This window comes from Sphaerodactylus townsendi, linkage group LG03, assembly GCF_021028975.2.
Source record: "Sphaerodactylus townsendi isolate TG3544 linkage group LG03, MPM_Stown_v2.3, whole genome shotgun sequence".
In the NCBI taxonomy this organism is placed as follows: domain Eukaryota; kingdom Metazoa; phylum Chordata; class Lepidosauria; order Squamata; family Sphaerodactylidae; genus Sphaerodactylus; species Sphaerodactylus townsendi.
The window spans coordinates 41,169,363-41,313,541 of NC_059427.1; the positions used below are offsets into that span (position 1 = coordinate 41,169,363).

Sequence of the window (144,179 nt, forward strand, 5' to 3'; positions counted from 1 at the left end):
CATTTTCCTCCACCATAACTCTTTGATATCAAGAATCTTTTGATGCTCCACTAGTGAAACAGTAAATAGGCATAAAAACCCTAGTTTGCTACCCATCGAAAAAGATACCTGAAAATCATGTAGATATTAAGAAGAAACTTATTCCAAAGAAGTACTTTCAGACTTCAGCAACTGGAGGACCCCTATTTAGATTCACATTTTTAAACATCCAATAGCTCCCCATTTTCCCACAGTGACTCATACCATAGATGGGGCAGCCCATTTGTAAAGAGCCTATGACAAGCTGCAAATACCCCAATAGAAGCTTCTTCCCTTTCATGACACTGAAACAATGCAGCCAAACTGAACAACACTTTAAAATCAAGTTTATGTAAGCCATGTATTATCCATGTATGGCCTACAAGATCAGGTCTTGGAGGGTGGCTGATTCTCGAGAACTACAAGTGAAAAGGACCTGATACAAGTTCAAATCAATGTTCCTCCTTGATTGGAAGGGACTATTCAAATAACTTCTTGATGCATGTCAACTAAATATGGATTCTAAGGGCCTGGAAAAACATCTGAGCTGCGCATGGAAATACAGAACAGCCAGCATTGTACAAAACCACTTCTGGTGTTCCCTTGAAAACTACCATGTATCCAGAGCCATTCCAGTCGCTCCTTGTCGAAACCCTTTGCATTGAAAAATGGGGAAAAAACCGGTCAAATTTTACAATGGAGTTAACTATGCAAGTGGATTTCCTTGGTATCATGCAGCCAATTAGAGTTTCTAGGGCTGAACTATTGATTTCCAGTAACCAGTCAGCCATGTTCAGGCTAGGGTTCCAAGGTGATATGGAAGCTAGCTGCTCATATGGACAATGGCACTTCTGTGAGCTCCTACCCTTTGCAAGAGAGCTAGCATGATATAATGATGAGCATGTCAGATTACAATCTTGGAGAGTCCCAGGGTCAAATTCCCACTTTGTCATGGGTAGGTTTCTGCTGAGCACCAAAGGTCAAGCACACACTCTCAGCTAACCCTTGCCCCATGGGTTGGCTGTGTGAGGATAAAATGGAGGAGAGGAGGAGGATATAAGCCACTTTAGGTTCTCATTGGGGAGTAAACAGGGTACAATGAAGTAAACAAAAAATAAGAGGAACCCAATCTCACACCCTTCCTCAGAGATATGGAGTCCTTCCACCTATGCCAGAATGGTACAGTGGTTAATTGCAGGTAGACACTAATCTGGAGAACCAGGTTCAACTCCCCACTCCTCCACACAAAGCTGCTGGGCTAGCCACAGTTCTCTCAGAACTCTCTCAGTCCCATCTACCTCTCAACGTGCCTATTGCAGAGGGAAGGAAAGGAAGGAGTTTGTAAGCTACTGTAAGACTCCTGACGGTTGAGAAAGGCCAGGTATAAATCCAAATTCTTCCTATGACTAGAAATCAGTGGGCTGTTCTTATGTTAGCTGGATGAGGTAAAAAAAAGGCTCATCCTGTATTCTTACAAAGGACTCGCCCCTCCTCAAAGTACCCTCAGTTCTAGTTTAAGAAATGCTGTCCTTGGTTAACAAGGGAACAAAGTGTGCACACCACTCCCTTGTTCAGAAAAAAATAACAGTGCGCTTGTGGTCTGCATTGGACTGTGACATCTAAGAAACTGACTAACATGAGTTTTCTACTCCAATAGACAACAGGAACTTGGAAGCTCATATAAAGCTACTGCATTATAAACCAGAAAATATCCAGCATAGTTGGACAGAAAGGGCCATTCAAGATGGGGAACACAAACCTCCCATTTTCCCCAGTAAGACTGCACATAATCGCCCTTTTCCAGTCTCACCACTGTCATGAGCCCACTATGCTTCCTTTCTCTACATCTGTGGCTTTTAATTGGTTGGCACAAGACTGCAGTTCCATGTAGAAGGATAATTCCCTGTCATCACAGTACTGCCAAATGCTATTGTACTAGAGAAACTTCATTGGGCTATACACATGTCATGCTGGCAAAGTGGTTATAACTTGCCAACGTAAAAACATTTGTTTGCTAATAATGCAAACCCAAGTTTAAAATCTGTCAGGAACAAATACAGCCCTTCCTATCTATGAAAATGCACATCTGCACTACTGACATCCTCGCAGGTTGTGTGCATGTGTTTTTTTTAAGCCGTGGAAACCGTTTCATACAGAGGCAGTATTCATTTGGCACTTATCAATAACACTGAAACTCCAGGGACTGCCTTTTGTTTTTATTTATGAGGCATTAATCAGAAGCACAAATATGTGTCCAACTGTACAGAGATAATATACATATCTTTCATATTTAATTGCATTCCGTGTTTATGCGGACAGCTTGACAGCTAAGTGGCGAACATTATTATAGTCAGTTTTTAATCACTGAGCCTGCTGCACAGCAATACAACATGTACATATCAGAAAGGCATTGTCAAATCCCTGCTTTTAGGTCTCCGTTAAGGATAGTCTGCAGCTTAAACGTGGATCGGCATTCTCATACAACACAGTATTAGGAGAATGAAACAAATGGAAATATATTCATGTATTTCCTATTAGTGGCTTTTTGTGCAAGCAAAGAATTGCCTATAATTTGCTACATAAAGCAAAATATTTTCAGACCAAATGAGCACCATTTTCAGTCATGAAATCTGAACCACAGTTAATCCTTTCAACCAAGACAGTACTCAACCAACATCAGCGTGGTAGAGCATGTGACTCCTTTCCAGTACACATTCTATAGTGTGAAGTGGACACTTTCTAGCAACTGTCAGTCAAACAGCTTTCATTTGTGTGAGTCTTGCTCCAGCAATTGCTGCTCACATTAGAGGTTATTTATGCCGTAGAATACCACTTCTCTTGACTATATGAACCTGACCTCTAGACTTTTATGTTTATTACATGTAGTATCATTTCTAATTGATGCAGAATCAATGCCGCTGGACAAGAACATGTGATAATGTATTCCAGCGTTGTCAAATGACATATACAGCAACATTAATCCTAGAATGGCTCTTCGTGTCATAGTTGGCTATGTGGCCTACACAAAATAGAAACAACAACTATGACATTGAAATCAAACAATAATGTAATTCGAAGAAGAAATAGCAATTCGGTTTTAGTGACTACAAGTACACACATATGTGGGTGTGAATATATTTACAAAATATGCAATCATACTCAAACTGTGATCTAATGAAGGTGATTGGCTGGCAAAAATAATGATTGCCACTTGAGAAAACAACAAATCTGGCTAATATGAACAAAGTGAAATCATCAAAAAAGGTATTTCAGACACAAGGAAGAACTAGAGGAAAACTAAGCTATATCAGATACTATCCAGCTAGCTTGTTTTTCTCAGGGGTCAGTATCAGATATTTACTGGATGCCTTGATGGCTTAACTATACTGGTCTGCAACCCTGGAAGAGATAATGAAGTCAAGCTCTACTTGTCCCTGAGTATCCTAGGACAGTAATAACAACAACTATAAAGAAGGAAGAATTTGAGTCCCATCCACATCATCCCTTCCAAATAAGAGTTTCCTATATGTGTCCTTACCTAGGTTTTTCCATCCCAGTTCCTGCTTGTTTTAAATGTGGAAGTATGGTTCACAAGGGACGAAAGTCATATTTTACGAAATGTTATCTTTTCCGCCACCTTGTCTGCGATATCATGATCATGACAATGTAGTCACCCCATGGGATAAGCAGCATTGCCCAAGTCATAGCTGGTTTGCTGTGGTTGGCTACTTCATATCTGAGGGTAAGACTACACCCAACGTTGCAGCTGCTATGCTATGTCAGGACTCTCATCTTGATGGTAAGAGCAAGACAAATGGTTTTCCGTAAGTTATCCATTTTGGAGAGATCCTATGTTAGAAATTACAGTACAGATGACCTTTGTGTCATTCTATAATTCATAAAAGCAGTACCACATTTCACCAATTTAAGTTATGATAAGTCAAAGTTAGTGCTCCTTTTTTGGTGCCAATGTTTTTTAATTTAAGCGATCTCCTCCTTTCCCTTTCCTTTGTCCCTTTTCCCTTTCCTCCTCTTTCCCCCTCCCTTCTTTTCCTTCAATTTATTCCCCTTAGTCATTTAGGGGGTTGATTTTACAGCACCTTTTACAATGTATGGACTGGAATTTTAATCTGTTGAACCCCTACCATTGTAAGCCGCTCTGAGCCCACGGGGGAAAAGTGGCCTAGAAATCAAATTATAAATAAACATGAAAAATAATATACTGTTTCCTGCTTGTGCTAAAAAAAACCAGTTTATTCTCTCTGGCCTTTCCTGTGTCTGAGGCACTATAACAACTTGTGCCTAGAAGTCAGCTGCTGCTTTCAGGGTAGGCCGGCCTTCCTCTGTTGCTTGAAGACACAAAAGATTCAGATTTGTCCTGCCTGAGACTTGTTATATTTGAAAGATTTTTATTAGAGTTGCTGATTGGCTGTGACTTTCTGGAGGAGTCCCCTTGGATGCAGGACAAAGCAGTCAACTAAAATTCAAATACTGAGCGCAATCACCTTCAAGCAAATTCAGTTGTTACCACAACCAACATTACCAACCAGCCAATCAAACAAGCCTAAGAATAAATTTATTAATATCTTCTTAAACACTCATTCATATATTGTAATTAATACTTAGGTCACTTTGGCTTAAGTCACTTTGTCTTGTTTAATCTTCCGCACTTTGGTGTATACAACAGTGAAGCAAACCTGAGTCTCGAGGCAAGAGATAGTAGTGACTAAGAAGAAAAGTCAAGTAAAAAAGGTGTGGTCATCATGAATCATTTTGGTCCTTGAAATTCAACAACCCATCTATGGCATGTGATTTCACAAAAGTAGGATTGCAAAATCATAAACCAGAAATTAATGGCCTTTAAAAGTCCCAAATGAATGAAAACTAAGGAAGAAGTGGCCACATGCCTCATCTTCCTGCTTTATCTGGTGACTAAAAACATCCAAGGTGTCCTGCTTATAATGCTGAGGTACCATCCCTGCAGCCTTCATGTCATATAGAATGACCAAGAGCAGGGCTCCGTGGACTTCAGTTTTGCCACCAGTTATCCATACACACAATATGAAATATTGGCTCCATCTTTCCATGTTTTACCAAATTCCAAAATGTCCAAATTAAATCCAGTTTTGCTGCAGATAATGCAAGACAGGCTCAGGGATTCGTTTGCATCTTCTAAAGATCACTTATCCACATTGCTAACACTTGCTTTTTGTGCTATTCTGAATGCAGTTCACTTTGTTTTCCAAAGCTGATTGTACTTTAATTAAAAACAAATTGAAAACTTCATACAATAATTTCTTGAGTCCTTTTCCTTGATTACGCAGAAGAATAACAGAGAGGATAAAAGGACTGTAAAACAGGTAATGGAAAAATAAATCTTTTGATTTATCATTTATAATTTGTGGCGCAATAATTCAATGTGCATCCCACCAAGTATTTGTTCTATGGACAACCATATTAGTGGATATTCATGGGAACAAATGGGGAAGCACTTGGTTCTTTCAGTTAATTTTACTATAGTTATTCTTAGGTTCATGGTAAATATTGTGTCACGATTACAGAAATATGTTACAAAAGTAAAGAACATGCAAGAACTTGCAGAGGGTAATTCATTTTTCCCACCCCAAGTACCCAGCTTCTGGCCGTAAAGTGTAGAGTCTAGGGATAGCAATGGAAACCACCCCATAAACACAGTGTGCCTAGTAAATGGCATGATGTGATGTCACCCTATGGGTTAATATTTCCTCTGTCACTTCCCTGAAAGCCCCCATAGCTTCCTTGTCTCCTGTCCACTTACCAGCAAATCTTCCTTTATTCTACACTCTGCCTTCGGCTTTCCTTCTTTCCCTCCCCTTTGCAACCCTTCCTCAATAAAACTCTGGTCAAATTATGTAGTGCCAGTCACCAAGCTGGACTGAGTCCAGTTGCTGGTGGTGGCTGAGCTTGGCCCAGTTGTATCAAGGGAATCTGCATGGACTTTTGAAGGATACCTCACTTTTTAGATTTCAGATTTTTCTGCAAACCTGATCTTCTCTTAGGTTTATGGATTTGTTTTTCTGTCTGTGGCCATAATCACTGGATTTAAGTGTCCATAGCTGGGGCTATTTTGACAATTCTGATGGAAAGAAAAATCACACTGAGAACATTCTGCTTATTTATTTTGAAAGATTTTATTTGATGCTCTTACCACCAAATATCCAAGCTAGTGCTAATATACATCTGTTTCGTGAAATACTTGTCTAACCCTTTCTATACTATGCTTTGCTGCTTTCAGCTCAGTAGCAGAGGATAAGTTTTACATTTGAAGTAGGAGGTCTCAAGTTCAGGAAAAATATATTGTAAGTTAAAACTGAATAATAAATTATTGCTTAATTAAAGGTGATATAATAATTTTCCCACCCCTGGACTTAAACCCAAACCAATAGGGACCATACAACCAAGTTGTTGTTTTGTGGGGGGCATGCTACATTAAAGGAGTAATCAATACCTCCAACTTCTCCTTATCTTACTGATCAACCAATAAGGTTTGAAACTTTTCACTCCCACCCAGTCTGCTTTGTGAAGCATTTTATTTCTCTGTCTTCACACTTTATACTTACAAAGTTAGCCCTGAGAATCTTAAGGGTGTTCCAGCTGTTGGGCTCCATTTCTATAGTGGGCTCCAAACTTCTGGGTGCAAATGTGTCTGGGGGGAAGGTGACTTCATTCTCTCGCTGACTTCAATGAGGTTAGTATCTTTCTTTCTCCTTTCCTTCCTGCTTCTCTTAGGTTCTTTTTAAATTGTTTAGGCTAGGATTCAGCAAGAAGTTAGGATCTATAGAACATCTCTTTAGTGTGTGTGTGTCTGTGCATATGTGTGCATGTTTCAAACTCCATGTTCAATTTGTTAATTCACTTTTCTATTATTCTTTTTCTTAATAAATCCTTACCTTCTAAATGTCTGCCTATTCTGAGAATATGTACACTGTTATGAAGCAGTAGATCAAATCCTGGACCCTGGTATGTATCAGGCAATACAGGCCCAATAATATTGCCCTAGGCACAGATGTGTATATGCTTCTGACCTCTTACAGGGAGGACATTCCTTTGGTCAAAGTATTTGCATATTTGGGCCATTTGGCTAGCTTATGGGTCAGCACAAAAAACCATGTAATTAATGTATTAAATATGAATACCAAGGGTTTCAGCACAATTTCAGGCAAATCCAAAATCTAATTGATGGACCCAATGTTGCACATCTGTATTCCATTTTCTACCTGTGCAGAGTTCTAAAGTTCACTAGGCTACATTCCAGTCTTATATCCAGAAATTCCTAGTTCAGGTCTTGGAGTTCCTGGGACTACAATTTTCTTAAAGGGATATGATAGCTTGTGGGCACCTTTCTTGATTTATAGAGATTGCCAGCATCAAACAGATAACCAGTACCTTTGTGCTGAGCACTTCATAAATTGCCTATGGAAATTTTACACTAAAAACTACAACTGCATCTGTTCTACTTAATAAAAAAGACCCTCATTTTGCTCATTACTTGTTTTCTGTATATTACAGCAAGAAGCAAAATAACTGAACATATGGTCACTATCAACAAAATTAAAAACCCTCTCTAGTGAAAACAGCTCATCTGGCTCAAGATTTTAAACAAACTATATTAAATTTTATTGCTTATCCTTTTTGTAGCACAAAGCATATTAAAATTACTGCTTATAATCACAACTGTCCAGTAAAATAAATCATTAATACATGATTTTACATTTCATAAATAGAGACACTACAGCTGAGAGGTAGTAACTTTAGAGAAATAAAATTAGACGTCTTGATCACGCAAAGTAAAGTACAATACAGACAATGTGAATATATGTGTAAATGCACCTTTGCAATGAAGTTCCACAGTCCCCTTCTACTTGAATTGCTTATTGATTCAATACACTCATAGAAACTTCTTTTTTGTAGTTTATTACATATAACAGGCAAGCTTACAAGTTGCTCTAACGAATTAACAAAAGAAAACTTCAGGAAAAAACGAACTGGGCTTCAGCTTCAGTTAAACCCTCACTCACTAACTGCCCTTCCTGTGTTCTGAGCCACATCCTCCAACTGACACTTTCAGAATGTTCCTGAACTCTTCACACTGGGCTTTGCCCACAGCCAGAAATCATAATTATCACAGGTCCAATTCTGACAATCTTCTGAACCAGAACTTCCAGAACTTTCACCCATCTAAACATCAATTTAAACATGTTTAACTGAATTACTTGCAGGGGATTTTTACCAACAGATCCAAGCTATTTCTCCCATTATTTCTGAATGTTCAGGCTTCTATGTTTGCTAGGCTTCTTTGTATGTAATCCTGGTGATGCAAAATAGTTCACTGTTGTATGTGTTCTGGGCTGTGTGACCATGGTCTGGCAGTTTTAGCTCCTAACATTTTGCCTACATCTACGGCTGACATCTGAAAATGCCTCTGAAGATGCCAGCCATAGATGCAGGTAAAACGTTAGGAGCAAAAGCTACCAGATCACGGCCACACAGCTCCGAAAACCCACAACAGCCAGTTGATTCCAGCCATTAAAGTCTTCAACAATACACAAAATAACTCACCTGGGCCCTCTGAGGGACCCTGTGCTGGAGCCAGCACTGCCTGAGTGGCTCCACAGATGGGAGTGGGGGGGGGGAGCACAGCTGCATAATGTGCCTCACAGCCACGGCCGTTTGTTAAAACAAAACAATCCTGTGTAGCTGCAAATCGAGGAGGTACGTTTTTTAAAAGTTACCCAAAAAAGCACCTTCATCTGAAGGAGTGCGCCCCAGCGAATGCGCTGGGGTTGCTATCTGTGCACATGCAAGCTTACCACACCAAAGGTCCACAGCCCAGATGAGTTTTGCATCAGCATGGTGATCAAGACTGCATAGTTGCATGGCTACTCCCCTGCCCTGTTTTAACAATATGTTGTGCAAATACAAAGTCCTACAGGTAAGTGTTTTTACATTGTCAGGACTGTGTTTAAATCAGGCCTATCTCAGTACTTGACAGAGGGGGAAATTTTCTCCCCCATACAAACACACACAGTAAATATAAATGTGGATCTCTGAAATAGTGTGAAGGAAATCAGCAAGCAGAACTCCACGACTGAGCTAGCTGATCACGAAAACTGCTCGAAAATTGAATTATGAACAGCAGTTGCTGGCAGGAGAAGCCAGAATGAACAGTTGGTAAGTGACACAGAAATTAACGAGGCGGAAGGGGATGAGCTAGAAAGCTGTATTTAATAGCAGCTCAAACTAGCCATCCCAAAATGTAGCTGTAACAATGGGTTTGTAGGAGACTTCAGCAATGACAATGTTACAGTGTTGCAGGAAGTGAACAAGGGATATGGAAGATTTTTAAAAGTTTATCACAACAGTACATTGGTTCCAAAATGCTACTTAGAATGTCCCAAGTCCCACAGCTACTTGGTCCTCTCAAAATTATTTATAGAACAGAAATTTTTGTGCTAGATTAGTACTTTAAAGTTTATTTATTTTCAGATTTTTATGCTGTCCCTCCCCCAAAGGGCTCTGGGCGGTGTTCAACATAATTAAAACAACAATAATAGAACATATAATAAGACATCACATGTAATATCAGCTCCACTGAGCATAACATTAAAACCCCATAAACAGCATATCATACAAGATATATATTGGCGTCCAGCTTAAAATCTTAATAAAAAGAAACCCTCCCAGGAAAAAAGGAAAGAGCGGCGCCCCATAGATGTTAAGGGGCCCAAAGGAGAACAGAAGGGGGCACACATCAGCAGCCGAGCTCCCCAAAAGCCCGGTGGAACAACTCGGTCTTACAGACCCTGCGGAACTCACTGAGATCCCGTTGGGCCTGGACAGCAGGTGGTAGAGTGTTCCAGCAGGCAGGGACCAGGGCCGTAAAGGCCATACCTTATGAATGATTCAGAACTCGACTGGAAGCCAAAATCAGAAGATTAAATAACAGCATAAAACCAGACAATCATCATCTTTATCAGCATGGCACATTTGGAGAATGCCTCAAATCTCAAATGATCAATTGATGAACTAATAGGGGTTGCGGGGAACCCAAAAACCTGTAAAACGAGATAGCTAAGTAAGAATCATTTTTCAGGTAAAAACCAGAAGTCAAAAAAACATTGTTGTAGTTGCTGCTGCTGCTGGTGGTGGTATAAAGAAAGTAATTCTAGAGACCATCAAAAATAGCTAATTGCAATAAAACTATTAAGTAATATTGGGTGGTTTGATGCCAGGCAGACTTATCATCAAATGCGGGGGCGGGATTTATGCTGGGATCATCTACATTGCTCTACCCATATCATCTTGATTTCATACACAGCTCGGCTTCATGGAGCACATGTAAGATGGATGTCAGGCTTGATTCAGGAATTAAGCAAGAATTTAATATCAAGCGGATCCACCTGACACATGATATCATTCTTCCCCCTCTGAAATTAGGAATGAAGAGCTTCAGATAATGCCCCTCCTAAGGGCACTGCCACTCACAGCTGGTTAACAACACCCTAGCCTTGAGAAAGCACATCTGGCTCCAGTACTCCAATGAATTTGCAAATGTCCACACCCTAACCTTGTCAGCAAACCTCCTGTACTGCTCTGCACCCTTTCCCCTAACATTAACTCAATCTTAGAAACCTCCTGTCCAACTATTAAGGGTCATCAAATCCCCTGAGTTTGTTTTAATCTCATTAGCACTACCCAAAACTCATCAAGTCTTGGGCTCTCCCAGGATTAATCTCATCAGATCATTTCCAAGGGCATTATCTGTGCCTGGGAACAGAACTTGCCCCATTTGTCATTGCCAGAGGGTTCATTTTTTTCTATAACTAGACCAGTGGTGGGATTCAAACATTTTAACAAGTTCCGATGGTGGTGGGATTCAAATAGTGACTGTTAAAAAGTATTTAAAATATTTTTAATATCACTTTTTTATTTTAAGTATTAAAAATATTAATACTTAATAAAATATGTTAAGTAGTAAAAAAGTGATATTTTAAATTTTAACAGGTTCTACAGAACCTTCGGAACCCCCTGAATCCCACCTCTGAACTAGACTCCCCCAAACCTTAGTCCTTTGCACTTGAACTTCCTCCTTACCCCAGTGTTGTTCCCTGTGAGAAACGGTGGCTGTTTAATCTTGCTCTCTCTCAAACCTCTTTACTTGATGAACGGTAATTATCAACTTCCCAACACCCTAACCCACAGGTGTCAAACTCGCGGCCCTCCAGATGTTATGGCCCCCCCCCACCCCCCCCGAACCCCCCCGGCCCTCCCCCCCCGCACCCCCCCCCCCCCCCCCCCCCCCCCCCCCCCCCCCCCCCCCCCGAAACCCCACCCCCCCCCCCCCCCCCCCCCCCCCCCCCCCCCCCCCCCCCCCCCCCACCCCCCCCCCCCCCCACCCCCCCCCCCCCCCACCCCCCCCCCCCCCCACCCCCCCCCCCCCCCACCCCCCCCCCCCCCCACCCCCCCCCCCCCCCACCCCCCCCCCCCCCCACCCCCCCCCCCCCCCACCCCCCCCCCCCCCCACCCCCCCCCCCCCCCACCCCCCCCCCCCCCCACCCCCCCCCCCCCCCACCCCCCCCCCCCCCCACCCCCCCCCCCCCCCACCCCCCCCCCCCCCCACCCCCCCCCCCCCCCACCCCCCCCCCCCCCCACCCCCCCCCCCCCCCACCCCCCCCCCCCCCCACCCCCCCCCCCCCCCACCCCCCCCCCCCCCCACCCCCCCCCCCCCCCACCCCCCCCCCCCCCCACCCCCCCCCCCCCCCACCCCCCCCCCCCCCCACCCCCCCCCCCCCCCACCCCCCCCCCCCCCCACCCCCCCCCCCCCCCACCCCCCCCCCCCCCCACCCCCCCCCCCCCCCACCCCCCCCCCCCCCCACCCCCCCCCCCCCCCACCCCCCCCCCCCCCCACCCCCCCCCCCCCCCACCCCCCCCCCCCCCCACCCCCCCCCCCCCCCACCCCCCCCCCCCCCCACCCCCCCCCCCCCCCACCCCCCCCCCCCCCCACCCCCCCCCCCCCCCACCCCCCCCCCCCCCCACCCCCCCCCCCCCCCACCCCCCCCCCCCCCCACCCCCCCCCCCCCCCACCCCCCCCCCCCCCCACCCCCCCCCCCCCCCACCCCCCCCCCCCCCCACCCCCCCCCCCCCCCACCCCCCCCCCCCCCCACCCCCCCCCCCCCCCACCCCCCCCCCCCCCCACCCCCCCCCCCCCCCACCCCCCCCCCCCCCCACCCCCCCCCCCCCCCACCCCCCCCCCCCCCCACCCCCCCCCCCCCCCACCCCCCCCCCCCCCCACCCCCCCCCCCCCCCACCCCCCCCCCCCCCCACCCCCCCCCCCCCCCACCCCCCCCCCCCCCCACCCCCCCCCCCCCCCACCCCCCCCCCCCCCCACCCCCCCCCCCCCCCACCCCCCCCCCCCCCCACCCCCCCCCCCCCCCACCCCCCCCCCCCCCCACCCCCCCCCCCCCCCACCCCCCCCCCCCCCCACCCCCCCCCCCCCCCACCCCCCCCCCCCCCCACCCCCCCCCCCCCCCACCCCCCCCCCCCCCCACCCCCCCCCCCCCCCACCCCCCCCCCCCCCCACCCCCCCCCCCCCCCACCCCCCCCCCCCCCCACCCCCCCCCCCCCCCACCCCCCCCCCCCCCCACCCCCCCCCCCCCCCACCCCCCCCCCCCCCCACCCCCCCCCCCCCCCACCCCCCCCCCCCCCCACCCCCCCCCCCCCCCACCCCCCCCCCCCCCCACCCCCCCCCCCCCCCACCCCCCCCCCCCCCCACCCCCCCCCCCCCCCACCCCCCCCCCCCCCCACCCCCCCCCCCCCCCACCCCCCCCCCCCCCCACCCCCCCCCCCCCCCACCCCCCCCCCCCCCCACCCCCCCCCCCCCCCACCCCCCCCCCCCCCCACCCCCCCCCCCCCCCACCCCCCCCCCCCCCCACCCCCCCCCCCCCCCACCCCCCCCCCCCCCCACCCCCCCCCCCCCCCACCCCCCCCCCCCCCCACCCCCCCCCCCCCCCACCCCCCCCCCCCCCCACCCCCCCCCCCCCCCACCCCCCCCCCCCCCCACCCCCCCCCCCCCCCACCCCCCCCCCCCCCCACCCCCCCCCCCCCCCACCCCCCCCCCCCCCCACCCCCCCCCCCCCCCACCCCCCCCCCCCCCCACCCCCCCCCCCCCCCACCCCCCCCCCCCCCCACCCCCCCCCCCCCCCACCCCCCCCCCCCCCCACCCCCCCCCCCCCCCACCCCCCCCCCCCCCCACCCCCCCCCCCCCCCACCCCCCCCCCCCCCCACCCCCCCCCCCCCCCACCCCCCCCCCCCCCCACCCCCCCCCCCCCCCACCCCCCCCCCCCCCCACCCCCCCCCCCCCCCACCCCCCCCCCCCCCCACCCCCCCCCCCCCCCACCCCCCCCCCCCCCCACCCCCCCCCCCCCCCACCCCCCCCCCCCCCCACCCCCCCCCCCCCCCACCCCCCCCCCCCCCCACCCCCCCCCCCCCCCACCCCCCCCCCCCCCCACCCCCCCCCCCCCCCACCCCCCCCCCCCCCCACCCCCCCCCCCCCCCACCCCCCCCCCCCCCCACCCCCCCCCCCCCCCACCCCCCCCCCCCCCCACCCCCCCCCCCCCCCACCCCCCCCCCCCCCCACCCCCCCCCCCCCCCACCCCCCCCCCCCCCCACCCCCCCCCCCCCCCACCCCCCCCCCCCCCCACCCCCCCCCCCCCCCACCCCCCCCCCCCCCCACCCCCCCCCCCCCCCACCCCCCCCCCCCCCCACCCCCCCCCCCCCCCACCCCCCCCCCCCCCCACCCCCCCCCCCCCCCACCCCCCCCCCCCCCCACCCCCCCCCCCCCCCACCCCCCCCCCCCCCCACCCCCCCCCCCCCCCACCCCCCCCCCCCCCCACCCCCCCCCCCCCCCACCCCCCCCCCCCCCCACCCCCCCCCCCCCCCACCCCCCCCCCCCCCCACCCCCCCCCCCCCCCACCCCCCCCCCCCCCCACCCCCCCCCCCCCCCACCCCCCCCCCCCCCCACCCCCCCCCCCCCCCACCCCCCCCCCCCCCCACCCCCCCCCCCCCCCACCCCCCCCCCCCCCCACCCCCCCCCCCCCCCACCCCCCCCCCCCCCCACCCCCCCCCCCCCCCACCCCCCCCCCCCCCCACCCCCCCCCCCCCCCACCCCCCCCCCCCCCCACCCCCCCCCCCCCCCACCCCCCCCCCCCCCCACCCCCCCCCCCCCCCACCCCCCCCCCCCCCCACCCCCCCCCCCCCCCACCCCCCCCCCCCCCCACCCCCCCCCCCCCCCACCCCCCCCCCCCCCCACCCCCCCCCCCCCCCACCCCCCCCCCCCCCCACCCCCCCCCCCCCCCACCCCCCCCCCCCCCCACCCCCCCCCCCCCCCACCCCCCCCCCCCCCCACCCCCCCCCCCCCCCACCCCCCCCCCCCCCCACCCCCCCCCCCCCCCACCCCCCCCCCCCCCCACCCCCCCCCCCCCCCACCCCCCCCCCCCCCCACCCCCCCCCCCCCCCACCCCCCCCCCCCCCCACCCCCCCCCCCCCCCACCCCCCCCCCCCCCCACCCCCCCCCCCCCCCACCCCCCCCCCCCCCCACCCCCCCCCCCCCCCACCCCCCCCCCCCCCCACCCCCCCCCCCCCCCACCCCCCCCCCCCCCCACCCCCCCCCCCCCCCACCCCCCCCCCCCCCCACCCCCCCCCCCCCCCACCCCCCCCCCCCCCCACCCCCCCCCCCCCCCACCCCCCCCCCCCCCCACCCCCCCCCCCCCCCACCCCCCCCCCCCCCCACCCCCCCCCCCCCCCACCCCCCCCCCCCCCCACCCCCCCCCCCCCCCACCCCCCCCCCCCCCCACCCCCCCCCCCCCCCACCCCCCCCCCCCCCCACCCCCCCCCCCCCCCACCCCCCCCCCCCCCCACCCCCCCCCCCCCCCACCCCCCCCCCCCCCCACCCCCCCCCCCCCCCACCCCCCCCCCCCCCCACCCCCCCCCCCCCCCACCCCCCCCCCCCCCCACCCCCCCCCCCCCCCACCCCCCCCCCCCCCCACCCCCCCCCCCCCCCACCCCCCCCCCCCCCCACCCCCCCCCCCCCCCACCCCCCCCCCCCCCCACCCCCCCCCCCCCCCACCCCCCCCCCCCCCCACCCCCCCCCCCCCCCACCCCCCCCCCCCCCCACCCCCCCCCCCCCCCACCCCCCCCCCCCCCCACCCCCCCCCCCCCCCACCCCCCCCCCCCCCCACCCCCCCCCCCCCCCACCCCCCCCCCCCCCCACCCCCCCCCCCCCCCACCCCCCCCCCCCCCCACCCCCCCCCCCCCCCACCCCCCCCCCCCCCCACCCCCCCCCCCCCCCACCCCCCCCCCCCCCCACCCCCCCCCCCCCCCACCCCCCCCCCCCCCCACCCCCCCCCCCCCCCACCCCCCCCCCCCCCCACCCCCCCCCCCCCCCACCCCCCCCCCCCCCCACCCCCCCCCCCCCCCACCCCCCCCCCCCCCCACCCCCCCCCCCCCCCACCCCCCCCCCCCCCCACCCCCCCCCCCCCCCACCCCCCCCCCCCCCCACCCCCCCCCCCCCCCACCCCCCCCCCCCCCCACCCCCCCCCCCCCCCACCCCCCCCCCCCCCCACCCCCCCCCCCCCCCACCCCCCCCCCCCCCCACCCCCCCCCCCCCCCACCCCCCCCCCCCCCCACCCCCCCCCCCCCCCACCCCCCCCCCCCCCCACCCCCCCCCCCCCCCACCCCCCCCCCCCCCCACCCCCCCCCCCCCCCACCCCCCCCCCCCCCCACCCCCCCCCCCCCCCACCCCCCCCCCCCCCCACCCCCCCCCCCCCCCACCCCCCCCCCCCCCCACCCCCCCCCCCCCCCACCCCCCCCCCCCCCCACCCCCCCCCCCCCCCACCCCCCCCCCCCCCCACCCCCCCCCCCCCCCACCCCCCCCCCCCCCCACCCCCCCCCCCCCCCACCCCCCCCCCCCCCCACCCCCCCCCCCCCCCACCCCCCCCCCCCCCCACCCCCCCCCCCCCCCACCCCCCCCCCCCCCCACCCCCCCCCCCCCCCACCCCCCCCCCCCCCCACCCCCCCCCCCCCCCACCCCCCCCCCCCCCCACCCCCCCCCCCCCCCACCCCCCCCCCCCCCCACCCCCCCCCCCCCCCACCCCCCCCCCCCCCCACCCCCCCCCCCCCCCACCCCCCCCCCCCCCCACCCCCCCCCCCCCCCACCCCCCCCCCCCCCCACCCCCCCCCCCCCCCACCCCCCCCCCCCCCCACCCCCCCCCCCCCCCACCCCCCCCCCCCCCCACCCCCCCCCCCCCCCACCCCCCCCCCCCCCCACCCCCCCCCCCCCCCACCCCCCCCCCCCCCCACCCCCCCCCCCCCCCACCCCCCCCCCCCCCCACCCCCCCCCCCCCCCACCCCCCCCCCCCCCCACCCCCCCCCCCCCCCACCCCCCCCCCCCCCCACCCCCCCCCCCCCCCACCCCCCCCCCCCCCCACCCCCCCCCCCCCCCACCCCCCCCCCCCCCCACCCCCCCCCCCCCCCACCCCCCCCCCCCCCCACCCCCCCCCCCCCCCACCCCCCCCCCCCCCCACCCCCCCCCCCCCCCACCCCCCCCCCCCCCCACCCCCCCCCCCCCCCACCCCCCCCCCCCCCCACCCCCCCCCCCCCCCACCCCCCCCCCCCCCCACCCCCCCCCCCCCCCACCCCCCCCCCCCCCCACCCCCCCCCCCCCCCACCCCCCCCCCCCCCCACCCCCCCCCCCCCCCACCCCCCCCCCCCCCCACCCCCCCCCCCCCCCACCCCCCCCCCCCCCCACCCCCCCCCCCCCCCACCCCCCCCCCCCCCCACCCCCCCCCCCCCCCACCCCCCCCCCCCCCCACCCCCCCCCCCCCCCACCCCCCCCCCCCCCCACCCCCCCCCCCCCCCACCCCCCCCCCCCCCCACCCCCCCCCCCCCCCACCCCCCCCCCCCCCCACCCCCCCCCCCCCCCACCCCCCCCCCCCCCCACCCCCCCCCCCCCCCACCCCCCCCCCCCCCCACCCCCCCCCCCCCCCACCCCCCCCCCCCCCCACCCCCCCCCCCCCCCACCCCCCCCCCCCCCCACCCCCCCCCCCCCCCACCCCCCCCCCCCCCCACCCCCCCCCCCCCCCACCCCCCCCCCCCCCCACCCCCCCCCCCCCCCACCCCCCCCCCCCCCCACCCCCCCCCCCCCCCACCCCCCCCCCCCCCCACCCCCCCCCCCCCCCACCCCCCCCCCCCCCCACCCCCCCCCCCCCCCACCCCCCCCCCCCCCCACCCCCCCCCCCCCCCACCCCCCCCCCCCCCCACCCCCCCCCCCCCCCACCCCCCCCCCCCCCCACCCCCCCCCCCCCCCACCCCCCCCCCCCCCCACCCCCCCCCCCCCCCACCCCCCCCCCCCCCCACCCCCCCCCCCCCCCACCCCCCCCCCCCCCCACCCCCCCCCCCCCCCACCCCCCCCCCCCCCCACCCCCCCCCCCCCCCACCCCCCCCCCCCCCCACCCCCCCCCCCCCCCACCCCCCCCCCCCCCCACCCCCCCCCCCCCCCACCCCCCCCCCCCCCCACCCCCCCCCCCCCCCACCCCCCCCCCCCCCCACCCCCCCCCCCCCCCACCCCCCCCCCCCCCCACCCCCCCCCCCCCCCACCCCCCCCCCCCCCCACCCCCCCCCCCCCCCACCCCCCCCCCCCCCCACCCCCCCCCCCCCCCACCCCCCCCCCCCCCCACCCCCCCCCCCCCCCACCCCCCCCCCCCCCCACCCCCCCCCCCCCCCACCCCCCCCCCCCCCCACCCCCCCCCCCCCCCACCCCCCCCCCCCCCCACCCCCCCCCCCCCCCACCCCCCCCCCCCCCCACCCCCCCCCCCCCCCACCCCCCCCCCCCCCCACCCCCCCCCCCCCCCACCCCCCCCCCCCCCCACCCCCCCCCCCCCCCACCCCCCCCCCCCCCCACCCCCCCCCCCCCCCACCCCCCCCCCCCCCCACCCCCCCCCCCCCCCACCCCCCCCCCCCCCCACCCCCCCCCCCCCCCACCCCCCCCCCCCCCCACCCCCCCCCCCCCCCACCCCCCCCCCCCCCCACCCCCCCCCCCCCCCACCCCCCCCCCCCCCCACCCCCCCCCCCCCCCACCCCCCCCCCCCCCCACCCCCCCCCCCCCCCACCCCCCCCCCCCCCCACCCCCCCCCCCCCCCACCCCCCCCCCCCCCCACCCCCCCCCCCCCCCACCCCCCCCCCCCCCCACCCCCCCCCCCCCCCACCCCCCCCCCCCCCCACCCCCCCCCCCCCCCACCCCCCCCCCCCCCCACCCCCCCCCCCCCCCACCCCCCCCCCCCCCCACCCCCCCCCCCCCCCACCCCCCCCCCCCCCCACCCCCCCCCCCCCCCACCCCCCCCCCCCCCCACCCCCCCCCCCCCCCACCCCCCCCCCCCCCCACCCCCCCCCCCCCCCACCCCCCCCCCCCCCCACCCCCCCCCCCCCCCACCCCCCCCCCCCCCCACCCCCCCCCCCCCCCACCCCCCCCCCCCCCCACCCCCCCCCCCCCCCACCCCCCCCCCCCCCCACCCCCCCCCCCCCCCACCCCCCCCCCCCCCCACCCCCCCCCCCCCCCACCCCCCCCCCCCCCCACCCCCCCCCCCCCCCACCCCCCCCCCCCCCCACCCCCCCCCCCCCCCACCCCCCCCCCCCCCCACCCCCCCCCCCCCCCACCCCCCCCCCCCCCCACCCCCCCCCCCCCCCACCCCCCCCCCCCCCCACCCCCCCCCCCCCCCACCCCCCCCCCCCCCCACCCCCCCCCCCCCCCACCCCCCCCCCCCCCCACCCCCCCCCCCCCCCACCCCCCCCCCCCCCCACCCCCCCCCCCCCCCACCCCCCCCCCCCCCCACCCCCCCCCCCCCCCACCCCCCCCCCCCCCCACCCCCCCCCCCCCCCACCCCCCCCCCCCCCCACCCCCCCCCCCCCCCACCCCCCCCCCCCCCCACCCCCCCCCCCCCCCACCCCCCCCCCCCCCCACCCCCCCCCCCCCCCACCCCCCCCCCCCCCCACCCCCCCCCCCCCCCACCCCCCCCCCCCCCCACCCCCCCCCCCCCCCACCCCCCCCCCCCCCCACCCCCCCCCCCCCCCACCCCCCCCCCCCCCCACCCCCCCCCCCCCCCACCCCCCCCCCCCCCCACCCCCCCCCCCCCCCACCCCCCCCCCCCCCCACCCCCCCCCCCCCCCACCCCCCCCCCCCCCCACCCCCCCCCCCCCCCACCCCCCCCCCCCCCCACCCCCCCCCCCCCCCACCCCCCCCCCCCCCCACCCCCCCCCCCCCCCACCCCCCCCCCCCCCCACCCCCCCCCCCCCCCACCCCCCCCCCCCCCCACCCCCCCCCCCCCCCACCCCCCCCCCCCCCCACCCCCCCCCCCCCCCACCCCCCCCCCCCCCCACCCCCCCCCCCCCCCACCCCCCCCCCCCCCCACCCCCCCCCCCCCCCACCCCCCCCCCCCCCCACCCCCCCCCCCCCCCACCCCCCCCCCCCCCCACCCCCCCCCCCCCCCACCCCCCCCCCCCCCCACCCCCCCCCCCCCCCACCCCCCCCCCCCCCCACCCCCCCCCCCCCCCACCCCCCCCCCCCCCCACCCCCCCCCCCCCCCACCCCCCCCCCCCCCCACCCCCCCCCCCCCCCACCCCCCCCCCCCCCCACCCCCCCCCCCCCCCACCCCCCCCCCCCCCCACCCCCCCCCCCCCCCACCCCCCCCCCCCCCCACCCCCCCCCCCCCCCACCCCCCCCCCCCCCCACCCCCCCCCCCCCCCACCCCCCCCCCCCCCCACCCCCCCCCCCCCCCACCCCCCCCCCCCCCCACCCCCCCCCCCCCCCACCCCCCCCCCCCCCCACCCCCCCCCCCCCCCACCCCCCCCCCCCCCCACCCCCCCCCCCCCCCACCCCCCCCCCCCCCCACCCCCCCCCCCCCCCACCCCCCCCCCCCCCCACCCCCCCCCCCCCCCACCCCCCCCCCCCCCCACCCCCCCCCCCCCCCACCCCCCCCCCCCCCCACCCCCCCCCCCCCCCACCCCCCCCCCCCCCCACCCCCCCCCCCCCCCACCCCCCCCCCCCCCCACCCCCCCCCCCCCCCACCCCCCCCCCCCCCCACCCCCCCCCCCCCCCACCCCCCCCCCCCCCCACCCCCCCCCCCCCCCACCCCCCCCCCCCCCCACCCCCCCCCCCCCCCACCCCCCCCCCCCCCCACCCCCCCCCCCCCCCACCCCCCCCCCCCCCCACCCCCCCCCCCCCCCACCCCCCCCCCCCCCCACCCCCCCCCCCCCCCACCCCCCCCCCCCCCCACCCCCCCCCCCCCCCACCCCCCCCCCCCCCCACCCCCCCCCCCCCCCACCCCCCCCCCCCCCCACCCCCCCCCCCCCCCACCCCCCCCCCCCCCCACCCCCCCCCCCCCCCACCCCCCCCCCCCCCCACCCCCCCCCCCCCCCACCCCCCCCCCCCCCCACCCCCCCCCCCCCCCACCCCCCCCCCCCCCCACCCCCCCCCCCCCCCACCCCCCCCCCCCCCCACCCCCCCCCCCCCCCACCCCCCCCCCCCCCCACCCCCCCCCCCCCCCACCCCCCCCCCCCCCCACCCCCCCCCCCCCCCACCCCCCCCCCCCCCCACCCCCCCCCCCCCCCACCCCCCCCCCCCCCCACCCCCCCCCCCCCCCACCCCCCCCCCCCCCCACCCCCCCCCCCCCCCACCCCCCCCCCCCCCCACCCCCCCCCCCCCCCACCCCCCCCCCCCCCCACCCCCCCCCCCCCCCACCCCCCCCCCCCCCCACCCCCCCCCCCCCCCACCCCCCCCCCCCCCCACCCCCCCCCCCCCCCACCCCCCCCCCCCCCCACCCCCCCCCCCCCCCACCCCCCCCCCCCCCCACCCCCCCCCCCCCCCACCCCCCCCCCCCCCCACCCCCCCCCCCCCCCACCCCCCCCCCCCCCCACCCCCCCCCCCCCCCACCCCCCCCCCCCCCCACCCCCCCCCCCCCCCACCCCCCCCCCCCCCCACCCCCCCCCCCCCCCACCCCCCCCCCCCCCCACCCCCCCCCCCCCCCACCCCCCCCCCCCCCCACCCCCCCCCCCCCCCACCCCCCCCCCCCCCCACCCCCCCCCCCCCCCACCCCCCCCCCCCCCCACCCCCCCCCCCCCCCACCCCCCCCCCCCCCCACCCCCCCCCCCCCCCACCCCCCCCCCCCCCCACCCCCCCCCCCCCCCACCCCCCAATTCTAATCGTGAAAAGTCTGGTCCAGGGGTCGGGAACCCGCGGCTCACGAGCCGCATGCGGCTCTTCCGCCGCTGTTCTGCGGCTCCATGAGCGGAGCCGCTGGCCCTACCTTCGCCCGCCCTGCAGGCAGCAGAGCGGGCGCATCCTTTGCCCGCGGCCGGCCAGGCCGCACCGCGGGCTTTGCCTCCTGCCCGCCCCGCTGCTTGCGGGGCGGACGCTCTCCCGGCGGCCGGGCAGGCCGAGCCGCAGGGCCCCTCTTCGCGGGCACATCTCTAGCCCGCGGCCGGCGAGGCCGCACCGCGGGCTTTGCCTTCTGCCCGCCCCGTTGCTTGCGGGGCGGGCGCTCTCCCGGCGGCCGGGCAGGCCGAGCCGCCGGGCTCCTCTTCGCCCGCCCTGCAGGAAGCAGGGCGGGCACATCTCTAGCCTGCGGCCGGCGAGGCCGCACCGCGGGCTTTGCCTTCTGCCCGCCCCGTTGCTTGCGGGGCGGGCGCTCTCCCGGCGGCCGGGCAGGCCGAGCCGCCGGGCCCCTCTTCGCCCCCCGACTTTGCTGGTTGCGGGGCCGCCGGCCCCATCCTCACCTGCCCTGCAGGTGGGGGGGGATGAGAAGGGGGAGGGAGGGCGAGCGAGCAAGCGAGCGAGCGAGCAAGTCGGCGGGGGAGCGGACGGGGGGCGAGCGAGTGGGTGGGTGGGTGAGCGGGGGTGTGCCAAATGGCTCTTTGGTGGTGAGCCAAATTTGGTGGTGAGCCAAATGGCTCTTTGAGGGGAAAAGGTTCCCGACCCCTGGTCTGGTCGTATGTCCAATGTTCCACATATTGTGTTAAATAAACGTCGCTCAATTAATGACTCTTCTTCCTTTAACCTGGGTTTCACAGGCTTCCTGCTTGCCTGTGCAAACTAAAGCCAGCAGGAAGTGTTGTATCCCCCCTTCTATAGGCAGCCATTTGAATGGATCCTCCAGGGCGGACGCCATGTTGATCCAGTAAGGGTTTTTTTTTTGGGGGGGGGGGTGTTGAGTTGAAGAGTCAGATGCACATTTTGCAGGAAAACAAAACGTTTCCTGCTCAAAACATCTCGCATTCTGCTGCAGGGCTCCCAGCGATCCTAGTCGGCCCTGCACCGGCCGTGTGAACGGTGAGACAGGGGCTCATTAAGCCCGATTGTATCGCCTGTGCAGAACGGACCGTTCAACGCACTCATCAATGCGAAACGGAGGGAGGCGACGGAGCAGGAGCAAGTCCAGGGTCAGCCACTCTCCACATTCGTTCACGAAATGGGACTAGTCCCTCCTGGTCACTCCACTTTGAGTACTATACAAAGACGTTACAAGGATGCAGGCGGAGAGCGCACACGCGCCGTCCTAAATTGCTTGCAGCAGAGGCGGGATGGAGCCAGAGAAACAGATTTGCAACGTGCATTCCTTTTACAGCAAACAGCACGTTGCCGGGATTTCTTCAGCACGGAGCATCCGCTCCTCTAGGTGAATTACCGCCTCCCAAAGAAAGAAGAAGGAAAAATCCCTCCAAAGCAACGCCCCACCTTACTCTTTCCTGCCAGTTGACCCTGCACAGCCCGCCTCCTGGGGTGGAGCTGACGCCCGGGCCCGCCTTCCCCGTCGCCGTGTTTTTAGCTCACGGCCTGTGCCGTCCTCGTAGCTGCTGCAACGAGAGAGGCCGGCTGGTACAAGCCGCGAGTAGCTGGGTGAGTTGGGGCTGCTCCGCCTCAGTTGCAAGCTGTTTTCTGTCCTTCCTCCCCCCCCCAGGGGACGTCAGGCCGTCTCCTTTGAAGCGTGCATCCCGCTAGTCTCTGGGAGGCTTCCCCATAGCCTAGGTTGGGTTGTGGCAAGCTCGTTGGGGAGCATTTATTCACTCCTGAGGCTGGGGCTGCGCTCCCGAGTGCAAGTTGTTGGGAAAGGTTTTCTGTGCATCCACCAAGTTTCGTTTCGTTAGCCTGATTTAACTCCCTGTGTTCCTTAAAACCGATTTCGTTGTGGTGCAATCAATGAATCACACGATTTCTTTCTCTTAACCTGCATTTTGTTATGCTAGAGGAGAGAAATCCTGCACATTATGCCGGCTGGTCTTGTGTGTCTTGTGCTTTGCACAGTTTCAAAGAGAACTTCCAACTCAGTGCTTGGATTTAGGCTGCACTTTTAAGAACACCTTCCAGAGAACGATTTCCACGGAATAACTGGCTTCTGAGTTTACCTATTGAGGGCTTTTCCCAGGCAGTGATCCTCCTGTGTAAGCCAATTAACTAGAATAACGCTACACAGGCAGACTATAATTCTTCTGGGTTGGTGGATCACATGCCAAACATTTTTCTCTTTGGTGGGCACAGAGACATTGTCAAGAAAAAAATAATTCTGTTACGACTGGTTTGCTTGTGCTTTACTTTGGCCCAAACCTGGCATGTTTGTTGTAGCAGCTCACCTGAAAACATTTTAATTTTACTCTGCTTTTAGTATCCCTGTGACTCTTGTCATATTGGGAATATTGAGACTTGCTTTCCGGGGAAGCCTAAATGCAGGCCATTTTTAGAACTGAATTTGTCCATTAACTAATATCAAACTAATATATCAACTCATATCTTGTTCTTTTTTTCCTCCAAGATGCACTAGAAAAAAATAGAATCTTACTGCGTCTAATAACCAGTGCCCTTTTTTGTAGATGCGGATGTGCCTGTTCCTTCTGGGCTGCAGGGCAGGTTTCTCTCTGTTACCCCATAGCAGCAGCACCACTGCCACAGGGTTTCCAGTCTTGTGGCGGCATTTAACGACAATGAAGGTGTGGTCTCCGGAGTTCCAGTCCCTCTTCACACCGGGATTGAAGAGTGTAGCAGGTAAGGGCGCATCATTCCAGTATTTTCTGTAGTGCTACAAGGTTCAGCCTTGTCCCTCATGCTATTCCATCTCTATGTAAATCCCTTAGCAGAAATAATTTGTGAAACAGGGTGTTAATGTGCTGATGGCAGTCAGCTCCATTGTTGTTTTTCCAGATTGTCTGGTACCATGTTGGAGACTCTGAACCAATGTCTGACTGTTGTAGCTAAATAACTAAGACAAACTGAAACGGAATCCTGACAACATTGAGTTTAATGCGTTGTTGGCTGGAAAGGACAGGGTCCTGAAGAACATGGCGCTTCCTGCCATTGATAGGGTCCGACTGACTTGGTTAAGAGCCTAGAGATGATGCTTTATTGGTGGAGAGCAAGACTGATCCAGCTGCAAGGAAGGCATTCTACCTACTCCACTACATTGACTCTGCTGACCTGGCTATGTGCATCCATGATACAGTTATTGGACTGCTATAATGCACTATAATTGGACTGCTATAATGGGGTCTTCACTTAAAACAGTTGGTACAAAATGCTGTGGTCTGGCTACTATCCAGTGCCAAGCAGAATCTGCCTATCATTCCTTTTTACTGACACTCTGTTAGTTATTTGTAGGTTACTAGGTACAATTCAAGGTTCCTCCTACCACCTACAAAGTCCTTAAATTCATTGAACCTATATACCTGTAGGATCATCTCTCCTTTCTTTTTCCCTTTTTTCCCATTCTACAATCCTAGCTCAACTGCGTTATTTTGTTTGTATTAGAAAGTCGCCTTGAATCTCAGTGAGAAAGATGGTGTATAAATGAAAATAGTAAAAAATAAATGAATAGTTAACCCTAGCAGTAACTTCAGTAGTAAAAGACTTTACTTTGGTAAATGTGGCATGCCAAATGAAACCAACAGCATATATATTGTTAAACTGTGGATGCAAGTCTCTTGTGTCAATGTAATTTCTCCAGTGTAACTTCAGCTGAGTGAAAAAAAGAGTATTCACACTAAAAATGTCTGTGTAAATAGAGTAGAGATTTTATGAATTATGAATATTGGGTATCAGTTACAATGACTGTATATACAGAAGAGTTTTAATAATTTTCCTCAAAACATCAAGATAGTGGTTAATTGAAAAGACAATTGGATTTCTTTGCTGGGCCCACCTAAAAGATGTTCAGTTAATATTCTGATAGCTCAGAAGGAATTTTATGTGTGTTTTTGGAAAGAAATTCCAGAGTGCCTGGGCTTGGATCTGCGAAGGAATCCCATGAAACTTGCATTTGTGCAAGATCAGTGGTTTTCAGTGGGTCCTTGTGCAAATGGAAGCTTTTGCAAAAAAAAGGAAGTAGTCTCCCCGGCAGAAGGTATCTAGCATGCATGGAGCTCATTCATAGAATGCAAGCCAATGTCTGAAGGATTACATATGTGCACCTTTAACGCTCTAAGGCTCCTGTATTTTGTGAAAGTCAGCATCATTGATTTCATTGGAACTTACTTGTTCAGAGCCATACAGTGAATGAAGCCTTTGGGAGCACAGGGAGAGGAAATGGGAACTTTTGCCCATTTAAACATAATCTGACCAATTAGGTATAAGGCTGCTCAATACTTACTAAATCCTTGACGTGCAGTTTGGGGAATTTAAATTCTACTTGCAAATAACCTCTGTCAAATAAAAATTGGAGGTTTGCAGCATTATCACCTAGAACCAGTGCGGCTACAGAATCCATGGCAAATCAGGCAAGAATGGACATCGCTGAATGCTTTCCAGACTGCCTAATTGGTTGTCTAGCTTTGGCTTGTACATTGACTGCTCCTACCGGGGAAATTGCATCAACTTTAATTAGACCAAGATTGTACCAGTGAGCAGAGAATTATTACGTGCACGAGAATTCTTCAAAGTTTCCTCCTCACAACTATTTTATTTTTGCCCTCTGCCCTTCTGCCAGAATTATTTGACAAAGCCAAGCATGAACTAAGAATAGCTGGAGGCGCTGTAAGAGACTTGCTTAACGGGAGGACACCCCAAGATGTCGACTTTGCCACCACTGCTACTCCAACTCAAATGAAGGAGATGTTCCAGAGCGCAGGTGTCCGTATGATCAACAACCGAGGGGAAAAACATGGAACCATCACTGCAAGGGTAAATAAAGCGGAATGCAGCTGGGGGAAAAGAATTCTGATAATCTATGCGTTCTTCTTCATTGCTGTTAAGTTAACTAGAAGTTTTGAACACAGTAAGATGGGGCAAGGAGGAGCTGGTTGGAACCTGTCAGTTCCAAATGCTTCTTTGCCTCTCCAATGTTATTCCACCTGCTGTTTGTCTTAGAAGAACAGAGAAAAATCCAGCCCAAGGATTAAGGAAGCAGTATATGTATATAGCACACGTTAAAATATTGGGGTAGACTTGGCTGCTGGTTTCCATGCCAAAGATGTCACCAAGAGATGGCAAGGGCTTTCGCTCTTGGAAAAAAATGGCATAAAGGTAGGCTAACTGCTGGGATGATGAGTGAAAAGAGGGTTCAGAGTAGCCGGGAAATTGACAGGTAGGGCAAAATGGGAACTCGAATAAAAGGTGGATAGGGAAGACAGGAATATTTACCCAAGAAAACTTTCATGTAAGCCCTGTGTGCAAGAAGATTGTTTAATTTTGTGACTCTGAGGCCTGTTCCACACGGGCCATTTAGACTGGCGTGGAGCCAGTAAAAACACTGTTGTGAGAGAGAAGATTGCGCAGCATCAGTGGCGTTTCCCCCTCCCCCCCACAATGGTGTTTTCTTGACTCACTCATTGGCGAGTCTTTTTGAAAACGCCAGCTTCCATCTGGTGTCGAGTGAACAGAATCATGTGGATGCCTGCGTTTTCCCCATGCCACTCCTCATCCGGTCGCTGTGTGGAGGCCAGGGGACACACCTCCTGGACTCCGACCCCGGAGGCGTCGCTATGGCCACAGGAGTGTGTCCCCTGGCCTCCACAGAGCAACAGAAGCTGGCAGGAGGTAAAAGGGTACTGGGAGTGGTGCGGCCTAGGCAGAGGGCGCGCCGCCAGCTTCTGGGCCAGCGGGACCATTCATGTGAACGGCTCTGGGGGGGTGCACTGGCATAGACTATGCTGGTGCACCCCCACTCACGTGGCCGGTGCGGAAAGGTCTTTAGGGTCTGAAAACATATGTGAAATGTGCCCCAATTTTCCATGGGACCTTGGCAGGGGAGAATCCGTTCCGGAGCATGGTGACAGGAGGGGCTTCATCATTTCCTCTCTTCTACTCTGTACACTTCCACCAGGAAAAAATGGCCATGGATGGCAAACTGTTTATTTTACTTCCAGTTCTGTGTGCCTCCTGTACAGACATGGAGTAGGGAAAGATGGAATTCTGAAGCCTCTAATGCCATGAATCTTCAATCCAAGTCACATTTCATATATTATGTGAATGGGATCTTTATTTTTGAGTGAGTGGGTGTCTTTTCAGGAGAAAGACCATAATTCAGTGGTAGACAAACAAAAGTTTAGTAGTAGGCCTACAAAGATTTTGGGTTACCAATATAGAGCAGGGTTTTATTGTACAGAAGCCCCGCTAACACTGTAAAAATAATCTTTTGTAGCTTCATGAGCAGAACTTTGAAATTACCACATTGAGAATCGATTTGATTACCGATGGGCGACATGCAGAAGTGGAATTCACAACTGACTGGGAAAAGGATGCAGAAAGGAGAGATCTCACAATCAATTCTATGTTCCTAGGTAATCCCCCGCCCCCCGCCTCCAAAATTAGATAGTAACAGTTCACATTGTTGATTCACTTTTCTATACCTTCCTGTAACTTCAGTATCTGCTGTTAGTGTATGTTGGCCTAGAGTATACAGATAAAGCAGCAGTCTACTAGGTCTGTTTTGTGTGTGGATAGTGAGATCTTCTGGGACACACTTACATGGTGCCTGGTCTCCCAACAAGAAACAAAACAAAGCTTTCAACAATACATAAAACAGTTTTATTTGTTTAATGCATTTATGTCTCAATTTTTCTCAATTGTGGAATTCAAGGTGGTGTGGAATTCCATCTTGAGTTGTAAAACTCCCATGGAGTCTCCCATCTGGACAGTAACTACACCCAGACTGCAACCAACCACTTAACTTCAGCACAATTATTGTATCACATTCCTTCAGATCATGTGGTGTGACACTGATTTTTGCTTGATTAGGAAGTTATTTGATAAGGAAGTCACTATAGTAGCCCCTTCTGACATTTTGTCTGATACCAAAATACTTCACTATGGCTATTGTAAGGTAAACAGCAGTCCTTTTAGGAAATTGAGAGTAGCTGTCATCCTTTGTTAAAAAACAACAACTGTGCAGTCCTTTCTCTTTATGGCTCTTCATTGGCCAAAGGTGCAATTATGGAGGTCATATGACATGTCTGTGTCCTCTGTGCTGGAATCAATACCTGCAAGAATATTTCACGTTCATGGGGAATCAGTAGTCATTTTTCTGATCTTTATACATAGATAAAATATTTTCCTTCTAAGTGTGTGTGTGTGTTACACTAGAGCAGTGAAACTCAGTAGATAAGGAACCATATGTGGGTTTTCTGAGCCCAATTCCCCAATGTGGTACATAGCCTATATTTCAGGAAAATGGGCAAAACCTTTGCCCAGTGTGAATGCAGTTGGTTGCAGTTGGTTCCACATTGAAACAGCTGTATCAAAGAAATAGAAAGCTGCAGGCCTCATTCTAGGGACTGAAGTAAATGTGGCTCCTTTGGTGGATGCTAATTGTGAATATGGCTCTCCTAAGGAGAGGGTGTCACTGCATTAGGGGAACCTGAAAAGCTGTTGTTTTGCCTTATTCACTGTGATACAGGTGGTGAGCTCCACCTCTCTGGCAGTCTTCAGGCATCAGCTGGACGAACCTTTGTCGGGGATGCTCTAGGCCAGTGGTGGCGAACCTATGGTGCCCCAGATGTTCATGGACTACAATTCCCATCATCCCCTGCCAGCATGGCCATGCTGGCAGGGGCTGATGGGAATTGCAGTCCATGAACATCTGGAGTGCCATAAGTTCACCACCATGACTCTAGGCTCATCCTGCATTGAGTGGGGTGTTGGACTAGATGGCCTGCGTGGCCCTTTTCAGTTCTATGGTTCCATGATAGTTTGATTGTCACAGAAGATATTACCGTGACCATGTCAGCTGTACAGAAAACACAACTAAATTGTTTATATGTATAGATTGTTAATAATTATCATAAAGTGAAACTGAAAACTGCTGCTTGTATCTTGTCACGGGTATGCTGCAAGGTGGGCCATTGTTTGAATAGATATCAGGCTGGATACCGCAAACAGATCAAATTCATAGAATGTCTCTCTTTCCTTTTTGCCCGTAGGATTCTGTGCTCTTCCCCTTTGAAAAGCTATTTCTAAGGGTCGAGTGCTTCTTAGATGAGATGTGGTGCAGGGATTTGCATCACGAAGGGAGCATCAGAAGATATAACCCTGTCACTGTTTTTGCATAACTGCTTGCTCCATTTTCAAAGGACCTGTATATGTGTTTGATCTCTCCCAGTGTTTCACTTTGAGTATCATCCTGTAGTTTCTGAGGTCTCTTTACCATGGCAACCCTTAAGGGAGAGGCACAGCAAGGAGGAGGGTGGGATCTATTCTGTTCATGGATCATTGAGTCCAAATCATTGCATTCACAGTTGCCTGGATCACATGCTGAAGGTGAACACGAATAACTATGCATTGCTCTCATTCGTTTCTGACGAATGGAACTTTGACTCCTGAAAGTTCATGCCCCCCTAAATCTTATTAGTCTCTAAGATGCTATTGGATTCGGGGGTAGCTGCCAACCAGCATGGCTACCCTCTGAAACTGTGCTTTGCTCTGCTTTTCCATAAAAGGCTTGGATGGCACACTTTATGATTATTTCAATGGCTATGAAGATTTAAAAAACAACAAAGTCAGATTTGTAGGACATGCAGACCAGAGAGTAAAAGAGGATTATTTACGAATTCTGCGTTACTTCAGGTTAGTAACTTTATCTTCCTAAGTATTAAAAGTACAAACAGTGCACTACACAGAGATATTCCCTTCAGGCTCAAGAGAACCATGTTTCTTTATGTCTCCTGCAATAGTCTGTGCATGTGGAAGCACTTGTGTCAGAGCATTCGTGTATCACTCTGATATCCCTCTTCAAATTAATCACGATCCAGACCAATTTGTGTTTGCAAAATAATGCCAGTATTTGCAAAATAATCGCATACAGCGATTCCAAAGCTGATTCTAGGTACTAATGCTGAGGGAGCTAAGGTGGCATGGTGTAGTCCAACCTTGTTAGATCTTGGGAGAAAAATCGGGTCGGTACTTGAAATGGAGACCCCCCCCATGGAAGATTCTGCAGAGGAAGGCAGTGGCAAACCACCTCTGCTTCTCAGTTGCCTTGATAGCCCCTTTCTGGGGTCACTATCAGTCTGTTGTGACTTGACAGCACTTACTAATACTGAGAAATCTTCTTTCAGGTTTTATGGGAGGATAGCAGAGCAGCCTGGTGACCATGACTCCCAAACACTGGGGGCAATCAAAGAAAATGCCAAAGGCTTAGCTGGAATATCAGGAGAGAGGATTTGGATGGAATTGAAGAAAATTGTTACTGGGAACCATGTTAATCATCTGGTTCGGCTGATGTATGACCTTGAAGTGGCTGGCTATCTGGGTAAAAGTCATATTAATATGTTATAATAATTCTGTCAGCTGTTAGCATAGTGATCAGGGACGGTCACTGACACAGTGCAGTGAATGTCAGTATCCAGTGATGTTGATGGGAGATAGATTAAAAAAAAGAACAACTTCTTCATGCTGGACATAATAACCATTGGTCTTATTCAGCTGGGCTCTTCGTACGTGTTTTGCACATAGGCTTATGTGATTTTGCCATTGCCACTGCAGTGGCTGGGAGAGCCACATAGCAGATTTTCCTCCATGTTCCCTTCCCCAGTATTCACAGTAGCTGTTGCCCCACAAGCACCATCGGCCTTTTAATTTTTAAAAATATTTGCAACTGACATTGTTATAACCTTTAACAAACGATCAGGTTCTCTGTATTCCCAACTTTCATTTAGCAAATTAAGGAAGTCTCTATCCCCCTTAATTGTGGAGGGAGTTTCTCTATTTCCCGTAAAGATGTTAGTTTGGTCAGTTGAGGTAGACTGGTTGAGAAAATTCTTATGCTTCCTCATTAGAATATAGTCCCGAACAAATATGAGAATTATCATTCATTTTCACGCCTTCCTTTGTTAAAACTATTATTTTGTGCATTATTGAACACAGTTCTTTGTACACTGTACACAGAACACACATTTATGCCAAAATGTTTTTTTTAACTTTCAAATGGATGAGGGGAGCAGAGCCTGGTAGGCACTAAGACTCAGGCAAAGCATTCTACAACAAAGAAGGTCTGGCATGCTTTGTTCTGTGGTAAAGGATACAGCCTACTAGCGTCTCTATGTGAAACAGAATCTAGATTGTTGTAATGTTACAATGCTGTAATGATATGTTAGTTACCAATTTTTAAAAGCCTTCTGGTGATGGAAAATCCTGTATATTGGTTAGGGTGGTAGCACTGGGGTAGCAATACCAATGGTCGTCTTGGTCCCAATGAGGCCAGTGATGTTCTCAGACTAGAATGGATGTTGTGGGGACAGCCTCTCAGAATCCAAAGTTGTTTGAACGAATTTAGTCAAAGACTCATGGCCGGAATCACTAGGATGTTGTTCCATAGATGCAGGCAAAACGTCAGGAGAAAATACTACTGGCATACAATCTGAAAAACCCACAACATCCTAACTTAGTGTTTGACAGAGTGTGTCTCATTGTTCTCATCTTCTTCTTTTTATGTGTCCCTCAGGATTGCCCATTAGTGGGAGCTTAAAGGAATTTGACACAGTCTGTAAAAATGTTCACAATCTCTTTCCAAAACCCATGACCGTTCTAACATCGCTGTTCAAGGTACCAGATGATGTCTTGAAACTGGATTTGAGGCTGAAAATTTCAAAAGATGAAAAAAATCTTGGGCTATTTCTGCTGAAACACAGGAGGGACCTGACCAAAGCTTCCGATGCTGCCGAACCACTTAAACCTTATCAAGACTATGTTATAGATGTAAGTGCTATCTCAGACTGCATCTTCATGTTTTAAAAGCTGCTCTGCTTGATTGTTAAAAGCTGTGCTTCAACCCCAGGGCTTGGATCCACTGGAGATAATCTGTGGAAAAACTGGTTTTGTGCCTACAGAATTGGACTTTCCTGCCTCCTCCTTTACCAAAGCTGCTTTAAATTTCTTTCTTTATTATTTACAGTTATTCCCTTCCCTTTATGACAGTCTCAGGATGAGCTTCAATAAAATCCCATAATAAAATCCCAAAACTATAAAACACACTAAATTACAAAACTCCCATCCCAACCACCTCCAAAAGTGGGAGGAGTGTATATGACAGCTGTAAACCCCCCCCCCCCCATCCCAGTGGTGGGGGGGAACAGACAAATGGAGAGTAGATCCCTGGCAGGCCTCTGGTGGGAGAGCATTCCACAGTGCAGGGGCCACTGCTGAGAAGGCACTCTAGGCTGGCCCCACCCCTCTCACATCCAAAGGGGCCGAGACAGCCAGGTGGACTGCCTCCTCCGACTTTAATGCCCAGGCAGGAATATATGGACAATCGTGCTCTCGCACCCAAGACTGAACTCATTTAGGGCTTTATAGGTTAGTACCAGCACTTTGAATTGGGCCCCACAGTGCATCGGAAGCCAGTGCAGACTCCTCAGAATTCCCCTTGAAATGTTGTTCAAGATTATATGGCAGGAACTGCATAACATAATAACTAAGAAAATTAGCTGTGATCTGTCCAGTATAGGGGATAATATTGGCCAATCTCACAGGGCTGATGTAAGGAATACAAGCTATTAATATTTAAATTTGAAAACACTGTACAAATACTAAGCTGTTATGCACTGGAGTTCATATCTGCATTGTTTAGAATGGAGTAGAAGAGGCAATGTGAGGCTCTACTGTTCATTGAGAAGATTTATGAACAGACAATAAAACAGATTGGACTGTTTAACTAGTTGAACTAAACTCGTACTCCAATTTGAGAAGCTATATGCATTTAATCACAGGACTACATAGGTTCCTTAAATGGAGCTTTGGCCGCACTGGAATCTGCTCCTACATTTAAAAAAACCTGTTTGTGCATGAAATGGTTTTTAACTTGATTATCTGGTGACTTGATAAAATATTGTCTGGCACTCTGATTAGTCTGGATCTTAGGCATGAGGAGATGGAGAGACTGCAGGCCAAAAGGTCAGAATTACTTCTGCACATGTCACAGGGAAACAAGACCATGTTCATTGTAACTGATTTGTGTTGAAATTTTGAAGGAACCAGAACTGTAAACACTGTGAGGAAAATTGTTCATTAATGGAAAAAAATTTTAGCAGTGTTTCTGCTGTGTAGTAAATACTGTAGTAAGACAATGTTTCTGAATTTAGATTCCTGACATTTGAGTGGAGCCTGATGCTCCAAAAATAGTACCTTAAACAGGTAATTCTGAGTATCTTTAGCAGATTGTAAATTGCATCAAATCTCTTTGACTTAATTTATAGGGGAAAAATGTAGGAATAGGCTGAATTTATGGCTTCAGCTTTTGTGCAAGTCATTTGAAGCCAGCGTGCCATTTTCTAATATACAAGACAAACACACTTCTTCCACATTCATTTTGTTCACATCCCTCTCCTTTGAGATTCTTTGATGGGCACTGAGAGAAATCCTTTGTTTGTGGAATAAGGAAACTGAACCAGGAATTCCTGCGCTTGTGGGAAAGTTTTTCTTTTATGTTGCATGCAGTGTTGTGTGCTGTAGTTTTGTTCAGGTGTCTGACATTGTGTCATGCTTTTGTAAAGTCAAGGGAACCTGATGCAACATCCAAAGTCTGTGAGCTTCTGAAGTACCAAGGTGAAGAACATCTTCTGAAAGAAATGCAAGACTGGTCTATTCCTGCTTTTCCAGTAAGCGGCCATGACTTAAGAAGAATGGGGATTTCTTCTGGGAAGGAAATTGGGACATACTTACAGCAACTGCGGGACCAGTGGAAAAAGAGTGGGTACCAGATGGATAAGGATGAACTCTTAAACTACGTGAAGAAGGCATAAAACAAAACTAGAGAAGATCCAGATGTAAAATAGTGCAATTCATAAAGTTGTTATAACAAACTCTATGTGCAAATTAGTTTTTGTTATCCAATTTGGTTTTGAGAGTTTTCAGAAGAATCTCTTTTTTTTCATTTTATAAGGAACACGGAGATTCACAAAACGATGTTCTTGTGGTAGTGTGTGGGTTCGTTCTTCATGCCGAGGAATATATTTTTGTTATTGTAATTACTTTTTTAAAAAATGTATACTTTATTAACACCTTTTAAAGGACAAACAGATACCAGGGGCAGAGCGAGAACTCCTGATTTCCTCTACGTCAAATATAAACACAGTAAAAAATTTACCACTATCTCCCTAATTACAATTATGAAACTATTATGCAACTACTGATTGAGTAAGATTCACAGTTTTCTCTTTTATATCCATTTTTTTAATTTTCCTAGTGCTCAGATCCACAAATCATTTTTTTCTGTTATAACCACAGAGTCTATCAGGGGTTTCCTGTTACTGATAAACTTAAATTCTTTTCTCTAATCAATGAAGTCCCCTTAGCCATCTGGACCAATTCTAATATCTTCACAAGCCATTCTTCTGTTGTGGGTGAATTTCACATGGGCCAAAAACAGCGGTGTGAAAACGGTTTAAAATGGTTTAAACCGGTGTAGAAAGGTTTAAAATGTTTTCACACTGTTTTCAAACTGCTGTTTTTGGCCCATGCGGAATCCGCCTATTTTTTCTCAAACCATCTGTCCATATGGTATTGTGTTAAACACAAGCAAAACTAACGCAGAGATCAACTATCTTCTTCTCTACCTGAGCATGTTTTAAACAAAATACCTTTTCAGAGTTTAGCTTCAGCAGGTGAAATAGAGACCAAAGTGGGATTTATAATGATTTTGAACTCAACTGAGTGTCAGTTAAAATCTTTCTTCACCAATTCACAAATAAGCTGCTGTATCATGGATAACATCAAGAGGTATTTTGCAAGCCAGTAGATGAGATTTTATGCCCCCTCTCCCGCCCCAGGGCTCGACACATAGAGTGAACGCCAGTGCTTTAAATTAAGTGTTGGACTGAAGAGGTTTTGGTGCAAGTGTTCATTGTCATAGAATGGAAAGTTCACCTTGATTGACAGTTTGCTATTAGTATCCATTCATTGTGGAAAAACAAAGTAGATATTAACTGCAGCTGAATAATAACTAGGTGTAATAAGTTATCAGCTTTCTTTCTTTATGATGTTCTTGACCTCTTTCTGCCTTCTTCCACAAAGCTTACATGTACTTCTGGTTTCCTTCTTCTTACCAGCCCCTCTTAGTATTTTTTGTGAATTCCTTGACCCCTTCTTTCTTCCCTACTGTTCCTTCTTGGGTTTTTTTTAGTTCTGAGGTAGAGGCTGCGCCTTGTCCCCTCTCCAAGCAGATTAGTATAAAAAAGGTTTGAGGTATATTGCAGGCACAAAAAGCATGCTGTGTTTGCATTTAGAGAAATGATCAGCCCACTGACCCACATATCCTTGTGTTGTGTTCACTGACTCTTAGAAGACTGAGAGTGTTCCACCCTGGCAAGCAAAGCTTCCTGAGGACTTTTCCCCCCTGATTTTTTAAAAATCTAATCTTAGTATTCTTTGGTTATACACTCTCTGCGTTAGATGATAGGCCTTTCTGCATTACAGAATGTGCTTTGATATCATAGCACTAGACTAGCCAAAATCTGCCTTACGCTTTGTTCCCTGAGAGAACTGATTACTGAAGCGTTCTCAAAATGTTTAAGTGTTACCTAGTTGGTCTAGTTCAGGGGTCTGCAACCTGCAGCTCTCCAGATGTTCATGGACTACAATTCCCATCAGCTCCTGCCAGCATGGCCAATTGGCCATGAACATCTGGAGAGCCGCAGGTTGCAGACCCCTGGTCTAGTTTGAATACTGGTGAAGAGTGGCTGCTGCCCACTAGATGGCAGCACAGCAGAACCATTTATAGCTGGCAGGTGATGTGGTATACCTTTTTGATAATTACGTGTGCCGCTGGTTACAGCACACCTATGATGCAAATTCTGTTTGTGGGGTTGGAGTATACCAGCAGCATTTGGAAAGACATTTTCGGCCACCTTTGAGCGAGGTGAAAAAGTCATTCCATTGCCAGAAAGCCTTCAGTCAGTGGGGATTTTCAGTAGGATTCTAGTCACAGAAATACAGATCTTAACAAGTGTTTTAGACTACATTCTAGTTGCAAAATTTATCTTTGTGCTTTGGGTATCTCACTGAACTAAACTGTTCCGGATGTGAGTTGCTGTAAACCACTGATGTGTTCAGGCCTTTTCAAAGCACTTTGCATGCCTTCCCTGAGTATTTCATTTGTATGGCAAACTGGTTTGCTGAGAACATTTCTGGGGGCCCAGTTAGTTCAAAACATTTCGTTCTGCCATTCGTTGTAGAAAAGTCATTTTCAATGCAGTAGCTTTCTAGTTGTGTTCGGACATCCAAATATCTAAAGTTCGCTGTCATGATAAAATTGAAACTGGCACAAGGCATGTTGCCAACTCCAGTTCTCAGTATTAAAATTGTATACTATAATAAATTTTATTTTTTAGTATATCTGATCTTCTGAGTGTGTTATCAGTCAGTGGGACATGAGCATGAAGAAAGGAGCAGTGGACTCAGGCCTAAAGGATCTTACTTAAACTCCACCTGTGCAACTGGGCACACTGAGCAACTAGCACTCTCCAAAGATTTCAGTCAGCTGTTACAAGTTCAACTTCATCCCATGAGACATGAGCCTCGTTTAAGTCCTCTTTGAAGATCAAGGACTTTTCAAGAGTGGAAATAGTTCTGAACATTCATTGTACTTTTAAGGTGATCCCTTCTGACAATGAAGAATTCGAGACCTGTTTTTATGGAAAGGTAAAGGTTTTTTTAAAGGAAAAGGCTTCTGAGTTCCACTTTAGGGGCTATATTCTGCAGTGCAGTGGTGGATAAGTCTTCTGGCATTGTGTTGGTATTGCAATGAATTAGCAGAGTAAATAATAGGGCAGAGATGTGAGTGTGTTGTTTTGTGGATCTTTACTAGATAACAAATGAATTTACATTAAGGCTGATTCCGCATGGGCCAAAAACAGCAGTGTGAAAACGGTGTGAAAATTGTGTAAAAGGGTTTAAAACAGTGTAAAAGGGTTTATACTGTTTTCACACCGCTGTTTTTAGCCCATGCGGAATCAGCCTAAATATAGGAACAGCAAATTCTACCTGTGCAAGTGTTCAGCCTGGGTATCTGTGCAGTCTATCTGCGCCTGTATGTCTGCCTTTCCTCTTTTGCTGGAAGAAGAAACATCTTTCCAAAAAGCTAATGTGATTCCAGTCATGTAACTTCAGCAGTTGCTTGACTGAATGAAGCAGGCACTTGTAAAAACCTAACACAGTTCCTGCATAAAGTAGCAGGGCAAATGAGCTGAATTGGTTTCATTTCATGTTAATATGTACTTTACCACACTGCCCACACCTATCTTCAGATACAGGACAAACCAAATGTGCCCGATACATCACAGATGAAGGTCTGTGACAACACTTTATTCCAATCTCCGTGGCTTTCTGCACATGGTGCACGTATATGAATCGCAAGGGCTGGAACATCTGCCTCTCCTTAAAAAGAAATCAAGCTTGAAGAATTCTAGAACTAAACACCCAGTTCTGCACCATTTTGTGTTACATAGGTTGACGCTCATAGAAGGCAATTACATGTTTTTGGATCAAAAGGGTGTGGGGGGTAGGGAGATTCCAATCCTTGCAAACTTGTGTGGAGAAATTACAGTATTAACCACCTGATTAGTATCCAATTAGAACCAAAGAAATTACATTGAGCCACCAAAAAAAAGCTGAAAACTAAAAATCTATGAAAGGTTTCTGATTTGTAATGGCATTGGGGGCAAGAGGACAGGCTTTGTAATGTATGACTTGAAGTGCAATTAGCTTGTTAACGTTGAACAGCAGTGTGGTGTGGAGGTTAAAGTATTAAACAAGCATCTGGGAAACCCCCTCAGCCGTGGAAGCTTGCTGGGTGACCCTGGCTTAGTCGCACACTTTCAGTCTAACCTACCTCGCAGAGTTGTTCAAGGATGTAAGCTGTTTTCAGTCCTCACTGGGGAGAAAGGCAAAATATACATAAAAGTATATAAAATAAAGTAAATAAATTTGTGACGGCAATGTGCTTGAGCTGATTCAAAATATGTAATTGATGTTTGTCAGTCATGGCCTCCAACCCCTAATATGTCTTACAGTCTAGCAAAATAATCTTTCCGTACTAAGAATGCATTAATGAGAATTTAGTCTGCCCCTCTGAAGATGATAGCATGCCCAAGGTGATCAGCATGCCTCTTCATTAGCATTCTCATTCTTTTCTAACATAAAGCATTTGCAAAAGAGGTTAATATCAAGCAATAACCTCATTTCTACACCCGGTTACTCATGAAAATGCACTTGCCTCTGGATGAGTTTCTGGATGAACAATATACTGCGGAGAGGTATTTTCAAAGAGCTGATTTGGGCAGTGCAATCGGGGGGGGGGGGTTAGGGAGAAATTCAGCCACACCCCCAGGCATGCACTATTCAGAGCTGACTGCTTAATATTGTGTTCGCCTCCACTTTGTTCTCCAGTCCATCTTTTGCCCCTATGGTGATGTACATGTAAAAGGATATACGAATCAAAATCACCCTTGGTGGATGGGATTTCTAGCACTGGGACATGAGCTCTCACCCACCTGCCCCCCCCCCCCAGGTGGATTACCAACTGCTTTTCTCTTCTTCGCCCCACAACAGACACCTTGTGAGGCCAGGCTCGGGGGTGGTGGTGCTGGTGGGGATGTTATAATGTCATCATGATGTTATAATGTTATAACATCTAATCATGTTATAATATAACATCACATCATGATGTTATGTTATGTTATGATTACTATTGCTTCTGTTATATGATGTGATGAAATGATGTGATGTTATGACGATTTTGGAGAAGCATCAACATAACATCATAACATCACATCATTTACACATTGATGTATCCCAGAATTGCATTGCATTGGCTTTATTGGCTGCCATATCACACTGCTGACTCATGTTCAGTTTGCGGTCTACTAAAACTCCCAGATCCCTTTCACATGTACTGTTGTCAAGCTTCGTGTGGAAAAGTGGGGAAACAAATCTGGTTCACCAGATAAGACTCCACTGCTCAGATAGAGGATTGGGGAATCAAACTTAAGAACTAACCTGCTGGATCAGACCAGAGTCCATCTAGTCCAGCATTCTGCTTCTCGCAGTGGCCCACCAGGTGCCTTTGGGAGCTCACATACAGGATGTGAAAACAATGGCCTTCTGCTGCTGCTCCTGAGCACAAACTTGGTTCTCCAGATTAGAGTTCACCTGCTCTTAACCACTAACACCTCTGGATTATGCTGTAGTCTATCCATGAACAAAATTTATTTTTATTTTATTAGTTTTATTATTATTAGTTTTATTAGTTTTATTAGTTTTATTAGTATTATTATTATTATACACATAACAACACAGCACAAGTGTCTGGAATTCATCTCTGAATATCGAGTCCTTCCCAAGGACCTAGGATATTAGAGGTATTTGCGTAGAATGTGTGCAGTTCCTAGAAGTGCTGCTTTCTGCAGCATGTGGACTGATGTTCTGTCCAAGTTTAGGCTTTCCAGATGTTTTTCAAGATTTCTTGGGATTCCTCCTAGAGCACCGACTACTAGTGGGTTTTACTGTTGTTCTTTTCTGCCACAATCGTTCAACTTCAATTTGTAGGTCCCTTGTATTTTGTGATCTTTTCCAGCTCTTTGTCCCTCTACCTGCTGTTACCAACTGGCACAGCAACATCTATGATCCAAAACATGGTTTTTTTCTCTATCACTGTTACATGTCTGGGGTGTTGTGTGCCAGGGAGTCTGTCTGTTTGTATTCTAAAGTCCCAGAGTATTTTTGCTTCTTCATTTTCTGTGGTCTCTCTGGGCTTGTGCCATCGTACTCAGGTCTTGCTACAGGGCAGGCTGCACTTTTGCAAAGGTTCCAGTGCAACCATTGCTGCTATAGCCTATTGTGACGCTCAATATAGTCATCAGTTTGGGCTATTTTCTTACAACAGCAGATGATGTGGCTCCACAGTTTCATCACCCCTCTTTGCAGAGATCGCACTCCTTGGGTCATTGTAAGACTTTTCGATTCACAGTGTCTCTTATATTGCATTTGTCCTGTAATGCTTGCTCCCCCAAGCAGCAAAAAAATCAGGCCTCTTCAGTTTCCTTCTCTTTTTTAGAGTTCCCTCTTCTGAGCCACTCCCCATGTTTTCTTTGCTGTCAACCTTCCCTTTCAATGTTCTTAAAGTACTGTCTCCATGGAGTGGCTTGTTTTAGCCACTGCTCCTTTTCTGCGTGTTTTAAAACTGTTGGATCCCTCTATACTCTTTTGATTCTTTTTGGCTTTCAGCATTCTCAGCCTTGTGGACTTCCTTTTCAATGCTGGCTCTTTAACTTTCTTTGGATGTATTCTTTTCAGGGCCTCTTTTCTCTTCCCTCTACTGATTGCTTGATGTGGAGCAGTCCTCTTCCCTCCTTCTGACCTTGCTAGGTAGAGTCTGTCTACATCACTTCTTGGATGCAGTGCTCGCATTGATGGTCATAATTTTCCTTTGCTCTTTTTCTGTCCAGGATGTCCAATTCGGCTTGTGTCCAAGTTAATTATGCCAGCAGTGTAGCTGCACTCACAGGCAATCCGCCCTGCAAGTAATAATTGCGTTCTTTATTGTATTTCCTCCATTTAACCTTTGATTTCAAAATTTTTCTTACCCCTTCTAAGATATTCCTTCCTAATTAAGTGCCTTTGACTTTTTTCTCTGCATGCTTGATGTTCTCTCTGCTTGCAGTATCCCAAGTATTTGTAGCTTTCTATTCACTGGTAAGCTCTTTTATTTCTATTAAGTCATTTGGCATATTCACACCTTCGCATAAGTTGTGCAAGTCTTACCTTTTACTGAGTTCCAAAGTTGCACACTTGTCCACAGTCCAAAATCCATTGTAATGTCAGTGCTAAAGACTCTCAACTGTGTTCAGTGAAGTGACTCAATCTCTCTGCTTTTGATTTTCCATAGAGCTTTAGGGTCATCCATGTATAGAAGGTGTGAAATTTTTGGTGAGTTTCGTTGCTGTCTGATATCCTTGACCTGCTTTTCTTCTGTGAATTATAGAGAGCTGGAATCATAGCAATGGATGAAGAGTAGTGGGGACAGGGAGTCTCCTTGGAATATTCCCCTTCTGGATGTTGATTTCCTATTCCTGCTCCATTGACTATTAATTCCTGTTTCTTCCAAGTGTGCATTGCATTCTTGACCAATTTCTTTGATGTTTTCACTGACTCCAACTATCTCCAGGCAAATGAAGTATCCAACTGTGTGGCAGTGAATCGAATGCTTTCCTGTAATCAACAATCCATAAGCTACACATGCAAGTTGGTTTTTCTCTTCTTTGCAATTCTCAAGGGATCATTTTATCTATGAGCAGTTGATCTTTTGTTCCCCTACTCGTTTCGCTTTTGTTTCCTTTTTTTTGTTCTGGGGGCAGCAAGTTCTCTTCCCTTCCAGGTGGTCTTGTATTGCATCAGCTAATATGCCAGTAAAAAAAAGCTTTAAAGGTTGTTGGTAGGCAAGTGATTGGCCTGTAATTGCTAGGGATTGCTCCCTTTTCTTGGTCTTTCATTATCAGAAACGTTTCCCTGTTGTCATCCATTCTTCAATTTGGCCTGTTTGCAGCACCTGATTCAACTGTTGGGCAATTCTTTCATGCAAGTTGGTCAGTTTCTTCAGCCAGAATCCATGTAGTTCATCACTGCCTGGGGCAGTCCAGTTCTTCACCTTTTTTGCTCGTTTTCCAACCATTTTAGTTGTTATTACCAGGTTGTCCATGTTGTTGCTGCTCAGTTCAGCCTCCACATCTTTGGCCCAACTTGCATTTTGGTTGTAGTTCTTTGGGCTGTCCCAAATGTTTCTCCAGAACTCAATCATTTGTTCTCTGTCTGGCTCTCCTGTGTTTCGTTTCACATCTCCACTTACACTCAGGTAGAATCGTTTCTGGTTTGAATAGAAAAGTTGATTCTGCTTGAATTGAGCAACCCTTGCTTCAATCTTGCAATCTTCTTTGAAACTGCCACTATCTGTTGTTTGACCACCTCTATTGCCTCATTGAGTTTCCTCTTGTCCAGGTGGTACCTCTTAACTAGGTCTGCTTTGATTTTGTCATTTTTCAGCTTCTTCTCCTTCATGCTTTTCAGTTTGCTGGCATTCCATTTTCGTTTGCTGCTTTTTATTCCCAGTCTGATTTTCCACTTTGGAGTATCTGTTTTCGGCCTTCTTTCTGGGTGATGAATCTTACCGCTAGCTCTTTAGTAATCACTACTGCAGTGCTGTACATAAGCTGGTTTGTTTCATGCAGTGACATTGTTTGGATTCCAGCAATGACCTTGTTTGCATCCTTCAGTGATTTGAGCAGATCCTTCCTTGGAACAATCTTCAATGGTGGCAATCTTGTACTTTCATTTGTATTGCCCATGTGTTCTAGGATCTTCTGCATCATTTCTTCTTGCTTTTTTTTGTCAATTGGGAACTTTGGGTTGTTTGGGTTGGCTCCTTTGGAGGTGTGATGATTGTTGTTTCTTCCTCCTCTTCCTCCTCTGTCTCTTGCAATCCTTGAATTGTTGCCAATTTTGTTGAATTTCTTTGAGTGTTCCTTGGTATGTTTTCAATACCATTGTCTTGTGCTTTCTGCTGGATTTCTGCTAGCTCTAGTGCACTAAAAACTTTGTTCCTTTCAATATATCTTCTTTGATCAGCAAGTCTTTGCTCAGTAATTTCTGTGTCTGGGTGAAGTTCTTTCCAGACTTGGTATATCTGTTTGAGGTATCCTCTTTTGATGGGTTTGATTTGTAGTAGCAAGCCATAATTTCTCTATTCTCTGCACACCTAATATTTTCGACGTTTGTTCGGTACTTCCAGTAGTCCTGCAGTCTTCAGCCCTGGTTGCTCAGCTGAAGATCCTGAGTCCTGTAGCCCATTTTCCGCCAAGTGCCCAGGTACTCCAGCACTAGACGCGGTCCTTGTTGACCCGGGCGACGACCGATCCGGTATAAAGTTTCTTTTTCTTGTCTTCACCATGGTTTTGGGTTTTGGGCACATTTAGTCTGGCTTCTCATCAGAGGCCTCTCTGGTTTGGGTGGCCCTCCAGCACAGCCCTCTGACTCATTGGAGCACACAAGCCCCACCACCACACCAAGGTAGTGCCCTTTGGGGGGTTGTTATTATTATTATTATTATTATTATTATTATTATTATTATTATTATTATTATTATTATTAATTTATTCAATTTCTATACCACCCAATCCCCAAAGGGCTCCGGGCGGTGAACAACATAATATATAAACAATAAGCAGGAGCAAATCTGGTACAATACAAACATAGGCTCCGTCAATAAAACATCTTAAAATACATAAAAACAGCGGCTAACAATTAGCAAATTAAACAAGAGGCGTCCAGGCTCAATTTAAAAACCCACCCCAAGAAGGGGGGGATGGCAGGCCCCTCAATATGAGGAGCTCTGTTGTACCAGTGCCAAAGCAGGAGCAGTGGGGGGCACCATATCAGCGGCTGGACACTCCAAAGGCCCGGTGGAACAACACAGTCTTACAGGCCCTGTGGAACTCACCAAGGTCCCGCAGGGCCCGGACAGTTGGTGGGAGGGTGTTCCACCAGGCCGGGGCCAGCGCTGTGAAAGTCCTGGCCCGTGTGGAGGCCAGCCGCATCATTGAGGGGCCGGGGACCACCAGCAAATTGGCCTCTGCTGAACGCAGAGGCCGAGTAGGGACATATGGGGTGATGCGGTCCCGAAGGTATGAGGGTCCCAGACCGCGAAATGCCTTAAAGGTCAGAATCCACACCTTGAAGATGATTCGGAATTCAAACGGGAGCCAATGCAGCTGGCGCAACACAGGCTGGATATGCTCTCTAAAGGCGCCTCCTGTGAGCAGGCACGCAGCTGCATTTTGGACCAGTTTTAGTTTCCGAATCAAATGCAATCAAATGCCACCCTTCCTCTGACAGGCTCACGGTGGCTTCCAACAAAGTCTAATAAATGCATAAGACCAGTTTAAACACATTTAAAATCCCTCCTAAAACTCAATGGTGACAATAGTATTATATATTCAAAACAGGAGGGGGGAAAGGGTAATGAAAAAGGGTGGTGAGGGGAAGGTTAGGCTGATGGGAAACCATAACTGCCTCAACCATACACCTGGTGGAACTGGTCCATCTTCCAGACCCGGTGTAACTACATTATATACTCCAAAGCCCGGGTGTCATAAGGGTGTTCCACCACATTAGGATCAGAGCAGGCTAGCTAGACAAACATCTTTTGGACCAAGGATCACCAGTAGATTTTCATTTGCTGAGTGTAGCGATCTTCGGGGGACATACCACAAAAGACTAGATTCCTTCTAGTTCCCAGGATTTCAACCACTAACTGAAAAAGCAGGACTTCTGTTCATCAACCCTTCTGTTCTCAGGAGCGCTATCTATATTCCTGGAAGAGGATTCAGCAGGAAATATAGAGAGCTCTTGATTTATGAAAACACTTCTGCCTTGGCCGTAAAAGGACGGCACTTTTAAAAGACAAAGACAAATCAGTACCTCTTATACAATAAATGATTACTTTTTAAAACCTAATTTACTGACACAGAGCTTCTATTCATCATAGACTCAGGGAGCACAGTGGTTATATTTCAGTGGGATGCTCCTAAAACAAATTTGACAAATATTTCCCATCTGATTGCTTGTCAATAAAGACTATCCTGTGCAAAGTAACAGAACTGTCTCTTGAGTGTTGACAAGTTATTCCATCTATATATATAAAAAGCTAACCTTGTATTTGTTGATGATAGTATACCTCAGTAACTGCTGGGCCAATTCCTCTGAAAATTCCCAGCCACTATAGTCAGCCAGGTGAGAGTGTTTTTAGATGTTCACATACCTGAAATTTCACACCTGGCCCAGGTAAAACGCCTTTTTCCTGGTGCTCCATGGTGAAGGACATGCAGCTGCCTGTATGTAACTGTCACCCTTAGAATGTTTGTGCAGCTTAGAATGTTCACTCAGATGGCCAGATATGAGCAGTGGAAACAGTATATAGGCAGTACTCGAGTGGAAGTGAAACACATACACACACATACACATGAGGGAGAGGGAAGAGAGGGAAGGGTGGCATGCAAGGGAAGAGAGGGAGGGAGAGGAAAGGGATGGAGGGGGAGGCATGCAAGGGAAGAGAAGTGAGAGAGGGGAGAGAGTGAGGGGTGGCATGCAAGGGAGGGGAGACAGGGGGCCCAGCATCTTGATATGACCCACCCACCATAGCGGAGGGAAAGAGAAGGGAGGGAGGGGAGGGGTGGCATGCAAGGGAAGAGAAGAGAGGGAGGGAAGAGAGTGGGGGCAACGTGCAAGGGATGGGAGGGAGGGGCCAGGCACCCTAGATTCCCTGAATACTGCAGTTACAGTTAAGAAAACCAGGCACGCATTACTCAGGAGTAAGCTCGGTACAGCAACCGTGACATACTTTGAATGGCTGTGTCGCGCCCCTCAGAGGGTTTCCTCAGAAGCGACACCCAAACTTACTCCCAGGTAAAGGATCATGACCAGCCAGCCTAGATGTGTGGGAGGGGTGCCTTTCCATCCCCCCCCCCCAAGGAATGCAGGCACACACATCACTGACATTGCACAGTATCAGGCTGCGTGTTTGCATGAGCATGTACTGCTGGCCTCTGCAATTGATTTGCTGCTACTGTTCCTTTCCCATTTCACCACAATAAGCCACAGCAACGCGTGGCCGGGCCCCGCTAGTTTTGGACTAAAGAGTGAGATACAAACATCAGTTAAAATGTGAGGGGAGCATTGTAGATACCTGAAAGTAGGATTATACTAGATTTTGCTGCATTCTTCAGCTTGGGAAACTGAACAAGTTGCTGCTAAGTGGAACTAAATTAAATGGAAGGCAATGTGAGCAATTTTGTATCCAGAATTATAAATGTAGTTTCTTATAATTGCCTACGAGTAACTTCCTGCTTCAACCAATACTATGAAATGGTCTTACTTCTAGGCTCAATCCAAGATGCTAGCATGTTGATTTTTAGACCTGGAATGGTGAATGAATGACTTTGCCTCTTGCATGTTTGCGTGGTGGAGATGGTTAGTATAGCTAGAGCAGTATAGCTAGGGAATGAACCAGGGGCTTGGACTCAGCAGAGCACTTAAATGGGCAAGACACTCAAACTCCATGGGTGGAAATCCTTTCAGTCTTAAAAATGCTTGGTTGGCTTCCAGCCAGGGATTTTTTAGAAACACTTCTGACACATGAAGCAATATTGTCTGAGGAGATATATACAACCCCAGGGGAGGGCTAGGATGATATTGCTGTCTTGCTTTTCTTCAGCAGACTGTAGAAGCTTTAGTAGATAGTAATTGCTAAGTTTTAACCTGATCGTTGTTTGTGATAGGATTGTATAGTTTTCTACATTTTACGTGATGTGATCTTATTTTTGAAAAAGCAGCTGAAAACACACAGTGTGTTCAAGGGACAGTCCCTTTGTCATGGCCAGTCCTCCATCCTGGTCAGAGAGTGAAGAGACATCAGACGGGCTGGAAGATGAAAGCAGCCCGCCGTACCCTCCTCTCAGTCTCTCCACTGGCAGCAATGGAACACTCCGTGGCTTTGAGGATGACAGCAGCTGTAGCTCGAGTCAGAAGAGAATGAATCAGCTGTCAACAGGACAGCTTCAGACAGCCCCGAAGAAGGGGAGGTGGAGCAAGCACAGCTCTGTGACCCGGAAGCTTCACCCCATGCTGATAGTCCAGTGCCAGAATCATCTGCTGGGCCCTCAGGCAATCCTGGACATTCCCAGGGTCCACCCCTAATACCTCAAGCAGGCATTCCCCCCAGCTCACCTTCCCATTCACAGCAACTTTGCCAGAGATTCCACTTGAACCTAGCTGAACGTAGAAGGTCAGCTAGATTGGCTGCTTGCCATTTGTGAGTAGCCAGCAGGGTCAACTCCCTGAGGCAAGACTTTCTAGGACTATTTCCACCCCCACAGCTGATAAGAGGGATATCCATAATCCTCTGAAGATGCCAGCCACAGATCCAGGCGAAACGTCAGAAGAAAATGCTACTAGAACACAGCCATACAGCCCGGAAACCACACAACACCCCATTGAATGAGCTGTAATGCAGAGAGATGTGGGCTGTTTTGCTCATAATTAACGTCATATTAATTCTCATTCTCCTTTAAAAATTTGGATATTTCCTTTGCTTCATTGGGAAACATTTCAAGGGTTAATCTTGTGCTTCCCATTTCACTGAGGAAAAAATTCTGAAAAATTGTCCTTCTCATGCATGGATCCTCCTTGCACCATCTTTTGCAGGCAATTAACATTTTCATTGAAGAAAATCTTAGAAAACACATGGAGACATTTTGCAGGCCAGAAAGTGGCCGGCATGAAAGAAACGGGAAATTGGTACTCCCGAGACATGCGGGAAAACTGACAGGACAGAAAAAGATGTTTTGTTCCTACTTTTTGTAAGAAACGTCAACCCTACAAGATAGAAATGCGACCCCATGGAAAAATGGCCTGTAGGATTCAACCTTGATGTACTAACACCCCCTCCCAATTATGCACCAAGTTCTAATACATTTAAACAATAATCTATTGACTTAGTGGAACAAAGTTTTTTTTTTTAATGAAACAATTTCTGCAGTTCTACTATGTAACTTTCATTTATTTCAATGGCTCTTGTGTGGCAGCCTTGAAAAAAACCACAGCAAAACAAAGTGATTGCTGTTCATCAAACACAGAAGATTTCTGATGTTCCCCAACTTTTAAAATAGGGCACTTTTAGCATTATTTTAATCAACTGCAGTTGTTTGGCACTTTGAGAAGAATACAAATTCAAAATCATTTGCAGAACCTTTTTAGAACACAACAGGCTTTTCTTGTAAAAAAGGGTTCCAATTTCATGTTTCCCTCAAAGCACTTCAGTGGTCTTTAATGTGCCACTAACACAGCCGGAGTATGTTCCAATCAAAAGGAAGCTTGCTTAATTTGGGGGGGAAAGTATTTTGCAGATATTTTTAACATCCAAGATGATGAAAAACAGTTCCCCCCACCATCCCAGCATGCTGAAAGGCACACACATTTTGAACATATGAAAAAGAAAACCGAATAAACAAACATTTGTTTTGATTTTTCTCTCTGAAAGACAATGATGACTACAGCTACAGAACTCTGAAGAACAAATGCAGACCTACTGTCCTTGACAGAACATTAAGATCTGCAGATGAACCTGGCAAATTAAAAATATAGCACCATGAAATCCTTTGGCAAAGTAAAGTAACTGGAAATTTAAAATGCAATATGGGAAGGATCCTGTTAAGTGGATCAGGCTAACTATGGACCAAGATGCTGCTCAATTTTATATCGATGCTATATATTGTAATATTTTAGTGTTCTGTTGTGTTTTGGGAATTTGTTGTGACCCACCCTGAGCCCTACGGGGACGGGGTGGCATAAAAAACCCCATTAAAAATAAATATATTCATGTTTGGTGTTGTCAGGTCCTACCTGAGATCAAGTTTGTTTGCAATATTTCTAAATGTATGCTAAGAGGCTCAGTATAAGTTAAATCAACCAGATTAATTTGGCATGGTTTTCTTCTGGATTGATGTAGAACTGAATTCTGAAAATCTGGAAGCCTGCAAGGTATCACAAGATTTGGTGTGGAGGGGAGGGGGTGGTACCTGGAACATTCCTCCTCATTGCCCCTCCATTAATACTCAACAACACTCATCGCTTCTGGAGTGTGACCAGTCCCTATCAGGTCATTTGGTGGTCAGGGGCTGTCACTGTACTTTCCTCAGCAAAGCACACATCCTCTTTGGCCAGGTGAAGACTCCGCACTCAGTTGACAAGAATGGGAGGATTCAAGTCATTTTTCTGCTTACCTGGGGATTTCTCCCACAATGAAGAGACTCCAATTGTATCTGTGGGTGACAGACGTGGTTTTGCTGATTGATGCCAGTGTAAGACACTTAACTATAATGGTATATTTCCCATGTGAACCTATGACTCCAGCCATTTTGAGAGGCCCTATTTCAGTTGTCCCTCCCATCTGAGGTTAGGTGTGTGGTGACCTGAGAAAGGACTTTCTTGGTTGTGACATCTATCTGCCTCTATTGGTGTTTTCTGCTAATAAGTGAAGACTTTTGCCGGGGGGGAGGGGCTTGTTTCCCCACTCCTACATATGAAGTCTGCTGGGGGTGACCTTGGGCTAGTCACAGGTCTTCAGAACACTCTCAGCCTCACAAGGTGTCTGTTGTGGGGAGAGGAAGGGAAAAGAAGTTTGTAAGGCCCTTACAGGAGACAACGGTGGGGTATAAATCCTTCTCCATTTCTTGCTTTGGCATTACTCCAATAATAGTTACTGGCCCCTCCCTGCAATTCTAGCATTCAGTGTTTTCATTTAATTTTTTTATAATTTTAAATGGTTTTATTGTTCAAAATCTTTTATGTGGCTAGAAGCCTGATTGCACAAGAAGGCAGTATAAAATATTGTAAATAAATAAAAAGATAAAGATCATCTCAAATATAGGTTTTGTTTCCTAAAATATACTGGGAGACCTAAGGTAATTCCTCAGTCTCCAAACCAAATCCAATACTCTGTCACCAACTGGGGGGTGGAACTAACCACACACAATTAATGTTTACAAGTTACAGGTTATGTCTGAACCTGTGGACTAAAAAAAAGAAAATAAAACTTTGAATCCTGAGATTATTTCAGAAATTAGGAAGCAAGTAAAAACTTTCCAGCAACTCAAAAAGTCTCTAGTAACAAAGACTTCCATAGATTTTTCCCCCCTCCTTAGCGCTCTAGCATGAATCAAGCCATCTGCTTTGGCTCTTTCAGATGCCACCACAAGTTTCTAGTTCTCTTGTTAGAGATTTAGACTTGTGGTGGGCCTCAGGTAACATAATGTTTAGGTAAAGAGGAAACCTATGTCCAACAAAAGAGAAATGAATGCTCTCACTTGGGGCTTGTGCATGCAATGTTTTCAAAGACATGGAAACAGCTCTCTTATTGTCCATGTTTTCTGTAATGGACAAATATTTTTCAGATTTTTTTGTACCTTATACCCTTTTCCACCAAAAGTACTAAGTAAAATTGGAACGTCATCCGCCGTTTCCTGCTGTCCACTCTCCACATGTTTCATGCCACTCCCCCCTTGTAATCTCGTTCAGATCAGGTTGTGATGAGTGGGGGTATGGACCATGTGGGAACGCAGGAAGGAAATGGTGGACAACATGTCAATTTTACTTAGTCCTTTGGGTGGAAAAGGGTATTGTAGGTACCTTCCAAAAAGCAAACTCATGAAGCACAATGTGATTTCCACCCCCCACGACTTACGTTAACTGCTGTGAATTTGACATCCCATCCCTCTCTTCTCTCAATGTCAAAGGCCTCAAGGCAGGATTGTTTTTGGACTTCTGTCTCTTAAGGCACAGATTTCCTCAGCATCTTGGCAACTTCTTCCTGATGACTCGTGCCATGCATCCTGTTAAGTACATGCCTGACTTGGAACAGGACATGAACGCTATTAGCATTTCCATTTTATTTCACTCACACCCCAGTGGGAAACCAAAGCCACTTACTCTGTTCTCTTCTCTTCTACTTTACCATCACAATTCTGTGAGGAAGGTTAAAGCAGAGTGTGTGTGAGACTGGCCCAAGGAAACACTTTCCATCAGAATAGACATTTGAACCCGAGTCTCCCAGATCCTAGTCTGACATTCTAGCCTCTTCACCACACTGGAAACAATTCAAGTACTTCAGATGGCCACATGTGGGCCATGCAGCATTCAAGCTATTAAAATAATTCAACTGTGGTTTCTTACTGCCCTCGCCTGTCTGTTTTCAGTGCTGGCCCACAAAATACAGCAATTCCAAATACTTTAATTAGATTACACTGAGAGCTGCAAGACCGAATACTATGGATTTACTGGCCTTTTAGCCTCTTCAGACGACACAGATCATAATTATTCCTTCTTCACATATGAACCAATCTTAAATATATTATGGCTGAATGGCAGCAAGAATAGAAAAGGCTGTGGCACAAAAACAACTCTGCTCTTTCTCTCAGTCCAAATCAATCACTGTTTTGAAATAAAGCAGAAAAGGTTTTATTCTTGACAATGTTTTCTCCAATGGAAAACTGAACCATTTCGAGCAGCAGACAAAGCAGTAAGTTAAAGGCACAGTGTGTTTTTCTAACTTCAGCTTTCACAAAGCAGTCTGAACAACCATCGGGTAAAAGAACCCAACACTGGTGGAACTAAGTTTTCACCATAGAAGATTATATGCCTGTTGATGCTCTGAAAACAGAATGATGATAATACAAACAGAATTGCAATATTTTTGTGAATTTTTAAAAGTTTATCAATCTAGTGGTATTTGCGCCGATTTCTAAACTTAAGGGAGGCAGCGTGGCGGACTATAATCTGGAGAACTGGGTTCAATTCCCCATTCTTCCATATGGAGCCTGCTGGGTGATCTTGGGTCAGTCACAGTTCTCTCAGAATTCTCTCAGCCCACATGGAAGCAGGCAACGGCAAACTGCTTCTGAATGTCTCTTGCCTTGAAAATGCTACAGGGTCATCCTAAACCAGCTGTCACTTGACTGAACTTTACACACACACTACACTTAAATTTATCATGAACTGATACTGTTTGAGCTCAATTCAGATTACATGTTATTAATATTTTGTTTTCAGATGGCTGTAATGATTTCTGCATTGCAGTATCTGCCTCATCACTAAGTTGTTCAGCTTAATGCCCAGGAAATTCCCCTTTCATGACCCATGCTACGCAAGCAAAGTAAAAACAAAGAAAATACACAAAACAATGTTTTTATACTGGTACTAGAAAACATGTACTCTATATAAACAGTTCTTCATTGATGGTACTTTCAACAGCCAGTTGCACAACAGGAAGATATACAATCTTTGCAATGATTTAAAATCACACTATTTGAGGAGTTAGAAAGTGCTATGAGTTTGGTAATCTCAGAACCATGATACAGACTAGAGCCACCGAAGAAACAACTGTTAATATAGCATGAAAACACTTGCTTTTTTGTGGATGTCATTTGATAATGATTTCTCCATGCTCTCCCCAATTTTTTTCCGACTTTTATTTCTACAGTCACAGCAAGCCAAAAAATCGACACAGTTCATGCCTGCCTTCATAATAACTATTGTAGTTTCATTAGAAGCCACCTAATAGTAAATCTAAGCCATTTGAATTCAGTGGATTTAGAAGGGTATAGTTTTGCTCATGACTGCACTGGTAGCCAAACAAGATTGGGTTGGTTCCTCAAGCACGATTGACACAGAACCTCCTTTTGTTTCAAAGGGTCCTGAACAAATCCAAAGTCGTTTTCAAGAACTGTGGGAGTTTCCTTAAAAAGATTCCATCAAGAGATTAAGAGCAGTTCACTATCTCATACACTTCACCTTGCCCGTATGAATGAGTCTGCAGATCGAGTGTTTCCTTAACAATGGGACTTCCTTGATCCAGTGGTATATGGCTACTGTAATCAAATAGTAGGTGTGGAATGGAGGTAGGGAAGAGATAACAATATTCAAAGAGTAAGATCTCCCAACACAATTGCCTTTAACTTACATTAAGGAGACGGAATGTGTAACCATGAAATACTGAACTGTCTGGATTTCATCATGATTGGATTAGTACCAGTTACAAACCCCTTTTAAATGCTACTTGTGTTCCTTTCAGATCAAAGAGTACATTCATCACATGAAAGTTTAAGAACATAAGAAAGAGCCTGCTGGATCAGATTAGAGTCCATCTAGTCCAGCACTCTGCTACTCGCAGTGGCCCACCAGGTGCCTTTGGGAGCTCACGTGCAGGATGTGAAAGCAATGGCCTTCTGCTGCTGCTGCTCCCAAGCACCTGGTCTGCTAAGGCATTTGCAATCTCAGATCAAGGAGGATCAAGATTGGGAGCCATAGATTAACTTCTCCTCCATAAATCTGTCCAAGATCCTTTTAAAGCTATCCAGGTTAGTGGCCATCACCATCTCCTGTGGCATCATATTCCAAACCCCAATCACACGTTGAGTGAAGAGATGTTTCCTTTTATTAGTCCTAATTCTTCCCCCCAGCATTTTCAATGTATGTCCCCTGGTTCTAGTATTGTGAGAATGAGAGAAAAATTTCTCTCTGTCAACATTTTCTATCCCATGCATAATTTTATAGACTTCAATCATATCCCCCCTCAGACGTCTTCTCTCCAAACTAAAGAATCCCAAACGCTGCAGCCTTTCCTCATAAGGAAGGTGCTCCAGTCCCTCAATCATCCTTGTTGCCCTTCTCTGCACTTTTTCTATCTCTTTGATATGTTTATTTTAAATTTATTTTAATGTATGTTTGCAATAGGTTAGCATAGATCAAAAACTGATTTCCAATTGCGCCACCACCTCCTAGCCCCTTGTACTGTAATTTCCCCTGAAAATGAGGTATTTCTGACATTCTGAACATCTGCGTATCCCACAGATTAGAAAGAAAACCACAGGAGTCTAGGCCCTTCAAAAACAGAGGGCGCAATATTTTATTATACATAACATTTTACTCATTTAAGAAAAAAAAGCTCTCTAGGTTTTCTGAATGGGTTTTGTACACATGAAACTTTCACATTCCCTGCACTTTCAACAATATAGCTTTATATTGCAAGCTGAATAAAATCTAAAAGGCTTTCTCTAACAAAAATGGCCCATATTTCACTCTGCTTGTTCAAAATGAGGTTTCAGCTAATATTGCTTTTCACAGCTCAATGGAAGGACAAAGCTGCAGCATGAAACAAACGTAAATAGATCAACTGTGGCTGGGATAAGAAAGTTTGGCAACAAAGAGGTAGACTTCAAGGAACAGCGTGAGCTAGAACAATTTTTTTGCCTGCATATAAAAGCATTCAGTCTTAAACGTCACTTTCTCCCTGAAATGAATTTCCACCTGCAAAATGCAGAAACCAAGGTGTTATCATTAAATGTCAGAGTACTGAGGTTTTCAACCAATATCTCACCGACTAGATAAATACATTGTTATTTATACGAAATCACTGATTTTAGCAGTGTTTTACTTCAACAAAATTACTATCAACACTGAACAAGATCTCTACAATTTACACTGAACAAACAAGGAGGCGAAGAAGGAGCTTCAGGAGGGGAAAACTATATCCATATATATGTTAAGAAAGGTCTGCCATTTACAAACACTGCTTGTCAAAGTGCATTCTGGGAAAACAAAACAGCAAAAAGTTACAACCCTATTTTGGCACCCTTTTCTGTAGAACAGACAGGCAATGTTAAAAGACAGTTAATATTGCAGCTTCTTTCCAATGTCAAAGCTGTATGTCACGGAGTATCAGCCCTTCCGAGAGCTCCACAGAATCTTAACCATGTATATAAAAACACATAATGTCTCAGAGCATTTAAGGGATCAACTGGAAATAGTCTATGACTGACTGAAATGCACTAAAAGCATTAATGAAGAAAATCATGTTCATCATCTTGGGTTCTTAGACAAAGAGCGGATCCATTTCTTTAAAAAAAATTAATAGGTCAAACGATGTTTAGTGCGTGGAATCAGATAAAAGGATAAACCAAGGACAAAACAATTCTATAGGGATTCTTTACAAAGGAATTGCATATAATAGCTCCTTTAGCAGCAGGTTTCAGCACTTGCATTTCAAGCAACATCCTTTTTAACATGGATATTACTATTCCATCAGCCCCTACAGGAGAGTCAGAACTCCTCATAATTTAAGGCTTATTCAAGCAAAACTGTAGTGCCTATAAGCTATTTCACACTGTAAGAAAATTGGGATTTCTATACATTCACAACATTCTACAAGCAAATACCTTTAAACAGTGGGCATGTCTATCATTATACACGAGTTGAGTGAGACACTGCCGTCTTCATTCCTAATCAAGAAGTGTTAGTTAGTTTTGTCTCCTCATCAGCAGTTTGTGTCCCCTTACATAATTACAGAACAGGTGTAAGTTGTATAATCCTCAAGGTCTGCCAGATTTCTGAAAGCAGTCTGTTTTTCTTGTGCTCTGTCTCACATTTCGTAGTTTTTCATTCAGAAGTCCGAATTCAAATATTAAATGTTTCATTGTCTTTGAAAACAACAGCACCTCTCCTCTGCTGAAGTTCAAATATACTGGTTTTCAAATTATAATCAAACATTTGCAGCACTTAGTAAATTCATTTAAGAGACAACAACTCGCTTCTAGCGCATCCAAAATGAAGATGTCACAGGCAAAGCAATGGTGTTTTTTCTTGACCCGATTCATTGTCTGCTTCTGGAATCCTTGGAAGCAGGGCCGAACGGGTCAGTCCCCAGAATCTTTGAGGTGACATCTCCTTCTTCGTCGCAGTAAACTTCCAACCTATATGGCCTCCACAGATCCTACACTGGGCTATCGTCCATGCATACCTACAAGATGACACAATGAATGAAACATGTATAGAGCTCAAGAACAACGCACAACGCTGTTTACAGTCACTAAAACCATTGCGATAAGTGATGTGAACTGTAACAATCTAAAAGCGTAGGTGGTGAGCTAAGAATATTTGTTAACAGATGGCCTTAGAAGAATCAAATGGCTAGATATATCTCCCTAATAAATAAACTTTCCATATGCAAAGAGATTTTGGCATTAGACTGTTTATGGAGCGGTATGTCTAGATGAAGGGCTGCACCATAGCACCATATGCTCCCTAAATTTTTCAGTGGAGGAATCACAGTGAACTTTGCAATAGGGACAGAAATGAATGTGTTGTACGCCTGGGCAGTCTTGCAGTTCAGTACCTTCTGCTGTACACTCATAATTTAGATGTTCTGGCAAACTTGTGTACCTCGGAACTATTCTATTCTACTTACAATTCTTACAATACTTACAATTCTGCTTCCTTGAAGGCTGTGAACACGAGGTGCAAAACCAGAAGCTGTAAAGAGCAAAGAACTAATATGGCATGTTACCTGATAGTATTAAAAAAATAATAATTACCCAGGAAACCAGCTGTGCTCAGTGGAAGATCTGCCACTTAGATTCAGGTTGCAGGTTTTGTACACCGTAAGGGTCTCATGTACGTAGCCATGTGGATTTACATATGCAGCCATAGGTCCACACAAGGATAAACTGCAACAAATAATTGCTAAATCAGTTATGAAGTTACGGGATCCAAAAGTGCTTGTTACCCAAACTGACAATAACACAGCAGTCCAGATTCCACTTCAAGCAAATTCCTCAGACATTTGCACTGGAAGTGAAGTACATTTGATATTTTTGCATTTAAATACCTTTCTGTCCATCCAGATTGTAAGAAACAATATGGAAGCCGGTAAAGATCTGCAGATGTAGCAATGTCCTCCTTATGCTGATTCATTCTTCCCCTGCTGCCCCTCATACCAACTGATCCAGACAGTATCCTAAGCATCTACAAAATGCTCTCAAACTATCTCACATCCAGAGCATAACTGTGGCTTTGACTGTGTGCCAACGAAATAGGTTTAGTGACAAACGGCCACATCCTTACAAAGTGATATATTAAACATGTAGATACTATTTGAGTCCACTCCCTAACAGCTCTGCACAGAAGTAATTAGGCATAACATTCATTTTATGCACTGTATTAATAGACCACCTCCCAATCTTAACAGCTCTTGATAAAAACAAACTGAACTACAATAGTTCAAGTCCAAAAATACATGCAAAAACCAACAGGGAAAATATTTAATCAGACAATACTACAGCTACTGTCAGAGTAAGTAAGCATAGAAACACAAAAACAGATGCAATTTATTTAATTTAAAATACAATTTATAAGTATATTTTAACTCTCCTCTAAAAGGGGAGACACTGCCTGCCAAGCCTTCAAGGGGAAGGTGTTTTAGGAAATAGGAGTTACTACACAAAATCCCTGCTCTTTGAGAATTCCCCAGCATCTACAACGGGTGATAAATGATCTACTGGCAGATCTCAGGCCCCTTCTGCACATGCAGAATTATACACTTTCGATGCACTTTCAATACACTGGAAAATTTCCACAAAGGAAAGAGGGATAATTTCTGTCAACTCCCACCTTGTGCTGCAGTGTTCCAACTACCACACGAAGCAGTTGCTGGGGGTCCCCTTTTCCCCAAGAATAGCAATCTGAGGGCCATTTTAGATTGCATCAGAAACTAATCAGGGTTGGCACACAACACATGAATTCTGGGTTTGTATGAATAGTGGTACAGTGTGCCATTAAAATGCTGCCTAGATCAAAATAAAATGTAGATCTGTTAAAAACTCACCTGAATATTTCATTTTTCGTTGTTATTTCTGTATCTTGACAATGCTTACAGCACAGGGATGTACACTATAACAAAGCAAACAATGAGAAAAACTCAAGTCAGTCATTTTGTCCATATTTTTTTACAACTTCAAATTACATATAATTTGAAGTTGTCCATATTTTTTTACAACTTCAAATTACATATAATTAGGATCAAATCCTGATTAAATGTTACTATCTTGAATATCCTAATCATATTCATGGAATTACTTCCCATGTACTTTACATGTTTTTGAATTAAATGATACTTTGTGGCAGGGTACCAGCGTGAAATGCCCATATAATTCTTGCCTAAGCGGGGGAAATGCTGTTATTTAAATATATGCATATAACTATACCGAAACGACGCTTCCTGTGAGAGTTTACTATTGAAGTTGGGTAAAACTGAACTTAATTTTCCTCTCAAAGAGTGTTTTGAGGAAGAAAAATACATTGATTTTCTCCCCAAATCATGTACTGGGAAAGTAAATGTTTTTTTCCCTCCATAATTTGTCATTTCAATTTCTGGAAAATAAATATAAAGCCATTACTACCCCAGCACTGAAGAGATATATGAGACAAAATAAATTTCTCTACTTCAGGTACTGCCAATATGTAAAGAGTCAGAATAACAGAATACCTTGGAACCATTCCACATGAAACTGCACCTATATTTATTTGTTTGTTTTATAGGAAGCCCTTTTCCTGATGGGCTCAGGGTGACCTACAACCATACCATTACAATGTAATAAAATCAGTAAGCCAGTAATAACAATTCTACAATATCTGAACCAAGGGATGACATATCAATATAGTTTCCCAGACGAACAACCATAATCACATCAAGAAGAGGAAAAGAGAATGGGGGAAAGGGAGGGTGGCCTGGTAGATAGACATTGTTGTAATCCTTAACCACAAATCTGGTGGAATAGCAATATGGGAATTCTACCTCACCATCTAGAGCTTTGAAAGCATTTAATATTTGGCCTTTGAAAGTTTTGTATAGTCACATTTATTTTAAATGCTTTGTATTTTATATTCACCCATGGCTTGATTAGGTTCCCAGTATACAATATTGTGTTTTTTAAGACATTATACCGTAAGTGCTGTATCTACCCTGAAGCAATTGGTTTGAGGGACAGGACAAGGTATTACAGAGCTGGATCCTAAGCACAACAAGGGCCACAGCGCACATGGAGCAAAACTTTTCTACCTGCTCCTTTCCTACTGCAACAGGCTGTGCTTCCCAAGGGTTAAAGTGTCTGCAGGGAGTTGGGGAATCAGCAGAAAGACAAAGGAAGCTTAACATCTCTAGAAGTCCTGGCATCCTTTGTAATGGATAGTTAGTTATGATGTTCTTATTTTAAAGACATGGAATCACACTTGCAGTTATCAAGAGCTATACTCCTGAATCCCATTTCCCTTTGCTATTAAAAATGTACTCCCAAACTGCTCTTCAAGCAGAAGCGTAAAGGAACTGGACTATTTCTACTAATTCTCTCCAACTATAGTGGGAATTTTGTTCTCCACCATGTTCCTGAAGATCTCTTCATCCCCAGGATCAGAATTGACGAATGGGGTTCCATGGGAAAAGGAAGGAGATGAAGTTTTGCTCCGTAGCTTTCGCTGTGTTGACAATATTTAGGATCCAAGCCAGAAATCCATTCTGGTAAGCATGGACCAACAATATATCGTTGTGGTTTTGCTGCCAAACATTTTCCACATTTAAACAAACATTATTGCAAATGCCTACAGTGTAACAGCTTATTTAAGCAGTTTCCAATTTTTCCCTCCATCTGAAAAACTTAGAAAGTCCTCAGACTTTTTATCATTGTGCATCTGGAATGAGAAATGTTTTGTAAAACAAGGTTTCTCTTGTGTAGAAAGAAAAAAAATTCATAGGAAGGTTTTCTCGGTGCTCCCCCAAGGAGCTCCCAAGTTTTCTATGGCATGCATTTACGGAGGAAAAACTTTGCCCTAAGAAGCATTTTACTTCTTCTAAAAGATAAAATATTATAGGAGTGTTTTTTCCAATCAGGAAGATTGAAAAAAGTCCTTGAGTAAAAAAGAGAGTAAAAAGCTCCCCCCCCCCAATTTATCAGTCCCCCCCCCCTTACCCTCTCTAAATATGAGCAAAGCTTATCTAAATATCAGCCTCTCTAAATATTAGCAAAGCCTGATTCTCAAATATAAAATGGTGATGGTTGTGATAGGGGACAGAAGAGACAGTGATAAAGATTTTTCTTGTTTGAAATGAACATCTCCGATGAATCCTGAATGGGTTCAACCTAATAAAGTTAATCAGTATACTTACTTTGTTCATAATATCTAACTCACACCGAAGTCGCTGAATAGCACTACCGATTTTGAGGAGCTGAATTCGTAACTCATCATCAATGGGCAGACAAGCTGCAACCCTGTATGAAAAATCTTGAGGGGTAGGGGAACAGAAAAGAGGAAAAAGCACCGCGTTTTATGATTTTTGTTTAGGAAGCCGGAAGCTTGATACTGGATTTATTGTCTTCCTGTTATCAGTGCATATTTAGCTTCAAGTACCAACAGTCAAGGTACAGTCTCTTGCGGTAACTCCAGTGGAAAAGATGAGGTGGTGGGGATATCTTCCATGTGGTTTTAGCATGTGCTCATGCGCTGAACTCTTGTGTGGTTTACCTTTCATTCATTGGGGCTCGTGTCTTATAACAACCCTAGTGGCATTGTGATGAACATACCTCTAAATTATCTGGGGTGCAGACACCAGGGAACCGACTTTAAAAAAGTGACAAAATTGGTGACATGACCTCTGGCGGCATTACACAAAAGGCAAGAGCAGGATGAGGAAGAAGAACAACCACATTCGGCACAGAAACAGCACTTTGGCATCAATTGAGCCCCTCCGCTGGGTTTTCTGCCTACCAACTAAGATGCACGACAGCTTTGTAACTGTAGAGTCACAGAGATTTACCTTAAAGGTGCCTGAAGGACCTCTGATGATAGTGACGTGATGACCCCATAAGATGGCAGAAACGCACAGAGCAAGCTGTCTGGAGTAATGACTGCATAAAAGCCCTTTCAAGTAGCTTCCAGGCAAGATCTTATTATGCAGAGTGGCCCAAATACTATAAATGTAAAGAAAAGAGCAGCGTGCACCTTTAAGGTAAATAACTTGATCTGGCACCTTGAAGATCAATGCACTGTATTGTAAAAAAACCTCCCCACTTATTCAGGAAAATCTTTTTTCCCAAACAACAACGCCGACTGATGGACTACTACTGGTTTAGAAATATGGAGAAACACAGGATGACATATTAAGGATTTTTTAATTAAATGTTTTAGAGTACCTATTGGATTTGATGGAAGTGATTCATCTTTAAGATTTTCATCCCACTCATGCAGCTGCTGTTTGACTCTTTCCATCAGGGTTTCCTTGTATAGGAATAAAAACCTAATTTAAACATAAAAACTTCTTTTTTCTTTATTAAAGAGAACGAATAAACATAGAAAGAGATATTCCTGGAGGGTTGTTTTGTTACAGAGGGGAAAAAATGTAATATACCGAACATAACAAAGGCATTCCGTTGGAATCTGTTTTTAGCACATATGAAAATGAAGCAAACTATGAGAAATATGGAAACATAGGTTGCTAAACTTCTAAGATATGTGCACATACTCAACAGCTGTAAGACGCTGAAGAAAATACATCATTGCCTCCAATCTAAGTCATATTTCAGTGCTTAAGAGAGTAAGTTGTGATCAATCCCAATTCTACTACAAACTCAGTAGGAAACATTCACTTTTGGTTTCTCATCTAAAAACGGAGATAAAATTACTGTGTACTTTGAAGGGTTGCTGTAATTGCAAGACGACAATGCTTGTCAAAAGCCTTCCATTGTTCATTGACATTTGCAGGTATCAATCAACAGGCATTTAAAAGGATTAGGCTATCACAGAATATTAACTTTCACATTTACCAACTGCACAAAACTAGCAATTCTCTATCAAGCAGAAAAGGTTACTGTTCCAGTTTGAATCCTGGTGTAGTAGTTAAAAGCAGCAGACTCCAATCTGGAGAACCGGGTTTGATTCCCCAATATTACACATGAAGCCTTTTGAGCGACTTTGGGCCGGTGTAGTTCTCTCAGAACTCTCTCAGCTCCACCTACCTCACAGGGTGTCTGCTGTGGCGAGAGGAAGGCAAAGAATTTGTAAGCCACTTTGAGACTCCTTTGAGGTTGAGAAAAGCAGGGCATAAATCCAAACTCTTCCTCCTCTTCTAATTTAGCTTCCTTAATTGCTAAAGTAAGATTACGTACCATAAGAGGAGTGAAATATTGCATACAAAAGGGATATTATACCTAAATTTGCCAAGGACAAATATATTAATTGAAAATCTTATACAATGACAGTCAACAGAAGTGCTGCAGACAGTATATTAAAAGGAAACTGGATGACAGAAATATTAAAATAAGAAAATATAGAACACATTCTTCATTGTGCTCAGGATCCAGAAGAGCACTTAACAAATAATACTAGTGCACAAATCATGCATACTAACAAAATGAACAAAGTTCAAAGCGCATCTGTAGGGCAATTATTGAACTTTGGTGACAACTTAAAGGCTACATTTGTGCAGCTCATCAGATGCAAGTACAGTGGTACCTCGGTTATCGTTGACTTCGGTTTTCGTGAGTTTCGGTTTTTGTCGACTTTTTCTGGGCAAAACTTGTCTCGGTTTTCGTCGATTGCCTCGGTTTTTGTCCTCAAACCCAGAAAAAAATTGCCCAGAAAAAGTCCACGAAAACCGAAACTGACAAAAAGTCCACGAAAACTTAAACCGGCTGGGGTTTGAGAAAGCCCAGCCGGGAGGCAGAGAGAGCTCCTTATTTGGGCAGTGACACCCCCTGATGTCACTGCCCAAATAAGAAGCTCCCTCTGCCTCCCGGCTTTTTGGAGTGCCTCGAACTGATTAATTGGATTTATATTGATTCCTATAGGAAATGGTGCCTCGGTTTTCGTCGATTCCTTTTGGACGAATTATCGACAAAAACCGAGGTGCCACTGTAGTATGTTTTACGATCATGATATTAGCAAGAGAACTGTTTGATGTACAAAATCAATAAGATAAAAATGATAGCATATCATAATTTTGGGAGGAAAATACAGAGTGAACCAGCATGGGGTATGGGTTAAGAGCAGGTGGACTTTAATTTGGACAACTATTTCCCCATTCTTACACATGAAGCCTGCTGGGTGACCTTGGGCCAGTCACAGTTCTCTCAGAACTCTCTCAGCCTCACCTGCCTCCCAAGGTGTCTGGGTTTGGGACAGGAAGGAAGGGAAGGAGTGTTTGCAAGCTGCTCTGAGACTTCTTATGTTTGATAAAAGAAGAGTATAGATCAAAATTCTTCTACTCTTCTTCATTGATTCATTAGTAAGACAACAAAAAGCAACAGCTCAACCTGTAGACCCCCCCCCCGCCCCGGGCTGTACCCCATGTTTCCTTTGTACTCAGAAAGCAGCAGCCTTCCCTATTTAGCAAAAAAAGAGAGTTGTTGGATCTATCCATGTTATTTATTTTAAAGTAAATATTTTTAAAGATTAACAACTCACAATGATGTATGAAGTGAAATGTGACACAGATTAAGATCTTGTTAATACTTACAGCGTCGTATAAGGAATACAGCCAAGAGGGCCAGGAAGTCAGATTGGCGCAGTGGAACTTCCGCTATAAAGACCAACATTTTCATTATTACTGCAGAATAAGCTATTCATAAAATTTATACTCTGCCTCTCTGGGTCACCAAGGCTGCTTTACCAATATCAGAGGAAAAGTAACGTTATTAGGAAGCAGCGGCCTCTTTAAAAACCACCCCTTTCTAGCATCTCCTCCATTTTGCGACTGCATGGCTATTCTTATCAGTACCTTCAGCTAAAGAACACAAAACGCCTTTTGAACCTCAGAACATCCTAATAAGGGAATTAGGGAGAAATGTATTTTTCAGATGATGAAATGAAAACAATAAGGAGTTGCCTTTCTGTAATAGCACTGACTTGACCTTCTTGGAAGAAGGTGTGAGGTGGAAAGGATAAAATGTAACTAACCCATATTGCAATTTGCATTTATGTGCTTGAAATTGCCCTATTCATATGGGAAATTGCTTGACCTGTGAAGATGACCTCAAGCTGCTGCAGATTAAGCAGTTTATTGTGCAACATGACCTGGCTGAATCTGGTCACACTTGCATTGTTTTTAGGGCTTCAGTGTTTAACTCTGTTTAACTGCTACTCGCAGTGGCCCAGCAGATGCCTTTGGGAGCTCACATGCAGGATGTGAAAACAATGGCCTTCTGCTGCTGCTCCTGCTCCTGAGCACCTGGTCTGCTAAGGCATTTGCAATCTCAGATCAAGGAGGATCAAGATTGGTAGCCAAATAATTGACTTCTCCTCCATAAATCTATCCAAGCCCCTTTTAAACCTATACTGCATTAAGGTAAAAACCATGCATAGCCAAGCTGACCGAAGTTAAAAACTATATGGAACAAAACAGAAGCCCAAGATTGGCGACTATAACAGAGATGCAACCTCAACTACTTCTAGAAAGAAGAGGAACTAAGCTATGTCGCTTGGCCTCTATCCTCCCCCTCATACATGCCAAAAGATGCTTCTTTTCCACAAGCAGCCAACAGGTAATTAGAATCAGCTGCGACTTATCTCACAAACTTGCAGCTGCCCATTGCAATGGACTGATAAGCCGCCCAAACAAACAGCAGCAACCACAGGAGGCTGACAGATACCCTCCCAGTTTGCTTGCCTCTCTTTTTAAAAAAGACAGATGGAATTTATATTGATTTTCGAAATGTCATATAAAAAAAATACAATTAGCTTCTGACCTTTTGATATTTCTGCCGCCATTGATGTGCATGTTGATCCCGCAACGCTGTAGGCTTGGAAGAAGGAAATAGGTGGCATCTGCTGCGAGACTCCAGCTGCACCGCCGACATCGTTGAAGGCAACACCCGCTCAGGAAGGATTTGTACTTTTGCCTGCTGGATTCTGATAAAAAGATTTCATATAGTATGAAAATCACCCCATCTGGCTTCTGTGGACTGAATAAACATGGCTATTTATTCAGCTCCTTTATCCATTTAAACAAGGTATCTCAGAGAGCTGTTTCCCATGACTTTCTGCATTTTATGTTTATAGTTTATAAATACTCCCCCAATCGTTTTTGACATTACTGATGGTCAAATATTCCAATTTTACCACAGCTATGCTTTCATTAGTTCAATTCTGAAAAGTACCCTGACACTTTAAAATGGGGAGAGATATTCAAACCAACTCTTTTCGGCCATCACAGCAAAACACAAAACTGCATCTCAAAGTTTTGAATATAATTAATTCCTCTAATGTGTCTGTGTTAAGTGCTGTCACTATGGGACTGCTGTTGAACAAGAAAGACCGTTGGATACTTACGGTGAATGGTCTACAGGCTTGGAAAAGGCTGGGGGCTCCTGCTCCAAAATATAACTCTATAAGGACAATACTGGTGGTGTACACAGTAATATATTTCTAAAAGACCCACTTCCAGCAATGCTCAGCTACATAGGAAAATGTTCCTATATTACTGACAATAGGAAGTAGGCACCCTAACCTTAGCACTACTGGAGATTTCTCTTTGGACTTAAACTTCATAATACTGAAAGGCTGCCTGCAACTATTGAAGTCCCAAAACGTAGAGAGTCTTCCAAAGGTACCAAGTTTAGGTCACAGATATATGCATTCATACCTGGGTGTAAACCTTACTAAACACAGTGGGTTCCACTTCTAAGTATAGACATGGTATTTTATACCAGGCTTACAGCCCACAGGAAATGGTGTTAAAAAGTCTGGATTGGAAAACCTGAATCTTAACAGTGTTGCAGCTTGGATCTCTGGAAGGTTATTTATTTAAGTTTCAGTAACAGCAAGTAGCCTTCAAGAACCAGAAAGCTCCAAAATACAGCCCTATAATGCTCATTTAGAGGGTAGGTGGAGAGGAAGCTCTCCACTTTCCCTCAGTCCAAGTTCTACTGACCAATAATTCATACTTTAAATAATTCATACTCAATAATTCAAACTCAGTCCAAGTTCTACTGACCAATAATTCATACTTTCTGCAATATAATGTCGCACATCCACAATTTATTCAATGCTAAGAAAAAGCATTTTAGCTGAAAATCTAATCACTACAAGCGAGCCAAAAACCACTGTGGTAAGTTCTAACTCAAATACCTGCAGAAAGGAAACTTATCCATTAACCTGAAAAAATCACGAGACAGTTCATAATTCTGAAAATGGTTACCTGTTTTATTTTTTTAGAAAGGTGATTTGTATGCATCTGTGCTCCTAACAGCATTGTGCACAACAGCTATACATTCAAAAGTATCTGTAAGCTGCAGTATATATATTTGTAAGTTCAAATACATCCCCTTCTGCCTCCTGTAGAATTAAATGCATGTTTTACCCTCCTAGCATTTATTCTTAGGATAGTTTTGTAATGCCTATCTAAAGAATTTCACAGTACATGAAAAGGTCAGGTAAGGTGACAGGTGGTCAGGAAGCTCCTAAATCAGAGCCCATGGCACAGAGTGGTAAGCTGCAATACTGCAGTCTAAGCTCTGTGCACAACCAGAATCTGTCTACCTATTAAATTTTGTGATGCCAATGCATGGGTCAGTAATGACCCCGTGCTTGTATAGGAGTCTACCTTTGAATCATTCTGTGTAGTGTTACTCTGAAGTAGCTCCAAACGCAACTCTCTTCTTTTTGGAACACAGTTCCTCTGAAATAATGTAAGCCATCCAGATATACATATTGAAAGAGACGGTTGTTTGAACCTCAAACAGAATTTCATCATCTTTGCAAATGATGCAATTAGTATTGGAAGTTTAAACAAAAATCAACACATAAAAGACCCCTCCCCCCAATTCTGTTCAGGAATGACATGACAAGTACAGTTAAGTACATTTCATGAAGCTGGTTAACTACAGTAAAATCTGTTTTAAAAGTTCCCCAGAAATCCTTGGCAACCAGGGTTGTTGGTTACTAAATACACTAGTTGAAAAAAAATAAGGACTCAATACCTCTTTCTCCACTGGGCAGCAGTAGAGGAGGAGCAGGCATGGGGTCCTGAGGGGCTCTTGGCCATAGACACAGGCCACAGGAAGGCAGAAAGAACTGCAGAGAGGAAACTCCCCAAACTACCAATCAGCAGGGTGCTGGAGAAGGAGTGTATTTAAAGGACCTGGAGAACAGATCAGCATTTTGGGGGACAGGAAGTATGTTCTGGTGAAGGCCAGAATACCATTCATATCCTCACCATCCCAGCCAAATTTTTGGGGGAGAGATAATAGTTTGCCCATGACATCCTACCCCCAATACCTCCACTGAGCGGCACTGAGGGGCAGTGATGTTCAGTATAGGATACTAGTCATGAGTGCTGCCCGGCTGTGACTTCAAGCCCACTCTACCATTGTTCACTTCCTGTTGAGAGCAGACAGGGGCATCCAGAAAGTCGGTTAACCAGAGTCATAAAGAGTCCCAGAGAACACATCTTTTACAGCACATCAATATATCTCATTCTCAGCATGGTCAAATCTGTGGACATTTAATCTAGAGATTGCAGCCAGAAGTATACAACACAGTTTTTTCTACAAAAGCTCATAATCACCCACATTTGCAAGAAATTAATGCCCTCAGTGGCAGCTGCTAGGCAACCACAAAAGTATTGCCAGTCTTCACATTTTGTTTTCTGTCAGTCAAAAGCAGGGGGAAGGTCCAGGCCTTTTACAGGTCTGTTTGGGCCTCTGAAGGAAGATTTAGGCTCACCACCAATGACTGGGTGACTTGAAGCCATCAAACTTGTGTGACTCACCCAGGACTGGTTGCTTAAACAGTCATTCTATGAAATTCAGTATTATGTAGGAGTTAAGTTGCAGACTAGGATCTGGGTATTCAAGATGGCTCGCAGTTTATACTCTACTTGATAGCCTTCAATAAAACGTATTACAAAAAAGCAGGCCAACCAGAAATATAGAATTAAATATATTAGCACCAGACTAAAAGTGGATTAGTAATCATGTAGAAATAAAATAAATAGGAGCAGATTGTTATAGTCAAGAGTGAAATTATGAAAAAATCCAAATAACCAAAAACCAAGTCTGCTAAAACCAGCATCAACCATCAGCAGCTGTCTGGGTAAAAAGATAAAATGGTGCTGAAAGGCCAGCTCTCAGGTTCTTAAGAGATATTAATAATGTTGTGACAAAATTGCTGAGAGTAGGACAGCGTCTTTCATTGCATCAACACATTTTCATAGATGGAATAGCCTTAATGTATGCTGCCATCTTGTGTTCATACATCTAAAAATCCAGAGAATTTATTTTTTATGCTCAAACATGGGAGAACTGCAGACATTTTTCTTCCGCTCAACTGTCCTTTCCCAAAAACTGCCTCACATTGAGTCTCCCACCAAATCCTCAAATTACTTTTTCAGCCAAAAATCTGAAAGATCGGAGAGAGAGATCTAAAGGATGCAAAAGTGGTAAGGAAAAATAGTGAAAATGAAAAAAGCCCCCCAAGAATACAAAGCTGAATTTGTAAACAGTTTTGAACACAAGATCTGGAGCCCTACAAAAGGCAACAACTGGGATCAAAGGAATCATTTCTCAAATGTTGCATTCTATTTTTCAAAAAATGATCTACAAAATATCAACAGGCAGAATTATGTTATGCTTCATAGCATATAGTTCAGCTCTAATCCAATTATTGCACCACTTTGACTTCCCCTAATGTCACAGGGAAGCTAAAAAGATTTAGATTGTTCAACAAGCATAATTAGTTATGTTCTTTTTAATGAAGTCTAAAGGTGAAAGTGCTTTCCAAACATGTTATAAAATCAGAAAATCCCAAATTTAAGTTATTCTAATATTAAACACCTAATGGAGTCCTTAACTTTTTGGGCAATGTGAATTACAATAACGTTACTAAATAATTCCTGGAACAGGAACATGACAACTTATTTCTTCCTTTTAACTTACTTGGCTTAATTCATCCCAGGCTACAGTGGACAGCAACAAATTCAAAGATCGCAAGTGGCCGTTTATCTTAAAATTTCATGAGCTTCTCTTCTGGAATGTGCTACATTAAGTTTGAAATATTTTATTAACCTGACCTGTGCTTTAACTAAATTTGTTTCTTGTTAATCATCATATTTATTTTTCAGCATCCAGATGAACCTATAATCCACACTTTACTGTTCATTCTGTGTTAGGTCAGTGAAGCTGGGGGCAGAGGATGTAATAAATCTGTTTTAATATTCTCATTATTTAACAACATCCCCCCTGCAAATGTATGATTGATACTGCAGAGTCATAGTGCAGTTTTTTTTTGAACTGCCACACAAGAAAATAAATATGCTTTGCCATAAATAAGGTACTCAGAGTTCTAGAGCTCTACATTTATGTAGCAAACCAGCACACACCCCTTCTGCACATGCAGAATAATGCACTTTCAATCCTCTTTCAATACACTTTGCAGCTGGATTTTTACTGTGAGGAACAGCAAAATCCACTTGCAAACAATTGTGAAATTGGATTGAAAGTGCATTATTCTGTATGTGTGGAAGGAGCCTCAGAGGTAGAGCCCAAGATTTTCTTCAGAGGACCAATGAACAGCTTGTAGTTGGAGGGATACCTGGCACAAGAGCTCCATGCACAGGGGTACCAGAGGAAGAAATCTGGCTTGTGATCATCACCCTGTATATGCACGTGGGTGTCAAGGCTTGTACTATTTCTCCTGTCATGCAAGATCATCTTTGGCAGGATAAGTAAGTGAATAAACATTCCAAAAAAGTGAAGTAACTGGACATGCAAAGATTCCTTGTTTCACATTGAACACCATTTTTTTTCTGGGGTGGTTTTGATTTCTGAATCTAGGGTAGAACTTTAGTATGCCATGTTTCAATTGTTCTAATTCACATCTTCTTTTCAATTACAGTTCACAGCTCTGAATCTTTCAGATAAGGAAAGCAACAAAGTTAATCCCCAATCATCTTTCCTAATCTCTTTAAATGGTCTTAATATTCTCTCACTCCAGTTTTTGTTCACTGTTAAATCAATTCCTGGATAGGAAGGATTATATTGCCATCCCTTCCTCAGTGATTAAAAGGAGAAGCATGAACATAAGAACATAAGAACATAAGAACAAGCCAGCTGGATCAGACCAAAGTCCATCTAGTCCAGCTCTCTGCTACTCGCAGTGGCCCACCAGGTGCCTTTGGGAGCTCACATGTAGGATGTGAACGCAATGGCCTTCTGCGGCTGTTGCTCCCGATCACCTGGTCTGTTAAGGCATTTGCAATCTCAGATCAAAGAGGATCAAGATTGGTAGCCATAAATCGACTTCTCCTCCATAAATCTGTCCAAGCCCCTTTTAAAGCTATAAAGGTTAGTGGCCATCACCACCTCCTGTGGCAGCATATTCCAAACACCAATCACACGTTGCGTGAAGAAGTGTTTCCTTTTATTAGTCCTAATTCTTCCCCCCAGCATTTTCAATGAATGTCCCCTTGTTCTAGTATTGTGAGAAAGAGAGAAAAATGTCTCTCTGTCAACATTTTCTACCCCATGCATAATTTTTGTAGACTTCAATCATATCCGGCCTCAGTCAGCCTCTCCAAACTAAAGAGTCCCAAACGCTGCAGTGCCTCTCCTCATAGGGGAAGCTGCTCCAGTCCCTCAATCATCCTTGTTGCCCTTCTCTGCACTTTTTTTCTATCTCCTCAATATCCTTTTGAGATGCGGCAACCAGAACTGGACATTAGTACTCCAAGTGCGGTCGCATTCACTGCTTTATATATAAGGGCATGACAATCTTTGCAGTTTTATTCTCAATTCCTTTTCTAATGATCCCCAGCATAGAGTTTGCCTTTTTTTCACAGCTGCCATGCATTGAGTTGACATTCCCATGGAACTATCAACTAAGACGCTTAAATCCCTTTCCTGGTCTGTGACTGATAGCACTTGACCCTGTAGCGTGTATGTGAAGTTTGGATTTTTTGCCCCTATGTGCATCACTTACATTTTGCTACATTGAACTGCATTTGCCATTTCTGGAGCCCACTCACCTAATTTATCAAGGTCCGCTTGGAGCTCTTAATCCTTTTGTGGTTCTCACCACCCTACATAATTTGGTATCATCTGCAAACTTGGGCCACCACGCTTACCCACCCCCTTACTTCCAGGTCATTTATGAATAGGTTAAAGAGCACTGGTCCCAAAACGGATCCTTGGGGACACCACTCCCATTACATCTCTCTCCATTGTGAGAACTTCCCATTTACACCCACTCTTTGTTTCCTGTTTCTCAACCAGTTTTTAATCCATAGGAGGACTTCCTCTTATTCCTTCATTGCTGAGTTTTCTAACAACAGTCTCTGGTGAGGGAACTTTGTCAAAGCCTTTTGGAAATCCAAGTAGACAATGTCCAACGGTTCACCCCACCACATGCCTTGTTTACACCCTCAAAGAACTCTAGTAAGTTTGTAAGACAGGATTTGCCTCTGCAAAAGCCATGCTGACTCTTTCTCAGCAGGTCTTGCTTTTCTACATGTTTTATAATTTTATCTTTAATGATAGATTCTACTAATTTACCAGGAACAGATGTCAAACTGACTGGCCTGTAATTTCCCGGGTCCCCCCTAGATCCTTTCTTAAAGATTGGTGTGACATTGGCCATCTTCCAATCTTCAGGGATGGAGCCTGATTTCAGGGATAAGTTGCATATTAAAGTGAGAAGATCAGCAATTTCATGCTTGAGCTCTTTAAGAACTCTTGGGTGAATGCAATCTGGGCCAGGGGATTTGGTAACATTTAGTTTATCAATGGCTGCCAGAACTACTTCTTCCAGAACTTCAATATAAGTGAAGGGGTGCAAGCATAAATAAGTGCAAGCATAAAGACATACTTTAAATATCTTTTAAGTAATATTTTGAGATTTCTTGCCAGAAATTAGTATCCTATTGTTTGTTATGATATTTTATTCAAATATGATATATTTCGGTGATGATTATATGTATTATAAGATTTATGTAATTGATTTGATAAAATCTTAATAATTTTTTCAAAAAATTAAAAAAAGAAATTGTTCTTCCAGAAATTGTTCACAAAGTGACATATTTAGAAGGCTTCTCAATTACCAGGAGCAAGTTATTAATTTCCTAGAACAGCCCAGATAAATAAAACAAGGCAAATCAAGTATAAATAATAGTGACAGACCAGTTTTACCAGGAGCTCCAAGTTTGATGAACTAAGACGTTCTTTTGGAATTCTAAGAACAGGTAGTTATTACCAAAATAAAATAGCTGCCATTAGGCAAGGGCAGAAGCAATCATAATATGGCAAGCATGAGGAGTGGGACCAATCACAAAAGATTAGGAAAATCCACAAAGCATTAGGAGACTCAGTCAAGCATCTTCCTATTATGCAGGCAGCCATTTCCAAAAAGATATTTCCAGCAGAAATGAAGGGATTGCCTACTGAGTCCTCTGAGTACATCCTGCTCTGACAATCTGGAAGAAAACCATCATTTGCTTTGGAGAGTTAAGCGGGCATGATGGCATCCACAGGAATCACACTGGTATCACTGAACTACCCGATCATGAACTATACCACTATGACTCATTCCTAATTTGAGAAGGGATAATAACCTAAAGTATTTGAGGTAATTGTGTGTGGAGTGTTGTACAGAGTACAGCTATCAGTGACTCCAAGACCTCGTACCTGGTTTGTGAACAGAACTTTAAAACAGACACACAAAGAGACAGTTGGGCATTTGTACTGACAAAATTATAATATTCTGTTGCCTATAAGAGGTTTCCCCCATTCCCCCATGGAATATACATATTTTCCTACCCATCTGACTGAGTTCTTATTTCGAGCACCTTGAACCTCTGTCGTCCTACAGCTTTAACTTTAACTGTTTCAATTCCATACTCCCGTTCTTCACGATAGGCATAAATTTCAGCAGTTGTTCCAAAATGTGCTTCCCTTTCAAGTACATTGCTGTGCAAAAAAAGAAAACACACAAAACAGACAAAGTTGTTGACTACCTTTTCAAACATTTCCTCTTGCCAATAAGTTTCCATTACTTTTCCCCCAAGAATAAAATTCCACTGTCTTTTACAGTCTTAAAAAGAAAAAGAATTGGTACAATAATATTCTACACTAACAAAAATATTGAAAAAAATATTTTATGACAATGTCAAACATTCCAGCAAACATAGTGAAGTGAAAAATATTATTTATGCTGTCAAAGATTTTCAACCAATTTCAGGGGAAAAGTTGATATATCATGGGTTAGGCTCCCCTGGCCCACAAAGTGAGTAATCTTCCATGAGAAGACAACCACTCAATTCACAGCAAGGAGCTTTAAAACACAACACCACAAAAATAATGCCTAACAGCAATTATGCTGTATGAAATTCCTAACAGCAATTATGCTTACTAATAAAAATTCTGAAATCGTTCTTAAAGTAGCTGAATTTGCTTGGATTGCATTCCAAATTAGGAATATAAGGGACAACTGGTAATGTTGTCATGAAAGTGGGTCTAATACTGGTTTAACCAAATTGATGGAGAAATGTAATGTTATTTATTTGGTCTGAAATAGTTTTATTTAAATTGATTGTATTATATCAGTATAAAAGAGTTTGATTTTAAAACTATTTTAAGTTTGTATTTTACTACTAAATGTTAGTAGCATTTGAGAATAGTTATTGGGTTTAAACCTTTAATGGTTTTTAATTGGTTTTAAAGCTATAATGGACTGTTATATTTATTTCCCAGTTCTTATATCTATTTCCCAGTTCTTATTTATTACATGTGAATAAGATCTCCTTGGAATTTGTACTGACTTATTTTAAATATTATGGATGGCTTATGACTGTAATAAATAAACTAACTAACTAGCATGTGAAATGAATATTTATTTATTTATTTATTAAATTTGATATACCACCCACCCCCAAAGGGCTTCCACTGGTTATTACTGCCTCCAATACACTGTAGCTCCTTTAATCTTCTTTGTCTCAAGACTGTACTCTTCTAGGGATAAGGGGCCTCCCTTGTACTCTATAACGCACCATGCACCTGGATGGTACTACAAAAATAATAAGAACCACCACTGAAAACCCCTTCACTTATATTGACTATATTTGTGGTTCACACAATTTCAGCTTCTGTAGCATCCAAGTAAGGACTCTGTATGAGGACAGCTTGCATTTCAGTGAGTGGCTGACAAAGTTTTATATATACTATCTTACACATACGCACATAAAGGCATATATAAATAAAGTAGATCAACTGTGGTTTTCAACTGATTCTTGCTTGAGTGAAGCTCAGAGTATATACTGCAGCTACCAAGCTTTGGCCTGCAGCCAGTGAATCACATAACCCCAACAACCTTCAATTTACTGCTTCCCCTAGATACAGTATCAATGGCAGATATTTGCAAATCCATTGAAGTCTGTTACCTGTATGCAAGAACAGCAAACGTTCTGTCTTTCTGTATTAAATTCCGTACCATGCTGACCTCCTGGGGGTGAAAGAGCTGCAGCGGTAACGTCTGTCCAGGGATCAACATCACCATCACATGAGGCAAGACTGGAATCGTCTGGCAACTGTCATCATCGTGAACAGTCCTCCCATGAAATTCTTCCATATCAGACCCTAAATACTTTCAAAATTTAAAACATAAAAGTAGAAATCTTGCAGTATAAGAAGAGAGTTCTGGTATTTGTCAACTTTTTATAAATGGGACCCCAACTACAGGATGGAGAAAATAGCTAATGCCGTTCTATAAACATTTGAAAAAAATCTCTCTCTGCGTCTAGTTGTAAATATTACAATTATGCCAGGACAAATGAGTCTTTATGTAGGACACCATGATTTAAATCTAGTCTTACTGCCAGTTATGTATGCTACTTCAGTCAAAATATCAAGAAGGAGCATTGTGGAGGGGATAAAAGCTACTAGCAAATAGAAAGTTAGCATATGCTATATATAGGATAGTTGAATTATGGGGAATATAATATTTAAAAGAATTCAGCAATATGAATTTAGGTGAACTGGTCCCAGTATAGTGTTTTTTTTATCTCAGCCCCATGCCATCTACACTTACAATTCTGCAACAAGGATAACGATGATGCAGAGAAAAGGAAAATCCTGCAATTCACTTACCATGTGTGACGTTGGCAGACTAGTATCAAAATTAATGATGTTTGGCTTTTCAGCATCCTTGCCGTCTTGATTTTCAACTTCCATTTCAACATCATCCTCTTCATCACTCTCTGCTAGAAAGGCAAAACAGAATACAGATATTGGTAAAAAAGGTCAAAACAAAAATAACTACAAGTATTCAGATGCCTGAAAGTGTCAATAATATAAGCATTCTGGGGGTAAGAATTTCCTGCATGCATAGTTACCATGACGGGTTAAGTTTTCATGTTTCCTTTAGGCAATATAAGCAATGTCTACCAACAGTATAACCTAATACTTTTTAAACTGGCTGCATGAAATTTACATGCTCAGGAAAGAAATCTTTCCTGGATCTACTATATCAAACTATATCCTATGAGTGAGCATGCTGACTTCATATATTCAAAAGCATATGCCACTGAGTTGATAGCTTAACAATTCCTCATGGGGGATATCATCCATGGGATTTTTTTCCTTGTATGCTGACCATTTTCCTTTTCAGAGATAACAAAAGGGAAGGCTGTGTTTACAAAAGAATCCTACAAAACCCTATCTAAACAAAGCTCAGAATGCAAAAAGTTAAAGAATATTAAATTTGTGATTTTTCACTTCCATAAATTCTAAATTAATCAACTTTGTCCAAGCTTTTCTACACAACAGAAACAATATCAAGACAAACTGCTGAACACATAATATATTCACTATTACTTTTGATATTTTCAAAAATATGTATTTATATATGCAAATTAATACTGGTCACTTCTACAACAGCGCAATCCAAAGGAAGGAAGGCAGACTCACTTCTGGAGCCAGCGCAGCCTTGAACTAGCATATGAGCCAGGGTAGGGGGGAGATAACTGGGCACTTGGGAGACACACAAGTCAACTGTGCCCAATTCTGGAAGTGGCCAACATGTCCCTGCCCCTTTGGCACATGACACTGCGTCAGCATAGTTGAGGGTGTTCCAGGGTTGGTCCCAGGAGGTGGAGCCAACTTTATACCCTTTTAACAAAAAAACCCAAGTAGAATTGTTATCTTCATCCACCACGTGCTGGACCGTCTTTGTTTTGAATGCTCCATTTGGATCTTAGTGCCTACTTAGTTAGGCCTTAGAACCCAAGTTGGCTTCCACCTGGGGTTTGGGGCTGGGAGTGTGGTGTCCTGGCTCCTTTTGGGTGCTGTATGTCCATTGGGCCCAATGAAGGACTTTCTGATGGCAGAGGATGATGGGAACTGTAGTCCCTAACATCTGGAAGGCCGCGAGTTTGACACCTGTGGTTTAGAGCATGTTCAGCTACTGCTGATTTCTCAGGTTGGATTAGTCGGCAGTGTCTTTCATGTTCTTTAATTCTTGTCAGAATGCTGTGTTTTGTAATCCCTATGTATACTTGCCCACAGCTGCAGGGTATGAAAATGTGTAACTCTGGGAACAACACAAATTAACATTTAGTTGAGTCTTCCTGAGAAATCACATTTCCTGCAACTTCAAAATTCTTAATCGTAAAAGTAACTTTTTTGGCCCTAAGCCACGTAACATGAGCTTCCAGGGTTTAACCTCAACATAAAAATACTTGTTATACAGATAAGCTTTTCATTTTCATAGTTAGTACAACTACAAAGATGCCATGTCAGATGAATAAAGGAGATATGGCAAGATGCATTTAATCTTAGAGCAATTGCAATTTATAATTCCAATCCCCTTGTGGAACTGAAAATCACTACAAGGGAACTTTCAACAATGTTTTCCTATTCTAATCCTTCTGTAAGGAGGACCTTAAAAATCAATAAACATAAAACTTGGAATATTTTCCCATCCCTACAGCTAACTTTCTCAGATGGTCTCTGGAACCTGAATGTATTTGTTGGGGAAAGTCAACATGGTCCCACTCCATATCAACTCTTTTTGTCTCTCAAATTACAGTAATGCAACTTCCATTCTTTCACAGTAATTATTTTGCTAAAGAAATTAGCTGAATATTTTGCAGCTGCTTACAGAACAGATGTCTTACTGCAGCCGTTTTTATTGGTGCGAATATTTCAAGACCCAGTGAGCTGACACCTTATTTGTGTGCAGCTGGTCATATAAAATGTAAACAGCTGAACCAGGACACTCAAGGAGGGCAAGGGTACATGCCAGGCAAATCGAGAGAGAGAGAGACAGTGTGAAGGTGTTTCTGTGCTAAGGTATTTCTACGCTAATGCCAGAAGCCACAAAGTGAACATGGAGGAGTTGGAGTGCTTAGTTTTAAGGGAAAACTGATATTAGTGTGGTTTCAGGGAGCCTATGAACAAGGACCGTGTTCTAGTAGCATTCTCTAGTTACCAGCCTATGTCGCTGAGAGGCCTCAGATTCGATGTTGGGAAAGCAGTAGTAGACAGCTGAGTGTCCAGAATCTTTTGTGGGGACCAGAGTACCAGGTAATTAGTTGTGGCAGCCTGGATATCGAATAGGAGCGAGTAACAATATTGGCGATCGACTGAGAGCAAGGTCACTGAGGGGAGTTCGAATAGAAAGATCTGGTTTTGTTAAAATTATGGCTGTCATCCTGTGTTTGTGTGGAGCTGGTTAGACACTGTCTTGACTCTAAAATACTAGAGTCAAGACAGTGTCTAACGAGCTCCACACAAACACAGGATGACCATAGACAAAAGAAACGAAGGCCAGGATACTTCTATTCAGATGCTCCCACCAGTGACCTTGCTATCTCCAGTGTTACGCCCATGCTATAGTCTTCATTGTTACTCATACTTCTATTCAGATGCCCTCAACTATTGACCTGGTTGCCTTCTTTGTTACTCACAGAGAAGGTTTCTCCACCCACCCTGGACACTCCAACAGATATTTACTCCACTTGCTTTCCCAACATCAGATCCTCTGAAGATGCCAGCCACAGATGCAGGCGAAACGTCAGGAGAGAATGCTGCTAGAACACGGCCATACAGCCCGGAAACCACACAGCACCCAAGTGATTCCGGCTGTGAAAGCCTTCGACAATACACAGAAAACAGATATAGTGCGCATTAAAGCTACCCGGTGGAAGGGAAAGAACTAGCGGGATATAGTCATCCCTGGATATGTAATATCCCTAATATCAGCTTGCTATCACTACGATATGTCACATATCCCTGAGATCAGTCTCTGTACCGGAGGACTGGAGAATGGCCAATGTAACACCCATTAATTTAAAAAGGGTTGTGAGGCGGGGGGAGGAAATTACAGGCGAGTTAGCTTAATGTCTGTTCCAGATAAATTAATGGAAAGCATTATTAAAGATAGACTTGTCAAGCATATTGAAGGGCAGGGTCTGCTGAAAAACTAACATGGTAGTTCCTGTCTTGCAAAACTTTTAGAGTTTTAAGTGTCAATAAGCATGTGGACAGGAATGAGCCTGTAGACACTGTGCCTATGGATTTTCAAAAAGGCTTTTGACTAAGATTTTTATTTATTTAAAAATGTCCATGCCACTTCTCCAGAGAGGAAAGTTGACAGACGAAACATAAACCATTAAACACAAGCCAGTGCATGCAACGAACACTGAGCAGCCTAAAATTTCACTAACAAAACCCTCAAATCAGGAGCAGACCAACAGCTAAAAAAAGATAAGTAATTAGAAGCCCAGGTTAAAAAAAAATTGCTTTGGCCTGGTTCTTCCAGCAAAGTAAGGCAGGCTCCCAGTGAACCTGCCTTCCCAGACTCCAGGCAAAAGAAATGGCAAGGCAAAGAACCCTCACTGAAAAAGCCTCATCTCTACTTACCACTCCCACTACTTCTGCAGACAAGTGCACAGACAGCAGGTTTGAGAGGCAGATCTAAACTGGAGGGCTGGGTAGTTTGGGAGGAGACGGTACTTCTGATACCCTGGCCTCAAGCTATTCTAGTTCTTAAACATAAGAAGCAGCACTCTGAATCGTGTCCAAAAACTGAGGGGCAGCCAGTATAGTTCTTTCAGCAGAGGCTTGCAATGACTTTTTAAAAGTGTATATTTACACAGCTATCGCTTCTAAGATACACTTTTCAATCTGGTAAATTTTTTTATTTTGGATTTAAAAATTTGCCCGGCGTGCACACATGCACACGGTACATCTAGTACAACGCGGGCCTTGCTTCCACCTACCACAGTTAGGCCAATTGGTTGCATTTAAATGGCAGGCTTCAACAGCTCAGTCACAACTGTAAGTCCACCCACACTACGGTGCACTGCAGCCTCATAAAATATAAAAGGGCCTTTGTAATTAAGCTAGGCACAGTTCTGCTACTAACTGATATAACAGTCATGCATCAGTTGCCTGTTCCTTCTGCCAAAGCTACCCACCTCCTTCAGGGGGAGAAAAGCAGGGTATAAAAACCAACTCTCCTTCCTCTTCCTCGCAGATCTCAACACAAGAGGTTTTCTAGGATGATGCCCAACTGTACCTTGCCGTGGTACAGCTCTGTCTGTAAACATGAACAGTACTGGCACACAGTGGGACATACTATACATGGTTTTAAAAAGTTACAACAGCCGAACTGACATTTCCTTAGTAACCAGCCACAGCTACGACAATCTTCTCAGATCATTTCTGGTTTCTAAGCATGTTCTTCTAATATAATTTTGATAATGTCTTTTTCATAGGAGTCACAATGCAGTTCATCCGCTGTTTTTCACTTATTCATGAATATTTTACAGTGCTGTATCAGCTTTCACTACATTTTCAAACTCAATGTCTATTTAGAGGAAGAAATCTGTTTTACCTACAACTGTTTCAAAGCTTTCCTCTCTTGCTTCTTATTACCTATTAGGGGTGGCTGTGTTTTAAAAATAGGCTATTTACTGTTAGCAATTGGCCGCACTTCATTTTTAAACCCAACTCATAGCTGCTCCATTTTGTTTTCTTCATTTTCACTTATTTCTGCAAGAAAAAGTAAACAGCCAAACTGTGCTGAATGTTGGCTGCAAGAACCTAAAAAGCTGGTGAAGAGAGATGACTCATTTTACCGCAGCGGCACAATGGGGGAAAAAAAACAAGAGACCATTGTTCTGGTCTTGTTAATCCGCAATACAAATGCAGATTGATGAAGACCCAACATAGCTTGTCTTCCATCATTTGAATGGGGAAACCACATACAGTTGTGATATCTTAATTCAAGGCAAACACACAAAATAATGCATTTTATTTACACTTGTCTTTTCAGGACAACAACATTCATTCGTCAGAACTAAGGCAATATCAAACTAAGGCAATACCAAATCGAATAAATAAAGTGATCTAAGGGTAATGTTGGAATTAATTACTGGACCTATATGATAATCTTGACTTAAAGCCATTCATTAATTCTCTTGTATGAACATCCAAGTTCTGTTAGTCAATGGTTGCAAGTCATGGATTCACTTGACTGGAAGAAGTATCAAAAGCTTATCCTGTCCAGTGGCTTTCATTTTGGGGGTTCTAACCTCTAACTGGGATGCATTCTAACTCTAACCTCTAACTGGGATGCATTCTTTAAGTAGCACTAACACTACCATTTCCTTTTTTCAAGAGAGGAAGAAACAGACAAGCATGGGAAAGAAAAGGGAGAAAAATTAAGAGATGGGGATAAAAACTTTAAAACTATTCTCATGTTACAGGGTGGGTTTAAAGGAGAGCCCAGATCTAAACGCACTGATGAGTATGGATCCAGTTCACTGCTTTGCCCCAGAAACAAATCCATCCATATATCTTTCCCATACAGATTAACCTGCACAATCTGACTCTCAACAGCGAGAAAACAAAGTACATACTTAGTGCAAGCAAAACATAACGACTCAACACAAGATTAAAGAATAAAGCCAGTAAGGAAGGCGGATTATAAATGAAGAGGATAAATAAATAAAACAATGGAGAAAATCAGCTTCCAATATCCCTTATTCTCACTCAAATGGAATTATGAACTCATGCTTCTACTAAAAACACATGAGAAGATCTCCACTGATAATTTCTTCTAAATCATTATATCAATATTAAGGAGTCTCACTTTACATAAGTCCTGCCTAAAATGCCAGCATATTACTGCAAGCCATTTGGTGAACACCTTCCAGTTGCAATCTTATTCCTTTCAGTTTCCTTCTGTAAGGATCCCATTTCCCACAGCAACAATGCAAGTGATTTAAGGGTTAGCACAAAACCTCTTCATCTTGCCTCATTTCATCTCTACTTTTCCTTTCAATAACCAGAGGCCAACCATCCAAACGCCTAGTTCAAAATTCTAATCTACAATAAGACATTGTTCTGAGAAACAGATGCTTTACTTGTTCCTTTTACTTTATTTCAGATTTATACTCCACCCTACCCCAGTGAACTGGACTCAGACACCGACTTCCAACCTGAAACCAAAGCGTGTTATTTTACTTTTGGTTGTATTTTGATCTACATTTTCAATTTAATTGCATCAGATAATCTGTGACAGGAGTACAACTGTTTATAGAACATATACTATAAACTATCTTCTGTTTTAGGGAGGAGGCCACGCTCTGATGCAGCTATGCTGCCAACTATGACATAACATGGGTGAAGCTTTCTGAAGACAGTTGGCAGAAGCAAGCAAAACACAAGAGCCAGGAGACAGCCCTGCCCAAGAACAGAAGCAAGTCCCACACAAAGCATCATAGAATACATTTCTGTCATGCTGTGATATGCTTCTTTCAATAAACACTTGCAATAAAATAGGGAGAAGACAACAAAGATCATTTATTCAAGCACTGCTAATATATTACTTCCACTTCCTTCCCATCTGCCAGACACTACTATACTTGTATAAAAAGAGGATTCTCTATTTTCCAGTTAGAGGTCGACAGACTCCTCCATCTGGTCCCTTTCCCTATTTTGAATGATCAAGCCCAGGGTTCCCCAACTTGGTAGCCATGGGCACTATGGCATCTATTAGTACTTTTTCTGGCTCCCACCAAGCTTTTAGAAAGTGAGCAGGGCCACTGCAATGCATTTCCCCCTTCTCTTTTCCCCTTCCTTCCTATCAGGCTTTCCTTAATTTCTTTTTATTCTCCTTCTGTGATTCCTCTGCAAAGCACAGAAGTGATATTGGCTCTGCCTCCTACAGCAGCCATTTTGAGTCTGGAGCTCACCACCCCTCTCAAAATTCCAAAGATGCCCACAGCTCAAAAAGGATGGGGACCTCTGATCTAGTCCATCGCTGTTTTAGTGGAAGCTCACAGATTACCCAGATTTTTATGTGCATTCTTACACATTTTTCCAGCAGCCCCATGTCAAAAACACTACACTACTACTATAGCTCCATAGCCACGGGAAGGCCATGTGCTGGGCCACAAGGTTCTCTACACATACCTAAGCACGTTATTTCAGGTAAAGGGTCACTTTGGCAAATCTATACAATCTTTTCCTTCTGCGCCCTCTCCTCAACAATACTTTCCTGAGGCCGCACCTTAAGCCTAGAGAATGAACAGTCATCAACAAACTACCAGGATGATACAGACTCAGCAAGTGAATATATGTATATTTGTGTGTATTTGTCAGCTCCAAATTTAACTAACCAAGGCACATGTGTCAAAACCCCTTGTCTCACAAGAAGGCTTTGGGTGAAAATCAAGAACAAAACACATAATACTTGGGAGTGTATCCTAACTGCTTTAGCCAAAACAGGCCAGGGCCAGGGTACTGGTCCTCAAACCCAAACACCACCAAAAGAGTATAATTCATAAGATTTATTAAAATAAATACACAAAAGTGTACAAATATAGATGAAATGCAAAGCAGGGAAGAAAATAAAACTGAGCAACTATCTGAGAATACTTATTCAAGTTTTAGTCCTCCGACCCAGATGTTAACTGGACAGGCTGGAGATACAGAGTCTAGCCAGAACTCCAAGTCCAAAATCCAAGAAGCAGAGGTTCTGGCTGCACAAGGCCCAACCTATAGTTAAAAAGATGGCAAGAAGGAAGGAAGGCCCAAAGGGAAGAAAGTTCAAACTAAAATTAATAGTGTTTATGCCAGGCTGCCCACAGCTCGCTTAATCTTGTTTGGCGAAGCAGGTGTGTAGCTAAGACACATGGCAACCTACTTCTGCAGCTACCATGTACCCTCAATCAAGCAACTTACATGCAGGGTTTCTTGGGCTAACAAGATTTAATGGAAGCGTGAACCTCCCCCCCTGGGTTTTTCATCACTAAGCTCCCAGGCCCATGATCTCACTTGCGTCTGTGTTTGACTCCATCTCATGCCTCATCTTTCTTGACACTACAAATCACTACAACATTATCTTCCCAGAGAAGAGCCTTGAGTAACTTGGCTAGGTACAAAAGTGTGAACCAAGATGTGAAGGGCCAAGAAATAGCTAGGCAAGACCAGTTTCTTGGTAACATGAAGTAAAATTCACTAAAGCTAAGATAGACTTGGTTAGTCAGTGGGTAGATAGCTCTTTGAGCTTCAAGGAGGAATGATATACAATCACTAGTAAGTCTTAAAAACAGAATTTGCAGTAGTATTTTTGATGTAGTTATATGAGTGTGAGTACCTGACCAACTTTAGTCAGCTTTCACTGCTCTTTTCTTCGAAGGCTGTGTTTATACAAGTTAAATATGAGCAGCAGTCAGTGTGATGCAAAAATGGCTACAGCAGCCTTGGGGTGTATCCAGAAGAGTTGATTTTTATACCACACTTTTCTCAACCTTTAGTCTCAAAGCGGCTTACAATCACCTTCCTTTTCCCTCCCCACGACAGATACCTTGTGAGATAGATGGGGCTGAGAGAATTCTGAGAGAAGTGTGACAGGCCCCAGGTCGCCCAGCAGGCTTCATGGGTAGGACAGCAAAATCAAATCTGTTTATCCAGATTGATAACCATTGTTCTTAAAACACCACACCATGCTGACTCTCTACTGAGGAACAGCATCCTAATCACAAGATGTCATAGTCCCGCTGTCGACTGCGTTGATCAGGCTGCACCTGGGATACTGTGTACACTTCAAAAAGGATGTGAACAGAATGGAGCAGGTGCAGAAGAAGGAAAAAAGGATGATCAGGGGCCTGGAGACCAAGCCTTAAGAGAAAATGAGGAAAGACAATTGTTCTCTTTAAGCATTTGAAAGAGTGCCAGGAAGCTGTTGGCAGCAGAGGATAGGATTCACAAGAATGGGTATAAATTATCAGCTGGCTATTATGGAAACACTTTTTGTAGTAAGAGTGTTCAGCTGTGGAATAGGCTGCCTACAGAGGTTGAGAGTTCCCCTGTACTGAGAGTCTTCAAGCAGCAGCTAAAAAACCCCAGCATAGTATAGTGGTAAAGAGCAGGTGGACTCTAATCTGGGAAACCAGATTTGATTCCCCACTTCTCCACATGAAGCCTGCCAGGTGACTTTGAGTTAGTCACAGTTCTTTCAGAACTCTCCTAGCCCCACCTACTCACAAAGTGCCTGTTGTGGGGAGAGGAAGGGAAGGAGATTGTAAGTCACGTTGACACTCCTTACGGTTGAGGAAAGCAGGGTATAAATCCAAACTCTTCTCTTCTTGTCAGGGATGATTTAGGCTGATCCTGTGCTGAGCAGGGGGGTGGACTAGATGACCTGCATGGTCCCTTACAACTCTAGGATTCTATGCTTCCTCTAGGAATCAAGCACATTTTAAAAAGCTATTCACACCCAACCCCTTGCACCAAACAAGTTCTCACTCCTTTTTCCACTAAATGGGATAAGGCCATTGCTTGATTGGCATATCTACTGTTATTATATTAGGTGAGGAAAGTCAAAAGAAAAGACAAAGACAGGAAAGGATCATGAGCCCCCTTTTAATTTGATTTTCCTGCTGTTACTGCTGCTACTACTACTGAATTCCACCTTCCCTAAACTCTGCACCACATACCAATCCAGTTGACTATGACAAAAAATCAGAAATCTCTTTTAATATTATACACCAAACACTACCAGATGCATGGAATTTCAAAGTGCAACAAGGTTCTGATACCAAGAGCATATTTCAAGACATAACCATATGAAGACTGTACTATATTAGTATCTGGAGATATAACCTAAACAGATCAGGCCTTTCCCTAATTTCCCCAGTGCTTTATATCCCAACTTGGACCTTTATTAGCATCAAACATCTTTGTTTCACTGTAGACTAGTTCTCTTATTAATTCCAAGTTCCAAGAATATAACTCTGCTCTACTATCAAGAATCTCCATCCTGTTTTAAACTACCAGTAATGCTCCAATTCTCTGTCAGCAACACATCACACCAACTCTTACTATTATCTCCAACATGTTTCATTTTTGCCCAACACTGCAAAGAACTTTCTGCATCTTAGTGCGTCACATCCTTATCTCACACATCTGAGTTATGTACTCCAGACTCCCATATACACACAATGCCCCAACCTCCAGTTCCTCGCACTCAGGCCTCCGGCTTTCCCTTCCACTTCTTCAGTTCCATTTCTCTACAACTTCCTCCATAGTTTTCACACAAGCCCAATCCAACCGCTCTTATGCTTCTGTCTGGGAGGAACAAATACAAATAAAATGGAGGTCAACAGAACAATGTAAATCACTTTGGGTCCTCACTGAGAGGGGATGCTAGGATATAATTGAAGAAAATTAAAAAGGCATGCCATCAACATAAGACAGAGGGAGAAACTCCTTAGATGAAGCCTTCCCATTACTGTATTTCTACTCTAGGATAAGATGTCACTTATCTAACTGCTGATAAAGGTCTAGGACTGGTGCCAAAAACAAAGTGGCAATTCTAATTATTTCCTCTAGACATTGTGTTCCCCACCCACAGCCAACTTCCTTCCTTTAAATACATCTGTCCTGCTCTTGTGGCCGGTATGTCATGTTCTAGAAACATTCACCTCAATGTCCAGTCCCCCCCCCACCCTTCTTGCCATTAATGCCCCATGTCTCAGACAAAACCCCGACTTCACCTGGGAATTGGGCGGCATATAAATCTAATAAACTAAAATAAAATAGTTGTAAAAAAAAAAGGAGGGCCAACATGATGGAATGGGAAGGTAACTGGAAAAACCTAACGTCAGAAACTTAACTCCCTCGGTAGCATTGGCAAGTCTTTTAACGCAAGACTTTAGACTTAAATGGATGAATTTAAAAGTATCGGTAGATCCCCATTGTACTAGCCAGTGCATAACATAGACGAACCTTTCCTCAGACACTGCTTGTCACAAGTTAGACTACTTTATTACTAATCACAACTTTGTGCATGTGCCGCTCCCTTTTCCTCGCCTGCCCCACCACACATGCTCCCCTGTATCACCTCCTTCCCCGCAGTTTTTCAAGTCATAAAAGATCACCCCCCCTCCCATCTATCCCAGGCCCGTCACGCCCCCACTGGCTTCTCTTCCCTTGCCCCATAATCCACAGCCCCCCTTCTCCCCATAACCCCTTGGTGGTGCTACCTTATCCTTATCCTCAATCTATCCCCCCCCTCCCCGCTTCCTCGGGAGCCCCGTAACTCTTTTCGCGGCCCATCAGACGGGGCTCCCCCGCCTGCCCTCCCGTCAGCCCCTCTCCTTGCAGGTGCTCCTTGCACGTCACTCCTTCACTTTCCCTGCTGCGCTTGCAGGCAGTCTCTTCTTGGCGCGCGACCATTACCGGGAATGAGCTGCAAGTGGTTCCCCATGTTGTTCTGCCCTCCGCCTCCTCCGTCTGCGGCCATCGCTGTTTACCCGGAGAGGAGCCTGGGAAGGCGCCGCCGGGAAGGGAGGGGGAGGAGGAGGAGGAGGCGGCCTTCTGAAGAGACTTTCACCTCATAGCGGCTTCTAGTGGTGGAGGGAGACGGGTCTTCATCGTTCCTTCCTGGGACATGAGTCGCATGGTTTCCCTGGAGATGACGGTTTCCCTGGAGATGAGGGCCGAGAGGGGAGTACGGTGGCCTGCCTGATGCTGCCAGCTCACCAGGCACGAAAAACCCCTTTGCCCCACGAAGAAGGCAACTTGGATAGAGAGGAGATGGCGGTGGCGACAGCCTGCCTAGTGCTGCGGCTCTCCCACTGCGCGAGCCAGCAGCACCGGGCATACAAACCCCCCTCTGCCTGTGCGAGCCGGCAGCGCCAGACATGCAAACCTCCACTGCCCAATGGAGAAGGCAGCCGCCTGCTCCATTGGGCAGAGAGGAGATGGCAGCGGCGGCGTCGGCAGCCTGCCTTGTCCTGCCAGTTCTCGCAGTACGTGAGCCAGCAGCACCGGGCATACAAAGCCCCTCTGCCCCATGGAGAAGGCAGCCGCTTGCTCCATTGGGCAGAGAGGAGACGGTGGCGGCGGCAGCCTGCCTAGTGCTGCCGGCTGGCACACAGCACCGGACATACAAAACCCCTCTGCCCCATGGAGAAGGCAGCCGCCTGCTGCTCCTTTGGGCAAAGAGGGAGTGGCAGTGGTGCCTTGCAAACCTTCTCTGCTGGACAGAGAAGGCAGCCGCCTGCTGCTCCATTGAGCAGAGGGGGGATGGTGGCCTCCTCGTTTTCTGCCTCCTCCCCGTGGCCCCCCTGCGCAGCAGCCACCACCCCGCCTCAGAATCCACCCCAAATAGGCAGGAATTTCCCAGCCTGAAGTGAGGAATCTTGCCAATGCTATCTAGGGAGTTAAGTTTCTGACGTTAGGTTTTTCCTGTTATCTTTCCATACTGGTTCCCTTTATTTCAACAGGCAACAAATTGCCGGTTAAAGGTTTAGTAAAACCATTTGTGCCATTTAAAAAGCCATGCTTTTCATGTTTACAGATACCCTAAGGATATTAAAATACTCCAGATGTCAGTGCCCATCAATAGGATAACAATACTTGGATAGGCCCTTGAATGTCAGCATCAATTCTGTGTAGCTTCTAAGATCCGACAAGATCAGGCTAGCTACAAAGGTATATGTTCTTGGTGTAGACATACTCCCTAAGATACAAATAGCTTGAAAAATTAGTAATTATAGATGTTTTCTTTAATTTATGAAATGTATGTTAATTTTCTAATTTCTTAAGGTCAAAACAGTTTTTTGTTATTTAGAGCTGAAAAAATATGTAGCTTTAGAAACCATATGGGTGTCATTTAATGACCCCCTGAGTGCCTAGGGGAAGGGCGGTATAGAAGTTTAATAAATAAATAATATGCCAAAGGGGAACGGCGAACCTAATCAAAAGAAATAACATGAAAGTGTGTTACATTGGAATTTGACTTGGGATTCCCCAGAATAAAGTGTGTATAAGCTTTTTTACAGAATGATACCCACATTTCTGGGATTGTTGGTAAAATCTCACAGCACAGGGCTTTTAACAGCTAAAAATATTGTCAGCTTTAATTGAGCATGTAGTGTTAAGGTTTCCTTATTCTCTATAGCAGGACTGCTTCACATTCATTTATTCAGGAAATTTGTACAGTTTAGATGGGAGAGTTCCCAACATTTTTTGAGCCTGTGGGCATGTTTGAAATTCTCACAGGGTGGTGGGTGCAGCCACAAAATGGCGCCCACAGGAAGCAGATCCAACCACAACATATTAGGGAGTAATTTTCAAGGTCTATTCCCCTTACTCTTGTGGGATAACTTTCAGTCCAGGTGGCTAAAATCAGTTGTTTGCTCTATGCACAAGATGGGTATATCTCTCCATGCCATTTAAGGGCTAGGACCTGTGCGGGCTAAACCTTTTAAGCAAAGAATTATGGACATTGAGCATCAATCTGACTTAGCAGCATCTCCAGGATTCTTATCTCCAGTTCATCTAAAATATAAAAATGTTCCAGCACCTTGTATATATTTTCTAGAAGACCTCATTAAGAGGAGAGGTTTTTCTTTAGCTAGAAGTGACTCACTTCCTTCTAGGGTTCTTGAAGGAAGATACAAGAAAATCCCTTTTGAAGAAAGGCTATGTGATTGCTCATTAAAAGAGATTGATACCATGGAACATATGTTCTTTAGCTGTCCATTGCTTGATAAGCCCTGCAAAGATATTTTGGGCCTGATATTGGAGAGACTCGCCGGTAGCAACAATGAATATAAATTAAGATGTGTGCTAATGGGAGCAGATCTTAACACGACATTGTCAGTTGCCAGATTTGTTTACCATATATACTCGCATATAAGTCTACTGTTTCAGCACATTATTTGTGCTGAAAAAGCCCCCCTCGACTTATAAGCAAGTGAGTGTCCCACTTAATTCTTGTGTGGCGTTCCTCCTCTCCCATCTTCGCTCTCTCCTGCCTTCTTCTCTACCTCCCCCCTTTCAGCCGCTTTCTCTGCCTCTGCCTTCTTCTCGGTGGCTGCTGGCCTCTGGCTCTCGGCGGGTGACAGTCAGTCAACCTGGGTGAGCTGGACAAGCTGCAGGATGGAGAGGTCGGTGGCAGAGACCTTGGGATTGGGGAGATGGGGGGGGTCAGTGGCAGAGACCCCCAAATAGCGCCTGATTATATCTATTTTTATTTTTGAAATTTACCAGTAGCTGCTGCATTTCCCACCCTAGACTTATACTCGAGTCAATAAGTTTTCCCAATTTTTTGTGAGGTAACAATTATTAGGGTGCCTCTCGAACTTATATTCCGGCCTAGATTCTATACACCTAGTATATACAGTATATCTTTGTAAATTGAAGAAATCTGAAAATAAGAATTAAAGGGTCCAGTGATTTTATTTAAATAGACTCTGACAATTGTCATCAAAACTTCTTGCCATCTTGGTTGTACTCTGCTGCTGAAATGTAGAAAGATTTAATGTTTTAATCGTATTTTATATTAGTTATTTAAGATGGTTTTGAACGTTTTCTATTATTTAAATTGTATTTCAAACATTTGGTGTAAATAAACTTCTTCTTTTTTTTCTTGTTATTAGAGAGTAAGGTTGCCAGCTCAGTAATGGGAAATTTTGAGGTGAAGTCTGGGGAGGGTGAGGTTTAAGGAAGGGAGAGATCTAAGCAAGGTATAATGCCGTAGAGTTCACCCTCTGAAGTGGCCATATTCTTCAAGAGAACTGATCATGGTCAATTGGAGATCAATTATAATAGCGGCAGATCTCCAGGTCCTGCCTGGAAGCTTGCAACCGTATTAAGAAGTGAGGTTATGCATAACTCTAATAGTAACTCTTCAACATTTCAGGTAGAAACTTTGTTTAACAGGATGCCTTTTACAATGAATATATTGTGTAAAATATTTTCTTCCATACTCTGCTTATCTTCAGTCAGATCCTTGTGCTGTGCCAGCACTACTGCTACAGCAATTTTTAAAAAAATCTGCGCCGCCAGTCAAAAACCCTGCTGGGCAAAAGCTCCACCCACTTTCTAAAAACACTTGACAGGGACTAGGAAAGGTTTTGCTATTCTCTTTGGTCCTTAAATTATTATTTTTTCCAGTCATTTCTCTGCTGGGAGTGCATAGGGTACCAACTAAGGCAGTGCTGATGTTACTGTGATAGGCTGTTGGAGCAGCAGGACCATATGATTGCTCTGTAAATATTAAAGGAGCCAATTATCTGAGTTTATTTATTATTTATTTACAAAATTTATATTGTGTCTTTCTGCCCTTACAAGGACTACCAAGGTGGTAAACAATTTAAAATATGCATGATAAAGTTACATTATAAAACCATTAAAATCAGCACTTTCCAAAGACACATCTTCAAAACAATTTTTAAAAAGAGTTTATAAACAGAGTTAAAATACTAAGTGCTGTCAAGTTACTTCCAACTCATGGCAACCCTGACTCATGGAGAATCAATGGTCTCCAAAATATCCTATCATTAACAGTCTTGCTCAGGTCTTGTAAACTGAGGGCCATGGTTTCCATTAAAGTGTCAATCCATCCCTATAAATACATACAAAATGCATACATACATACAAAATACATACAATTAAAATACATGCAAAACATTTTAAAATGGTTAGGAAGGAGGGATTATTGGGGGAATGCTAAATGAAATAATGTTTTCACACACTGGTGGAAGATAGCAATGAAAGGGACAGACAAATCTTGGGGAAACAGTTCCAGAGCTTTGGTGCCATGACTAAGACTCTTTCATGGACTGCCAGCTGCCTATTCTCAGAAGGTGGAGGCACCCAAAGCAGGTTCATTGGGCAGGTTCATGAGGAATTAGACAGTCCTTCAGGTTTGTTGGTCCAAAATTATATAGGGCTTTTAAGATCAATACCAGCACCTTACATTGCACTCAAAAACTAATTGGAAGCCAGTGTAAATGGGCTAAGACTGGGGTGATATCGACTTATTCTAGTCAACATCTGGCTACAACATTTCCAAACATTTTTCAAGGACAGCCCAAAAGAGTGCATTGCAATAATCTAATCTGGATGTAACCATGTCATGCACCTCAGTGGCCAGATCTTTTCAGCCCAGGAAAGGCCACAGCTGGCTAACCAGTCAAAGATGGTAAAGGTACTGTTGACTACAGCTGCCAGAGGCGTAGGGCCCACGGGGAAATGTGGGGTCACATGTCTTGGGTGTAAGCCATTGGGTGTGTGTGTGGAAAATTGAGGTCTGGCGGTGGCCTCTCCCTTCCTCCTCCCTCCCTGCCTGCCTGCCTCCACCAGGAATTGCAAGGATCATAGAAGTAGGTGTTAGGGCTCATACTTCCAAGGATCTAGTCCACATCCTCAGACGGAGTAAAATAAAAAGTGTCCTACACAATTGGACAAGTCAACACCCGAGCATCCAACCCTGTCACTGCTAATGCTGAGTTCAAGCTGGAATGGATGCGAGAGATTTTATTTGCAAAGTGCTGAGTAAAAAGTGCTGAGTTCACTTAGAGGTAAAGGATTTCTCTGGTACATTTACCATTTTCTATCTCATATAGTGCATATATTTTATAAAAAGAGTTGTAGAGGTGAGTGCTTCATGATTTTTCCAAAATGTAGTACTTTGTTCAAGAACAGAAGAGGAAAAAACCATATTGTTGTATTATATATTTTGACAATATAACTTCTGCCAATAAAAATACATTTTCCTTTCCTACATATAAACAGATTTATAATCTGCTAAGTGGGATGTGAAAGAGAAAAATGATGAGAACTTCTTTTTACCTTAAAAATAAAGAATAATTGTTTATAGCTGAGCAAAGAGTCTAATAAAGCTTGCTCTAAAAAGTGATAAAGCCATGTTTTTCTTGATTTTAAGTTTTAAAGCTTTCAGGAGCCCCAGACTTGATGATGGCATAAGAAAAAAAAAGATTTTGCCACCCCCCTTTTCCAATCATACTAATACTATGGCTACTATTTAATTCTTGTGCAGTGCCAACAGGGTAGCTGGGTGCTGGTATGCTGCTCTTTGTGAACTGGATTTGTTCACTGGTCTTTTCTGCACAGCAGAAATAAAACATTCTGCAGATGTTTTTAAGAGATCCATTTTGGCTTTTTGTGATTGCTCTACACTGGCAACATAAGTGTTGCCAGCCCAAACAGTCCTCATTTCCAGCATGCTGGCCAGTGGAATTCTGGTCAATTTCAGAGTTGCACCTGCCTTTTTGTATGGTGCTTCAGAGATTTTCCTGCCTCCACCATTTGGCGAAGGTTTCCTCTGCTTGCAGCTCACCCCATGGCCATTTTACTGTAAAAAGTACATGAATAAAGTTTGTTTTGCCTGGCAATCTGGCACATGTGTTGTTTTCCCTTTTTTGTTTCCTTTTGAGGGGGATGTCTGCAAAGTTACGACATAACTTTGGGGCCTGAGCCTTTGGGGCCTGAGCCTTTGGGGGAGGGCAGTATATAAATATAATAAATAAATAAATAAAATAAGAATCGGCAATATGGGCTCAGAGAGTTCTGAGAGGACTGTGACTAGCCCCAAGTCATCCAGCAGGCTTCATGTATAGGAGCAGGGAAACAAATCTAGTTCATCAGATAAGAGTCCGCTGTTCATGTGGGGAGGTGTGGGGAATCAATCCGGGTTCTCCAGATTAGAGTCCACTGCTCTTAACCACTACACCATACTCATTTATTACATGTATATCTTGCCTTGCTTAGCCATGAAGCTGCATAAACAGGAGTTCTCCAAGCGTTGTCACCCAGGCACTGACCAGAGCCAGACTTACTTCTCACCTTCATCAATGATGTGTCATCATGTCCTTTTCCACGATGTCCATTGACTATTGTAATATTTGTAACTCAAAACTTAGCCAAGAAAAAATTTTCTTTCAAAGGACAACTCTCACTCAGGGGGCAAAAAGAACGAGGAACTGCTGCATATCCCACGGGGAAGGTTAGCTTAATCGGTAGTGGAAGAGAAATTCACAACAGGTTGCAACTGGATCTGCTCTGCAGCTCGCATGGTCCCTGAACAAATTGTAGCCAATGGAACCAATCCAAAACCTGCTGGGCCTGAGAAGGAAAATTTCATGGTTCATATATTCTAGAGCAACGGAGAACTCAACATGCAGTTCCTCAGCGGGCTGACCTTTATGTAACGATATAATGTTTTCTAGGATGAGTTTAACAGGGTAATAGCAATACACGATTAGTAAAAAATATAGCTGACTGTCAGCATAGCTTTCATTTCTGACAGGAGGATTTTTCTTCTTTCTTTTTTGATTGAAATTGCTCTGTCATTTGCCACTTGGAAGATAGCTTTGCATCTCTTTTCTAAAACAGCATGGATGAAAATAACTCATTGGCATGTGTCATCATTTTCTGTGGGCCACAGACATCAGTGGGAGGATTTCTGGCCCACAGATGAATAAATCAGCATTTGGCACACATAATTGCCCAGTCAAACTCAAACTAACTATTTAGGTCTGTTGATGTGTGCAGGACTTTGATGTCTGATCACTGGTATTTGCAGATCACTATAATCTCTGAATGTTTTTATGTGCACATATCCAGGGGGATAGTGTTGTTGCTGCTCTTGTCTGTCACTGGAGGATGTCATTAGTGCAAATGTGGCGTGAACATACAGGAACACAGGAAACTGTCTTAAGTTTTGTTCACAGACCAGTATAGATCAGATCATTGGCAGCCTATGAACATCATAATTGTTCACTCTGCCAAAACTCTTCCAGTACCCAGGACAACCTGTTCAAAACCTGCTTTTCCTCAATAACACATTTACAGCTAGTTTTCTTTGATGGCCACTTTAAAACGGGAATAGTGAGCTAAACTCCTTTCTCATACTGTAGTGCTGGGATGGCTCGATGTCCTGTGTCTCCAAACTGAAAACCTACAACTAGATTTGATCATACTCTGATCATTTATCTAATCCATGGGTCACCAATCTTTTAAAGGTTTTGCCATCTTTGGGATTCTGACAAAACTGGTGGGACAAAACTGCAGCTCTTTTTAGCAGAGGGTGAACCCTATTTAATCGGAGTTCAAAGGGAAAGGTAACCTTCCAAAAGCTTCCAGGGTTATAATCAGCAAACTGGCTCTATGAATCAATATGGCTTCTCTTATCTGCTACATGGAAAAATTGTGTTCCACAGGTAGTAGTGGATGTATTTGCACATGAGGCTTCCATATTCCTCTGATCGATATTGCTTGATGGAATATGGAAGAGGAATCAAATATACTATCATCAGAGATCAATTAAGACCAAAACAAATTTGCTAACTCTTTTTCATGAAAGTGTTCCATGTTACCATGTGAAATTAACTGACAGATAAAGGACACAGAATCTTTCGAATAAAAACTGAATAAATGGGAAGGTGATACTGAAAGGCCAAGCTACATGTGACACTCTTTGAAAAGCTCTGTTGAGGTTCCTCCATGCTGCTAGGAACTAATGTCCCAAGTATGAAAGGCTGCATTTCTGATGAGGACCACCATGGCATGGCAGGAAGAAGGGGTTTCAGTTTTTTCCTCTATGCCATCCTGAACCCAAATCAGCTCAGTGGGCATGATTTTTCCTCCCCAGAGTCATTTCAGATTGGGAAAATAGTGCAGGATGGAGGTTGACCCCCCCACACCCCATCACAGATCTAAATCAAAGTTGTGGATGCTTAGGGAATTAGTTCTTAGAGGTATGATGCATGATGGACTAATTGGAGGAACTCCCCCATGGCACATCAAACAGTGTAATGTGTAGACTGACTTTTTGTTTATCGAGTTGAGATGGTGATGATGATGGTGATGATGATGCATTTGGATTTATACCTCCCTTTCTGTCATGTAAGGAGTCTCGAAATGGCTTATAAACTCATTCCCTTCTTCTCCCCACAACAGACACCTTGTGAGGTAGGTGGGGCTGAGAGAGTTCTGCAAGAACTAGCCCGAGGACAACCCGCAGGAATGCAGGAGTGGGGAAACAAATCCACTTCACCAGATAAGAGTCCACTATTCAGGTGGAGGGGTGGGGAATCAAACCCAGTTCTCCAGATTAGAATCCACCTGCTACACCATGCTGCCTCATTCAGTATCCATTTCCTATTTAGTAATAAATAGTCCAGGCTAGCCAGATCCAAGAAGGTAAGGAGAATCAATCCTGGCAAGTATTTGGGTGGGTGACCTTCAAGAAATACAAAGGTTGTGATGTAGAGGCAGGAAATGGCAAGCCACCCCTGAACATCTCTTGCCTTGAAAAACACAGCAGGCTTAGCTGTAAGTCAGATGTGACTTGATGGCAATAAATAAATAAATAAAAATAAAAACCAACGACTACAGCTTGGAAAATGTGTCTTGCTCATAATTAGCAGCTATGGTTTTTGCATGTGTGTGTATACAAACACCAAACAAATTACAACAGTAAAGAGAGCTAACAATAACAGATTGTATTATGAGACAGAAGGTATCGCTGAAAATTTACTGTCTCATTTAGAAATGTATAACAAAGCTCCCAAATTTGTCAGTGCTTTCCTTTGTGGCTAGATTAGATAGGCGTGTTTATAATTCAACTAATTACAAAAAAGCTCAACAAAGCTATTCTACAGAGGCGCTAAAGTAAATTATTGTAATACATTCTCACGGGTCATGTTATTCCAAACTGCTGAGTACATTTTAAGAAAAAGAACAAAGCTGAGAGTAGGCAAATCCACACACTCTCTTTGCTTGAGGTGACCTATTGTGCTTTCAGTTCATCCACCAAATATGCTGGTGGAGGCACCGGGCATACAAGTAATCAGCTGGAAACACAGCTTGTGGTACTCCAACTCCATGAAACCCAAAATGTCACAGGTTGCAAGAAAATAAAGTACATTAAGTAGCAATCTGCAGCCAGGGACCAAACCATTTTTCCAGGCCCAGTACAGATTTGTAACATGGACTGGGAGTTGGTTCTTATAAATTCTGGAATAATAGTGTTTAATAATTTCACTTTTATGGCTGTTCAAAGTGCATCATATATCTCAGAAATCTTGAAAACAACCCTGTGAATTAGGCCAGCATTATTATCCCTGTAATTCAAATGGATCGTGGTGGGGGTCAGTTGAGACAGAACATATGATGATTTGCCTAGAGAGTTTATAGTTTACACAAACATTTCATCAGGGATTTTCTATTTCATAATCTTAGCTACTGCAGTGTTCACACCATTCATCCCAAAATCTCAGGATATTACTCCTTGGTTCCTTCTTGCTGCTGTCCCATCAGAGCAGAAATGGCTGTGGATATATTTGATATAGAAGGGAAAGGTATTGTGGCTGTAGCCAACACTGGGGTAGGCAGTTTCAAGGCAGGCATGCTTTTTTAGGAGCAAGGAATAGAAATATAGAGGGGTAATGGTCCTTGATAAGTTTGCTAAAGGATAACTCTTTGGTTGTCATGAGCTGGTTGCCTGAGAAGGGATGGTCATTCAACAGCGACCCAGGACAGAGAAGCTGCCCGAAATCCTCAGTTGTGGAAGTTGTTTACAGATATTTATTTCAGGATGGTCCATGCTTGGGAGGAATGGGGAGGGCTTGTGGAGACTAGGGAAATCAGCATCGCACAATATTGCAGCATCACTTTTGGTTTTGTGGCCAGAAATGACATTATGGAGTCTCACAGCAGTCTAGGAATTTTCTAGGTTCAGGTAATTCCATAGCAGTGCACAATGCTGGTATGAAACCAGATGTGACATTGCAGAATCGCTAATTTCCCACCTTATTTTGAAAGTAAGCAACCCATGCCAATTAGTCTAAAGGAACGTCACCAAATAAGTCATTGCATGGATGGACAGCCAGTGTTACACACTAAGTAGAGTGTTGTGGGGTTTTGTTTTTTTTTGGCAAACTTATATACATATCTCTGTTTAGCCATTAACCTTTAATGTGCTGACAGTGATTCTGTCGTATCTGTCCTCCACATTATATTCTCACTTTTGCTATAGTTGTGTTCATCCATCTGGGTGTCCTAACTGTTATGGCCTAAATGTTTTGTTTTCTTGCCTGCCATCTATCTATATAAAAATCTAAACGTGTGTTTGTCCCTGATGGTCTCCCTCAGAAGCTGCTGGACGGATCGTTCCCAAATTTTCACAGGACGCCCCTCCCTGTTGCGGGCAGGTAATCGGACCTTCAAATCACAGAAAGTCCATACCTGAGCCAGGTAAAACATCTTTTTCCTGGCGCACCAGGCCATGAAGCTGGTGTTTAACTGTCACCCTTAGAATGTTCGTGCAGCCTGTCTGTCTGTGGCCTGAGGGCTTGGTATGAGGGCTTAGAATGTTCACGCAGATGGCCACAGATGAGCAGTGAAAATAGTAAATAGGTAATACTGTTAGGTAATACGAGTGGAAGTGAAACACATACACACTTTGCCGTCTGAGACGTCAGGTGGGGTTCCCCCGCCTCACACGCAGGTAACTTTCACTCTCTGTGCCTCACTCACTGCTACCACACAACACACATACTCTCATCCACATCCAGCTCATCCTCACACACCTCACTCTGCCCTCCCTCACATCCAACCACCACTTATCCACTTCCTCACCCATATTTGCCACAGCTCTCTTTTACTAAAAGCGAGCTGGAGTTTGCCTTTTTCTTCTAAGAAAATCCGCATGGTGGGGGCGAACCAACACTACTGGCTCCGCTTCTTTTGCACGTGGCCCTTTAAAAACCCAGGGAGCTGGCCTTGATCTGAGCGCCTCACCACCCTGCCTCTGCTGCCTGACTGGGATAGCCTCCTTGCCCCAGTTCTGCCTTACCCAAGCCAGGACTGTGCGTGTCAACCAGCCTCATGGACAGCGGGATTCACACTCTGGACAGTTCCGTTGTGGAATGGGAAGGGTTACCTTATACTAAAAAAACAAGACAGCACCATATAACGATGTGCATTCAAAAGGGAAAGAGGGATTCCATTTGACCACCCCAAAAGGCTATGCTGGGGATCATTGAACCTGCATGGACATCTGTGTGGGTTGCGGACTGTGATGAGAAGGACAATTGCCACAGCAACGCGTGGCCGGGCCCGCTAGTACCGGTATAACACCCTAGCTTTACAAGCACATGTCCTTATTTGAGCTAGTAGCTTTCAGCCTGCATTTCTCAGATGCCCCTTCCACCCAGCAAATGTATAGTGGGTTGCAGTTGGGATAAAGTAACGCACTTTCCTATTTTCGTGTTTGCATGCATCCGTGCAGGCAGCAGTTGGAGCCAACTGAAGCAATGCAGGTTGCTGTCGTGCCTTTACACAGAGGCATGTCTATTTTTAAAAAAATTACTTCCCACTGGTGTGTAGCTACGCAGGCATGAACAAATGAACCCCCACAGCCATGCTGACGTCTCATGATACCATGATACGATCATTTGCACCTGTGTGTCTATGAAGATGTAAGCTGGGAAATTTAAAAAAAGGAAAGGACAGCTGAATAACGCGCCTCCTGCTCGGTTGTTCGCTCGCAAGAGGCTGCAACCTGAGATTTTTCAAAAGTCTCACAAATAGCACGATTCTTGAAAAACCTGGTTTGGGGGAAATAACATGGGGCAGACTCTTTTTAGGAGCGGGATCTGCGCGAAGTTCCCCCCAAAATGTTTTTTTAACCGTCCTTCACCCGTGAAGGAAGGGGCCACAGCAAGTTGTGTGCATAAAAAGAAAAGCTTGTGTATGCTGCTTGGGAGACAGAAAGATATGAATGTGGGGAAAAAACGCCAATGATAGTTTTCTTCATTCTTCTCTGTGTTAGCACTTGCAAAAGTTGAACTATGTTTCCTCAATGAAGTATCAGTACTCAATATAGTGTACCAAATGCCAATCTGACCAATACAAAATGTACCCCATATTAAAAAAATAAAATAAAATCAAAGTAATTCCTTTTAAAACAATGCTCAGTCTGTAAACAGTCCTGTCTTGCAAGACTGTTAAATTGTAACAGAAAACATTCAATGAAGGGAATACATGGATGTCCCTTTATGGGTGGCTGCTATTACTACTACCTCAATATTGTGAAGACCAAAATGTGTAGCTGTCAGCTGATTTTAATACCTGGAGAGAAACTTGTGAGGGGATATACTGCCTCAGGACATAAACTGAGATCTTGTAGGGTTTTTACTACAAATATAGTGAGTGACACCTGACACAAAAAAACTGGCAAACCCCTCAAAGGACACAAGGAATAGTAGGCCATTCTTAGAAAAGGCCATGGCACAATAAATCACTTATTGAACTGTATCTTTTTTTTGTTACTGAAGACAAATATAGCCCTCCAGCTACATTTAACTTCCTTACTTGTAAATAATTATATATCTGTGTACTTGAAGAGGAGATAATACTCTGTTTGTGACCATCAGAAATCAAAAACCAAAATAATTTGTGCTTTCATGGTTTTCCTTTTGCATGTCTCCACTGGTAAAACACAGTGAAGCTGCACATTTCTTTGTGATTCACAAATAAAAAGGAATCTCTCTTATTTAGCAACAGCATTACATCAAATGAGTCAATAGTTGTCTTCATTTAATTGAAAGACACAATGACTTAGTGAGGTCAAAGATATCACATGATGCTTTTGAATAAATAAGTGTTAAGTGAGACTGAAAATCAGCGGTGGAAAATGAAACTTCTTATCTTTGCTGTAATTCTGGCCTAAGTGCTTCTGCAAATGAGTTTGCTCTTGAAATGCTGCAAGATTTTTATCACAGTTTGGTTTATTGAGTGGTGTCTGTTTAACAGTCTTACAAGATACTATGAATACAACGGTTTCAATCATTTTTTATTTTAGAACTCTGGATAATATCTGAACTTTTCAAATAAAATGAATGAAAGTTATATCTGGGGCAATGTGGAGAACGACTATAGCAGCTGTTGTCACCAGTGGCGTAGCTAGGGGGTGAAGGGGGACTTGAGCCTAGGCACCACTTCCTGAGGGTGCATTTTAGGGCCATGCCCCCTCCACACAACTGCGCCCTTGTTCGGAACTCCCCATGGAGTTCAGGGCAGGGACATAGTTGAACATCAACAAGCAGGGCTCACCCCTGTCCTCAATCTCCATGTGGAGCCCTGCTTGCCTCGCTTCCATCTTCATATGGAGCCAGCTTCCCCCACCCCCAATCTCAAAGTGGAGATCAGAGCAGCAAAGGTCCATTTGATGTGGCCTCAGCGAGATTGGGATCCAGCTGGCTGGCCTTACACTCAACCTCCATGTGGAGATAGGGGCAGGGCGAGCCCAGCTGGCCCCACTTCCAGTCTCTACATGGAGATTGGGGGCAGTGAAAGCCCTGCTCATCAGTGTTCAACTGCACCCTTGCCCCAAGCTCCACAAGGCTTTCGGGGTGGGGGCAGAACTGTGGGAATTGGTGTGGTGCCCTGGGTGAGCCCCAGGTGCTGGACTAGGAGGTTATGCCTCTGATTGTCACACAGCTGAAAGTTAACAAGTAATAAGAGAGAAAGTTGCAACAACCAGAAAGTATCGACTGGAATAGCAGTATGGACTATAGAAACTGCACAGCAATGCAAAAGCTTGCAACAAATATGCTCCCAAAATTGAGAGTATAATAGAGGAAGAATGGAGGAACTGTAGATGGCTACTAATGGCATCCAGAGCCACCATTATAAGTAGTTTTATGGTTGCTTTGGGCATGACTAATTAGCTAGAGTCCACCAAAGCCAACTCTCTCAAAGCACACTTGACTGGATAAGATCAGACCTCATCTCATGGCTCATCAGGCAGCTGCTTTATACTTCTTCATTTTTTCCCTTTGAAAAATTGTGGCAAATGCTGGAGCAGGTGACTTGTCCATTGTTTTACAGTCAAAGTGAAACCAAAGTGGGAATATATTTGTGGCACAGTGTGCTTGACAAACAGAGCAATTAATCGTTGCCTCAGTCCTGCTGTAGCTATGCTGTTCTCAGATAATCCTCCAAACAACAATACATTTCCATAGTACTGCACATACTCTTCCACGTACAGGCAGCATTCCAGTGGGCCAGCGGTCTTCCAGAGATTTACCTGGAAAAGGCCTGCACCTGAATGACAGCAGGAAGATGGGGAAAAAGTAAACTTAATGTAACAGATATAGTTTTTGAGGAAGTAACAGTCACAGTACATGTTTTGATTCTGCTGTACCATGCTTAAAAGAAGTGAAAGGGAAAGAGGGACAGAAAAGTGGTGAAATTAAGCCTTTGAAAGTTGGCTTAGCCCTCCCCGCAATTCCCCCCCATCAGACTCACCTGTTTAGGTGTTCTGTTGGCATCAAATTGCCTGTGAAAAAGTGGAAAGCACAGTCTTTTCCTGCTCTGAAGGCTTTCCTCAGATTCCAGTGTGCTTACTGAAGGATCCATAAGCAGCCACACATAGAAAGAAGCCTTATAAAAGTCACTGATATTGTGTCCTTAATGGCAGGCTTCAGAATAAGGAGGCAGCATAGTTTCAATAAATCACATTCTCTGTGTGGAGCTGCAGTGACAACTTTCTTCCTCAGGGGTCCTGCCCACACCAAAAACCCTGTAGTGGGCTAAGGCAGTCTAAAACACTGACCCACATTAAAAGAACAGAGTTGTCAAAAGCACCCCAACTGAGACCATGATATAACTACATGTTATTTTTAAGGAATGCGGGGGGAAATAGAATTTTTAAAGCCTCTGGGGGAAAAATGTGGCATTTTGCTGTTCTGTAAACTAAGAATATTTTAAAGACCACATAGATTTCTATGATTTAAGACCACGGCTTAAACCCACAGTCACTAGGCACTCTGTAATTCTTGGCAAGGGCATAATTCAGGTACCGGTACTATACAGAGGTAATGTCTTGGGGTCCTATTTTGTGGGGAGGACAGAAGTGGTATGAATGTAAATGTCAATACTGGAACTGAAGAAAAACTGGGTTATTATTAGAATGAACTTGGAGTGCATTTAAGTCTTCTGAGAGTTAATGCAGAGCCATTTCTTGTGAATGTATTTGGATATGCTCACCAATTCAGCTTATTCCCCTCCTTCTACTTGGCATAAGGCTTCTGCCCACATTGGTCTCTTATTTGTTCTGTAGCTTTATAAAGGAACAGAAGGCTTATGGGGGGGGGGGGGGGTTGTGTACATCACACAGCCAGTTTGCTGCTGTCATTGTTCAAAGGGAATCACTTCAGAAGACAGGGATGGCCATAGTTCAGGCTAAAACAGTATTCAAATCACATTCATATCCACACAGTTCAATTTGCAGTGACACCTAATCAATTCTTGAGCACTTTGTCATCCATTTTTATTGTACCGCAAATGACTTTGGTAATGTGAAGGAGGCAAGTCAGGAACCATTTATAAAACATAAAAATAAATCATCCAGGGCAAAGTCTGACCACCGCAAGTGCAGTATTAAGACAACTTACTCATACTGCAAAAAGCCAACCAGCCAAGAGATACAAGAATATCTGGGGTTATAACTGATACCCACGCTTTTTTATTTCAGTGAATGAATGCATAATCAGTCTGGAGGTAAAGTGGTTACAACTTCCTGGAAAACAGGATGCAAGCTGTGAGGTACTGAAAAGTGGGGGACTGCATGAGAATAACAAGAGATCAAAGCTAACTCTGGTTGATTCTGCACAGCAAATGTACAGTGGGCTGTAGTTGCTATAAAGAAACCCGTTTTCCTTTTTCCCATTCACTTGTGGGTTGTGAAGGCAGTAGTGGCATATCTACCTAGGGACAATGGGTACCCCTTGTCCCCAGGCTCCACTCCTCTGGTCATGTGGGGGACGCAAAATCAGCCCCCCACGTGACCAGGAAGTCCTGCTGCCTCGTCATTTTCACGTGCCTCGACCCCGTCCATGTGTCACCGATATGGGCGGGGTCAGGCGCTTGAAGACCATGAGGCAGCAGGCTTGTGGAAAGATCTGTCATGACTCTAGCCCCTAAGTATCCACCTAACTCACCATGTTAAAAATTATCATCATCACATATAAAAAAATGTTCCATAATGGAGTATGGTGGATCATTTTGCGTATTCTCCTGTGAGAGTAATTCATAAAATGGATCCATAGGAATGAAAAACACTTTTAAAAACCTGGATGTTGGAACATACACACCATCATGTACAGTAGAATTTGGATTCACAGTTTGAGGTTATGAAAAAGAAATATTGATGCACTCGGGTCGTTTTAATTTCAGAAGTTTCAAGACACTTGCAGTTAGTAAAAAGATAAAGTCAATGTAATTACTTAGCCACAAGGTGGTGCTCATGCTGCTTGACTAACATTGAGGAGTTTCCAGCTGTATTTTTACCATCTCATTTGGAGAAGCCTTTCAATGCAAGCCCATTTTTGGTTTTGGGTTGTTGTTTTTTTACAAAGTGTATCCTCCCAATGTCTCTGACAAAGCAGGGTTCAGTGTCCATGCCTACAGCTGACAACGGGAACTACTGCATCCCATGTTCTTTTGGAAGCTTCACCTGGAGGGGGAACCCTGGCAGAGCCATAATTTATCATTTCTTCCTAGATTGTAGAAAAAGTAACAATTCTGCTTGTAGTAAAAGCACAGCAATCAAACTCTTAAAGCAGCAACATGCTGTGTGAAACCCACAGGTTCAGTCTATCCTTCTCCCAAACTGGTTCGACCCCATGAAAGGAGCAACAACAACAAAAATAATTTCAACGGCTTAGCCCTTGTACCTCTAAAGGGTTTTGAGCCCGTTCTCCTGACATCTCCAATGTCAGTTTTTGTCAGGCATATGTCCAGTCCTTGTGAATGCAAAGCTATCCCCATAGTAAAACTATATGAGGTCCCCTTTAGGTGGTCCCCGAGATCATGGTGAAAACAATAAAGCAAAGTACTGAAGAGCTAAGCAACCCTTCCATTCACTGATGCTTTTGGGGACACCTGCAAAGTCTGTGTTTAACAACTGTGTCTGTACATGAGCTGTTGCTCCCATGTTTCCCCACATAGACAGTGTTGCTCCCATGTTTCCTCACTGATTCTTTTTGTACCCCAAGATCCTCTGGCCTTCCAAAGTAAGTATGAATCTATCCTTTTGATATCAGTGGGAGGTCCCTCAGTTAAGGCATGTATTTCGCATTGGTACTGGAGACACTGATGGCTACTCAACTGTGGATGTTCCTGGAGGACTGATTATCTAGATCTGTTCCAATCTGGTTTCAGGTGGGGTTTCAGCACGGAAATGGCCTTGGTCGCCTGGATGGAGGGGGATGGGGGAATACCTCCTTGTTAGTTCTCCTGGATCTCTTCGCTGCTTTTGATACCTCCTGAAGCGACTTTATGGGTTGGGATGGGGGGGGCGGGCTGTGGTCCAGTGGTTCTTGTCCTTTCTTTGGGGTGGGGGTGGGGGTTCCTGATCCCAGTCCTGGGAGATGCATTGTGGGGTTCCCCAGGCTTAATGCCATCCCCACTGTTTTTTAATATCTATATCAGGGGTCTTCAAACTATGGCCCTGCAGATGTTCATAGACTACAATCCCCATGAGTCCTACCACTTGGCCATGCTGGCAGGGGCTGATGAGAATTGTAGTCCATGAACATCTGCAGGGCCATAGTTTGAAGACCCCTGATCTATATGAAGCCACTGGGAGAGATCATCAGAGGATTTGGAGTGAGGTTTCATCAATATGCGGATTACACCCAGCTGCCCTCTTAACCACTACACCATAGCTTGGATCCCCTACAGCACAAGCAGAGTTGCACCGCATCAATGTCAACTTTCCCACCTTCCCCACCCCTGCTGCAGTCTACCCTGGTGGTTGAAGTGTGTGTAAGTGTCTTGAAGTGAGAAGCAGAAATTGGCAAAAATCGCCTTCTCCTTCTTTTGTGAGCTGAAGTACCTCATCCGATCAGAGGGGAGTTTAGGATCCAAGCCATTATAATCTGAATCCATTTCAAGAAAGGGATGTGTGGAAACCATTTCCTCTCCCTCACATTCTGATGTATTAAGAGATTCTCTGCTACTCTGGTCTTAAGAGAATAAGGCATTCTTTCCTCAGTGTTAAACTTTTACATGCTGCCTAAATGCAGAGGCTTTGTAGTGGGTGCACTTCACATTTTTAGCTTTCTTTCAAGTGATCGTGACAAATTCTTTTCTCGGTTGCTGACACACATTTCCTCTGCTTCAGGGCTGCATCCAAGGATTTTGCAATGTGACAATGTACTGGTTTCAATGTAGTTACCTGAGGCCAACCTGTCCTTATTTCAATTTCCTTCCTCCTGTTGATCTCTTAATCCCTCTCCATAGCAGATTATTTACTGTTTTTTTAAAACACTTATTTTATAGTCTTCTGCAGTCATGAACAGGGAATAAATAAACTGTCTAGTATGACACGGGTGTCAAATTCGCGGCCCTCCAGATGTTATGGACTACTGTTCCCATCATCCCCTGCCAGCATTATGGCTGCGAGTTTGACACCTATGGTCTATCATATACATCTGCTTTGGTTAGGGCTCCCAACCTTCAGGTGACACCTGGAGATCTCCAGGTAGTACAACTGACCTCTACACTACCAAGATAAATCCCTCTGGAGAAAATGAATGCTTTGGAGGGTGGACTTTAAAATTTGCTTTGGAGGGTGGCATTAAAATTTGCTGAGGTCCCTCCCTTCTCTAAACCCTCTCCTCCCCAACTCCCCCCCCCCCAATATCCAGGTATTTCCCAAACCAGACTTGGCAACCCTAATTTTGGTTATAAAGTTATAAAGAGTGTAAGGCTATTCATTCTTTGAGAAGGGATGCTGGACTACATGGGCCACTGGTCTGATCCAGCAGGGCTCTCGTTATGTTTTTTAACATACAACACCCCTCCCCACACACACACTTTCCTGCTACAGATGTAACAGACCCCCAATTTGTCTCTCATGATGTCTCTGTGGGCCTTTGTCCCCTTGGAGCAGTCTTTTGGGAAGATCAGTGGTTGGAAATGGGAAGGGAAAGGCAGAAGCAGTATGTTCCACTGGCAGAAGAAGCAGTGTACCGCTCCCAAGCTGGATGGCAGAGAACCTTGGCACCCTGTCTTGGAACCCATGTGGCTTAAGCTATGGACATATCCCCCACCATTCCTACCAGACTCATGGGTGGTGTACAAGAATAGGGCACTTGGGGCAGCAAAACATGTTTAAAATGACCTAGCTCATGTTTCTGGTGGATCCATGGTGGATCCACCATATAGCCCTTCTGGGATCCCAGATGGCAGCAGCACCAGGAGGCAATGCCAAGAACAAACCACACCTTCTATCTCCTCCCAAATTGTTCCCCTTGCCAGTTTGATACCCTAAGCACCCACTTGGCTCACTTGGGTGGTTAACTGTCTCACCTGGCATCTGGATTTCGCAGTGCCCTGTCATACAGGTTATTTATTAGAATGACTAAAAATATGCTGACTCAAGCACTTGAAATATAGGAGTACTTGTGAGGCCATTTAGATGCTTTCCCCCCCTAGGGTATGTTAACTTTCCAGCGCTCTAAATTTATACCTCTTAAAGTGAAGATGGGAATAAGGCTCAAAGAACTGTGTTTGAATTTCTCTTGTTCATCTGATCCAAAATGGTAGACTATTTTCACAGGTTTTGAATCTTGTATGTTGATCTCTAGCCATTGGCATTGTAAATATTATCTTTAATTGTTCAGATTATATAGATGTATATTAACATATTTTCTCATGTATACATTACACCTTAAAATAGCCTTTTGAGGAACAGAAGTTGCTGAGCTGGAGGAGCTGTGCCTCTATGATGGAAGAGATTTTCAGCCTCACTCCTTACCCTGCACCACCCAAAAACCTGTTCTTCAGGGGCAAGGGAACAGTGCATGATACAGTATAGTGAACTGAATCTTAAAGAGTCAAATGCAAAAAACCAGACCATGAGATGATGTACCTTCTACTTGCACAAGGGCACCTCAGGAATCCAGTCAACTGTCTTTGGTGAACATTCTCCAGATCATGTCCTGTTTCAGTAATAACAGCCCCAGAATCAACTGGGCTGTAATTGCGACAGGGGGTGAGCTCTGGAGCAGTGAGCAAGCGTGCCCTGGGCTGGCCGTGCGGCTGAGCCACACCTGGCTTGATCATGTGATGCACAGAAGTGTTAGGGGTGGAGCACGTTCCCTATATATTAGGCAGCACGCAGTTGCTCTGGCCTTCTTTGTTGCCTTGAGCAAACTGACCCACCCTCCCTCCCTATTTGGGCAGATTTTTGTGCTGCTCACTTTGTTGCAGCCTTGGCGATTTGGGCAGAGGAGTGCATCTTTAGGGGAGGCCGAGCTTGCGTGCCGGTCCTCCCCATGGTTGGGGGCCTCCATAAGAGGCTTGGGGTGGGGCGGGCTCATGGCACATGCCATGGAGGCCTCTGCAATTCGAGCCTGACACCCCAGCAGGAAGGGGGCCACAGCAGGCAGGCGCCTAGGTGACCCAGTACCTCCTGTCCTCCCCAATAAGGATTGGGGTGTGGTGCTGGGGTCAGCCAGAGGTGCTGACCGGCTACAAAATGGATGTGCTCCTCTTGCTTGCCCAGCTTCTGCCTCAATAAAAAGGGCTGTGGCCCAATTTAATTCCAAGACGTGTCTTGTGGTTATTCACCAGCTAGAGCCTCTGCACATCTGGGCACAATGTAAATGTTCATTCATATGTCATTTATTCCATCCAGGAAGAGTCTTATTTACCATAGAGATACACTTACTGACTTTCTGAAAGCAGCTAAAAAGACCAAAGAACAACCAGCAAGTTGATATTTTCTTTATAGCATGTAGTAATAATATCCCCTCCCCTCCCAAACCTGTGGGGTGTTTTTTCACAAGTGACTCTAGAGATTGTATTTCAATTTCTCCACTCTGTAAATCAAACCAAAAGTGCCATATTGATCATTTTTCACTGGGTGCAATATTTTGTTTGGTTCCTCATTTAAAAGCCATTAAAACACACACACACTGAACAGGTTTAGAGGAATATGTTATCATTTAATAGATTTTTCTCTGCCAGAAGACTGTATTTATTACCCCATTTCTCACAGCAACCCAAAGTGCAAATACTGTTATTTACACCATCAACTCCTTTCCAATTTACAGTTCTATTTTTCCCTTTCCAATTTACCATGGCAAGTCACTCATCTTGCCAGAAGTCACGTGTCCAAGTTCAACTCAAAACCAAAAAATGACAGAGTGGCCCTGATCAAATTGTAATGGCAGTGAATTGCAAGTACATTTCTTCAAAATAAAGGCATGAGTCTTCTAACTCTCCCATCTTATCCAAGGAAAGAATGTTCACGTACAATACTTATGGTCAGCATGCAAACCAAAACCATGGATTGATCTTTATGACTAGTTTATCAGCTGGGTAAAACAAGGCTACTTTGACCACTAGGAATGCTGTACTGGGGATCATGGGATCTGCTATACTGGGGATCATTGGAGCCATAGTAGGGAGGAACAATGGGTGAGATTCAGTGTTTGGTGGATTTCAGCTGGTTGGATCCAGATGGGTGGATCCATCTTATTGTAATCATATGCATTCCATGACTGAAAAAATATAATATCTTCATAGCTAATCAGGTTGCTGATTTAGGTTGTAATCTTAAATAATTCAATGGGGTTTACTCCTGGGTTAAATGTAAGCAGAACTACAGGCTTAGGCCATTTCCGCACGGCCAAATAACAGCGCCCTAGGGATGGAAAAAACGCTGTCCCTAGGGTGCTGTTCGCACAGGAGGCACTGCAGCTTCGCAGCAGCGCCGTGCTGCCCACCCCCGAGCAGCGTGAAGCCGCTGCTTTAAACCTCACTTTTATGCCGGTGGAGGTTTGTTTCCGTGCATGTGTGGAAAGGGCCTTAGTGAAAGATCAGTTAACAACAGTAGTGGTCCACCTCAGGATTCAGACCCATATGTGAGTTGTATGCAGTCAAGTCACAGCTGACTTGTGGCAACTTCTCACAGGGCTTTCAAGGAAAGAGACAAACAAACAGAAGTGACTTGTCATAGCCTGCCTCTGTGTAGTGACCCTGGACTCCCTTGGTGGTCTCCATCCAAGTACTAACGTGGGCCAAGCCTGCTTAACTTTCAAGAGCTGACAAGATGACAGTAGCCTGAGCCATCTAGGTCAGAGCTCTGACCCATTTAACCCTCTTTTATAGGGTTGTTTTGAAGATTACAAAGAAGAATGTGCATGAAGCACTTGTTTGAATGCTCAAAAGCATTACATAAATTCAAAATGCCACAGCCTCCTGCATCTTGTAGGGATTCAGCAGCAATTTTCTTTTTTGTAAGAACATAAAAAAGAGGTGTTGGTACTCCTAAGAAAGATTGGCCAAATTGCCAGCAGTTCACCCATCAAGATTTGGGAGAACTCACTAAAAAGATGTGGGCACTAACTACTGGTGAGTAACACCACAAAGACAGACAGACAGACAGACAGACAGACAGACAGACAGACAGACAGACAGACAGACAGACAGACAGACAGACCATGGGCTTCTGTGGGAAGAAATGCACATTAATCTAAGTACTTCATTTGATTTCAAGCTGTTTGAGACTAGAATAAAAAAACTACTCCTGTTAAACTGATCAATGAGAAACCAAGGAAAAACACGACCCATTTATTCAAGTTTCTTCAGATTACGCTCCCTTCACTGAAAACTGCAGTTTATCTCCCTCTTCAGGCTAAGGAAAACAGGGAGCACAATAAAATACTGATGAACGATTTTGGTTTCTTTATTGGCAACTTAAAAGTCTTTACTCAGCAAGTTAAGTTAGAAGTAAATTTGTTGTGCAAATGGAGGAGGTCTATAATCCACTAAGTAACCCTAGTATATTGTGAAAGGATTGACTGCTTTAGGGGAAAAGGGGTTAATTGGTGAAGTGACAGATAATTATAGCAAAGGAAAGAACAGGTTATCTACTGCAGTCTTAACATTAAAAAATCATTGCAATCTTAACATAAAAGACCATTGCAAAAATGAAAAAAAAAATATGAAGTCCATACAGAATTCAAAGTATAAGAATGAAACAATCCTGAAACAAAAGGTCACATTTCCTTCTCATAATCCAAATTAAAGAACAATGAGCTTCTACTATTTAATACCTGGTCAATCACTAGAGTTTTAGCTCTAGTGTTATTTGCCATCAGTGCATACAGAGTTTTAGCTCTAGTGTTATTTGCCATCTGTGCATACAGAAAAACCATGTGTGTTACATAGGGGCTTACACCAGATAACACAAAAATATTTTTTTCCAGCACTGAGCTCTAGCTAAAGCAGCTACAAGAAATTTATCTCTAGAATAAGGGTAAAGGGGGCAATACAAAATGTACACATACATAAGCACTGAGCTTTATGGGTATATTGTTAGTATGGTAGTATGGCTGATGGCATAATTTGAATGTGGATAGCCATGACGGATAATCTAAGTTTATAAATTGTAATACTGGACACACAGGATATTCTATTATGATCCTTTGACAACTAATTGTGGGCATATTTTATTTAATTACATATTTATACCTCAGTTTCCTTCTCTACGGCCACCCAACACCATTCTCCCCTCTTCCATTTTGTTCTTAGAACAACAACCATGCAAGGTTGGTTAGGCTGAAAGAGAGTGACCTTCTCAAGGTCACCCAGTGCTGAGTGGAGATTTGAACCTTCCTTTCCCAGCTCCTAGTTGGACATTCTAACCACTACACCACTATGCTACCTTGTCTTGGAAAATCTGCAGTCTGAACCATGATCATTATTTTATTTACGTTAAAGGAAATAGTTGCAAATTTCCTTACTCTGTGTCAATTTCCCCGTTCAGACAATAACTCACTTGATGAGTTCAAGGATTTTATGAAAGACAAGAGAAAGACAGAAGAAGACAGTTCTGGCGAAAAGGCGCCAATTGATAATATGTTGCAGCAAATCCCCACCATAAACCATATTTCCCACCGCCAAAGTGATAGGGCAGCGATGCTTATCAACCTGTTTCTTTTGAGTATCTCTAGCTTTCTGGAGGGCTCGTAGGATGGGGTCCCAGCCATCCACTATCTGCTGAATCCACTCCCGCAGTTCAGGAGGATCGACAGCAGGTTGACCCAGAAAGGGAAGGGGCTTGGCTGAGCATCCTGAGACAACCTCAAAAGGAGTTTTCCTGTGCTACTATGCATTGCATTGTTGTAAGCATATTCCGCATCCACGCAGTTATCCTGGTGGTAGTTGCTATAGCACCTGAGATACTGTTCCAATGTTTGATTGGTGCGTTCCGACTGGCCATCTGAGTGGGCGTGATAAGCTGAAGATAAGGCTTGCTCCATCCCCAAGAACTGTAGGAACGCCTTCCAGAACTTAAAAATGAATTGACTGCCTCTATCCGAAATTATTTTATTGGGTGCAGAATATTGGCAATATATATGCTGGATGAACATTTTCACCCGTTTAGGAGCATTTGGAATAGATGAACATGGAATAAAATGTGCCTATTTAGAAAACAAATCCACTACCACCCAAATCACAGTCTTGCCATGGCTAGTAGGTAAATCAGTAATAAAATCCATCGAGATGACCTTCCAAGGGCCATCAGGGGCTGGAATAGGATGTAGTAGTCCTTGCTGTTTACCAGGGTTATTTTTTGACATTGCACATGTAGGGCAATCCCTTATATAGGCCATCAAAACTGCCTCCAAAGGAGGTGGAGTGTTTTTACAAAGCCAAAATGTCCTGCAGTTTTGGAATCATGCCCCTGCTGGATGATCGTTTTGCGGAGAGCAGGCAACACAAACAGCAGATCACCCTGCCTTCACAGTCCATCATGAAGGCTCAGTGACGAACTGCTCTCCTCGAGGGAGATGGGTTACTTGCCCATCTCCAAAAAGGAGAGAATCTGAGAAGGAGGGGACACAATCAGGGCAGCAACTGGTGCGCTCGGGGGGCATGTTTGTGACTAAGTAGTGATGATCATGCCCAGCTGGGTGGGGAAAAGGATTGTTTGAGGAGCCCACAACTCCACCCCCTTCGCTGCCCCATCTGGGAGGCGGGAAAGAGCGTCTGTCAAATGGTTGGATTTACCCGTGAAAAATGAATTGTGAAGTTAAAACGGGGGGGGGGTTCACCCTGTTGAAGCAGCTTAGCCAACAGGGTACTCAGTGCAGCCAGGTTTTTATGGTCAGTCCACACCTCGAATGGACTTTCCACTCCCTCCAACCAGTGCCTCCAAGTGTCTAAAGACTGTTTGATAGCCCCAGTCTCTTTGTCCCTTACCGTCCAGTTCACTTCAGAGCCAGCAAACTTTTTTGAAAAGTAAGCACAAGGGTACAATTTGCCATCCACCCCTTGTTGGAGGCGGGCTGCCCCAAGGGCTTTATCGGAAGCATCTACATGGACTACAAATGGCAGGGCAGGATCAGCATGCTTCAGCACGGGTTCCGAAGTGAATGCCTGCTTAAGGGCATTAAACACAATTTGGCAGGAATCCGACTACCCCTGGGGTGCGTTGGGATGTGAGGCAGAGATTTGTTTAATCTCACAGCTCCTAGTTCTTTAGCTGGTTTTTTGTTACAATTCAAGCCCCACCCAGAGGCCTTGGGCATTGTAATGTATTGAAGTGGTATTTGTGCGGAACCCAGCAGGACTGCCTTTTGAATCTGACAGATGTTGATTTTGTTGGTTTGAAGATGGTTCAACTACCACCCTACACAGGATGCAACTATTACCCTTGCAGCTGTGAATAAGTGCCAACACAGTTCATTAAGCTTCTTTGGAAGATTTTCAGGCAAAATGCCAAATAGCATAGTTTTAGCAGTAAAAGGAATGTTTAAAGTATTTTTTGCATTTTCATACGTATTTCTATCTAATACTTCTGACTTTTTTTACAAGTCCACCACATGTGATAGAAATACCCAACCTCTTCTTGACATCTCCAACAAAGACCATCACGACATTTGCTAATCTGAATAACTATGGGAGTTATATACCATCTATAAAACAATTTATACCAATTATTTTTGGATCATAATTTACCAGGATATGGCCTTGATCATAGTACCAAAACTCTTTAACTCTATCCCCAGAAAGACCTGCTGGTCTCCAACAATCAATTATTTCTGCCAGTGGGTAAAAACTTTTGTGCGGTCTGGTGTTCCCTCAGTGATCCCTGCTTCCTGCCCTGCTTTTAATTGTTGCTTTTGTGTAGGTATATTTAATTGTATTATAAGTGCATTTTAACTTGGTTTTTCATTGTTTGAATGATGTGTTTTGCTTTGATTTTATGGTTCCTATGCTGTGCTTTTATTACATATGTTTTAATCTGTTAGCTTTTTTGGTACCCTGTTTCCCCGAAAATAAGACATCCCCTGAAAATAAGATGTAGTAGAGGTTTTGCTGAAGTGCTAAATATAAGGCATCCCCCGAAAGTTAGACATAGCAAAGTTTTTGTTTGGAAGCATACCCGTCGACCAGATCATGCAGCTGTGGAGCAGAAAAATAAGACATCCCCTGAAAATAAAACATAGGGCATCTTTGGGAGCAAAAATTAATATAAGACACTGTCTTATTTTCTGGGAAGCACGGTAGTCCTGAGGCGAGCAGACAGGTATAGATTCTGTAATCATCACCATCAGATAACATACAATGTTTTATGTCTTTTACCCCACTGAATATTATCAGGCAAAAGCCTCCAAGCAGTTTGCAAAGTGGGCTATTTAGTGAGGCTGCAATTCTGCACACAGCTTGCTGTAAATCCCCTCAAGGACAATATAAGATAATCAGCTCAACTGTGTGCAGGACTGCTGCTTAAATGCACCCATTTACCTCACTCCTCCATAGGTAGCCAAAGAAAACACAACGTTCTGAACCACCGTTTAAAACGCTTTGAAGTGAATGCTGCTGATTTCCGAGCCGACAGAGATGTTTAAATATCAGTAAGAGTACTGCTGATGGGATTTATTAATGCTTTTCATTCACCCAGGCAGTTTCCTCAAGGGAATAAAATCTTATCTGTCTATTACGACATGGGGGCGGAGGGAACAAGCACCATCAACTAACCACTGATCTTTGAATAAGCAAAGTCAGGATTTGCTTGGAATAGTGATGTGGAGCTTTTTACCAGAGGACCATAAAAAACTAAACATTAGACATTCACAGAGCAATATCATTATTATGATGGAATTACAGTCCAAGTAGGCAGCTGCTAGTATAAAGCAATGACTTATGGAAGGGTACCCTTGCCATTTTTATCATGCAATAAAATTGCATTAATTTTTCCACATTCATATTTCTTATGATGCCACTGTCAAAGTAAATCACACTGAGAATGCATTTATATTGTGTGACCTCCCCTGATTGAAGATGATATTGCTAAAACACCTCTCGACAAAGCTGTCACTCCACAGCTCATGGCGATTTCATTCACACTTTTCCAAGTATCTAACCAGTCTGGGAAGTTTTGTGTTCAGCACTGCGATTAAACATACTGAAACAAAATAAATAATAAATGAGTATCAGGGATTCAAACAGTATAGCTCAGACCATGACAGATAAAAGACATTTGGGTTGAGTTTTTAAAATGGATTCTTTATAAGCTGTAATCATATAAACCTTGCTTGGAATTTCATCACCTCTGATGACCTAAACTGGAAGACAGCCCATTGCTTTAATATGGGAACATCAGAATTTAGAGATCAAGAACCTCACTACACAACTAAGTCAGAACTTTGCTAAGGAATTAGACGTTCAAAGGCTTTAGCTGAAACAAAGGAAGATTTACAGATGCAAAAGGAGACCAATAAATAAGTGTTGCAGGTGGCAAACCTTTTGTTTGCCACCAGCCACCAGGTTGATGTTGTACTGTCTGTTCCAAGAAAATCTGGAAGTGATGTCATGTCATTCTAGGAATCACCAGGAATTCTATGATTTGACACTATGGTTTTTCATCAGTTCCTGGCAGGTTTTTCCTAGAAGCAATGTAATGTTGCTGATGATTGCCCCACCATGTCTTTCTAAATCTCCTGTGGTTTGCCAAGCTGGCCTTGCAACTTTTTTACAAGCTGAGAAGATTCACTAAATTTTGAGAAAATGGTTCAGAGTTGGGTTACATTTTGTGGTTTTTTAAAGCCAGAATTCTGAAGTTCTTTCTTGGATAATGTCCCTCTGCATTAACGCTGCAAACTTTCAAAGGGAGGAGGAGTTGCTAGAGAATTCCAACTAATCTCCACACTTCAGGAATTACTTCCCCAGGAGACTAAAACAGCATAGGAGTGTGACCTCTTAAGTATCACATCCCTGGTGAGTGCCTGCCTTCCCTAAACTTCACCTTTCCCAGGCATCATCCCCGAATCTCCAAAACTTTCCTGACTCAGAGCTGAGAAGAAGAAGAGGTTGAATTTATATCCCACCTTCCTCTCCTGTAAGGAGACTCAAAGGGGCTTACAAGCTCCTTTCCCTTCCTCTCCCCGCAACAGACACCTTGTGAAGTTGGTGGGGCTGAGAGAGTTCTAAAGAACTGTGACTAGCCCAAGGTCACCCAGCAGGAATATAGGAGTGCGGAAACACGAGACAAGCCTCCGCCACTCAGGTGGAGAAATGGAGAATCAAACCCAGTTCTCCAGATTAGAATAATCCTATTATGCATGCACAGCTAGAAAACTGGGGCACAATTTACACAAAGTACAAATTTATACAATTTATAATTTATACAAAGTATAAATTAGAATAGAAACTGCAAATTAAAGCGACATGCAAAGATATTCTGATGGTTAGAACAGGAGTAGTTAGAAACTAGTAAATCTTGCTTAACATTTTGCCTCAGATGTATGCAGAAAAGCAGACTTAACTCTGAGGTTTGGTCAGAACATGCAAGGAAAACAGAGGAAAATTATGTAATGGAACTTTTCGCCCATTGAGAGCAACAGGAACCATCTGACCCATGGAAACTCAGACCAATCTAGAGAGGTAGAAAATCAGGGAGAGAAGGATAAATATCCTTAGAGGGCAATGCAGATCCAAAAAGTTTCAGGAGATGGCACTAGTGCTGTGCCACCACACTGCCTCCAGAGGGCTTTCTGGTGGCATGGAGTGGCAGAAGAAACGAAAAGCCTCTCCAGCCACCTGAAAGCTCCCCAGAGGGGAAAATGGGGTTATGGCACGAAGAGGGTGGTGTAAATATATCCTCCTCGCTGCTGGTGTTCCTGGGGCCAAACCTGGAGGGATGCCTCCAGATGCATCTGGAACACCCTTGGAACGCCTCCAGTTTCATCAGACTACTAGTTAGGCTGACAGAACTCCAGAAGTGGCGGTCAGAAGTGGGTCAGCTGACACAGACTTCCACAGCACCCGCCCACCTCTTGGTTGCCCTCATGGCTGGCCTAAGTGCCACTTGTGCTGATCAGAAGGGTGATCATGTTGGTGCAAGCCCGCACCACCTCCTATGGCCATTCAGCCCCCCATGTGGATTGGGCTGTAAGTAACCCAGCTTGTTCACTAGGGTTGCCAAATTCTGTAACTGGGAATTACTTATTAATTAATTATTGCTACTGTTGTCTAATTAATATATTGATATGCAGATTAAAATATATTCATATATTAGATTACCACTAAAGCAGATTTTGGAAGAGAAGAACCAAGGCACAAAGTATCAAAGTAGGATAAGGTCAAAATGCTGAAATTCCAGGGAGATTACAAATTATGTGCCAATAAATGGACTAAAATCCTTGGAAGATCATGAGTGGGGAGAAAATGAAGAGCAAGAGGGGCAAATAATGTGAAAATAAAAGATAATAGAAAGAATAGTCCAGTTAATAAGATGAAAGAATATGGCCAATTAGCTAAAAGCAGAAAGGTTTATCAAGTTTTGACGGAAGACCAAGCAAATAAGAATGTTCAAAGCAGGAGTGGAGAGCCCTTTGGGGATTGGGCGGTATATAAGCCTAATAAATAGATAGATAAATAAATAAATAAATAAATAAATAAATAAATAAATAAATAAATAAATGTGCATGCAAAAAACTGGAGACCAAAATCCACTTGAAGCTCTTCCCCAACATTTCTCAGGTCCACAAGGACCTTCCAGCCGAAAAAGCCAAATCATACTCTGCCGAATAGCTTTGGGTTTTTTTAATCAGTAAATTAATCAGTAATTTACTGATTAAAAACCTGATAAAAGCCAATATGGCTTTTTCTGGGTTTTTAAGATGAATTCTTCATCGTGACCTGGTAGTTTGTGACCTGAGCCTGCTAAGATTATCTCACATTCTCTATGGCTGATAACAAGGACTTGAGTGGCTGTTTTACCTCACACTCACCCTCTGAAGTAAATGACCATGTCCTACCCCAGAGCATCAATTGGCATCTTTAATTCCTGTGGGTGAGATAATACGGTTTATTGTATATGCTTTTACTTGATTATGTTACTAGAATAGCGTGCTATTATGCTTAACAAACCTGTGATTCATTATTGGTCTTGCAGTCGCTGGAATTGTGAAAAGAACTTGTGACCTACTCAGTTACTTGTGACCTACTCAGCAAAGTTGAGCACAGTGCAACACTACAAAAATGGGTGAAAGATTGTTCCCTGAAGATTGTGCTGACTTTCTCATGAAACTCTTTTTCTCTCCTAGGTGCTGGATTTCTCTCGTTTTCTTTGTCCTTCATGACTAGATGCATTTATCAACTATGACAAATCCCTACACAGCACTAAATCATCCCTTTCCATCTCAATGAGCTATATAATAGTTGTCATACCCACTATCAGTTTCCAGATATCTTCTTGTATCTCATTTTAAAACATCTGTGAGTTCTAGACTGTGGTAAGTGAGCAAGAAGGAGAAACACTGAATTCTACCTTGAAAAATGCCCCTCTACAGACACTCCAGAATTTCCAATTCTATGCATCCCCAAAGGGGTTGCCCCATCTCCCATTAGAAACAATTGGAAACAATGGTAGATGGGGGAAACCCCTTTGGAGACACATAGAATTGGACACTTTAAGTTAAACTTTACCAAACTTGGGTGCTTTTATCAGGCGAGTCTCCTGAAGCCACCCTGCAAATTTGGTGTCTCTGCCTTAAAAATGCTTCTGTAGATGGAGCCCCCCCCAAAAAAACCTCCCCATAGTTTCCCCATAGCTAATTTTTTTTGGGGGGGGGAGATGTGCATATATTTGGATTTTCCACTATAGGTATTTGTTTTTCTGGCTTTACCAATAATTTTGAAGCCAAAATAACCCCAAATCAACTTTTACCATTTTAAATTTTTTTTGCTCAAACCTATTCTGATCATTAACACTCCAAACACATCAGCTGGATCAGCATGGAGAAAAAAGTAACTGTTCTCTATCACTGAGGTACTTTTTTAGGAAGAGCTTTTGCTTTTCTTCTGAGTTTAAAATTATTATAATTGACAAAGCCTGCAGTCCTCTAGCTAACTTTGTATACACTTAATTTTTTTCTATATAATGATGATGTGGACTCATCTTTGCATTTCAAACATCAATGTGCTGATTTGCATTAATAAATCATCAAAATTCCAATGTTTAATAGTACAGTTTATTAATTGATGTTATGCCAAATGAGATTACTGGAAAACTTAGGCTCATTCCACACATGCAGAATAATGCACTTTCAAACTGCTTTCAGTGCTTTTTGAAGCTGTGCGGAATGGCAAAATCCACTTGCAAGCAGTTGTGAAAGTGGTTTGAAAACGCATTATTTTGCATGTGTGGAAGGGGCCTTAGTTCAGTAATGCCTATTTTGATTAGGAACTGCTCTCTTTCCATTGTTTTTCCTCAATACTTGCTGCTTGAGATCTGGAGATGCCAGGGCCTACCAGTGCAGTCCAAGCACACATATGCCTAGAATTTCACTGTAAATCTGGGATATTCTATGTGGAAAGCATGTGTTGTGCTAATGACTTATCGTCCCTACTAGTGAGAAAACTCTCAAAATTTCACTACCGCTGTTGCCATTTTTTGTGTGTGTGTGTGTTGGTCTCCCTAATTTTTTAAAAAAATCAAATCAGGAGAGAGTTAAACCATGATTGAAAATGCTGGGGGGAAGAATTAGGACTAATAAAAGGAAACACTTCTTCACGCAACGTGTGATTGGTGTTTGGAATATGCTGCCACAGGAGGTGGTGATGGCCACTAACCTGGATAGCTTTAAAAGGGGCTTGGACAGATTTATGAAGTCGATTTATGGCTACCAATCTTGATCCTCTTTGATCTGAGATTGCAAATGCCTTAACAGACCAGGTGATCGGGAGCAACAGCCGCAGAAGGCCATTGCGTTCACATCCTACATGTGAGCTCCCAAAGGCACCTGGTGGGCCACTGCGAGTAGCAGAGAGCTGGACTAGATGGACTTTGGTCTGATCCAGCTGGCTTGTTCTTATGCTCTTATGTTCTTATGATCTTTTTTTCATCAAATAGCCTTAGCTGTGGGCAACTTCATTATTTTTTTAATTCAGCATTTTTAAGGAACAATCATGCTAGTAGCTTGCCATTTTATGCCAAATAAAGGCTAAAGAAGAAGTAGCTTGCCAAGAAAATTATTCAGCTAACATCAGCATATAAACCTAACTGAAACAGAAGTGTTCACTCTGTGGAGCCAGTTTTAGACACACCGAGAACATCAATACACACAGTAATACTTGCGATGAATAAATTGATTTTCTCACTTCTGTGCATCAGGCTTAAAAAAATGATTTGATTATGTATTTAGCTCCTAAATGGAAACTCATTAGTAGAATTTCATTTCATGCTTGCTCGCATCTGCAAACACCCTTTTCCACCAGCCAAAAGATTGTTTCATTTAGTTTGCATGCCACAAATTCTATTTGTTGCATTTTAAACAGATTAAATGTCAAACAAAATGCACTGCCTGCAGCACCTTTGGGCTATTTTTTTCTTCAGCAGTTACGATTAAAGACTTAGAGCTTCATCAATTTATATCCATTTGTTTGGGCTTTCATTCCCTTTGATAAACCTTTAGATTTTTGTGTTTTGGTTATAATTTCCTTTTTGGTTATATTTTCCTAATTTGGTTATATTTTCCTAATTTGGTTATAATTTCCTTTTAACTTTTTTGGGCAGCTATCTCCTAGAAGGATTCTAGAAGGTTCCTAGAAGGATTCATAAAACCTCTTCCCAGGGAATAAATAATGAAAAAAGTTCATCATTTTCAGCCATATAATTTATTTGGCTAAAGAACGAGGTGTCTTTATGGTTTTCTGCAACTCACATTAACTTTAATGGCACCAGGAAAGCAGAAGTTTAGATACCCATCACACTCATATCATCTGTCTCCATATAATAGTTATCCTGTCTAACACAAATATTATTCCCCCAGTCCTACATGAAGTTTCATTTGCTCACAGAATACAGAGCAGAAATAGCAACAACATAGATGAGTTCCCAGTTCAAGTGACTGGTGCTTTTGTGTGACTGGTAACATTTGAAGGCTTGTTTTGGGCAGTTGGATCACATGGGGAATTATTAACCATTGCAATGCCTTCCCCAATCTGGGCTACTGATGCTGACATGTAATACTTAAAATAATCTTGGCAGCATTTCTTATTTTGGGGTTAGATACTGCCAGTTTAAGTGAGGAGTCTTGTTTTATTAATTAATTAATTAATTGAGATCTAATTAATTAGATTTTTATACCGCCCTATCCCCGAGGGGCTTCGGGCAGTGCACAACAATAAACATAATATAACATAAAATGGCTAAATCTTTAAAAGCAGTGATAAAACAATAAAAGCTAAATCTTATAAATACAATACAATAAAATACAATAAAAATACAATAATAAATATAAATGGCGTCCAGCAGAGGGAGGAATGGCAGGTCCCAGACTTGGGAGGTCCTCCCTCCCAAGAGGGAGGAATGGCAGGTCCCAGATATAGAGGGCCATGAGGTAGAGGGCCATGAAAGGGGGGGAGGGGGCACCATCAGCGGCCGGTTCCTCCAAAGGCCCGGCGGAACAGCTCCGTCTTACAGGCCCTGCGGAACTCACCAAGGTCCCGCAGGGCCCGGACAGTTGGAGGAAGAGCATTCCACCACGCCGGGGCCAGAGCCGTGAAGGCCCTGGCCTGTGTGGAGGCCAGCCGCATCACCAAGGGGCCAGGGACCACTAGTAGATTGGCCTCAACTGATCGAAGAGGCCATACAGGGACGTATGGGGTGATGCGGTCTCCAGATGTTGTGGAGTAAGGAATCCTTTTCTACCAAGCACAGGACCTCAAGAGATATCATTAGGTGCATCAAAGATTCTTCTCAAGAGGATAGATGTTCTGCAGTCTCTTGTGTAGAAACTTTGATACTAAGAGTATCAGAATGATATTAACAGTAAAGAAAGCATGCAGACTCCATGGGAAACAAGAGCAGAACCTGATGTGGAAAAAGATATGGATGTTGGTCCAAAACACTGCTTTCCTTAACCTAGTAGGTAGACCACGTGACAACCTATCACTTTGCACTTGTCCTTATTGAATTGAATCTTGTTCACATCCATCCATGTTTCCAACTAATCGTAATCGCTACCCTCCAGCTAAGTGTGAAGCTTTGCAGTCACCCTAGTATCTGAAGCATGTTGACTGATACAGTGAGAGTTCTAGATGTCTAGCCAGAAGATAGTTTCTCCCACTAGAGCTCCAACTAGAGCTGTCCAAAGTTTGTGTCACCTGGTATATAATTATTTCTGCCTGGCCTTATTGAGGGTGGGGGGGTGGGCAGGTATACTAGGTACCATGTTAATATATCTCAGTGCTATGGTGACCTGGAGGCCAGAATTTATTTAGATCTGCACTACATCACGACAAACTGATTTCAGTTAAAAGCAAATTCTACATGCCTTTACACAATGAGAAAATAGCCCTTGATATGAATAGGAGGGCAGTTTAAGAACTCAGTGAGGTTTGATACCATATACATCGTGATGATGATACTAACACCCAGTACAAACACTGATTTTGTGTGGTGACTTCCTTGTATCCTGTCACATGTGGATTCTGTAATATTAGTAGAATTGGTGGGTAGTGTTGTCAGTATCTCTGGTGTTGACTAATAAACTCACTTAGAAAATATTTAAATGGTAACATGAAACATTGTTGACCAGTAGGTTTTACCTACTTAAAAGAGTTTTTATAATAGTAAATCCACATCAAAGTTTATGTTATAGAGCATGAGATTTTTTTTCAGATTTACAAAACAGTTTTTTTAGTGGAGATGAACGAGTGGCCCAAATGACAGATGCCATAGAAAAATGAATATACTACTGATAGTGAATAATAATCTTTAATTTAGCCTCGGTAACAGTTTCCATGTAAACACGCATTTATTTTTCTGTCCTTATCTCATGCTGTATTGTATATCCCTTTACCAAAAAGAATGAAATTCCAGTTTTTCATTCAGTCGAAACAGTTATTGTATATTTAAGGTGAAAGTCCAAAAAGCTTCCTGCTGCAGCAATGTTATCCAAATTACTTCTATTGTATGTGTGTGATCTCATTTTCCCAGTGGCAAAAAAGTTTAGTCAATCTCTTTGTGATACTATTCTACAAAGAAAAGCATTAAGGTTGCTTCTCAGACAGCTTGCTTTATTCTATTATTGTGCTCAGTATTGATTCTAATCTTCAAAACCTTCTGGTTCTATTTACATATATTGTATTGTCAGGATGGTGTAGTGGTTAAGAGTTGTGACCTCTCATCTGGAGAATCAGGTTTGATTTCTTGCTCCTTCACATTAGCGGTGCACTCTAATCCGGACAACCAGATTAAATTACCCATTCTTCCACATGCAGCCTGCTGAGTAACCTTGGGCCAGTCACAGTTCTCTCAGTCACAGTTCTTTCAGCCTCACCTATGTAACAAGTTGCCTGTTGTGGTGGGGAAGTGTAGTTGATTGTAAGCCTTTTGAAAGAGAAAAATGGGGTATAAAAACCAACTCTCCTCCTCCTCCTCCTTTTTCTGGTTGAACTTTTTCTGTTACCCTTAAAGATTGCAAAAACCACGAACAGTGCTTACATCTAAAAAATGATCATCTATATTAACACTTCTATGACTCTGGACTACCTTAGAAACTGTCTATTGCTAGTCAGGAAAGCCAGTGTGATGCAGTTGCTAGAATAACAGACTAGGATCTGGGAAACCCAGGTTTGAATTCGAACTCTGCTATGGAGGTCTGCTGGGTGGCCTTGAGCCAGTCATTCCTTATCAGCCTAAACTCAGAATGATAACGTTTTCCCAGGCTGCACAACCTACCAAACCAGGTGAATCATGTTATTTTCTCACCTAGGCAATGTACATGTGGTTAAAGTGGCCAGGGTTATGCTAAACACCTGTGGTAAATCAGTACCATTCCCTCTGTGCCACTTCTAGCAACCTTACCCACAGAATTAATCCTAACTTTCTAGCCTTCTGTGCGGTTTGTGGCCCTGCCTTTGAATCATAATAGTCTTTCAGATGTGATCCACAATTTATTGTGTACACCGTTCCAGAAAGTAGAAATTACATACCGTATATACTCGTGTGTAAGCCAAGTTTTGCAGCCCTGTTTTAAGGCTGAAAAATGCCCCCTCGGTTTATACACGAGTCACCGCTTACCAGCTGGCTCTTCAGGCCTCTGCCAAGACTGGGGAGTAGCCCGGGAGGACTTCCCTGCAACTGCACAAGCTGCTTGTTGCTGCCCTCCTGGGAGGGTGAAGGGGGAACCCCGAGGCATCCTAGCTGGCTGGGCTTCCTCAAACAGGGAGGCAGAGGGAGCTCCTTATTTGGCCAGTGACATCAGGGGGAGTCACTGCCCAAATAAGGAGCTCCCTCTGCCTCCCAGCTTATACATGAGTCAATACGTTTTCCCAGGTTTTGGTAGTAAAATTACATGCCTCGGCTTATACACGGGTCGGCTTATACATGAGTATATACGAGTACCCTAATTATTCTCACAGTACCAATTTCTGTTGCTCAACAAATTAGTATTCCAATCATAATCAGGTATTTTCCTTCATTGCTCTGTGTTTTGTAATATTCCACTGATGAACATATCAGATAACTGCACAGTTTGCAATTGTAGTTTCAGTCCCCCTGCCCATAACATTTGTTAAATGTTCAATAGAAAAATGCAATAAGAATCACAAGGATTCAAGGAGATGAAAGGTCATGTCAGTCAAGTCCTTTGTCCTAAACAGTCTCTTTTACATATAATTTCCCACTATCTGCCTTACATTAATCTATGTCATCTAAACGATATTGTGCCACAACAGGAAAGCAAGAACAAGAGACTGGTACAAAATATCAAAAGTACCCAACCATCTTTGAATTGAATTGTTTCAAGGCAGATATTATTAGCCACACATTTCTCCTCTCTATCCTGGCACAAAGCAGTAGTTAAACTAACTAAAAACAGTCCTGACCCTGTCGGTACCATACTAAGCAGAGTTACATGGTTCTAAATCTAGATAGTTCTGAATAGTTCTAAATGGCCTTTGAAAAAGTGTAACTCTGCTTAGGATGCCACTATAAATATGGTGGTTTCTTAAACTCAGCCATTAAGAAATCATGATGTAGACTTCATAACTTACACAGTTCTTAGAAACCAAACACTGCTCCAATACCTAATTATTGTTCCAGTTCTTATGACTTACTGACCATTATCAAAAGAAATGGAAGAAGACATTCCTGGGTCTTATTTAAGGTATCACGTATTCTAGATTTGCTTAGTAATCCTGTAAATCAAGGAGAAGAGCTATTTGATAACACATGGTTCTTTGCCTTAGTTACGCCCCTCCTCTCAGCAGTAGCGCGCAGAACTTGAAGCAGTCTAGCAGGAGGTGCACCGGTGTGCGTGACAGCCTGCGCCTGCGTGCATTTGTTTCCCGCCCAAGGACCAGTGCAGTGGCTGCGTCCTTGTCACAGCCCCGCCCAGGAATGCCCTGCCCCCGGAATGCCCGGCCACACTCCCGCTGTGCCCCACCCAGCCCCATTGGCGCTAAGCCACAGTTTGAATCCCACCACCATGGGAACCTGTTACTAAAATTTTTGGATCCCACCACTGCTCTGTTCAGTATTACACAGTAAGTTGTTATGCTTACATATAGTTGTATGCATTTGGAGAAAACAACGGGGAGAGCTTGAGCATTTCAGCAAGTGCTGCAAGAATGTGGTGCAATGTGGAAACACAACAGGAATCTCTGATCAGGAGCAGACAGTCTATTATAGATGCCAGGGAATTTCCTGCAAAGGTGACAAAGGAATATGAGTTCTTCAAGAAACCTCTCTTTAAGCAAAAAGGAACAGACTGTAAAAAGTCAAAACCAAAGCCATGGATGAGTCATCCACTGGAGGGACAACATTGACTTGTTTTGATATGGAGTGCAGGGCTGGAGGGATGGGTGGGAAAGTTGTAAGCTACCTCATGTAGCTTGACCAATCTAGAGTTGGCAGGTTTCACTAGTGGGGAATGGGTGATAGATTTGCCAGATCCAGGTTGGGAAACTCCTAGAGATTTGGGGATGGAACCCACAGAGGACTGAGACCTCAATGGGGTTCAATGCCATAGAGTCCACCCTCCAAAACATCCATTTTCTCCAGGAGAACTGTTATCTCTGTAATTTGGAGATGAGCTGTAATGTTGGTGGGATCCCCAGTCCCACTTGAAGGCTGGCACCCAACCAATCACACGGGTAGGCCCATTCCTTCATGTCAGGATTTTCTCTGTGATCATTGCTCACCCCAAATCATACAGAGTCCTGGGGAGAAACTCTCTTCAGGCTTGGTGTCATTTCCTTAACATTCATGTGGAGCAACATAGAGAACCCACAGCATTCCTCAGCACAAGTTTGTGTGTAGGTAAGGATAAGCAAGGAGCAGTGATTCTCTCTACTTTCCAAAGCATCCAGTGACACTTCATCACCTGTTAAAATTCCTCTTTTATCTCCTCACAGTGGGCGTTCCACTTCCTTTTCTTGTTCTTAACATATGAATCTGACTATGGAGTCAGCAGAGGGTGGCCCAAATGCTGGCTACCATTTGGGCAAGCAACTAGGGAACCCATACAAAGAGTTTATAAACATGCAGTTCAGCTGATAAATTAAATAACACAATTTGTTAAACCCATTTTTGAGCCTCGGGGGTCAGGGGCAAAGATCATCTGGTTTTCTGCTAGCCAAGATGCTTTCGAACTCATGAATTTGCCAAACATGAGTACCAGTAAATAGACATTGTTTAAAAACACATTGCATTGCTTTGTCATCACAGATTTTATTGACTGTTATAATTTTGGATTTTAACTAGTTTTCATTTTTATTTCTGTTCTAGTATTTTGATTTGCTGCTCCTTTAGAAAATGTTGAAAATATTGCTAAGTATCTATTTAGGCTTGGTTTAAAAGGTTCATGGTTCTTTTTACTGGTATAAGCAGCTTTGGGTAGTATTTCTGCTCAGGAATCTATTACTTAAATAAATAATGCTTTCCTCCATTTAGTCCATTCTTGGATATTGGTCTGTGGAGAATACTTCAAGATATTTGTGGTACTATGCTGAGAATCCATTGGAAACAGAGGCAAATTCTGATGGTGTTGACTAAACAATTGATCTATAAAATCAATTTCTCCGTTAAACAGCAGTTGGAGCCTCCATGTGCTATCTCCAAATTTAGGGGAAACTAGGAACTAATACGTCAAGAAGCCTTCCTGTTTTCATTTATAAAACCCTAGATACCAGCAAATAAAGACAATTTTTAAATGAACTCTGCAGATTAAATTTCTTTGCAGTAAAGACCACTAGGAATTAATGACGTGCTAATCTTTCTCCCAACTGCTGTGCTTGATTATATAGCAGTCTAATAACTTGCTTAAGAGAGAAAGCAAGTTTAGCTTTTATAGATAATGTTGTTTTTTATGTTATTGGGGAAGGAAAAGGAGGAAAAAAGCTCCTTATGCTGATATTTAAATGAAGAATTAATAACTCAATTTATATGTGTAAAAGGAAAATGATGGAAGATGATTGTAATTACTTTAAAACAGACCAAGAAATTGAAGCTCCAAGGATTTATTTCAAAGCACAGAAGGCAAATTAGAAGCCTGGCTTCATCTGCATTTCAGCTGCTTTGGTGATGTCACTATAGCCTATCTTGGTTTATAGCACAACTGTGTTTTAATGAGACTGCTAATAATTACTGTGATGTTCAATGATTTTATTGGCTTAAGAAAATTATATGTACATTTCATCAGTCTCTTAAAATGGCAGTATTACAATAAGAGTGTCTCCGTTTGTTGTCTAAATCTTTTCTGTGAACAAAAAAGGGATTTTTTAAAGTTCAGGTATAACTGGCCATAGAACTTCCTATAGACTACACTATATTGAAGAATTCTTGCATGGGACTACAGGGAAAGTTTAATACTTGCAGTGCAGAAACTGTACTGATAAGCTATTTTACACAGATTAAGATGCTTGACCCTCATTAGATCATAAATGGAATTATAGGTTCTCAAAAACCATGGTCAAAGATACAAAGGTTCAGACCCAGTGCAAAAACTATTGTTTAACTATAGTTCTTTTGTGAAACCAGGATTCAGCTCTCAGGCAACCATACACACCTGGTTTGCATCAACAAACACTGGCTTTGTTTCTCTCCCTCTCTATTGCCTGAGATTGTATCAATCTATATATGTATAAAAAGCTAACCGTGTATTTGTTGATGATAGTATACCTCAGTAATTGCTGGGCCAATTCCTCTGAAAATTCCCAGCCACTATAGTCAGCCAGGTGAGAGTGTTTTTAGATGTTCACATACATGAAATGTCACACCTGGCCCAGGTAAAACGCCTTTTTCCTGGTGCTCCATGGTAAAGGACATGCAGCTGCCTGTGTGTAACTGTGTGTGTAACACCAGAACATTCCCTTAGAATGTTCGTGCTGCTTAGAATGTTCACTCAGATGGCCAGATATGAGCAGTGAAAACAGTACATAGGCAGTAACTCGAGTGGAAGTGAAACACATACACACACATACACATGAGGGAGAGGGAAGGGAGGGAGAGGGAGGGAGGGGTGGCATGCAAGGGAAGAGAAGTGAGGGAGGGAAGATAGTGAGGGGTGACATGCAAGGGACGGGAGGGAGGGGCCAGGCACCCTAGATTCCCTGAATACTGCGGTTACAGTTAAGAAAACCAGCCACGCATTACTCAGGAGTAAGCTCGGTACAGCAACCATGACATACTTTGAATGGCTGCGTCGCGCCCCTCAGAGGGTTTCCTCAGAAGCAACACCCAAACTTACTCCCAGGAAAAGGATCATGACCAGCCAGCCTAGATATGTGGGAGGGGTGCCTTTCCATCCCCTCCCAAGGAATGCAGGCACACACATCACTGACATTGCACAGTATCAGGCTGCGTGTTTGCATGAGCACGTACTGCTGGCCTCTGCAATTGATTTGCTGCTACAGTTCCTTTTCCATTTCACCACAATAAGCCACAGCAACGCATGGCCTGGCCCTGCTAGTAAACAATAAAGCAGGATACCGGCATTCAGTCATTAGGGAAAGCCATATTTAACTGTAGTTAGTAAAACCAGCTTCAGATATTGTTTTGATATATTGTAACTAACTGCTGTTACTGGAGTTGTCTGCACTGCCTCTGTCTGCTAGGTTTCCACAATGGCTACCAAGGATGATGGTAATGAGCGAGTGGGTGGATCCTGCTTCTTCTCCCTCACTTTCTCACCTTTCCACAATGCCACTATCTGCCTGGTACACATGGCACCAGGTGGTGGGCAGCTGCTCCTCTTGCCTCTTTTTGTTACCAGCCATAGCAGCAAATTCTAGTGATTCTGTCTGGTTCAGTCTGCCTGTGAGGTTGCTAAGCAACCCTCAAATGACACCTGAAATCTCAGTCTGTTATTTTTTAAACCCCCTTACATTGAATTTTAAAATCTCTTTTCTTTTTTCGTTTTGGATTTTTGTGCAAACCATGGAACTGACTCAGGTTTGTACATGCATACCCCTCAGTCTGTATCTGGCCCCAGTGATTATCACAATGAGATCTAGGATCACTATTAGACAGAAGGATAAAAGTTTGCTATGGGTTTCCTGGAATAATGATTGGAGCAAAGCACCTTGTTGTATTTAAGAAGAGATAGATTGGATAGATTTATTATTATATGTGGTGATTTTTGTTTTGACAGATCCTAAAGGAAGAAAGCCTCTTTTCTTGAGCATGGAATATCTTGAAGGTCAACGTACTTTCCTTATTAAATTTGAAATATTCTTACCATAGGAAATTATTTTAGCTAGAACAGCTCAAAAACAAGTTCAAGATCTATCAGTATTCAGGGGGCATACCTATAGAAAACAGGGCAAGGACTGAAAATCCCTCTCCCTCCCATTCCTGCAACCTGGCTGAGTCTAGCGTTAAACTGCGTGCACTAGGGTTGGAGATTCGGACAGTCCAAATCCAAATTTTTTACCGATTCATGCTGATTCGATTGGACGGATCTGGACTTGAAGCAGGGTCCTAATCTGAGCTGTCCTGGTTCTCAACAGATCCGAATCCATGGGATTCGGATCACCAGCCGAATTGTGTTTTTATTTTTTGGTGTTTTTTCACATTTCGGCCGGCAGGGGGGCTTATTTTAAACATTTTTTTCTTTTCCAATGGGAACTAAGGGAGATGAGGGCCACCCTTTTGAGGGTCCATAACTTATCCCCCCCCTTGAACCAAACAAACTGCACCAAACTTGAGGGTGATCATCAGGACAGTCTCCCTGATGATACACTGAAATATTGGTACCGATACATCTACAATTGTACCTCTGTAGACTTACCCCCCCCCAGAAATTTAGACAAGATTCTTAGCCTTCTGGTAGTGACTTGTGTTGCATTGCTGTCAATAGGAATTTCTGATAGAAGGATGTGGAGTGCACATTTTCACATGGCAAATCCACAAAACTTTCAGGGTAGTTTCAGGAGAAAGTCTTGATGACAATTATTCAGGTTTGGGGAACTTTACCTCAGGGGCAGTGGGAGATGGACCCTACCCTTTTGGGTCCCATAGAATTAAAACCCTGGAAGCAAAATTCCCAAACCTGGATGGTGTCATCCAGAGACTCCTCCTGAAGATACCCTGAAAGTTTTGTGACCATACCTTCTGTGAAATGTGCACCTTCACAGCCCTCTACTCAGAAATCTCCCATTGACAGCAATTCAGCTAAGTCACCGCAGAACAAAGAATCTTGGGCAAATTTCTGGGGGTGCCTGCAGGGGACGCATTTTGAGATGTATCGGCACCAAATTATCAGGGTATCATCAGGTGACTGTCCCGATGTTGCCCACCAAGTTTGGTGCAGCTCTGTTCAGGGCATGGATTCCCCTCGTGTTAAGTGAACTCATCCCCCATTGTTTCCAATGGGAGCTGATAGGGATGGGGCTAAGGTTTGAGAGGTCCATAACTTTGGCTCCTCTGAACTGTAAACTGCAATTCAACTTGGGGGAATCATCAGGACAGTCTCCAGATGATATCCTGAAAGTTTAGTGCTGCTAGCTTTAAAACTGCACCCCCTATAGGCCAAAAAGTGTAAAAACACCAAAAATTCAAAAAAATAATAAAACGGACCCGAATTTTTCGGATTTACCCGAATTTTCAGGCATATCCGAATCGGCTATGATTCGGATTCGGGCATACAAATCATTTTATGCCCCAAAATACCCAAATCCGAATTTTACCAAATTTTTTTAGTATTGACCAACCCTAGCGTGCACTGCTTCCAAAGTCCCCAGGGACTTCAGAGGCAGAGCCTGCGGTTTAAAGCTGGACCTGGCCAGGCTGAGCCCAACATCAACTTTGGGCTTGGCCTGGCCATTTCCAGCTTTTTATTGCATATGACTTTGGAGGTGGAGCTTGGGAAGTGCAGCCTGAAGTTTAAAGTTGGACCCATTGGAGGGGAGAGAGCCGGGCAGCTGAGGGCACCCCATTCAAGTGGCACTTAGGGCATGCACCCTGGCATCTCCACCCTAGATATACCCCCATCAGTATTTTGTATGATTCAGATTTAGAAGCTGAATTTGATTTCAGTCAAACACGTTATGTGTTCTTACCATTAGAAAACCATGGGGTTTTTTTGTTTTTGTTTTGAAGGACAAGCTGTATGTCAGTTCTGAATATGAAATGGAAGGAAAACAAATAAATACCTCATGTTAGGTACAAGAGAAAGGGAGCTCATTTACTTACTTGGCATGTACAGCAGCAGGGCTCCCCAATTTCACTTCTTTCACTATCAGCCAGAGGTGGGATCCAGCAGGTTCTCACAGGTTCCCGAGAGTAGGCTACTAATTATTTGTGTGTGCCGAGAGGGGATTACTAATTGGAGATTTTGCCACGTGATTTTTGCCTTAGTTACGCCCCTCCTCTCAGCAGTAGCACGCAGAATTTGAAGCAGTCTAGCAGGAGGTGCACCAGCGTGCTTGGCAGCCTGCGCTCAAGCGCAGGCATCTGCTTCCCCCGCCTAAGTGACTCATGAAGCGGCTGCGCCCCGCTACAGCCCCCCCCCACACAGCGAAATGCCCCACCCTCGGGAATGTCGGCCACGCCCCCGTCGTGCCCCAACCAGCCCCATTGGTGCTACGCCACAGTTTGAATCCCACCACCATGGGAACCTTTTACTAAAATTTTTGGAGCCCACCACTGCTATCAGCCCTGGACACTGTATTTTAATTTGCAATTAAAGATTAAACTATATTGTTCAAAGTGTGAAAACCCTGTACAAAGGTTGCTTTTTAATGGACTGCAATGTAATCATTCAATATATCTGAACTTCTGCACATTAGTGACATGGAAGAATGTTGGAGACTCAGAGGGAGAGTGTCAGGGGGATATGCATCTGAGTAAATGTGATGATTCTTGAATTCATGTAACTGCCAGATATCAATGTCTCTTTGATATATGTAACCAGCCTGCTGTATGTTACCACTGCCATCTGTGCATTCTTTCCTTGACTTATGCATTATGGCTTTGCATGCTTTGTAGTAAACTAGGCATCCACTGCATCTCCTGCCCCATGAGAAAAGAGTTACAACTGTTATCTTGTTGTGGGCAGGAGACCAGGTGACTCCTTCTGTTGCTGACCTTGTGGCAGTCTCAGTCCCAGAGGCTGCCTCTGGGAAGTTGGGAAGGGGGATTTGTTAGGGGATATATGGGTCTTTAAATGCCAGTTTCATTAGAACTGTCTTTGCCAAGTATGGTGCTTGAATAATTCATCAATAAACACTGCTATTTGATACTTCAGAGTCCATTTATTGGCTTAAGGTTCTGAGACCTAACAGACAGTGTGGAAAGAGGCTTGGAGTTTCTGGCCCGGAGTATGGCAAACTGTCCTGAACTTCTGTTGAAATAACTACTTTGCAGCATCATTTCCCTTAAACTGCTGTGCCACTCCAAACCCTCAGGAGCCAATAGAGTTTGTTTGCATCAGTGGAGTTAGCAAAATAGGTGGTTCGAGGATTACAGCCTCAATCTCCCTGGAAGCCAAAAAAGTTCATGCTCCATGGGGAAGATTTTCAAAGGCAAAGAAAGAACTCCGGCTATATTGAAAACAAATGCAAGCAAGGCAGCAATTTAGCCTTTGAAAAATAATAACTTAGATGGAATTTGGAGGTGGTGACCCATGTCGTCATGTGTGCCAGGAGTGTGGTTTATAATGGAAGCTTGATTATAACTTCGGATGTAAAGCTGTTTCCCACCACTGGTACAGCTGATAAAAGAAATGATGCATTAGCAAAACTAACACTTTTCACTCTTGCTGATTAACTCTTTGAAGATGGGGAGCATACGTGCTCCTTGTCTTGCTGGGGAGACTGCACACAGGGGAAAAAGCTGTTGAAGATGAATGATAAATCTAGAAAACAGACCTCACTGGCTATAGCTGAATTTTCTGTGAATTTCTAAAAACGAATTTTAAATTTAAATTTTAAAAACAAATCTGGTGGAACAGGCTCCCTAAGGAGACCAGGGCCCCGTGGGACCTTCAAAGTTTCTGCAGGGCCTGTAAAACAGACCTGTTCCACCAGGCTTTGGGCCAGCCGGGATAGCCATCAGACCCTCATGTCATCCAGGTTGGGGGGTGCAATTATTAAGATATCAGCACCAAAATTTCAGAGTATCTTTGCGAGCCCATATTGATGATACCACCCAAGTTTGGTGAAGTTTGGTTCAGGGGTTCTAAAGTTATGGACCCTCAAAGGTGTAGCCCCCATCTCCTATTAGCTCCCATTGGAAACAATGGGGGATGGGGCACTCCCTTTGGGAGTCCATAACTTTGACCTCCCTAAACCAAACCTCACCAAACCTGGGTGATATCATCAGGAGAGTCTCCTGAAAAATCCCTGAAATTTTGGTATCGCTATCCTAAAAACTGCTTTCCCTGCAGGCCAAAAACAGCAAAAACACTGAAAACACCAAAAAAATCCCACAAACGAACCTGCATTTTTGGTGCCCACCACAAGGGGACGCCCTGGGCAACTGCTCGCTTTGCCCAATGGGAGGAACGGCTCTGTCTTGGTGTGTGGCCTGAGCAACCTTGCAACACTGGAGAAAGCTGTCTGCTATTATTCCCAGCTGTGACCCTGGCGATACAACTTCTTCTACCCATCATTGTGAATGGAGAAAGGGAGAGGGGGAGAGAAGAGAGAAATGATGAAAATAGAAGGGAACCATCACCCACCCTACGGCACTTCACCAACTTGATGTTCTTTTGAGTTGATTTGTTGTTTTCAAAATACATAGCAAAGATTCTGTCTGGACTGACTTTCTAATGCCCCATCTAGAGAGCACTCCTAAGAATGTATACTAAGAATCCTGGAAAGCCAGCAAGGTGTAGTGGTTAAGAGCAGGTGGACTCTAATATTGAGAACCGGGTTCAGTTCCTCACTCCTCCACATGAGCGGCTGAGTCTTATCTGTTGAACCAGGTTTGTTTCCCCACTCCTACATTTCTGTTGGGTGACCTTGGGCTAATCACAGTTAATTCAGAGCTCTCTCAGCCCCACCTACTCACAAGATGTCTGCTGTGGTGAGAGGAAGGGAAAACAGTTTGGAAGCCCCTTTGAGTCTTCTTACAGGAGAGAAAGAGGAGGTATAAATTCAAACTCTTCTTCTTCCTCTACTCAGGTTGGCATCACTGGTGACAATAAGGCAGTCTTTTATTTAATACTAAAAAGATTTATCTGTGTCAGTTCAGTGCTAAATTTAGCTTTGATAAGATGATGCAACTGGGTTAATTTTTCAACCAAAGAGTTTCTCTTTTAAATTTTTTTAAAAAAAACTTCCCTACACCTGGAACAGTAAGAGATAGTGGCATTGCCAGCTCTGGCTTGGAAAATTCCTGGAGATTTGGGAGTCATGCCTGGGCAGCTCAGTGCAGATTTGATGCCTGAAGTTCCCAACTGCCCACTAATAGTGGGCAATCAACTGCCAATTCATTCTGCTGCCCACTAACACTCATCTGGCCGGCAGGCAGAATCAGGTCAGCAGAATAGGAGGAGGAGCAATTGCTGTCCCTGTTCTAGAGTGCCTCCGTGTGCCATGCCCACACTTCTGCATAAATCAAAAGTAACATGATGTAGGGTACTAACCCCCTCCCTCAAACCCACCTCCCTAAACCTCTCACCAATGACCAGGAGGGACATGGCAGACCTAATGAAGAAAACAGAATGAGTATGCAGTTATACCCCACTTTTCTCAACTGTAACGAGTCTCAAAGCAGCTTACAAAGGCCTTCTATTTCTTTCCTGCAACAGACATCTTATAAGGGAGGTTGGGCTGAGAGAGTTCAGAGAGAACTGTGACTGGCCCAAGGTAACCTAGCAGGCTTCATGTGGAGGAGGAAGGAAACAAACTCAGTTCTCCAGATTACAGTGTACCGTTCTTAGCCACTACTCCAGAGGCATATCGGAGGGGGGGATGGCACCTGGAAACAACTCCTTTCCTGGGTGCCCCCATCACCGTGGAAGCCCCCCCCACCACCATGCCCTCATGCTCGGGGACATGGCTCTCCCCCCACAGGCCGGCTTTCAAAAGGTTTCAAAAGCCAGTTTCAAACATTTTATTTGAAAACACTGAAATTCTGGATAATTCGGAAGGTTACTATGTCAGACTGCACAAGGAGGCCACTGAAATTCACAAACACCAAGACAACTTCAACAAGAAAGAAGAGACTCTGAGAATTAACAAAGCTTGGCTACCAGTACTTAAAAACACCAGAATCAAAGGCCAAGGGCTTGCTAAGTTCATGGACAATGGACTTCACCCAGAAAACAGGATTTGCAATCACCAATACTGCTGCTGCTGTATTGCCGGGACACAATGCAACTACAAATGTAAATAGACTGATAACCCCACTCACAAAACAATGCACTCAATCACACCTTTGCATAGCAAGTTCCACACAAACACTTACTGATTGGTTCCCCACCCTGGGACATGGACAATATATACCCCACTAAACTTTCCCTTCTCACTGGACACAGTGTGTAACAGACTTCTCTCTGTGATACACCTCTGAAGATGCCAGCCACAGATGCAGGCGAAACGTTAGGAACAAGATCTACCAGACCACGGCCAGAAAACCCACCACAACCAATTGCACTGTATGTTTCCTATTAGAAAGAATTGGACTTTCATGTTTTTTAAAAAAATAAAAATGAATTTTAGAAAAATTTCAGAATAGTGTAGTGGTGGGTAGAGGAGTGTGGGGATTTGCACTGGCACTTCATTTATATGCTACTAGATTAAAATCTAAAATTCAAGTCCTCATGTTAAGCCTCTGCCTATTTTAGGTTTTTTTTGGTATTGCAAAGGCAGGAGCACAGGACTATGCTTGGTTAGATTCTATGACACCTAATCCCAAGGAAAAGTCTGAGACTATTAAGAGTCAGGCAGTTGAAATCCCAAAATACACAAATACTTCTACAGGACCATGAAGAATTCAGCTGTGAAAGTCTTTCCTCATTTAACTCACAGTCACTTCTTTGCTTCTCAGTTTCCTTCTGTCTAGTGTTCCTTAATGAGAACATGCAAAATGTAACCCTGGATTCCTAATTATATCTGAAGCTTCAATTTGAGCTGTGTCATGCAGACATTTTAAAAGTAAATATTAAAACATTTTCATTTTCTTGAAGTATGTTATTGGATTTGAACAGTCTTCCTGAAGAGCTACATAATTTGCAGAGTATGGTCCTTGATTTATTATCAGAGGTTTCCCACTTGGGCTTCTAATGGTACCCGAGTTTCACCTTGAGTGGAAAGCATCACGCTTCTACGACTGGCCAAAACTGTGCTTTATTAACCCATATACCCAATATTTCCTGAAGAGAAAGGAAGGAATGCATTGTTCTCCCTGACTCAAATCTGTGTTTGAGGCAGAAAGAGAGTGCGCAAAGACGCTTCCTTTTTGGAATCCAAGTACTCTCTCTGTTGAGGGAGATGGTGTATCACAAACATATTGCCCATTTTTGCATACACCATGTGGGGTTGTCAATAAGGGACCATAGTCATAATTTCTATTAATCTGCTGGTTTCCCCTTCGACAGTATTTTCTTTGTGTACAGCAGCTCCCTTTCCCTCAAAATAGGCGTGAGCAACAGCATTTAATTTTGGAAGAGAAAGCAATGCAAAACAAAAGACACACCCACATCTCCCACACCAAAGGGACACAAGAAATGCAGGTCTGTCACATTATAGATATTTTAAAGAGGTAGATAAGAGCTATCCCTGACTTTAAAATCTTGTCCTGGACCCCTTCCCACTCTCCTTTCTCTTCTAAGCTTAGAAAGACAGCTGAGAGAGGACATGAAAGAGGTTTAGGAAAATTATGAACTATTTGTGAAAAGTGAACAGAGAGAGATTATTTTTTCATGCAAGTCAGCTCTAATGCTTTTAGACATCCCAATGCTTTGAGTCAATGCAAAATGTGTATTTTACAAAACTGATTAGGGATGCATGATACCCCTACTTTGGTCTAGTTTACTCTTATCAAGACATTTTGGTTCCCTTAAAATTTCACCTGAAAAGAAACAGCACACATTTTCTGTTAAGTCTAAAGAAGTGGCAATTCTGTACATGATCCAAACATTACTGTTGTGTAGTTGCTGGGACTACCAATATAATACACATGCAATGTGTCTGTGTGTGAAGCTCAGAGGACCAGCAGGCAGCTTAGTCCTGACTGAATGATGATGCTATTTCAGCAAGTTTCACAATATACAGACACCCTAAACATACAATGATAATAAAAACTAGGTGGAATATATATTTGCACAAGCTTAACTTATTACATTTTAGTTTCAATATCTCTTGCTTACAAAACCCCACCAGAATCTGAATTATTTTCTCCTCTTGATTTGGACCCTTCCATGGCCCTTTTTGGCAAGCAGAGAGGCAGGTATCCTTGTGGAATGTGGTGATGTTCCTGTACTGAACAATGTGTCATTTTAGAAAAGAACAGTTCTTTCAAAGTTTGGTTTTTGTTCTGCTTGTCAATTGCCTTGAACAGAAATCAGGACTGCTTCAGTTCAAGGATTATTCTAACGTCCAGCTACAAACAGTGTCAAAAATATTGCACAGTGTGAAATAGGTTTTTGTGCAGCTGGGTGTATTGTATTTAATAAAGGATTAGGTTGCATCTTAGAAAGAAATAGATGAGAAAAAGACATAAAGTGGAGTATGAGGCAAGTGGAGTATGAGCGCAGTCACTGCATACGCTGCAGGATGGAGCCAGGTGTGGCTCTCCCTCTCATGGCAAATGGCAGTTGGAAGTTTCTCTGTCCCTCCCCATCCCCCTCCACTTCTCTTAGGGGCTTTCCACACTGACAGAGTTGTACTGGTTTCTATCTAGGTTCACCTCAGTGTATCCGCACCGCAACCGAGCTCAACGTTGTTTTGTCTCAAGATTACCCCCTCAGAACTTTCGTTATCCCTGTACGCGGTTATGAAAACTTCACCTGCTGGAACAAGGTTGATGCAGCTTGAAGCTTAGAGTCTTGGACGCATCGAAACGACACTTCATCCGTTCAACCAATCACGAGCCGCTTTTGTGGCATATGCAAAATGGGAGAGTCGTGGCATAGGCATGTAACTATGTGGTGTAAACTGTAAAAAAAAGAAGCGGCTCCGTTTCACGTGGTAACACTGGCTCCAATCCGCGATGAGGGGGTGAAGCAGGCACAAGATATGAATCCCGCCCACTTAGCTTTCACGGTTCGGGGGGGGGCCAAAACCGAGGTCTGCTGTCTTGGACAGCCTGGAATCGCCCCCCACTGAAGGGAACCGAGTCGACCTTAGCTCCCTTCTGTAGTGCGGAAAGCCCCTTAGAATCCAGGTGTTGATGACTTCAGGGCCATACACTGAAAGCACAGTAGGTGAATCCATTCTATAACCACATTTTAGGCAACCAAGTCACTGTAACAGCAAAGAGCAGGCCTCTGGTTATCATAATGCACTGCCCAGGATTCCTGGTGCTTTGTTTCTATTGGTCAATATTACTTTTGCCTTTTCCCTGTCCTGGAGATCTATGATTGAAGAAGCCTCCCATCACATGACTTCATTTTCTGGAAGGTTCAGGATTTTCAGGGTGGCAACGTTTCAGTAACATCCAGACTGAGGCTTTACAATTTGAACAAAGCGTACTTCCAGATAAACTGAAGGATAGTCAATAGAACTAAGTTTGTGACCAAGACCACATTTCAAACACAATTTCATTGTTAAAAGCAACAGCAATGCAGTTTTTGACAGCCATTTTATAAAGATGCTCCAGTAATCTCTATTTTTACTGTAACAGTAAACCAGAATCTTGAATATATTCCACAGGGATTTTTTTTTTGTCACATAGGAAAATCCTAATCACCACAGTTATTAAGTAAAGGTTTGGGAAGGAACATAATTTCATTCCCAGTAATTTGAAGTGAAGTGTTTCCTTACTGCCCCCATTTTTTTCAAGCTTGCCAGCCCGCTTTCCCCTACTAATTTTAATTTTTCCTTTCCTAATCCCTTTCTTTTACAAAAAAGTTTGGAGGTGATTGCTGTGCTTGTAGATTTACAAGTCATGATACACTTGGGTTAATTTTGATCTCGGACCGAACTGCAGTAGTCATAGCCAACACACTGCTATCAAGCTTGTTCAGATTTTGGACTAGATCTCAATCTTAGTTGGACAAAGATATGGATGTTATTCAACTATGGAAGGGGAAGATGGTGGAATTCAAGTGTAAATTAGGCAATTGATCCTCAAGCAACCTGTCTCCTTTGTTCATCTCATAGACTTTACCTCACTGTAAATGATCTGAACAAAGTAAGTGATATGCATAATACATGGGTACCATTAAAACTATAACAATTTTTTTCCACAAGAGTACTCAAAGACAGCATCTGAAGCCCAGCATACCATTGTCATGTGAAATGCAGTGGACACAAAAATACAAGAGTTTTTGGGTACAAAAAATTATACAAGTATTGTCTCACAACTCAAACAAGTTGCAGAATCCAATATCCCCAAAATATGACAGGATTCATATCAGCTCTTGTGTGCATCACAGACATTATACTTTATTGTTTGTCATATGATCATAAGCAAATGTTCTTTAATACTAGAGCCAGCCACCCAATCTATAAGCTGCGAAGATAGATCTAATGGAAATGAAAGCACACATACAAGAATTGCTGGGTGAAATGGAAAAAACACAGGGAAACTAGCAAGGAGACCTTTAGCACAGTAAAAGAGAAGTGCAAGAAACTGTCAAATGCAGTTGATATAGAACTTACATCATCAAGACATGCAAACAACAGACAAACTATGGCAATCCTCTCAAACAATCCACAGAAGATTTTTATTGACTATCCATCTACAATCCCTACTTGGATTCTCTTTTTATTTCACCGAGGACTTGGGGCGCTTTCACACATGCCAAGTAATGCACTGCCAATCCACTTTCATTGCACTTGGCAGCTGGATTTTACTGTGTGAAATGGCAAAATCCACTTGTAAATGATTGTTAACATGCATTCAAAGTGGAATGAAAGTGCATTATTCTCCATGTGTGAAAGTGAGGCTTGTTGCAGTGATGAAAATCAATCTGCTTACAGTTTGCTTACATCCATCTCAGATATATCACTTTGAAGGGGGAAAAACCCTTCCAAGCCTATGTCAATTCCATCCAGCAATTTTACAAATCTGAAAACTTTGAGAATGAATTTGCTGCTTGGTTTGACTTGGAGTCAAGAAGACATACAAGGAAACACACTCATTGGCAGATTTCGCACAAGCCAAAAAAAGTGCCCCAGGGATGGTAAAAATGCTATCCCTGGGGCACTGTTCACACAGCTGCTGCCTCCAAAACGAGGCAGCGCCATGCCTTCCCCCCCCCCCCACCAGGGTGGAAATGATGTTTTTTTGGGGAAACAGTATCCATCCATCCTGTATATATATTCATATGTATGTATGTATGTATGTATGTATGTATGTATGTATGTATGTATGTATGTATGTATGTATGTATGTATGTATGTATTTCTATATTGGCGCCGCTTTTCAGCATTTTTCCCCACACTTACTTCCCCTCCCTCCAGAGCTCCACAGGGATGGCGAGGCAAGCCCACATTGTCCTTCGACCTATCCATCCATCCATCCATCCATCCATCCATCCATCCATCCATCCATCCATCCATCCATCCATCCATCCATCCATCCATCCATCCATCCATCCATCCATCCATCCATCCATCCATCCATCCATCCATCCATCCATCCATCCATCCATCCATCCATCCTGTATATATATTCATATGTATGTATGTATGTATGTATGTATGTATGTATGTATGTATGTATGTATCTTGATCAATCTATGACTCATGTATACATTTAGCTGGGTATTTTGCTATGTTTTATTTGCCAAATTGTAACCACAAACTATTTGCAGCCACTTTCTTAAAATTGAGTAGTGGGTTGTCCAATTCAGAGTAGTGTTGTACAAAAAGTTTGAGACTAACTGCAGATGAGGAATGGTTAGGGCATAACCAGTACTGAAGTCACTGTGTCACAAAAAGGTATAACTAGATAAACTATGTTGATAAAGATGAGACATTAAATAATGTTATGACTACATAAAGTCTATTTTGAAGACCTTTGCAGGGATCTGCCAAAGTATTCTGATAGCAGAAGATTCATTGTCAGCAGCATGAGAGCTTAAACCTTCGTTCTATTTATGTTTTACAGACCTTTCTCCCCCATGTGATGCTATTCTTTAAATACCCAGCTGCAATGTGTAAAGTTGACAATTGACTTTATTAACAGATAGACCCTCAGAGACAAATGCAGAGGATTTATATAGCAGCAACAGCTGCCACATGACATTTGATGTGGGAAGAGTGGGGGGAATTTTAACACTTATTCATAGTTATGCAAACATTCCTGTAGATGACCAAGATAACTTGACAGAATTCTGACAATGTTGAAAGATATAGTACATATATAAATATACAACACTGCTACAAGAAGGTAAGCAAGTTGCCCAGAGCTTTATATTTTCAAATATCTATATATTCTTGATAAGCATCTGTTAATTCCAAATTAGTCATTTTCAAATAAATCAGTCATGCATCCATTTTGCTGGAAGTTGAACAATGTGGCTCCCCCATTTTTAAAAAAATATTTAGTATACTTAAACTGTACAGCTATTAAACATTTGGAAAGGGGGCACTTATGTCTAATCCAAACAATAAAATGATCCAAAATATCTCCAAATTAGGGACTGCAGATGAGATTCAGTGTAGGTAAACACAAAATGATACATTCAACCTGGATTGAAAATTCCTAACTTTAGTTATATAGCCATCACTCTAAATCAGTGGTGGCGAACCTTTGGCACTCCAGATGTTATGGACTACAATTCCCATCAGCCCCTACAATTGGCCATGCTGGCAGGGGCTGATGGGAATTGTAGTCCATAGCATCTGGAGTGCCAAAGGTTCGCCACCACGGCTCTAAACGAACTGTATTATACCCTAGGAATAGGTGTTGGATCAATAGTGAACATTCAGTGAAAAGATCAAGTCGGAATGCTGTGGCAGTAAAAAAGTGAAATTTAGTGTTTGGAATTATTAGAAAAGGTTCTGAAAATTAAACCACAAAATGGGTTAGATCACCAAAAGGATCATAAATCTTCACTGTTTTCCACTCTATCCAATAGCCCTTCCAATCCTAGAAAAAGCACAGATCCACTGACAGAAAAAGCAGAAAGGCTGTCTTTGTTCCCTTTCCCCTCTTTGCTGCAGTCCATCAATCACATTTGTTGGCTGAGGTTTGGGGAGGGGTTGGTTTGATTATATATAATGTGGCTTCTGTTTGTTTTCTGGTCAGGAAATGGCAGTTTGCTTGTGGCATATAGGTAGGCAGACTTCAATCACCCTCCCTCCTGGTGATACCACATTGTGCTGTATGAATGCACGTGCTTTGTGGTCAGTAGCGCAAAGAAAGTACAAAGAGAAACAGACTTAGGACCAAACCTTACAGAGCATGAGAGACCATTAACAAGGATCTGAAATCTCTTGAGAACTTCAGTTTTCCTTGAGTATCCCTCCTGCCCTCAAATTTTTCAATGCCAACCTGCAGTTAAGCCTCGAGATTTGCTTCTCGGGAGTCCCCGAAATCTGGATTCAAGCTTCCATTAACCACTCCTTGAATTCTCTTCAATGATCAGAATTTTTTCACAAGATAACTGGACTCCAAATTCTCGCGTGCCCTATGCAGCTCTTTGGCTCTGGAGTTCTGGAGATCAAAACTCCTTGGAATCAGCCGCTTGGCTGAGGACTTTTAGATTCTGGCTGCGAATTAACTTTCTCTCAGACTGTAATTCCCTGGTCCACCGTGTGCTCTCTGACACCCATTCCAACCCCTGGTTTTCCATAATTGAAGAAAAAATGGCCTCTATTGGACTGTCAGTGGATTCGGGTTTCCTCAGTTCTTACTCTAAATATAGGAACGCATACAGGGCTGTGTGTTGAGTCCTTTACTGTTCACCCTTTATACATATGATTGTACTCCTGTCTATCATAGTAACACCATTATCAAATTTGCTGATGACACAACGGTGGTGGGGCTCATCTCTGGAGGAGGATGAGTCTGCCTATCAGAATGAAGTGGACCGACTGGCGCTGCTCTCATAGGTGCAGGGGAAAATAACCTGGTTCTTAACACTAACAAGACAAAGGAGCCTCATGAAGTGGACATTTAATAGAAGGAGATAGCTCAGAGAAATTCAGCCCCTTGGACTATAAAATGGAGATCAAGTGGAGCGGTGGCTAGTTTTAAATTTCTGGGCGTTATGATTAAAGAGGATTTGACCTGGGGAGTCACAGACTGCAGCGGTGGTTAAGAAAGCCCAGCAAAGACTGTACTATCTGGAGACTTTTAAGGAAGCAGCAACTGGATGGAAAACTCCTGGTGTCCTTTTACCGCTGTGCTATAGCCAGAGAGTGTGCCTTAACTCTACTGCATCTGTGTATGGTTCCCTCCAGTTGCACAGTGGCGAATAGGAAGGCGCTCCAAAGGGTGATCACCACTGCACAAAGGATTATCGGCTGCCCTCTCCCCCCTTGGAAGAAATCTATAATGCCCGAAGCCTAAATAAAGCCCAAAATATTCTGAGGGACCCGTCTCATCCAGCACACTCTCTTTTTAAACTGCTACCATCTGGCAGACGATACAGGGCCCTCAGAACTAGGACAAAGAGGTTTAGAGACAGCTTCTACTCTAGAGCTGTGGCTATGCTAAACTCCGCTGCTTCATATTGATGTATTTGGGGCTGTGTAGGGAT

The 144,179-nt window shown here is 45.3% G+C and overlaps 3 protein-coding genes across 5 annotated transcripts; 1 reads left to right on the forward strand and 2 right to left on the reverse strand.

The window, feature by feature from the left end:
- Positions 1 to 19,985: 19,985 nt before the first annotated feature.
- On the reverse strand, positions 19,986 to 20,843 carry LOC125429088 (glycine-rich cell wall structural protein-like; the record flags this gene model as incomplete). Its single annotated transcript, XM_048489863.1, has 1 exon — positions 19,986 to 20,843. A coding segment is annotated over one exon (858 nt), but the record flags the coding sequence as incomplete, so codon positions are not given.
- A 2,025-nt stretch (positions 20,844 to 22,868) lies between these two features.
- On the forward strand, positions 22,869 to 36,912 carry TRNT1 (tRNA nucleotidyl transferase 1). Its single transcript, XM_048490807.1, has 8 exons — positions 22,869 to 22,999; positions 23,968 to 24,139; positions 26,073 to 26,266; positions 27,726 to 27,864; positions 30,019 to 30,145; positions 30,637 to 30,830; positions 32,022 to 32,275; positions 34,069 to 36,912. The coding sequence occupies exons 2-8, from the start codon at positions 23,968 to 23,970 to the stop codon at positions 34,315 to 34,317; spliced, it is 1,329 nt and encodes a 442-aa protein (XP_048346764.1). The 5' UTR covers positions 22,869 to 22,999; the 3' UTR covers positions 34,318 to 36,912.
- Positions 36,913 to 54,044: 17,132 nt separating this feature from the next.
- CRBN (cereblon) lies at positions 54,045 to 86,851 on the reverse strand. 3 transcript variants are annotated; one of them, XM_048490825.1, is made up of 11 exons: positions 86,731 to 86,851; positions 75,124 to 75,236; positions 74,418 to 74,620; positions 72,799 to 72,948; positions 64,738 to 64,900; positions 63,510 to 63,572; positions 61,189 to 61,273; positions 60,165 to 60,280; positions 57,831 to 57,895; positions 56,542 to 56,673; positions 54,045 to 55,967 (listed from the first exon to the last, which is right to left on the reverse strand). In XM_048490825.1, the coding sequence occupies exons 1-11, from the start codon at positions 86,792 to 86,794 to the stop codon at positions 55,784 to 55,786; spliced, it is 1,338 nt and encodes a 445-aa protein (XP_048346782.1). In that variant the 5' UTR covers positions 86,795 to 86,851; the 3' UTR covers positions 54,045 to 55,783. The 3 variants fall into 3 exon arrangements, with proteins under 3 accessions (XP_048346782.1, XP_048346783.1, XP_048346784.1); XM_048490826.1 differs by having other exon boundaries at positions 75,124 to 75,233; positions 86,731 to 86,820; XM_048490827.1 differs by lacking the exon at positions 86,731 to 86,851 and having other exon boundaries at positions 74,418 to 74,613.
- Positions 86,852 to 144,179: the final 57,328 nt, after the last annotated feature.

What these genes read in the sequence shown, in the direction of transcription:
- TRNT1 (XM_048490807.1), top strand. Translation starts at nt 23,968, where the DNA reads ATGCGGATGTGCCTGTTCCTTCTGGGCTGCAGGGCAGGTTTCTCTCTG. An exon ending in GGGATTGAAGAGTGTAGCAG is followed by an intron (nt 24,140 to 26,072) that starts GTAAGGGCGCAT and finishes CCCTTCTGCCAG; the next exon opens with AATTATTTGACAAAGCCAAG. An exon ending in TGAAGTGGCTGGCTATCTGG is followed by an intron (nt 30,831 to 32,021) that starts GTAAAAGTCATA and finishes TGTGTCCCTCAG; the next exon opens with GATTGCCCATTAGTGGGAGC.
- CRBN (XM_048490825.1), bottom strand. Translation starts at nt 86,794, where the DNA reads ATGGCCGCAGACGGAGGAGGCGGAGGGCAGAACAACATGGGGAACCAC. An exon ending in ATAAGAACTCAGTCAGATGG is followed by an intron (nt 64,901 to 72,798) that starts GTAGGAAAATAT and finishes TCTTTTTATCAG; the next exon opens with AATCCAGCAGGCAAAAGTAC. An exon ending in TGTATTCCTTATACGACGCT is followed by an intron (nt 61,274 to 63,509) that starts GTAAGTATTAAC and finishes TTCCTATACAAG; the next exon opens with GAAACCCTGATGGAAAGAGT.